General features: G+C 43.9%; 2 protein-coding genes and 2 long non-coding RNA genes across 9 annotated transcripts; 2 read left to right on the forward strand and 2 right to left on the reverse strand.

Annotated features, from left to right (window-relative positions):
* Positions 1-1,797: 1,797 nt before the first annotated feature.
* On the forward strand, positions 1,798-9,071 carry LOC148686501 (uncharacterized). The gene is made up of 2 exons (XR_015948736.1): positions 1,798-1,861; positions 6,009-9,071. It is a non-coding gene; the product is annotated as an uncharacterized LOC148686501 (long non-coding RNA).
* A 9,679-nt stretch (positions 9,072-18,750) lies between these two features.
* Positions 18,751-57,407, reverse strand: HPRT1 (hypoxanthine phosphoribosyltransferase 1). 6 transcript variants are annotated; one of them, XM_088665139.1, is made up of 9 exons: positions 57,367-57,407; positions 43,302-43,408; positions 38,864-39,047; positions 34,694-34,759; positions 27,331-27,348; positions 26,705-26,787; positions 24,056-24,102; positions 20,513-20,589; positions 18,751-19,723 (listed from the first exon to the last, which is right to left on the reverse strand). In XM_088665139.1, the coding sequence occupies exons 1-9, from the start codon at positions 57,385-57,387 to the stop codon at positions 19,676-19,678; spliced, it is 651 nt and encodes a 216-aa protein (XP_088521265.1). In that variant the 5' UTR covers positions 57,388-57,407; the 3' UTR covers positions 18,751-19,675. The 6 variants fall into 6 exon arrangements, 5 of the variants coding, with proteins under 5 accessions (XP_088521265.1, XP_088521266.1, XP_060126607.1 ...); XM_088665140.1 differs by lacking the exon at positions 57,367-57,407 and adding an exon at positions 48,022-48,234; XM_060270624.2 differs by lacking the exon at positions 57,367-57,407 and adding an exon at positions 47,525-47,827.
* Positions 57,408-66,580: 9,173 nt separating this feature from the next.
* PHF6 (PHD finger protein 6) lies at positions 66,581-86,026 on the reverse strand. Its single transcript, XM_060270215.2, has 11 exons — positions 85,827-86,026; positions 83,304-83,477; positions 80,664-80,765; positions 78,612-78,745; positions 78,363-78,406; positions 74,957-75,117; positions 74,281-74,424; positions 72,772-72,876; positions 71,773-71,906; positions 68,788-68,914; positions 66,581-68,122 (listed from the first exon to the last, which is right to left on the reverse strand). Exons 2-10 carry the CDS (start codon positions 83,439-83,441, stop codon positions 68,788-68,790), a joined length of 1,089 nt encoding a protein of 362 aa, XP_060126198.1. The 5' UTR covers positions 83,442-83,477; positions 85,827-86,026; the 3' UTR covers positions 66,581-68,122.
* Positions 86,027-86,506: 480 nt separating this feature from the next.
* Positions 86,507-87,424, forward strand: LOC148686502 (uncharacterized). Its single transcript, XR_015948740.1, has 2 exons — positions 86,507-86,641; positions 87,144-87,424. It is a non-coding gene; the product is annotated as an uncharacterized LOC148686502 (long non-coding RNA).
* Positions 87,425-143,763: the final 56,339 nt, after the last annotated feature.

Below are 143,763 nucleotides of genomic sequence, written 5' to 3' on the forward strand. Positions count from 1 at the left end.
TGGCTAATACCCCAGAGGACAGGATCACACTTCAAAATGACCTTAAAAGATTAGACAACTGGGCCAAAGCAAACAAGATGAATTTTAAGAAGGAAGAAATGTAAGGTACTACACTTGGGCAGAAAACATGAAAGGCACAAATACAGGATGGGTGACGCCTGGCTTGAGAGCAGTACATGTGAAAAGGATCTAGAAGTCTTGGTAGACCACAAACTTGACATGAGTCAGCAGTGTGATGCAGCAGCTAAAAAAGCCAATGCAATTCTGGGCTGCATCAATAGGAGTATAGGATCTAGATCAAGGGAAGTAATAGTACCACTGTATTCTGCTCTGGTCAGACCTCACCTGGAGTGTCTAGTTCTGGGCACCACAGTTCAAGAAGGATACTGACAAGCTGGAACGTGTCCAGAAGAGGGCAACCAAAATGGTCAAAGGCCTGGAAACGATGCCTTATGAGGAACGGCTTAGGGAGCTGGGTATGTTTAGCCTGGAGAAGAGAAGGTGAAGGGGTGATATGATAGCCATGTTCAAATATATAAAAGGATGTCATATAGAGGAGGGAGAAAGGTTGTTTTCTGCTGCTCCAGAGAAGCGGACGTGGAGCAATGGATTCAAACTACAGGAAAGAAGATCCCACCTCAACATTAGGAAGAACTTCCTGACAGTAAGAGCTCTTCGGCAGTGGAATTTGCTGCCAAGGAGTGTGGTGGAATCTCCTTCTTTGGAGGTCTTTAAGCAGAGGCTTGACAGGCATATGTCAAGAATGCTCGGATGGTGTTTCCTGCTTGGCAGGGGGTTGGACTGGATGGCCCTTGGGGTCTCTTCCAACTCTAGGATTCTATGAAATACATGACAGCAAAGCTCCACAGCAGAGCATGCAAGTACTGTTTCCTCCTTCTCCCCACCCTCCTCCAGCAAACAGGGCTCCTCCAGGAAGGCAAGCAGAATGATGTGTGTTTATGGGTTTATCTGCCACCCCAGCCTTTACATCCAACCCAGAGACATAAACATGAGGAAGAACTTCCTGACAGTAAGAGCTGTTCGGCAGTGGGATTTGCTGCCAAGGAGTGTGGTGGAGTGAGTCTCCTTCTTTGGAGGTCTTTAAGCAGAGGCTTGAGAGGCATATGTCAAGAATGCTCGGATGGTGTTTCCTGCTTGGCAGGGGGTTGGACTGGATGGCCCTTGTATAGTCTAATCTGTTAAGGTCATTTTGAAGTGTGATCCTGTCCTCTGTCCCTTCCTTACAATCATAGAATCATAGAATCCTAGAGTTGGAAGAGACCCCAAGGGCCATCCAGTCCAACCCCCTGCCAAGCAGGAAACACCATCAAAGCATTCTTGACATATGCCTCTCAAGCCTCTGCTTAAAGACCTCCAAAGAAGGAGACTCCACCACACTCCTTGGCAGCAAATCCCACTGCCGAACAGCTCTGACTGTCAGGAAGTTCTTCCTAATGTTTAGGTGGAATCCTTGCTTATAATTTAGTCTTACCAATTCTAAATCTCTCCTAAACATCCTAAAATTATATCTTATATCTCTCATAAAATTATATATTATATCAGAGCGCAGCATCTCTTGCATAAGAAGCGGAGCCTTTCGCGTCTCCAAGAAACGGGAAGCTCTTGACTTGCGCGCGCCAAGCCAAAAGCGAGAAACTCCGCAGGGGGGGCGGGGCGAGGGAGGGCGGAGCCTGGCCTCGCCCTGGCCAATCCCCGCCTCCCTCCCAAGTTCTGGGCGGCGCCTGCTCCCCGCCTCTCTCTCCCCCCCTCCCCCTCGCTCCCAGCAGCCTTTGCGCTCCCGCTTACAATGAAATCGGCGGAGTTTTTTCGGTTTCGGCGCCATTTTCGAGTGGACTCGGAGGTGAGGAGGGAGGGCGGGGAAAAGGAGGGCGCCTGAGGCAGGGGGGGCGGCGAGCGGGGGGCGCCCCAAAAACCGCCAAAAAATCCCTAAAAATCCCACCTGGGTGGGGGAGGGCCGGGAGAAAAGGAGGCGCCGCGGGGGACCGGGGGGAGACGGGTGCGCGCGCACCGGCCAATGCCCCCCCCCCTCAGCCTCATTTCTCCTTTATAATTTTTTTAAAAGAAATGATGTAGCGTTAAAATAGCACGCACACTTCCCCCCCCCCAATGTGGGGGAAACTTTTAAATTTTGGGAATTGGTGAAGGTAGGTTCCCTTTCCAAATTTATTTTTGAGGGAGGGGGGAGGGGGCAAAAGGACAGAAAGTGACACGTGCGCGCGCCCCTCCCCCAATTCCAGCATAGGGGGGACCCAAAAACGACGCTCCCTTTGGAAGCCTGGATATAATTTGGGTTGAAAAAGTGGAGAAACGGGGGAGGCGGGGGCGGATTTAAAAGGAGGTGGCCCGTTTTCCCCCCTTCCCCGCTCTCTCTTCTCCTTTCTTCTAATTCTTCTTCCTCCTCGTCCTCCTCTTCTTCCTCCTCTTCCTCTTCCTCCTCTTCCTCTTCTTCCTCCTCCTGCTACTTTTTAGCTAAAAACGGATACAAGCGAACAAAAAAAAAGCTACACAAAAATGGCTTATTCCTGTTTGTGTGTGTTTTGAGAAGATGGCAAACCATTTACACTGGGCGTATTAAGACGACCCCAGACTTTTCCAGTTAAAATATAGAGCTTGGGATACGCTCGCCCTATAAGAAATATGACCCGGCGTATAAGACGACCCCCGACTTTTGAGAAAATCTTCCTGGGTTAAAAAAGTAGTCTTAGACGCAGGAATATACAAGATTTCGTTTCGGGTCTCCAGTGAAGTTCCCTTTTCTTTCAATCCACTTCTTTCTTGAACTTCAAAATCCCTCTTTTTTTATTTCATATCCCTCTTCCCCCCCCCCCCATAGCTGCCAAGTTTTCCATTTTCTCCCGAAGAAGCCTATTCAGCATAAGGGAATTTCCCTTTAAAAAAGGGGGAGAACTTGGCAGCTATGACACACACACACACCCTTCAACAAAAGTTAATTGGAAAGAAAATATTTCCGAGCTGCCTTGGGACACTTGTCACCTTAGCTGCCGTGTCATATTTGGAAGAAAGCGTACACTTAACGGCTAGGCTAGCGCAGAAACGTTAATTGGGTGCTGTGTTGTTGTTTCCCAGCATATCTTAAATTTATTTCTTTTCTTTTTTTAAATAAATATTCTCTTTTTGTTGGCCCAATTTTTAATTAATATAATTGCAGTATTCTTTAAACACAAAAAGACACTTTGGAATTGAAACATAAAATCTTGGTGTTGAAGGAAGTAAAAACTAACTACACACGCCATTATTATTTTTTTGCCAACATTCTTGCAATTTCCCGCCAAAACTTCAAATATTCACCATTTGAGAAAAACTTTATTTTAATATATATAAATTATTTTAATATATATTAATTCTACAGGTGTTGTGAAAATAAGTTCTTAAATTATATTTTGACTATAAGAATATGCTATTCTGCTTTGGAGAGTCAACACTTAATATGTTTAGAAAATATAATTATAATGACTAAAACTACTAGCCAATTTCTATATTATGCCTTTAAAAAAATTACTTTAATTTAAAAGTATTTGCACTGATAGTTATTTGTAAAACACTTTATGTCATGATTTTTTGGGGGCTGACCTGTTTTGCACAGTAAATTTGAGTGACTGACATATAGTCCTTTTGGGTTGTCTTAAATGCAGTACTTGAATATAGTACATGACTATTTCAAACTCTGCAAATGCTGTCTGGAGGGGGGTGGGGGGTGGCATGAGAAATCCGGAGAAAGCCTTGGACATTTTAAGTGTATGCAGTACACAATTTTAAAAAGAGACCGTTTTTTTAAGCTCTAGTAAGATACTGTTCATCGTCAGCAGTTTGGAGAGAAAACTTCTACTAGCATTCTTAACTTCCAGTGAGCTCAGCTCTTATTTTCTCTGCCTTATTATTTTTTCTTTGAAAAAAAAAGCTTCTTAGCATGGAACAATGTAACATAAGACTTTTCCCCTCTTCTTTAAGCAGTGTATATGTAGCAGGACCATACATTGAAGTGTAAGTGTAAACTTAATTATATGCAAATGTTAACCCAGCATTGACTTTTAGATAACTTTTTCTGCATTTTTTTGTTTCTCTCTCTGTGTATGCTTTTGAGTTGAGTGGATGAGAAAAACAGAAAAACGTGTCAGTTGTCTATCAAATTGGGAGTGCTGTTGCTAATAAACTGACAATTTTAATATTTGTTAATTAATATTTATTAATTAATATTTATTAATTTTAATAAACTGACAATTTTAATATTTGTGGCTATTTGGTGTGTTGCTTCTGTTGTTTAAGCGGATGCTACAGTGGAAACAATTTTTTTGCTGCCATTTATTTAGATTTATTTTTGGAAAATATGTTTATCCTGCTTTCCCCTAAATTGAAACAATAAAAGTAGAGAGGTTGCTTAAAGTTGCATTTTGAGGAGTTTGGGGTGGACAGGAATCAGGCAGGGTACATCTAGGTCAGGCATCCCCAAACTTCGGCCCTCCAGGTGTTTTGGACTACAATTCCCATCATCCCTGACCACTGGTCCTGTTAGCTGGGGATCATGGGAGTTGTAGGCCAAAACATCTGGAGGGCCGCAGTTTGGGGATGCCTGATCTAGGTTGTATATTTTCCAACTGCAAGTGGAAGAAGGAAAGTTATTTCTAAAGGTTGTGGGTTTTTTTAAGGATCATGTTTTGGGCATTTCTCCCCAAATCAATAGTATTTTACCCCACCCCACCCGAAATATGATTGCGTCTTGCTGCAGTCCATTATTGAGGTAGGTGCTAAAGTGTACGTTCCATGTACACACATAAAATGGGAAATATTAAATGTAGCTGCAGTGTTTTGATATGGGACACCTTTCATAGCTGCCAAGCTTTCCCTTTTCTCGCGAGGAAGCCTATTCAGCATAAGGGAATTTCCCTTAAAAAAAGGGAGAACTTGGCAGCTATGATGGCCAGTAATGGAGAATGATGACAGTTGGGCTCCAGGCTGGGGATAGGCAAGTCGATGGGAAGTTCTCCTGCACAATCTCCATTTAGAGGAGAATTGCACGAGAACCTTGCTCTGCTCTTGTGCAATGTCCACAGGAGACTTTCCCGGTGGGTTGTGCCTGGTTAATAGTCTAGCTCGGGTGTCTCTTGTAGATTGTGGTTTCTGTATTATGTAATTATTTAAGTTCCCTACAGCATAGTATATGCAAAGTTATATATATATATATATTGACAAAACCATTAAAACAATAGGGTTGTAGTGCTGGACATGTGGAGATGGGTTCACACAACTCTTTTTTACCTTCCACTAATGAATCTTTACAGCCGTTTTTTGGTGCTGGAGATCCAGGCGAGTGGAAGTTTGAATTATGTGGTTTTGGTGCATGAAGTTTACCAGAGTTGTAGCAGGTCTGGGTTGTCCTGCAGCCTCACCCAGTTGAACCATTCACAGGACCAAGCTTCCCGACACGAGTTAGGAGAGCACTGTTGCGAATTGACCCTGTAACATCCTGCGATCGGGAAAGTATTTTGGGTAACAAAAGCCCTTCTCAAAGTCCCGTGTTGAAATGCAGGCTTTGTCGCTTCCAGCTTATTTCTATATCCTTTCACGAATGCAAATAAAGTTATAGGCTAGCCGTTAACTTTGCAAAACTAAAGTATCAGTCTGTTAAAAAGGAATGATTCTTAAAACACTGCAAGGACCAGGGCCATTAGTTTGATCGGATAACTTCTAAGGTCCTTTGTGCCTTCTGAAGTGAGGGGAAAGGGCACACGCACACACTTCTCTCTCTATATATATATGATTATGGTGTATTTTCTGCTGTGGAGTCTGCGGAGGAGGGAAAGTTGGAAGATGCCACAAACGCCAGCCTTTGTTTGCTCGGCGGGGGCCGGTCGGCAGCCAGAGTGTCGAACTAACAGCCTCTTCTCTGCCCTTTCCTTGGGCAAAGAGTTGCGTGAAGTACCAGCTCCGGTTCCACATCTGTAAACGCAATTTTAATTTAATTTTAACAGAGCCCCACCGGCAGCAATGAAGTCTGCTTCCTCATTCTGAACTTTCAGCCGGCAGTTCTACTCAGTGGCTGTATCTCCATCGCAACAGTGAGAGCGCCATGCAGAATTGGCCCCCCCCCCCAAAAAATGTGTCTGAAGTGTGCTCTCCTTTGCCTCTTGCTGAATTCACGGGGTGAACTGTATTCATAGCTGCCAAGTTATCCCTTTTTTAAGGGATTCTCGGTCCCATTGCTAAATCGTTTTCATTTATTTCACGGGAGACCATTAAGCCTAAGTAGAATTCTCCCATTGGCAACAACTGGACTCAAATGGTGTTTAAATTGCATTGGATCACACCCCGGTTCCGATTGCCTGTTTTTGTGTAATTTTTTTCTTTAAATAAAATAAAAGCGGAGAGCAAACGGGATGGGTGCGATGAGCTCTCTGTATTTCTTGCTTTTTGTACTACCCAGGTGGCGCTGTGGTTGAACCACTGAGCCTAGGGCTTGCTGATCAGAAGGTCGGCGGTTCGAATCCCTGCAACAGGGTGAGCTCCCGTCGCTCGGTCCCAGCTCCTGCCAACCTAGCAGTTCGAAAGCACGTCAAAGTGCAAGTAGATAATTAGGTACCACTCCGGCGGGAAGGTAAACGGCGTTTCCGTGTGCTGCTCTGGTTTGCCAGAAGCGGCTTTGTCATGCTGGCCACATGACCTGGAAGCTATACGCCGGCTCCCTTGGCCAATAATGTGAGATGAGCGCGCAACCCCAGAGTTGGTCACGACTGGACCTAATGGTCAGGGGTCCCTTTACCTTTACCTTTATCTGGGAGAGTGGGGTTCCCCCCCCGTAAGATATTAGCACATGCAACTTCCTCTCATAGCCTTTGTTGTTTAATTGTGAAGACAGGTCTAAAGGGTTGGTTGTCCTCTGTACTCACCACTTTTATCTAAAATATGTATTGCAACCATTTGTGTGTGTGTGTGTGTGTGTGTGTGTGTGTGTGTGTGTGTGTGTTGGTTCCTGTTGCAACTGTTCTACTGCAATTACTAGTTCTATGTACTGTATAGTTCCAACACTCTCCCCATAGATATGGGGGATTGGGGGGGGCAGAAAGGAGAGGAGAGGAGGACCAGTAACTTGTGTAACCCTGCTCCATGGCTTGACTTTGCAGACAGGGGTCTCCTTCTGGAAAACAGTCGCCCAAATAGTTCTCCTTGAGGAGGTGTAGCAGCACGACATGGTTTGTAGGGACAAGGAGATACAGACCGTTCTGGGCTGCCTCACGACCTCAAGGGTTAAGAAGACAAGAAAACCGGCCACCCATTTATCGACACGGCTAGAGCCAAGACGCTCCCAGAACTCGTAGATTGCACAGCCAAGTAGGTTTAGAAATATTTAACTTGTTTTTTAAGTTGCATGTTTCCTCCACAAACTTCAAGAAAGAAGATTCCACCTCAACGTGAGGAAGAACTTCCTGACAGTAAGAGCTGTTCAGCAGTGGAATTTGCTACCAAGGAGTGTGGTGGAGTCTCCTTCTTTGGAGGTCTTTAAGCAGAGGCTTGACAGGCATATGTGAAGAATGCTTGGATGGCGTTTCCTGCTTGGCAGGGGGTTGGACTGGATGGCCCTCGGGGTCTCTTCCGACTCTACGATTCTATAATGACTTTTACTAAAAGCATGTTATGTTTTTTTTTTGTCTAAAAGTGGGTTGAAGGAATCTTGGGGAAATGGTTGCATGCTATTCCCTAATCCTGTGCTCATGTAGACCCAGAGCCAGCCTTCTTTCTCAAAGTTTAGATTTTCATAGAAACGGGGGGAGCCTTTGCAGCTCAAAGGGGGGGCGTTTTGAATTGGCGAAAGCCATTTCCAAAGCCTGCTTGAATTGTCCCGTGGAATTCTAAAGCAAATAAGAAGCCACCTGTAAACATTTCTTTTGCACAACTACCTGCTCAGACAGAGGGGGAGTATCATGCCATCCTTGAGCCACGCAGAGGTGACTGCAGAAGGGGAACATCTGCCTGCTGTGCTCTAGCAGCACGTCAATACTGGAGTATCGGATCGCCTCCAGTATTGCTTGGCTGCTTTCGCGCAGCTGGACATTGGCACCTCTCAAAATGAAGCTCTTTTGGGTTGTTTGTTGCGCCGACATCAGCGTGTCGGGGATGCCGGGTGAAAGTTTCAAAGATTGAGTTCTGAACATCCCCTCTCCAATATGGTAGGTTTTGGGGGCGAATGGGTGGGTGGGCTCGCGCTGAAAAGATTTGTTGGCTACAACTTTTAAAAATTATATGCGCTCTTGAAGCTCTCTGCCTACAAGATCTGAGCAATTGTGGGCAAACAAAAAAAAACCCACCCCACAACAACCTATTAATCAGTTTCCCCCATGATTGTTCAACATTTGACCCTCTGGGGGGTCAGCAGAGCTGTGCAAGAGGTGAACGAACACCTTGGTGTCGAAAGGGGACTGGGGTGAAAAAGAAGTTTATGAGATATGCTGTGAATCATTTTATTGTGATATGATAGCCATGTTCAAATATATGAAAGGATGTCATATGGAGGAGGGAGAAAGATTGTTTTCTGCTGCTCCAGAGAAGCGGACACGGAGCAATGGATTCAAACTACAAGAAAGAAGATTCCACCTCAACCTTAGGAAGAACTTCCTGACAGTAAGAGCTGTTCGGCAGTGGGATTTGCTGCCAAAGAGTGTGGCGGAGTCTCCTTCTTCTTTGGAGGTCTTTAAGCAGAGGCTTGAGAGGCATATGTCAAGAATGCTTTGATGGTGTTTCCTGCTTGGCAGGGGGTTGGACTGGATGGCCCTTGGGGTCTCTTCCAACTCTAGGATTCTATGATTAGTAACTATGAGCCTCAAAAATAATAGGCATGTGCAGAGGGCAGCCCCCTGCCGATGAGGAACCTCTATCGAATAAAATGATTCCTCAGTACAACGGTTAAAACCCATTCTGTCTCATTATAGGATATTAAAAATGTGTTATTTTCACTTGTATTACTCTGTTTGTTTGTTTGACGTTTTATGATTCCTTGTAAGGGTGACTGCTGATCAATAAATAAATATGCTTCATTTAGACTCCTTGGGCTGGGATTGATAACAACTTTATAAGCTCATCAAGGGGTCAGTTAACTCAGAGGTTTGGGGAAAACCCTCTATAAATAAATGTAGAACAACAGGCATATTTGTTACAGGATCCTGAGATCCTACAGCACAGACCTTAAGAGGGCACAGGGCCAAACTTTGATGGGCCCTGTTTTTCACAAATTAGTTTTTGTTGTATCTCTTTTATCATTTTTAAGTAATTCATGTATTAGAATATACATAAAATAGACCAACCGTAGAGTTGATTGGATATATATATATATGGTGAAGAAGTGTGCTATCGATGGTTGACATGTTCAGCTTCAAAAGATGAGGTTTTTGCAAAAAATAATAATGGTGCATTACTCCAACACAGAATGGGTTCAAAAGACTGTAAGAACATTGAAGTAATTCTGTCTTCGCACGAGAGGAAAAGATCGGATCTGGAGAGAACTTGAAATGCACTTAAATAAAGGGAAAATAATTGATGGTACTAACTAGCAGAAAACGAGGCAAGAAAAGCAATATTGGTGACAAATCTTGGACCACTTCATTGCTTCGCTTAGAGTTCACAGTATGCAAAACTTTGCCTTCGGTGGCGCAGCTAAAAAGTTGTGCTGTGAGCTAGTTACTCAGCTTTTTTGAATTTTGTAGAATATCTGGCCCTTTTTGATCTATCATGAATAAAACATTTATTTGCACAGTTTAAGTTCGAGAAACGATGGTTCACTACCTAGAAAAATAGATCCAAAATGAACTTCTATAGCTTCTGGTTGGTGCTATAAAGCAGAAAAATTTTAGCACATGCAAATAGCCCTGCTATTTATACTCTTTGGGAGTGGGTGGTGCTGTGGTCTAAACCGCTGAACCTCTTGGGCTTGCCAATGGGAAGGTTGGGGGTTCAAATCTTCTGCACAATGGGACGAGCTCCTGTTGCTTTTTACCAGTTCCTGTCAACCTAGCAGTTAAAAAGCACACCCGTGCAAGTAGATAAATAGGTACTGCTGCGGCGGGGAGGTAAGCGGCATTTCTGTGCGCTCCGGCACTTGTCACAGCGTTCTGTCGCACCAGAAGCGGTTTCATCCCGCTGACCACATTGTCTGCAGACAAACGCTGGCTCACCTCGGCCTGAAAAGCAAGAGGAATGCTGCAACCCCAGTCGCATCCATCCAGGGGTCCTTTACCTTCTTCCCTTTTCCTATGAGAGGGACTGAATCTCAAAACCCCCAGAGTCTAAAATGCTAACGGGTATATATACATTTCCATCGAAGTGACGTGAATGCGCTGATAATCTCCACTGTGCTATGTGGGTCTCACTTGGGTGGGCAGGAGACAAATAACTGGTGGAGTGTGAGGACATTAGAGTTTTGAAAAATAATGGCACTCCAGCGCAGCCTTTCCCCAACCTGGTGACTTCCAGATTTCATAGAATCATAGAGTTGGAAGAGACCACGAGGGCCATCCAGTCCAACCCCCTGCCAAGCAGGAAACACCATCCAAGCATTCTTGACATATGGCTGTCAAGCCTCGGCTTAAAGACCTCCAAAGGAGGAGACTCCACCACACTCCTTGGCAGCAAATCCCACTGCCAAACAGCTCTTACTGTCAGGAAGTTCAGGAATTTCCCTGAGAACACATCCCTTTACACCATCAGGCATGGCCTAAGGGCCCTGGAGTATTGGAATCTGTAAGAGGAGGTCCCGTTTGATCCAGCAAGTCTGATCTTGTCTACTCAGAAGTAAGCCCTATTGAGCCCCATTGAGGTTACCTTAAACTTTTTTTTTTTTTTAAGCTTTAAAAGTGCCACATGGCAACGAGTCGTTTTGAGGTTACACGCGACAATGGCCAGCGAGAAATTGCTGTGCAGTTGGATGACCCCTGCCCTGCCCCGCCCCGCCCCGGTACAGTACTTAGAAACACAATTTTAAATCAGCGTTTTTAAACTTCGCCTAGGTGGTGTGTCAAGGGACCCAGGTGGCGCTGTGGTTAAACCACTGAGCCTCGGGCTTGCCGATCGGAAGGTCGGCGGTTCGAATCCCCGCGACGGGGTGAGCTCCCCTCGCTCAGTCCCAGCTCCTGCCAACCTAGCAGTTCGAAAGTACGTCAAAAATGCAAGTAGATAAATAGGAACCGCTACAGCGGGAAGGTAAACGGCGTTTCCGTGTGCTGCTCTGGTTTGCCAGAAGCGGCTTTGTCATGCTGGCCACATGACCTGGAAGCTGTACGCCGGCTCCTTCGGCCAATAATGTGAGATGAGCGCGCAACCCCAGAGTCGGTCATGACTGGACCTAATGGTCAGGGGTCCCTTTACCTTGGTGTGTAACGAACGTCATGTCACGAACAACATGATGGATGCTGCGTGTGCAAATCCGAGTGCAGAAGGCAGATTTCTGAGCCAGAGCTTGGTAGTGATTAAAACAATTTTTCAAAAACCCGCTAGCAAGAACCAAACACACCCCTGCAAGCTCATACCTATGACAAACTTAGGTGGTCTCTAAGGTGCTGCTGGAAGGACTTTTTTATTGTTATTTGGGCTTGCAAAGAGTTAACACACGAAGCACGTTCGCGGGGGGCGGGGGGTGTCTAACCTAGATCCCCGTGGGCGCGATGCTTCTTCGCATTCATCTGCACGTGTTTAGGTTGGGGCGAGAAGTGTTAAAAGTTCCTGGTTAAAGTTCTCGTGAAGTTAGTCTACCAGCCCGCAGCTCTTCTCGGGTCTCCCCTGGGGTTTAGAGCAGGCACCCCCAAACTGCGGTCGCCCTCCAGATGTTTCAGCCTACAACTCCCATGATCCCTAGCTAAGAGGACCAGGGGTCAGGGATGATGGGAATTGTAGTCCAAAACATCTGGAGGGCCAAAGTTTGGGGATGCCTGGTTTAGAGGTTCGGAGGCTGCTTAGCGGCTCCCGGGCACATTGCATGATGCTGCCAGCCCAGGCTGGGACTATGCGCCACGGTCACAGCATCCCTGCTTGCCTGTGCGCGCCCGGGAATGGGCAGAGGGGCCATTGGGGTGTATCTCCGTCCTTTCCCAGGAGAGAGGCCTCGGCTGTCCGCCTGGCGCCTTAGCCAGTCAAACCCCGCAATGCCAGCCCCGCGCGTCGGCTCCCTGGACCCAAGCGGTGGGGGCTGTTCCTCGTGGCCCAGTTTTAAACTCTCCGTGCTTACTCTGGCATAAATCCAAAGTACCGCCACTTAACTTGGAAGCCCGGGGTGGGCGGTGGAGCTCGGCTCGGGGGACCCTGGCAAAGCACGTGGCATCGGGCGCTCCCCCCCCCCTGCCCTGGGAAAAACCGCGGGTGCTCAAAGCGCGCGCGGAGGAGCCAGTTCCTTAATGCGCAGCCGGCAAGCGTCTCTTTGGCCCGCCGGGAGCAAAGCTAAAATCGCAGAGGGGTCTGTGCTGTTTTATCGCTCCTCTCTCCAAAACAGGAGTTTGGAATATATTCCCGAATTAATACTGAGGAATATCCCACTAGCCCTGCGGCTCCGGCCGCCGGTTGCTTCTTCGGAGACGTTGTGTATGTATGGGCTTTGTACTACTAGAGACGGTTCCAGTTTAGGGGCCGCAGAGACTCCACCACACTCCTTGGCAGCAAATCCCACTGCCGAACAGCTCTTACTGTCAGGAAGTTCTTCCTAATGATAGAATCGTAGAGTTGGAAGAGACCACAAGGGCCATCCAGTCCAACCCCCTGCCAAGCAGGAAACACCACCAAAGCATTCTGGACATATGCCTGTCGAGCCTCTGCTTAAAGACCTCCAAAGAAGGAGACTCCACCACACGCCTCGGCAGCAAATCCCACTGCCGAACAGCTCTTACTGTCAGGAAGTTCTTCCTAATGTTGAGGTGGAATCTTCTTTCTTGTAGTTTGAATCCATTGCTCCGTGTCCGCTTCTCTGGAGCAGCAGAAAACAACCTTTCTCCCTCCTCTATATGACATCCTTTTATATATTTGAACATGGCTATCATATCACCCCTTAACCTTCTCTTCTCCAGGCTAAACATACCCAGCTCCCTAAGCCGTTCCTCATAAGGCATCGTTTCCAGGCCTTTGACCATTTTGGTTGCCCTCCTCTGGACACGTTCCAGCTTGTCAGTATCCTTCTTGAACCTACACTCCTTGGTAGCAAATTCCACTGCCGAACAGCTCTTACTGTCAGGAAGTCCTTCCTCATGTTGAGGTGGAATCTAATGTTGAGGTGGAGTCTAATGTTTAGGTGGAGTCGAAGTCTTGGATCCCGTCGGGTCTCTGGGGGAACGCCCCAAAAGGCGCAGAGGACCCAATCCGCGCCCCCGCGGGCGCACCCAGTCGTCCACGCCAGGCGTTCGCTCGAGTCCTGTCCGCCTCGTTCTTTCATCTGCTCGCCTGTACCTGGTGCAGTGTGGTGGGGGATTGGGTCCCGCGAGCCCAACTTTCCCTGGACCTGATCCCTCCTTCTGCACCCCGGAGAGACGGCGAGCGAGCAGGTAGTGCCCCTTCTCCCCCCCCCCAGGGTCCAGAGACAGGGCAGGCAAAGAATCCGAAGCGCCAGGGGGCAATCCTTACATTTCCTCCTAGCCCGCTCTGCTGCCTAGCCTTTCCTCTCCCGGCATAGCAGCAAGGATTACAAGGATTAACGGAGACCATTTGCAGTTGTTAACGGTCATCAGCAGCTATCAGTCTGTCAATCACCCCCCTCCACCCTTCTGAGTAATACTTCCCCCACCACCACCACCACCACCTGACTATATATAAGCGCCTGGGGACTTCTGTTTCAGTGTTATCTTCTTCAGACCTCCTTCTTTGGAGGTCTTTAAGCAGAGGCTTGACAGGCATATGTCAAGAATGCTTGGATGGTGTTTCCTGCTTGGCAGGGGGCTGGACTGGATGGCCCTTGTGGTCTCTTCCAACTCTAGGATTCTATGAACTTCCTGACAGTCAGAGCTGTTCGACAGTGGAATTTGCTGCCAAGGAGTGTGGTGGAGTCCCCTTCTTTGGAGGTCTTTAAGCAGAGGCTTGACAGGCATCTGTCAAGAATGCTTTGATGGTGTTTCCTGCTCGGCAGGGGGTTGGACTGGATGGCCCTTGGGGTCTCTTCCAACTCTAGGACTCTATGATTCTAAGTGTGCATGCACACTTAGTTGGTCTCTAAGGTGCTGCTGGAAGGATTTATTATTATTATTATTTTGTTTCGACTACGTCAGACCAACACGGCTACCTACCTGTAACAAGGATTAACGGTTGGGCTAAAAGGACCAGTGGTCAGGGATGATGGGAATTGTAGTCCAAAACATCTGGAGGGCCGAAGTTTGGGGATGCCTGCTTGACATCCATATTTTAATATCGGTCCATCCTTTCCCCCCAAGGTTGAGCAAACACTTAAGTCGCTGCTTAGCCAAGTTGGAAGAAGCCATTTCCGATGGTGGGTGGGGTGGGACCCTCAAAGCAGTAAATTGTATGAATTGCAGCGGTACCTCGGGTTGCAAACTCTGCTAACCCGGTAGCGCCACCTTGAGTTAAGAACAGAAATTGTGCCGTGCCGGCACGCCAGCAGCGGGAGGCCCCATTAGCTAAAGTGGTACCTCAGGTTAATCATAGAATCATAGAGTTGGAAGAGACCCCAAGGGCCATCCAGTCCAACCCCCTGCCAAGCAGGAAACACCATCAAAGCATTCTTGACATATGCCTGTCAGGCCTCCGCTTAAAGACCTCCAAAGAAGGAGACTCCACCGCACTCCTCGGCAGCAAATCCCACTGCCGAACAGCTCTTACTGTCAGGAAGTTCTTCCTCATGTTGAGGTGCAATCTTCTTTCTTGAAGTTTGAATCCATTGCTCCGTGTCCGCTTCTCTGGAGCAGCAGAAAACAATCTTTCTCCCTCCTCTATATGACATCCTTTTATATATTTGAGCATGGCTATCATATCACCCCTTAACCTTCTCTTCTCCAGGCTAAACATGCCCAGCTCCCTAAGCCGTTCCTCATAAGGCATCGTTTCCAGGCCTTTGACCATTTTGGTTGCCCTCTTCTGGACACGTTCCAGCTTGTCAGTCTCCTCCTTGAACTGTGGTGCCCAGAACTGGACACAGTTCTCCAGGTGAGGTCAATGGGGTAACAAATTTCCAGGTAACAAATGGGGAGGTAGAAATGAAATGGGGAAAAAATGTGTCTTGTTATGAATTTTTGTACCTTGAAAATTTCAATAAAAATTATATTTAAAAGAAAAAGGGATGCATATGGCGGGAAAATGGGGGGGGGTACTCAAGCCTCAATATACAGATGCCATGGAAATGAGAGTACAAAGAGGGGGCCAAAAGAAGCAGAAGTAGAGAACTATTACACAACTCTCCTCTGGTTCAAATAATTACACCCAATGGCTCTTCATTTTTGCATTTCCACACCAGCTCTTATCCCATCCTAGGTTTCTTGGCAGATGTTAAGGGGAGGGAACTGGATGCTGAAATTAGCAACAATACTCTGGGCACTTAATTTGGTCTAGAATCATAGAGTTGGAAGAGACCCCAAGGGCCATCCAGTCCAACCCCCTGCCAAGCAGGAAACACCATCAAAGCATTCTTGACATATGCCTGTCAAGCCTCTGCTTAAAGACCTCCAAAGAAGGAGACTCCAGCACACTCCTTGGCAGCAAATCCCACTGCCGAACAGCTCCGAACAGTTCTTCCTCATGTTGAGGTGGAATCTTCTTCCTTGAAGTTTGAATCCATTGCTCCGCGTCCGCTGCTCTGGAGCAGCAGAAAACAATCTTTCTCCCTCCTCCATATGACATCCTTTCATATATTTGAACATGGCTATCTAGGCAGGCAGAAGCAGCCATTTCAAATTTCATTGGTCCCTTAAATGCTTAACAGTCCATTTCTTATTCATTTCTAAAAATTTATACATCATTTCCTGCGAGATGCTTAAGGCAATGTGCATTTAATCCCCACAGCAACCCTGCGAGGTGGGCTCAGCTGAGAGACAAGGACAGGTCCAAGGTCAGCCAGTGTGCTTCATGGCCGATTGGGATTTGAACCCAACACTCTGTCACACCCCATTGCCACAAGTTGTGCTCACGGTACATGGTCTCAACACTGACCTGATGAGCAGCTATGATGGGCACAAATTGTTCGACAACTTCAAAACGGCTCAGGTAAAAGCCGTAGGTGTATTTTGCAATCCAGCTTCTACCGGGGAAGGAAAAGATGTCAGATGGGCTGGGATTTGATCCTGGAGAAAATAGCTTCCTAAGTCTAGTTGCAGATTGTGGAGAGACGATGAAGTTCAAAGGAAATTGCAGAATAGGCATTTTATTCTTTCGGAAGAGGGATGAGCAGAAGAGGACAGAAGCTGAGAGCCCTCTGAAGAAATTCACAGTGCTTCAGGCCAAAATGCAAGTGTCAAGAAACAGGACCAATGGGGACCCAGGTGGCGCCTAGGGCTTGCCGATCAGAAGGTCGGCGGTTCGAATCCCTGCGACGGGGCGAGCTCCCGCCGCTCGGTCCCAGCTCCTGCCAACCTAGCAGTTCGAAAGCACGTCAAAAGGCAAGTAGATAAATAGGGGAAGGTCAACGGCGTTTCCATGCGCTGCTCTGGTTTGCCAGAAGCGGCTTTGTCATGCTGGCCACATGACCTGGAAGCTATACGCCGGCTCCCTCGGCCAACTTCCTGACAGTAAGAGCTGTTCGGCAGTGGGATTCGCTGCCAAGGAGTGTGGTGGAGTGAGTCTCCTTCTTTGGAGGTCTTTAAGCAGAGGCTCGACAGGCGTATGTCAAGAATGCTTGGATGGCGTTTCCTGCTTGGCAGGGGGTTGGACTGGATGGCCCTTGGGGTCTCTTCCAACTCTGTGATTCTATGATTCTATTCTAAGAGCAAATGCTTCAACGTATCAGCTATCATAAAATCTGCTTTTGCAAGGTGCTTGCTCAACAAAAGGCGGAGGTCTCTGTAAAATGCAGGGGGGGGTCAGAGGTGGGGCAACACTGAACCGCAGTTTCAAAGCACCACCTCCACTCTTTGCAAGCGACGGCCTGGCAAGAGCAAAACGCGGCACTTTCAATCTTCCTTGCCCAGCAGCAACTGAACGACTTGCAAAGGTGGTCGCCCAGCATTTCAATGCATGGGCGTAGGCAGGGGGGCAGGAGGGGGCAATCGCCCCCCTAGAAGCAGGGCTGCTGGCCAGCCTGCCCCGCTGCCCGCCTGGTGCCGTCTCCCTTCTCCCTGGCTGGCTGTGGGGCGGGCGGAGGGAAAGCCAGGCAACCGCTTTGCGCGGCTCTGGGGCTTTCCCTCCACCCGCCAGCAATCGCAGAGGGGGTGATCCTGGCGCCCCCTCACCCCTGCCGATCGCGGGGGGGGGGGGGAGTCGGAGCAGCCCGATTTCGATCGCCGGGGCGAGTGGAGGGAAAGCTGGCAAGGGAGAAGGCTACGCCCCTGTTTCAATGCATTTCTGATGTGGCTCGATAAAATGCCTACCTGGAAAGAGCAATGGAGAATCATAGAATCACAGAGTTGGAAGAGACCCCCAAGGGCCATCCAGTCCAACCCCCTGCCAAGCAATGGAGAACCAACCACCCATTTGAAAAAGCCCACAAAGAAACAAGCTAAGGGTTAGGGTTAGGGTCCCGCAGACCTTCCTTCCTTCCACAGAGAGGGACGGTTCAGCGCACCCCGAGGAGGCATATGCGCCGCAGATGTTTCGGCAAACGGCAGAGGCCAGCGCAGTCATAGAATCATAGAGTTGGAAGAGACCCCAAGGGCCATCCAGTCCAACCCCCTGCCAAGCAGGAAACACCTTCAAAGCATTCTTGACATATGCCTGTCAAGCCTCTGCTTAAAGACCTCCAAAGAAGGAGACTCCACCACACTCCTTGGTAGCAAATTCCACTGCCAAACAGCTCTTACTGTCAGGAGGTTCTTCCTAATGTTTAGGTGGAATTTTCTTTCTTGTAGTTTGAATCCGTTGCTCCGTGTCCACTTCTCTGGAGCAGCAGAAAACAATCTTTCTCCCTCCTCCATATGACATCCTTTCATATATTTGAACATGGCTGTCATATCACCCCTTAACCTTCTCTTCTCCAGGCTAAACATACCCAGCTCCCTAAGCCGTTCCTCATAAGGCATCGTTTCCAGGCCTTTGACCATTTTGGTTGCCCTCTTCTGGACACGTTCCAGCTTGTCAATATCCTTCTTGAACTGTGGTGCCCAGAACTGGACACAGTACTCCAGGTGAGGTCTGGCCAGAGCAGAATACAGTGGTACTATTACTTCCCTTGATCTAGACGCTATACTCCTATTGATGCAGCCCAGAATTGCATTGGCTTTTTGAGCTGCTGCATCACACTGTTGACTCATGTCAAGTTTGTGGTCTATCAAGACTCCTAGATCCTTTTCACATGTACTGCTCTCAAACCAGGTGTCTCCCATCCTGTATTTGTGCCTTTCATTTTTTTTGCCCAAGTGTAGTACTTTACATTTCTCCCTGTTAAAATTCATCTTGTTTGCTTTGGCCCAGTTGTCTAATCTGTTCAGGTCATTTTGAAGTGTGATCCTGTCCTCTGGGGTATTAGCCACCCCTCCCAATTTGGTGTCGTCTGCAGACTTGCTCAGGATGCCCTCAAGCCCATCATCCAAGTCATTGATAAAGATGTTGAACAAGACTGGGCCCAAGACAGAACCCAGTCGTCAGTCGTCAAGGAGCTACCTTTGGAGAAACAGCCTTTATTGAAAAGTACGTCGGTTGCGCACACAGCCGACGTTACAATCGTTTCTCACGGAGGCGAAACGCAGGGGGAGATGATAGTTCCGAGAGGCAGTTTTGCTGGCGGAGAAGGGAAAGGGGAAATGAAGACCAGGATCCGCTTGGAGGGGCCGATCCCGGTGCTGTGAATCAATTCCCATTTTCTTCTCCCCCTCGGGCTCGTGTAACGTGGACTATACAATTATAAGGAGGTGGAAAGCCTGGTCTACATGTCGCTCGCTCTCTTTTCAGGCTGAAATGGCATTATTTTTTGTCAGAGGCAAGTAAGGCAACTACATCATCCAACAACCGCCTTAATTTTCTGCTTTCATCACTATATAAAACTTAAATTACTCGTGTGTGGTTTTTTTATAAAAAAATATTACTAATATAATTTCCCACCTTAAAATGCCTTAGACATTTACAGGACTTAAAACTATTTGAGTTCTGAAGTTTAAAAGGGGAGGAGGAGGGAGGGATATGTTTTTTGGGGGGGGGGTCAAACGCACCGCCAACCCCACTAGGAAAGGAGCTCGAATCGGTAGACATAGCTGCCAAGTTTCCCCTTTTTCTCGCGAGGAAGCCTATTCAGCATAATGGAATTTCCCTTTTTTTTAAAAAAGGGAGAACTTGGCAGCTAGGATCAGTACATTTCATAGTGCAATTTTCTTAAGAGAGGAAAGAAAAAGAGAGGACGGCGCCCTCTTTTTCTTTCTCAAATGCAAATGGACAAGATGAGGTTGTTACATGCAATAAGTTATTAGCGAGCAAATGGGCAACAAAGTCGGAGAGCTCTACGGTTTTAAGCCGGCGGCCGGAGCCAAAGGCAGGAGAAAATGGACGCACGTTTCAGAGTCCCCTAGCTGTCGTGCCGGAGCCACCGCTCTCACGCCTTGTACTTCTGCTTCCCGGTTTCGCTTATGACACATATGTGCTGAAAGAGAGAGGGATAAAAAAAGGACATTATTTGTGGATTAGGGGTTTAACAGCTAGGAGATGAACAAAGAGACTGTTCCCACTGAAGGTGACCCAGAAATAATAATAATAATAATAATAATAATAATAATAATAATAATAATTTGTTATTTATACCCTGCCCATCTGGCCGGGTTCCCCCAGCCACTCTGGGCGGCTTCCAACAAAACACTAAAATCAAACATTAAAAGCTTCCCTAAACAGGGCTGCCTTGAGATGCCTTCTAAAGGTCTGGTAGTTGTTTTCCTCTTTGACATCTGTTGGGAGGGCGTTCCACAGGGCGGGCGCCACCACCGAGAAGGCCCTCTGCCTGGTTCCCTGCAACTTGGCTTCTCGTAGCGAGGGAGCCAGAGAAGCGGACACGGAGCAATGGAGTCAAACTTCAAGAAAGAAGATTCAGACCTAAACATTAGGAAGAACTTCCTGACAGTAAGAGCTGTTCGACAGTGGAATTTGCTGCCAAGGAGTGTGGCGGAGTCTCCTTCTTTGGAGGTCTTTAAGCAGAGGCTTGACAGGCATATGTCAAGAATGCTTGGATGGTGTTTCCTGCTTGGCAGGGGGTTGGACTGGATGGCCCTCGGGGTCTCTTCCAACTCTATGATTCTATGTTCTATGAAAATACTGGACCAGTTGTTTGACTCTGTTTCCTACACTCCTACTTGACAGTAAAGATCAGGCAAAGGAGGAACAGGGGGGGGGAACACCCTTCCTCAATTTTTACAGAAGACAATCTTTGTTCATTACTTACATTTAGATCTCTGAAGTATTCGTTGTAATCTAGAGCGTATCCCACCACAAACTTGTCTGGCACTTCAAATCCAACAACTGAAAAAAGAGCCAGAATTCATCGGTGTGTTAAATTTGGGCAGTGTTTAGGCAATCATATTTACATTATTGGGCAAGGTTTAGGCAATCATATTTACATTATTGGGCAATGTTTAGGCAATCATATTTACATTATTGGGCAATGTTTAGGCAATCATATTACATATTACATTATTGGGACTATTCATAACCAGTTTCCTATTTGATAATACTGGCTATTGGCATTGTTTAAAAAGCGTAACAAGGTTTTGTTACGGCACGATAAAACAGGGAGACAAAACTGACAGTACATTTCCATACATGTCCAAAGGAGACAGTAGGCCTGGGTGACAAGGCCCCAAATGAGGGGGGGGGGAACACATACCCCTGAAAGGAGTTAAATTATTGCGAAAGTGGCAATTTAAGCTGCAATCCTAAACACATTTAATAGGGAGAAAACCCCAACGAACACAGTTGGGAGTAAATATGCCCAGGATTGCGCCGTTACCCATGTCACTTTTAAGTCCTCCAGGTATCTCTACTTAAACGCGCTGCAAACAAAGTACAGGACAGTGGTACCTCGGTTTAAGTGCACAATTGGTTCCGGAAGTCTGTACTTAACCTGAAGCGAACTTTCCCATTGAAAGTAATGGAACGTGTTATATATGAAAGGATGTCATATGGAGAGGGAGAAAGATTGTTTTCTGCTGCTCCAGAGAAGCGGACACGGAGCAATGGATTCAAACTTCAAGGAAGAAGATTCCACCTCAACATTAGGAAGAACTTCCTGACAGTCAGAGCTGTTCGGCAGTGGGATTTGCTGCCAAGGAGTGTAGTGGAGTGAGTCTCCTTCTTTGGAGGTCTTTAAGCAGAGGCTTGACAGGCATATGTCAAGAATGCTTTGATGGTGTTTCCTGCTTGGCAGGGGGTTGGACTGGATGGCCCTCGTGGTCTCTTCCAACTCTAGGATTCTATGATTCTATGATTCATAAAGGATTTACAAATCATGTGATAAGGAGGTCTTTGTATGAGGTGTCTTTGTATGAGGATTTCACCAGTGGAGGTGCTGACAGTTAAAAAGATAAATATGGAAGGGAGGAGGGCCACTTATGAGGAAATATTCAGAAAGTCAGACAAGGGTTGGAAGTTGAAATCTTACGCTGAAATTAAAGAATGTCCGACTGGATGGTTGCAATATCGCCAAGTTAATGATTCTAGGGAAGTAATAGTACCACTGTATTCTGCTCTGGTCAGACCTCCCCTGGAGTACTGTGTCCAGTTCTGGGCACCACAGTTCAAGAAGGATACTGACAAGCTGGAACATTAGATTCCACCTCAACATTAGGAAGAACTTCCTGACAGTAAGAGCTGTTTGGCAGTGGAATTTGCTACCAAGGAGTGTAGGTTCAAGAAGGATACTGACAAGCTGGAACGTGTCCAGAGGAGGGCAACCAAAATGGTCAAAGGCCTGGAAACGATGCCTTATGAGGAACGGATAAGGGAGCTGGGTATGTTTAGCCTGGAGAAGAGAAGGTTAAGGGGTGATATGATAGCCATGTTCAAATATATAAAAGGATGTCATATAGAGGAAGGGGAAAGGTTGTTTTCTGCTGCTCCAGAGAAGCGGACACGGAGCAATGGATTCAAACTTCAAGAAAGAAGATTCCACCTAAACATTAGGAAGAACTTCCTGACAGTAAGAGCTGTTCGGCAGTGGAATTTGCTGCCAAGGAGTGTGGTGGAGTCTCCTTCTTTGGATGTTTTTAAGCGGAGGCTTGACAGCCATATGTCAAGAATGCTTTGATGGTGTTTCCTGCTTGGCAGGGGGTTGGATGGGATGGCCCTTGTGGTCTCTTCCAACTCTATGATTCTATGATTCTATGTGTTTTCAAATGATAAAAAAAATGGGTTTTGAAGACAAGAGGTCTAAACTTCCAATAGAATTGTTGGAAGGCAGAACAAAATGGTTGTCAAAAATGTATGATCTGTTGTTAGAAGGGTGAATGGACAAAAGAGGTGGTGATAAAATGGGCAAAAGATTTTGGGTATAATGTTCGTCTTTTGTTATGTGGTATAGTGATGTGACGTTTATGTTTGTAGGTGTGAATGATATATGCATGTATTTCATTTTATAAGTTTTTAAACAATAAAGATATATCTTTTTTTTAAAAAAAAAATTGATTCTGGAAGTCCGTACTTAACCTGAAGCAAACTTTCCCCTTGAAGGTAATGGAAAGCGGATTAATCCGTTCCAGACAGGTCCGTACTGAAAGTACTAAAGCAGAAGCGTACTTAAACCGAGGCGTGACTGTAAATATCCTACAGAGGCTGAATCGCTCTCCTTAATTCCACTCCAGCTTCTATAAATCTTCCCTGTCCTCATTTATCCCTCCCTCCCCATTTTGAAACACTGCAGTTGTTCTTTTTTGTTTTTTTGTTTTTTCCGGTGTTTAAAAAGGCTTTATTTCTTTTTTTAAAAAAAAAAAGTTACATACATACAGACCACAAAAACAACAAAATCAACACATCTGTCACAAAAAAGCAAAGACAAATATCAATGCAAATAATATACATAAAATTATATATACCAAAACTCTGAAAAACACAAACAAAGCAAGAAAAAAGAAAAGAACGGAAAAAAGAAGAAGAGGAGGAGAGAGAGAAAATCCCAGGAAGAAAAAAGGCGGGGAAAAGGAAAAAACAAAAGGTACATAAAAGAAAAAAGAAAATATATACACACACTCACACTCACACACACACACACACACACATATATATATATATATATATACATTTAAAAATAAAAATAAAAGAACTTCCGATTGTTGAGATACCGTTTCTCACCATTTTTTGTTTTCCCTGTTTTCCCCCTTATTTTCCCACCCTTTGTGGGCAGCTCTTCTCCCACTGCTTCCCATATATTCTCTTTAAGCAATCCTCAAGTTAAATTAGACAAACTACCTATTTGCAATTTAAACCCTCTTTCCTTAGGTGATCTTCCGCTGGTTTCCGTTCCTTTTGTACTCTCTGTTTTGCTACATTTCTTACGGCTGCCGTCATTTTATCCAAATTCATGTATTCCATCACTTTAATTAACCAATCTTGAATCGAAGGCACCTCCGCCCCTTTCCAGTTGATCTTTAGGCCAGTGACTCCCTGCCGTCAAATTTTGTCTCCTTTCAATCTGAATATAGAATATATATTTTTTTGCATTGCTTTGTTGTCGTTTGGTCCAGTGTTTCCCAACCTTGGGTCTCCCGCTGGTTTTGGGACTACAATTCCCATCATCCCTGACCACTTGGTAGCTAGGGATGATGGGTGTTGTAGTCCAGAAATTCCCAAGGTTGGGAAACGCCGGTTTAGCCGTTTAGTCGGGTCCGACTCTTTGTGACCCCATGGACCAGAGCACACCAGGCCCTCCTGTCGTCCACTGTTACATTGCTTTAAACATGTCTATATTTTAAGATGCGCTGAACACTTCACTTACAGTCAGGGCGGTATCCTACACTTCGAGGTGTTCTTTTGACCAGCAAGCTGTTAAAAAGACCCCAAAGGGGGGGGGGAAAGTGAATTGTAGGTAGAAATTAACCCATGCTCCTTCCACGCCGCGCCACTGAGTGCTGTCTTCCCCCTCACTGCTATATCACAGCGTAAACACTGAATCAGGATTACAGGGGCAGGATTACGAGGGTCCTTTCTACAGTCAAGTTTTAAGCGAGCATCAAGGCTGCTCTTTGACCAATGGTTTATGAGGAGGAGCGGGCACTGGAAAGTATTCTCTCCCTCAACTTGTGCGGCAGGAAAGTGACTTTACCTAGGCTCTAAAACAGGGGTGTCAAACTCAAATTCATCGGGGGCCACATCAGCAGTTTGGTCACCCTCAAAGGGCCGGTTGTATCTGTAGGACTGTGTCCACTCTTTATTATCATAAATTATTGTCACTGCATTCAATTATTACTTTTTTTTTGTAATCATGTAAGTAATAACTAACTCTGAAAGCAGAAACATAGTCGGAATAATGGCAAGTAGATATTCAAATGTACAATTATTGTACAATTTATTGAAAAATGATTTTTGGTAACAGACAGTAATTTTATTTAAAAACATACAAATCGCGGCCTTCTCCTGGGCGCCCGCTGGCACCGAAGCGGCGGCCATGAGAGGGGCCAATCGCTCCCCCCACGCGCCGCCGCCGCCAAAAAAGGCCGAATGCTCTAGCGCCCGTTTATTAAACGGGCTGAATGACAATAGTGCACTCAATATAAAAAAAAGTGGTTTCCTGAATGCATGTAAAGTGGAGGTTTCCTGTGTAGAATGGCCGGCGCCGCTAGAGGGCAGACGGTCTCTGGCTTGTAGGCCGCCGCGCATGTGTCAAAAAAAAAAGTGAGAATAAAAGGTGAAGGCTGGCGGCCGGCAGCGGCTACACGGGCCACATGACGAGGCCTGGCGGGCCGGATTCGGCCCGCGGACCTTGTGTTTGACACCCGTGCTCTAGAATATACTGTTGACCATGGGAGAGACTTTCCTCAACATATACAGAATAAAGAAAGATGTTTGCTTAGGAAGGCAGAGTTATCCTGACCATTAAAGTTAAAAATTAGCATTTACGATAATTACTGAGTGAGATGCAAGAGGCGTTGTACTAAGAATGCAGAAGGCATTATACTTACTAGCAATCATAGCTGCCAAGTCATCCCTTTTTTAAAGGGATTTCCCCTTAGGCTGAATAGGCTTCCTCGCGGGAAAAGGGAAAACTTGGCAGCTATGCAAGCGACGGAGGAAAATTAACACACACACCCAACCTTGCACCTATTAACTCCTAAATGTAACTGACCTCAAAGGGATGCAAAAAAAGGATGTGTAATCGTTCGGCCAAAGTTCCCGAGAAAGGAAATTGTAGCACATACATCGACACCATCGACCATAACATCCTTCTGGACCGTCTAGAGGGGTTGGGAGCTGGGGGCACACTTATACAGTGGTCATGATCCTTCCTCCTGGGCCGTGTTCAGAAAGTGGTGGTGGGGGATGAGTATTCAGACCCCTGGGCTCTCAATTGTGGGGTGCCTCAGGGATCCGTCCTCTCCCCCATGCTTTTTAACATCTATATGCAGCCGCTGGGAGAGATCATCAGGGGGTTTGGGCTGGGTGTCCATCAGTATGCGGACGATACCCAGCTCTACCTCTCTTTCAAATCAGAACCAGTGAAGGCGGTGAAGGTCCTGTGTGAGAGCCTGGAGGCGGTCGGAGGATGGATGGCAGCTAACAGATTGAGGTTGAATCCTGACAAGACAGAAGTACTCTTTGTGGGGGACAGGAGGCGGGCAGGTGTGGAGGACTCCCTGGTCCTGAATGGGGTAACTGTGCCCCTGAAGGACCAGGTGCGCAGCCTGGGAGTCACTTTGGACTCACAGCTGTCCATGGAGGCGCAGGTCAATTCTGTGTCCAGGGCAGCTCCATCTGGTACGCAGGATGAGACCCTACCTGCCCGCAGACTGTCTCTCCAGAGTGGTGCATGCTCTAGTTATCTCCCGCTTGGACTACTGCCATGCGCTCTACGTGGGGCTACCTTTGAAGGTGACCCGGAAACTACAACTAACCCAGAATGCGGCAGCTAGACTGGTGACTGGGAGCGGCCGCCGAGACCACATAACACCGGTCCTGAAAGACCTACATTGGCTCCCAGTATGTTTCCGAGCACAATTCAAAGTGTTGGTGCTGACCTTGAAAGCCCTAAACGGCCTCGGTCCGGTATACCCGAAGGAGCGTCTCCTCCCCCATCATTCTGCCTGGACACTGAGGTCCAGCGCCAAGGGCCTTCTGGCGGTTCCCTCACTACGAGAAGCCAAGTTACAGGGAACCAGGCAGAGGGCCTTCTCGGTGGTGGCGCCCGGCCTGTGGAACGCCCTCCCGACAGATGTCAAAGAGGAAAACAACTACCAGACTTTTAGAAGACATCTGAAGGCAGCCCTGAAGTTCAGGGAGGCTTTTAATGTTTAATAGACTATTGTGTTTTATTTTTCTGTTGGAAGCCGCCCAGAGTGGCTGGGGAAACCCGGCCAGATGGGCGGGGTATAAATCATAAATTATTATTATTATTATTATTATTATTATTATTATTATTATTAAAACGTACCTGGCTACCTTCACCATCTTCGGATTGTACTGCTTAAGCAGAGACAGAAGAGTCTTCATAGTCTTACCAGTGTCAATTATATCCTGACGTTTAAAACAAAAAACAGCCTTGTGAAGTGACGCTGCAGCCAATTACCTGTTACAGGTTCGTAATTAACTAAATCATACATACAAGGAGGAATAAAATTCGGGGTCATTGGGTGCTCATTTGTGTGTCTGTCAGTAATTATAAGGAGGGGAAAACAAAGGGAACATATCTGCAAATGGATTTGAAATCCACACTAACTCGATCAGCTCTTTACATGGTCTCCACGAGAGCAAAAGCATTTTTTGTGTAAAATATTAACAAGCTCCAGCTGAATTAAGTCGCAATGCAATGAAGCAGAATCAGTTCGACAATGCATTTTTAGTAGTGAAAAAATCAGTATGTGAATTAAGTGTTCCCCTGATGGCAGCTGCTTGCGCAAGGGATATTGCTTTTTCTTTGGAGAGCGGTTTAATCCACACTTTAGCTTAGGGACAGTTGTTGTTGTTCTGGAGTAAAATATAAAATATTTGTACTGGTTTCACAACGTTACCCCAAATCATACCCATTAAAAAAGGGAAAATGTAAAGTGTTGTACTTACTTCTACAATCAATACATTCTAGGGGAAAGAGAAAAAATAGAAACTCGTGAATAATTTTAAGCAAACACTTAGTTTCCAAAATTATATTCATCCAAACCTTTTTCAGGATGCCTGTTTTTCATTTTTCATTTCGCTAATTAACCGGCAAACAAATATAGGTGGGTGCTTCGACTATTAAGCAAACCAGCAGAAAATGAATCATAGAATCATAGAGTTGGAAGAGACCACAAGGGCCATCCAGTCCAACCCCCTGCCAAGCAGGAAACACCATCAAAGCATTCTTGACATATGCCTGTCAAGCCTCTGCTTAAAGACCTCCAAAGAAGGAGACTCCACCACACTCCTTGGCAGCAAATCCCACTGCCGAACAGCTCTTACTGTCAGGAAGTTCTTCCTCATGTTGAGGTGGAATCTTCTTTCTTGAAGTTCTTGAAATGGCTACAACATTATGCCATGTGGTTAAACGACTCGGGTTTCTACTGTCCATTAGCACAAGCTCAAAATTGACAGTTTATCATACTTCAGAAATAAAATGCCAATTTCAGTGCAAGAACGACAAGTTTCAGAACCAACTGAAACATTAGTACCAGAGGAAATACATCATGTGCTCCATCCTATTCTTTCCAATGCACTGAAATTGCTTAGCTAGTTTAGGCACCTTCTCAAGGGCAAGCAAATGACAACAAAAAGATTGAACATTCACCATCAGAACAACTTTGCAAAAATTAGGATGGCCCTGGATCAGTAGCAGAACACCTGCTTTGCATGCAGAAGGCCCCAACTTCTATGCCTGGCTATCCAAGAGGGGCTGGAAATGTCCCATCTGAAACCCTGCAGAGAAATCGCCTGTCGGGGAAGACCACCCCAAGCTCGATGGATCAATGGCCTGACTATGTAGAATAGGGTGGGTCATAAAAAACTTTTTTGGGAAAATGTTTCCTCCCTTGATCTTATCTCAGGCGTATGGTATAAACATAGTCAAATTTCAAATTGGGGACAAATCGGTGAATATTTAGACCCTGCTCCTACAGATTGAAATTTTTGCCTCGCTACGAGTGATGAAAACATAGGAATTGGACTCATTTATTCTCAGTACAATTTATACCTAAGTACAGGTAGGTAGCCGTGTTGGTCTGAGTCGAAGCAAAATAAGAAAATTCCTTCAGTAGCACCTTAAAGACCAACTAAGTTTATATTTTGGTATGAGCTTTCGTGTGCATGCACACTTCTTCAGGTGTGTATCTGAAGAAGTGTGCATGCACACGAAAGCTCATACCAAAGTATAAACTTAGTTCGTCTTTAAGGTGCTACTGAAGGAATTTTCTTGTTATACCTAAGTAATTAAGTATAATGTGATGTTTTGAAGCAAGACATGAGTGGTGTTTTATTGTTTATTGTTTATGTTTACTTGTTTAGGACACCGTTTGCTTAATTGTTCCATATCATTTGTTCAAAACCATTAGTTTTTTTTCATGTAAATGATCCACATGTTTTATCTTAAATAAATATTGCAGAAAACAATAGTATGCAACTATTATTTCTCTACATAAAATCTAAAATTTATGTTGATTAGTTCACAATTTAACATACTGAGAATAAATGAGTCAAACTCCTATGTTTTCATCACTCGTAGCGAGGCCAAATTTCAATCTGTAGGAGCAGGGTCTCAATATTCACCAATTTGGCCTAAATTTGAAATTTGACTATGTTTATACCATACGCCCCCTTCATGGATCAATGCCTTGTCGTGGCGAAGGGGCTTGAATAACTCAGAGAAGCTATGAGCTATGCCATGCAGGGCCACCCAAGATGGACAGGTCATAGTGGAGAGTTTTGACTAAACGTGATCCACCTGGAGAAGGAACTGGCAAGCCACTCCAGTATCCCTGCCAAGAAAACTCCATGGACAAAGACAACAGGCATATAAAAGTTATGACGCTGGAAGATGAGCCCCTCAGGTCGGAAGGCGTCCAACATGCTACTGAGGAAGAGCGGAGGACAAGTACAAGTAGATTCAGAGCTGATGAAGCGGCTGGGCCAAAGCCGAAAGGACGCTCAGTTGCGGATATGCCTGGAAGCGAAAGGAAAGTCCGATGCTGTAAAGAAAAATATTGCATAGGAACCTGGAATGTAAGAACCATGAGTGGAGGTAAGCTGGATGTGGTCAAAAATGAGATGACAAGAATAAATATCGACATCCTGGGTGTCAGTGAACTAAAATGGAAGGGAATGGGCGAATTCAGTTCGGGTGACTATCATATCTACTACTGTGGGCAAGAATCCTGTAGAAGAAATGGAGTGGCCCTCATAGTCAACAAAAGAGTGGCAAAAGCTGTAATGGGATGCAATCTCAAAAATGACAGAATGATCTCGATACGAATCCAAGGCAGACCTTTTAACATCACAGTAATCCAAGTTTATGCACCAACTACCGGTGCTGAAGAAAGTGAAATTGACCAATTCTATGAAGACCTACAACAACTTCTAGAAATGACACCAAAGAAGGATGTTCTTCTCATTACAGGGGATTGGAATGCTAAAGTAGGGAATCAAGAGATAAAAGGAACAACTGGCAAGTTTGGCCTTGGAGTTCAAAATGAAGCAGGGCAAAGGCTAATAGAGTTCTGTCAAGAGAACAAGCTGGTCATCACAAACACTCTCTTCCAACAACACAAGAGACGACTCTACACATGGATATCACCAAATGGGCAGCATCGAAATCAGATTGATTATATTCTCTGCAGCCAAAGATGGAGAAGCTCTATACAGTCAGCAAAAACAAGACCTGGAGCTGACTGTAACTCAGATCATCAGCTTCTTATAGCAAAATTCCAGCTTAAACTGAAGAAAGTAGGAAAAACCACTGGGCCAGTAAGATACAATCTGAATCAAATCCCTTATGAATACACAGTGGAAGTGAGGAATAGGTTTAAGGATTTAGATTTGGTGGACAGAGTGCCTGAAGAACTATGGATGGAGGCTCGTAACATTATACAGGAGGCAGCAACGAAAACCATCCCAAGGAAAAGGAAATGCAAGAAAGCAAAATGGCTATCCAACGAGGCCTTACAAATAGCGGAGGAGAGGAGGCAAGCAAAATGCAAGGGAGATAGGGAAAGATACAGGAAACTGAATGCAGATTTCCAAAAAACAGCAAGGAGAGACAAGAGGGTCTTCTTAAATGAGCAATGCAAAGAAATAGAGGAAAACAATAGAATGGGGAAAACCAGAGATCTGTTCAAGAAAATTGGAGATATGAAAGGAACATTTCGTACAAAGATTACCATAATCAAGGACAAAAGTGGTAAGGACCTAACAGAAGCAGAAGACATCAAGAAGAGGTGGCAAGAATACACAGAGGAATTATACCAGAAAGATATGGAGGTCTCGTACACCCCAGGTAGTGTGGTTGCTGACCTTGAGCCAGACATCTTGGAGAGTGAAGTCAAATGGGCCTTAGAAAGCACTGCTAATAACAAGGCCAGTGGAAGTGATGATATTCCAGCTGAACTATTTAAAATTTTAAAAGATGATGCTGTTAAGGTGCTACACCCAATATGCGAGCAAGTTTGGAAAACTCAGCAATGGCCAGAGGATTGGAGAAGATCAGTCTACATCCCAATTCCAAAGAAGGGCAGTGCCAAAGAATGCTCCAACTACCGCACAATTGCGCTCATTTCACACGCTAGCAAGGTTATGCTTAAAATTCTACAAGGCAGGCTTAGGCAGTATGTGGATCGAGAACTCCCAGAAGTGCAAGCTGGATTTCGAAAGGGCAGAGGAACCAGAGACCAAATAGCAAACATGCGCTGGATTATGGAGAAAGCTAGAGAGTTCCAGAAAAACTTCTACTTCTGCTTCATTGACTATGCAAAAGCCTTTGACTGTGTCGACCACAGCAAACTATGGCAAGTTCTTAAAGAAATGGGAGTGCCTGATCACCTCATCTGTCTCCTGAGAAATCTCTATGTGGGACAAGAAGCTACAGTTAGAACTGGATATGGAACAACTGATTGGTTCAAAATTGGGAAAGGAGTACGACAAGGTTGTATATTGTCTCCCTGCTTATTTAACTTATATGCAGAATTCATCATGCGAAAGGCTGGACTAGATGAATCCCAAGCCGGAATTAAGATTGCCGGAAGAAATATCAACAACCTCAGATATGCAGATGACACAACCTTGATGGCAGAAAGCGAGGAGGAATTAAAGAACCTTTTAATGAGGGTGAAAGAGGAGAGCGCAAAATATGGTCTGAAGCTCAACATCAAAAAAACCAAGATCATGGCCACTGGTCCCATCACCTCCTGGCAAATAGAAGGGGAAGAAATGGAGGCAGTGAGAGATTTTACTTTCTTGGGCTCCTTGATCACTGCAGATGGTGACAGCAGTCACGAAATTAAAAGACGCCTGCTTCTTGGGAGAAAAGCAATGACAAACCTAGACAGCATCTTAAAAAGCAGAGACATCACCTTGCCGACAAAGGTCCGTATAGTTAAAGCTATGGTTTTCCCAGTAGTGATGTATGGAAGTGAGAGCTGGACCATAAAGAAGGCTGATCGCCGAAGAATTGATGCTTTTGAATTATGGTGCTGGAGGAGACTCTTGGCAGTCCCATGGACTGCAAGAAGATCAAACCTATCCATTCTTAAGGAAATCAGCCCTGAGTGCTCCCTGGAAGGACAGATCGTGAAGCTGAGGCTCCAATACTTTGGCCACCTCATGAGAAGAGAAGAATCCTTGGAAAAGACCCTGATGTTGGGAAAGATTGAGGGCACTAGGAGAAGGGGACGACAGAGGACAAGATGGTTGGACAGTGTTCTCGAAGCTACGAACATGAGTTTGACCAAACTGCGGGAGGCAGTGCAAGACAGGAGTGCCTGGCGTGCTGTGGTCCATGGGGTCACGAAGAGTCGGACACGACTAAACGACTAAACAACAACAACATACCATACGCCTGAGATAAGATCAAGGGAGGAAACATTTTCCCTAAAAGGTTTTTTATGACCCACCCTAATGTATAAGGCAGTTTATAACTACTGTAGAATTCAGAACAGGGAGTCCTCATTCATATTTTCATCTTCATATTTAAAATAGAGAGTGATTTAGAACTGAACCATGTGCCCAAATGTGAATGTACTATCTATCCATGAAGAAGTTGAGTAGGGGGTGAACCCCCCCCCAAAAAACCCTCCACATAAACAAAGCCTAGAGGTTGCAGAGTCCAAGTAAGGGAGCACCCAAGGCACTCTGTGTCACTTAGAATCATAGAATCCTAGAGTTGGAAGAGACCCCAAGGGCCATCCAGTCCAACCCCCTGCCAAGCAGGAAACACCATCCAAGCATTCTTGACATATGCCTGTCAAGCCTCTGCTTAAAGACCTCCAAAGAAGGAGACTCACTCCGCCACACTCCTTGGCAGCAAATCCCACTGCCGAACAGCTCTTACTGTCAGGAAGTTCTTCCTCATGTTGAGGTGGAATCTTCTTTCTTGAAGTTTGAATCCATTGCTCCGTGTCCGCTTCTCTGGAGCAGCAGAAAACAACCTTTCTCCCTCCTCCATATGACATCCTTTCATATATTTGAACATGGCTATCATATCACCCCTTAACCTTCTCTTCTCCAGGCTAAACATACCCAGCTCCCTAAGCCGTTCCTCATAAGGCATCGTTTCCAGGCCTTTGACCATTTTGGTTGCCCTCTTCTGGACACGTTCCAGCTTGTCAGTATCCTTCTTGAACTGTGGTGCCCAGAACTGGACACAGTACTCCAGGTGAGGTCTGACCAGAGCAGAATACAGTGGTACTATTACTTCCCTTGATCTAGATGCTATACTCCTATTGATGCAGCCCAGAATTGCATTGGCTTTTTGAGCTGCTGCATCACACTGCTGACTCATGTCAAGTCTGTGGTCTACCGAGACTCCTAGATCCTTTTCACATGTACTGCTCTCAAGCCAGGTGTCTCCCATCCTGTATTTGCGCCTTTCATTTTTATTTGCCCAAGTGTAGTACCTTACATTTCTCCTTGTTAAAATTCATCTTGTTTTCTTTGGCCCAGTTGTCTAATCTGTTGTTGTTGTTTCCATTTGGATATAAAAGCTATGTTTACACTATGCCGTCGTCTAGGCCAGGGGCCCCTGCAAGCAAGCCTTGGCCAGTCCCACTGCTGTGGCCAGAAGAGAATGTGGTTGGGGGGGGGGCTTTCTTTCACTGGAAGTGGGCAGTAGCGGAGGTGTGCGAGAGCATATTGGTGGTGGTGGTGGAGAGCAGGCAGGGCAGAGCTGGTGTGCGGCCTGGCGGTGGGGCACGCCGCTGCCCGCAGGAGGGTGATGTGCATCCTGGGGGCTGGGCATGCACCCAGCGCGGACCAGGGGGGCAGCCGCCATGGCACCCTGCTGGGATCGTGCTGCCGGGGGCGGTGCACCTCCCCCGCACTCCTCTTCCTCCGCCAGGGGAAGTGGGCGGGCTGCCTGAAGCTGCACCCTGGTCCTCGTAGAGAGCAGTATTTGTGGAGTGCAACAAAGCAAGGCGCAATGAAAGGAGGCATGCCTGCCTGCAGTCTGACCTGCAGCTTCCTTATGAGGAACGGCTCAGGGAGCTGGGTATGTTTAGCCTGGAGAAGAGAAGGTTCAGGGGTGATATGATAGCCATGTTCAAATATATAAAAGGATGTCACATAGAGGAGGGAGAAAGGTTGTTTTCTGCTGCTCCAGAGAAGCGGACATGGAGCAATGGATTCAAACTACAAGAAAGAAGATTCCACCTCAACATTAGGAAGAACTTCCTGACAGTAAGAGCTGTTCGGCAGTGGAATTTGCTACCAAGGAGTGTGGTGGAGTCTCCTTCTTTGGAGGTCTTTAAGCAGAGGCTTGACAGCCATCTGTCAGGAATGCTTTGATGGTGTTTCCTGCTTGGCAGGGGGTTGGACTGGATGGCCCTTGGGGTCTCTTCTAACTCTAGGATTCTATGATTCCTGTGTTCCTTTGAAGATGTATCAGACTGCAAGAGCTAATCCTAGGAACAAAAGTGTCAGGGGAAATAAAAAAACTTGAAACCTGAACCAACCAAATGCCACAAATCAACATAATATGCCTACAGCGCCACCTGGGTCCCTGTTTTTAAGTGTAATTGGGGATGGAAAATTAATAGCATGCCAAAGTGCTTCGCAGAAATTTCCATATCTATACAGTGGTACCTCGACTTACAAAGACAATCCGCTCCACGGCCGTCTTTGTAAGTCCGGGTGTCGAAGCGTGCGGCCGGCGCAGGCGCAGGAGGCGTGCGCCGGGCGTGCGCAGCAGAAACATTTCCGGGGCAGGGGCGACTTCGGGAGTCGAAACCTTTGGAAGTTGATTACATACCTTCCCTGTCAAGGTTGAGAGGTCGTCCCCACCAATTACTTTTATATCACCAGTGGACTGGTCGTTCTGATTTTGGAGAGAAAAGAGAAAGGAAATGTTTGGAAGAGAATAATAATAATAAAGTGAATATTCGCTAAACGCAAACACAAACAAAAGCACCTACTCGAAAAATGAAGCTTTTAAAAAGTTCGTAAATCCTGGCTGGCAACATTCACCGTACTGCAGGGGAAGAGGAAAATTTTTCCGAATCCTGCACATATTGAGGCTCCCTCTTTCTCCTTCTCCTTCTTCTTCTTCCCACCAGGTTTTTTCCAGAAATGTGAACTCAAAGTGACTTACAGAGACAGGAGTGCTTCTCCCCTTGACGAAGCCTCTTAAAAATGAACATAAATGAACATAAAACATCACTCCCACCCACAGTCTGGAAGAGACCGACTCTAGGATGTACCAGGGACTAAAAAGGCCACTGACAGAATGGATAGCTGAAAGTACGTTTTCGTTCTTTTTAAATATGAGGACATGCCAAAGTGGAAAGGTACAAAACATCTAGGAAAGAAGTAGTTTGTAGTTTTAAGAAGCAGGAAGCTGTCATACTTGTATCTTATCGTCGCTCCTCCCAACAAACAATAATTGCCTTTAAAAACTGATGTCTGTATGTGTTTTTTGAAAAAAAAAGAAATGCGCTATCACTCAGGTGATGTCAATACCCTACTTTGCAAACCTGCCTAATACCAACGCTCAAAACTTTGTAAACAATCTGATTTCTAATTTCACAGGCAACTCAAGCAATTATAAATTTACGTGTCTAATTAGGTGGTTTCTACATATCTCCCCTCCTTTTTGTGTACTTTAATCGGGTCCTTAGTTAAGGGGAAAGGGATCGCAGAAGTACAGTGCCCTCAGAAGTACAGAATCCACCACACTCCTTGGCAGCAAATCCCACTGCCGAACAGCTCTTACTGTCAGGAAGTTCTTCCTAATGTTGAGGTGGAATCTTCTTTCTTGAAGTTAGAATCATAGAATCATAGAGTTGGAAGAGACCCCAAGGGCCATCCAGTCCAACCCCCTGCCAAGCAGGAAACACCATCAAAGCATTCTTGACAGATGCCTGTCAAGCCTCTGCTTAAAGACCTCCAAAGAAGGAGACTCCACCACACTCCTTGGTAGCAAATTCCACTGCCGAACAGCTCTTACTGTCAGGAAGTTCTTCCTAATGTTGAGGTGGAATCTTCTTTCTTGAAGATTGAATCCGTTGCTCCGTGTCCGCTTCTCTGGAGCAGCAGAAAACAATCTTTCTCCCTCCTCCACATGACATCCTTTCATATATTTGAACATGGCTATCATATCACCCCTTAACCTTCTCTTCTCCAGGCTAAACATACCCAGCTCCCTAAGCCGTTCCTCATAAGGCATCGTTTCCAGGCCTTTGACCATTTTGGTTGAAGCGCTCCAAAATCTCCTGGTAGACGGCTGCGTTGACCCTGGACTTAATGAAGCGCAGTGGACCAACACCAGCAGATGACATGGCTCCCCAAATCGGCACAGACTGTGGGAACTTCACACTGGACTTTAAGCATCTGGCATTATGTGTCTCTCCATTCTTCCTTGGTTTCCAAATGAGATGCAAAAGTTGCTCTCGTCAGAAAAGAGGACTTGGGACCACTGAGCAACAGGCCAGGTCTTCCCCCCCCCCTTTAGCCCAGGTAAGACGCTTCTGACGTTGTTTCTTGTTCAGGAGCGGCTTGACAAAAGACGACATTCGAAGCCCATCTCTGGGATCCGTCTGATGCACCAACTCCAGCCTCAGTCCACTCCTTGTGAAAGTCCCCATCAGGTCTGAATGGTCTTTTCCTGACAATCCTCTGCAGGCTGCGGTCATCCCTGCTGCTTGTGCATCATTTTCTTCCACACTTTTCCCTTCCACATGTTGTTGTTGTTGAGTCGTTTAGTCGTGTCCGACTCTTCGTGACCCCATGGACCATAGCATGCCAGGCACTCCTGTCTTCCACTGCCTCCCGCAGTTTGGTCAGACTCATGTTGGTGGCTTCGAGAACACTGTCCAACCATCTCATCCTCTGTCGTCCCCTTCTCCTTGTGCCCTCAATCTTTCCCAACATCAGGGTCTTTTCCAAGGATTCTTCTCTTCTCATGAGGTGGCCAAAGTCTTGGAGCCTCAGCTTCAGGATCTGTCCTTCCAGGGAGCACTCAGGGCTGATTTCCTTAAGAATGGATAGGTTTGATCTTCTTGCAGTCCATGGGACTCTCAAGAGTCTCCTCCAGCACCACAATTCAAAAGCATCAATTCTTCGGCGATCAGCCTTCTTTATGGTCCAGCTCTCACTTCCATACATCACTACTGGGAAAACCATAGCTTTAACTATACGGACCTTTGTCAGCAAGGTGATGTCTCTGCTTTTTAAGATGCTGTCTAGGTTTGTCATTGCTTTTCTCCCAAGAAGCAGGCGTCTTTTAATTTCGTGACTGCTGTCACCATCTGCAGTGATCAAGGAGCCCAAGAAAGTCAAATCTCTCACTGCCTCCATTTCTTCCCCTTCTATTTGCCAGGAGGTGTTGGGACCAGTGGCCTTGATCTTGGTTTTTTTGATGTTGAGCTTCAGACCATATTTTGCGCTCTCCTCTTTCACCCTCATTAAAAGGTTCTTTAATTCCTCCTCACTTTCTGCCATCAAGGTTGTGTCATCTGCATATCTGAGGTTGTTGATATTTCTTCCGGCAATCTTCCATTAATGTGCTTTGATACAGCACTTTGGGAACATCCAACTTCATTTGCAATTGCCTTTCGAGGCTTTCCCTCCTTATGGAGGTCTCAATGATGGCTTTCTGCACAACTGTCAGGTCAGCAGCCTTTCCCACGATTGTGATTCCTACTGAAGCAGACTGGGAGACCATTTAAAGCAGGCACCCCCAAACTGCGGTCCTCCAGATGTTTTGGCCTACAACTCCCATGATCCCTAGCTAACAGGACCAGTGGTCGGGGAAGATGGGAGTTGTAGTCCAAAACATCTGGAGGGCCGAAGTTTGGGGGTGCCCGATTTAAAGGCTCAGGGACCCTTTGCAGGTGTTATGGATTGAGTAGCTAAACCAGGGGTCAGCAAACTTTTTCAGCAGGGGGCCGGTCCACTGTCCCTCAGACCTTGTGGGGGGCCAGACTATATTTTGAAAAAAAAAAATATGAATGAATTCCTATGCCCCACAAATAACCCAGAGATGCATTTTAAATAAAAGGACATTCTACTCATGTAAAAACATGCTGATTCCCGGACCGTCCGCGGGCCGGATTTAGAAGGCGATTGGGCCGCATCCGGCCCCCGGGCCTTAGTTTGGGGACCCCTGAGCTAAACACTATTCAAATTTTCTGAGATTGTGAATTTGGGGTTTTCTTCAGCTGTACGCCATAATCGTCACAATTGCAACAAATAAAGGCTTGACATCTCTCGCTTTGCATGTCACGAGTCTATACCGGTTTCACCTTTTAAGCTGCATTACTGAAATAAATGAACTTTTCGACCATATTCTAATTTTTCAAGTCTCACCTGTATTCCCCTTATGGGATAGTTCACCTTGTTATATGCTGTTCTGTAAATTAAGATCTTATTGTGAACTGGATGGTTGTAAGTCAACTTTTAGGAGGGATACAAAAGGAGATCTTATCAGGAATCGTAAATAGTGAGGCTCAGGCAAGCCTGCAACTAGCTAACCCCAGTGTCATTTAAAAGGGGGATTGCTTAACAACTCTGCTAAGTTATAGAACTTGCTGGCGCAAGTTAGGAAGGATATAATAAAATATATCCACTCCTGCCTCCCTAAACATCCCCACAGAAGGGACCTCCAAGGGTCACGTAGCCCAACCCCCCCACAATGCAGGAATCACAACTAAAGAGTCCCCGTCAGATGGCCATCCGACCTCTGCTCAAAAACCTCCAGCGCCATTTGAATACGACATGGGAGATGCAGCCAGCTTGTTTACTGCTGCTCCAGAAGGCAGAGCCAGAGCTAGCAGCTTCAAATGACAATAAACGAGACCCCAACACAGCATTGTGACAGTAAGAGCTGTTTGACAGTAGAACAGGCTGCCTTGGAAGGTGGCAGACTCTCCTTTTAAACAGTGGTTGGGCGGCCACCTGTGGGAGCAAAGGCAGGCACACTTACGCAATAGCTCTTCAGCCGGATGAAGTCAACGGTCATAGGGATAGACCTGTCGCTGTTTCGATTCAAGGCTTTGATATAGTCCAGCAAGTCGGCAAAGAACTTGTATCCCCCTTTCAGGACACAGAGAGCCACAATGTGATGCCCTCCCATGCTCTGCATGATTTCCCGCGCCAGCCTTTCTGTTCTGTGGAAAGAGGAACAAATTAGTTTGCCACACCGAGCCCAGGGCCAGGTCACTCACTCTGCGCCTGTCTGTGTGTCACACACACATACATACACACACTTATTTGTACCATCTATATCATAGAATCATAGAGTTGGAAGAGACCACAAGGGCCATCGAGTCCAACCCCCTGCTAAGCAGGAAACACCATCAAAGCATTCCTGACAGATGCCTGCCAAGCCTCTGCTTAAAGACCTCCAAAGAAGGAGACTCCACCACACTCCTTGGCAGCAAATTCCATTGCTGAACAGCTCTTACTGTCAGGAAGTTCTTCCTAATGTTGAGGTGGAATCTTCTTTCTTGAAGTTTGAATCCATTGCTCCGTGTCCGCTTCTCTGGAGCAGCAGAAAACAATCTTTCTCCCTCCTCTATATGACATCCTTTTATATATTTGAACATGGCTATCATATCACCCCTTAACCTTCTCTTCTCCAGGCTAAACATACCCAGCTCCCTAAGCCGTTCCTCATAAGGCATTGTTTCCAGGCCTTTGACCATTTTGGTTGCCCTCTTCTGGACACGTTCCAGCTTGTCAGTATCCTTCTTGAACTGTGGTGCCCAGAACTGGACACAATATTCCAGGTGAGGTCTGACCAGAGCAGAATACAGTGGTACTATTACTTCCCTTGATCTAGATGCTATACTCCTATTGATGCAGCCCAGAATTGCATTGGCTTTTTGAGCTGCTGCATCACACTGCTGACTCATGTCAAGTCTGTGGTCTACCGAGACTCCTAGATCCTTTTCACATGTACTGCTCTCAAGCCAGGTGTCACCCAGCCTAAAGAATAATAAATTACAAGATAAAAATATAATCTATGATTCTATGATTCTATAAAAATATAAAACTATTCCAAAAGACCAACAGTCAGAACATGAGTTAAAATCAAACTGCTACTCTAAGGCCTGCCCAAAATGATGTGTCTTGACACCACATGGGAAACTCGGCAAGAAAGAAGTCGGCCATCGTTCTGGAGAGAGGAGAAAAAATATATATGCAGGTGGGGCCTTAAGACTGTTAAGACTCTTCCACACACAACCACCCACTAAGCAGTGATCAGCAGTGGGATTGCAAGAAGGGCGTCCCGATAAGATTTCAATACCCAGACTGGCATGTAACGGAAGAGGCCCTCCTTCAAGGACTTGAGACTGAAAATTATTCTCATTATGTATTTTTTTTTATTCACCCCCACTGGCTTGGATGAACCCTGGTAAGCATTCAGAGGAACCAGAGACCAAATAATAGCAAACATGTGCTGGATTATGGAGAAAGCTAGAGAGTTCCAGAAAAACGTCTACTTCTGCTTCATTGACTATGCAAAAGCCTTTGACTGTGTCGACCACAACAAACTACTATGGCAAGTTCTTAAAGAAATGGGAGTGCCTGTTCACCTCATCTGTCTCCTGAGAAATCTCTATGTGGGACAAGAAGCTACAGTTAGAACTGGATATGGAACAAGTGATTGGTTCAAAATTGGGAAAGGAGTACGACAAGGTTGTATATTGTCTCCCTGCTTATTTAACTTATATGCAGAATTCATCATACAAAAGGCTGGACTAGATGAATCCCAAGCCGGAATTAAGATTGCCGGAAGAAATATCAACCACCTCAGATATGCAGATGACACAACCTTGATGGCAGAAAGCGAGGAGGAATTAAAGAACCTTTTAATGAGGGTGAAAGAGGAGAGCGCAAAATATGGTCTGAAGCTCAACATCAAAAAAACCAAGATCATGGCCACTGGTCCCATCACCTCCTGGCAAATAGAAGGGGAAAAAATGGAGGCAGTGAGAGATTTTACTTTCTTGGGCTCCTTGATCACTGCAGATGGTGACAGCAGTCACGAAATTAAAAGACGCCTGCTTCTTGGGAGAAAAGCAATGACAAACCTAGACAGCATCTTAAAAAGCAGAGACATCACCTTGCCGACAAAGGTCCGTATAGTTAAAGCTATGGTTTTCCCAGTAGTGATGTATGGAAGTGAGAGCTGGACCATAAAGAAGGCTGATCGCCGAAGAATTGATGCTTTTGAATTGTGGTATTTATCTCCCATCTGACAAAATAGGGTTATTTACTGGTCAGTGACATTTCTACTTCTTCTCACTTGTCAAGGTTAATCCAATAGCGGCAGTGCCAAACTCCCTCGATTTTACAGGGCAGCATGTGCCAAAGTAAATCTCCGTCTCGCTCTAGTTACTGGACAACTTTCAAAAGATAGGAAGCACACAGGTCTTCAGAAGGAAAATTTAATTCACTTTTTAAAGCCTCTCGCAGCTTGGATGACGGCAGTAAGGCGGCACCAGCAATACACTCCGGAAATTCAGAATCATAGCTGCCAAGTTTTCCCTTTTCTCACGAGGAAGCCTATTCAGCATGAGGGAATTTCCCTTAAAAAAAAGGGAGAACTTGGCAGCTATGTTCAGAAACAAGGAAACAGAAAGCTGCTCAAATTTTTAAAGTTCTCTGTGTTAGTGAGGAAACTTGGTACCTAATATACACACATGCACACACTTAGAGTTTGTCCTTTTCTCATTTGCACATTAATTATGGGCAAATTACCTGTCTTCTTATGGGTCAGGAACTAGTAACAATTTGCTAGAGGGGCAGAAAATTAGAGTAATGGTTCCCAAACTTCGCCACCCCCTTGGACCACCTCAAAATTGCTGATGGACCACTTAAGGATTTTCGTTTGCCGTCGCAATGATAATGTACTCCGCTCGAGGCCTTTTGATTTGCAATTGCATTTTTACTTCTTATATACGCTGTATTGTACTTTTTGTATTACAATTTAAAACCCAATCTAAGAATTAAAAGAAACAATAAAAATACTACTATGAATCAGTATCAATATTTAAAGTGATGGATGCGCCATCTCCTGTTTTCAGCAACAAATCCACAAAAATTGTATGGAGAGCCTGAATGGAGCAGTCATCCGTAGACCACAATTTGGGTTCCCCTGAACGAGGGAGCGCAACCCTCCTCAGAACATTGTATTGCTGGCATAGGAGATGTTCCCTTCCACAGCAACTGCCTTTACTGTCTACAGAGGAAATTTATCTACACTCCATAGAATCCGAGAGTTGGAAGAGACCCCGAGGGCCATCCAGTCCAACCCCCTGCCAAGCAGGAAACACCATCAAAGCATTCTTGACATATGCCTGTCAAGCCTCTGCTTAAAGACCTCCAAAGAAGGAGTCTCCACCACACTCCTTGGCAGCAAATCCCACTGCCGAACAGCTCTTACTGTCAGGAAGTTCTTCCTAATGTTTAGGTGGAATCTTCTTTCTTGAAGTTTGAATCCACTGCTCCGTGTCCGCTTCTCTGGAGCAGCAGAAAACAATCTTTCTCCCTCCTCCATATGACATCCTTTCAGATATTTGAACATGGCTATCATATCACCCCTTAACCTTCTCTTCTCCAGGCTAAACATACCCAGCTCCCTAAGCCGTTCCTCATAAGGCATCGTTTCCAGGCCTTTGACCATTTTGGTTGCCCTCTTCTGGACACGTTCCAGCTTATCAGTATCCTTCTTGAACTGTGGTGCCCAAAACTGGACACAGTACTCCAGGTGAGGTCTGACCAGAGCAGAATACAGTGGTACTATTACTTCCCTTGATCTAGATGCTATACTCCTATTGATGCAGCCCAGAATTGCATTGGCTTTTTTAGCTGCTGCATCACACTGCTGACTCATGTCAAGTTTGTGGTCTACCAAGACTTCTAGATCCTTTTCACATGTACTGCTCTCAAGCCAGGCGTCACCCATCCTGTATTTGTGCCTTTCATTTTTTCTGCCCAAGTGTAGTACCTTACATTTCTTCCTTCTTAAAATTCATCTTGTTTGCTTTGGCCCAGTTGTCTAATCTGTTAAGGTCATTTTGAAGTGTGATCCTGTCCTCTGGAGTATTAGCCACCCCTCCCAATTTGGTGTCATCTGCAAACTTGCTCAGGATGCCCTCAAGCCCATCATCCAAGTCATTGATAAAGATGTTGAATAAGACTGGGCCCAAGACAGAACCCTGTGGTTCTTCCCACTAGTCACTACTCTCCAGGATGAGGAGGAGCCATTGATGGTCCCCTTTGGGACCAGTAAACCAGACACTGCTTCCAAGCAAGCTGCAAGAGCCACCATAAAGCAAAACCTCCTTAAAACAAACGTACAGAGCCTTGCATGCAAATAATCCTCTTTGAATATTGCCGAGAGTAAAACAAACCTGTCCATAATAAGACCGTGAGGAATATATACTTTTTCCAAATCTTCCGCATAATGTTTTGGTATGCAAAACAAGTCTAGGTCGTATCCTTGTTCATCGTCTCCAATCTAAAAGGAAAACAGAAAAGGTGAGGTGTCAGGTACAATGTGTTACATATCCTCCTAGAGAACAAATCTTAGAATCATAGAGTTGGAAGAGACCCCAAGGGCCATCCAGTCCAACCCCCTGCCAAGCAGGAAACACCATCAAAGCATTCTTGACATATGGCTGTCAAGCCTCTGCTTAAAGACCTCCAAAGAAGGAGACTCACTCCACCACACTCCTTGGCAGCAAATCCCACTGCCGAACAGCACTCACTGTCAGGAAGTTCTTCCTCGTGTTTAGGTGGAATCTTCTTTCTTGAAGTTTGAGAAATCTTATAAAAAAGGCTCATAATCTGGGATTACTCACAAATTAAAAGCTATAATCCATTGGCAGAGTGTATGTTTTGCCTACGTGAGGCTCCAGGGGGCTTCAACTATGGTGTTTCCTGTGAAAATGATCTCGGGGAATGGATTTTATTCTGTTAATTAGCTGGTGCCCTTTGAGATGAAGGGAAAATATTTTGATGCACAGATAGTTTGTGCAGTTGGGGTGGGTTATCATTTATAAAGGAAAAAGTTAAATAAAAAATAATATTGAGAAAAGATCGTCTAAGAACTAGGCAAGGCAATGAGAACTTCCAGAGCTATGGAAGAGTCAGCGGGGTCAATAGAGGACAATGGCGCACCATTTCTGATTTGAATCCTGGAGAAGAGAAGGCTAAGGGGTGATATGATGGCCATGTTCCAATATATGAAAGGATGTCATATAGAGGAGGGAGAAAGATTGTTTTCTGCTGCTCCAGAGAAGCGGACACGGAGCAGTGGATTCAAACTTCCAGAAAGAAGATTCCACCTAAACATTAGGAAGAACTTCCTGACAGTAAGAGCTGTTCGGCAGTGGGATTTGCTGCCGAGGAGTGCGGTGGAGTCTCCTTCTTTGGAGGTCTTTAAGCAGAGGCTTGACAGGCATATGTCAAGAATGCTTTGATGGTGTTTCCTGCTTGGCAGGGGGTTGGACTGGATGGCCCTTGTGGCCTCTTCCAACTCTATGATTCTATGATTCTAAAATATACTGTAGCAATCCATAAACAGCAAATGTTCAAATTGATCAGGAGGCTTGTGCAGAACCTTGTCGGCTCTGCATTTATTATTAGGTTCCTCAAATAACATTTCCTCATCTTTCCACTGAACTGAGCATTTCAGCTCATCTGCCAGAGAAAAGAGGTTCTATCAGGGGGCCTTATTGGTGTCTGGAAGACCCCCAGATTGGGTTCCTCTACTTGCAGTGCCTACACGGGAGAATTTATTTTAATTTCCATACTGCACGTCACCAGAGGATCGCAGGCGAAGGGCCAAATACATAACGCAGTAAAGAACAAAAACAACAATTTAAAAGGCTGACAGTAAGAGCTGTTCGGCAGTGGGATTCGCTACCAAGGAGTGTGGTGGAGTCTCCTTCTTTGGAGGTCTTGACAGCCATATGTCCAGAATGCTTTGATGGGGTTTCCTGCTTGGCAGGGGGTTGGACTGGATGGCCCTTGGGGTCTCTTCCAACTCTAGGATTCTATGACTTTTAACAGAGCCTGGAAAATAATTGGCAACTGGTGCAGCCGGGCCAGGATCGGTGTAATACGCTCAAACGGCTTGCCCCGGCGAGCAACGTGGCCACTGAATTCTGCACCAAGTTTCCGAACCGTCTTCAGAGAAAGCCTCACATATAATGCATTGCGGCAATCAAACCTAGAGGTTACCAGAGCATAGACAAAAAGAATCATAGAATCGTAGAGTTGGAAGAGACCCCAAGGGCCATCCAGTCCAACCCCCTGCCAAGCAGGAAACACCATCCAAGCATTCTTGACATATGGCTGTCAAGCCTCTGCTTAAAGACCTCCAAAGAAGGAGACTCACTCCACCACACTCCTTGGCAGCAAATTCTACTGCCGAACAGCTCTTACTGTCAGGAAGTTCTTCCTAATCATAGAATTGTAGAGTTGGAAGAGACCACAAGGGCCATCCAGTCCAACCCCCTGCCAAGCAGGAAACACCATCAAAGGATTCTTAACATATGGCTGTCAAGCCTTTGATTAAAGACCTCCAAAGAAGGAGACTCTGCAGTATATCAGGGAGCCGAGCTCCTTGCATGGAACTTGACCCGTGTTAAGCAGCGACTGATCGATCCAGACTTTTGTAGCCCTTCCATTCAAGAAGTAGGGATCAGGCAGTGGTACCCGTAGCAGTTTTACCTGGCGGAGATGTGACATCTGTCTGAGCAAACTTTCCTATAGCCTTCCGGCCATTCGCGTGTGGTGCCGCGTCAAAATTTCACCTGAATCGGTCAAGCGGTTTGGGTGAAAAGTGGAAACACACCCACATGCTCCAGAGAAGCGGACACGGAGCAATGGATTCAAACTTCAAGAAAGAAGATTCCACCTCAACCTGAGGAAGAACTTCCTGACAGTAGGAGCTGTTCAGCAGTGGGATTTGCTGCCAAGGAGTGTGGCGGCGTCTCCTTCCTTGGAGGTCTTTAAGCAGAGGCTTGACAGCCATATGTCAAGAATGCTTTGATGGTGTTTCCTGCTTGGCAGGGGGTTGGACTGGATGGCCCTTGGGGTCTCTTCCAACTCTATGATTCTATGCCTAGTTTACATTTATATATATATAGATATATCTATCTATATATAAAATATAGATCTATCTATAATATAACGGCCTCGGTCTGGTATACCTGAAGGAGCGTCTCCACCCCCATCGTTCTGCCCGGACACCGAGGTCCAGCACCGAGGGCCTTCTGGCGGTTCCCTCGCTACGAGAAGCCAAGTTGCAGGGAACCAGGCAGAGGGCCTTCTCGGTGGTGGCGCCCGGCCTGTGGAACGCCCTCCCACTAGAGGTCAAAGAGAACAACAATTACCAGACCTTTAGAAGGCATCTCAAGGCAGCCCTGTTTAGGGAAGCTTTTAATGTCTGATGGATTTCTGTATTTTAATGTTTTGTTGGAAGCCGCCCAGAGTGGCTGGGTATAAATAATATATTATTATTATTATTATTATTATTATTATTATTATTATTATTATTATTATATACAGCACATAGGTATATAGTTGTATACCGTATATAAATATTGCAGAAAGAAAGAACCACCCTGAGATGAGAAATACTGAAATTCAAAATCCACTTTCATAGTAAGTATGTAAGTAAGTAAGCATTGAGTTAATTTAATGAAAAATGTTCAAACTGGTGGTGTTGTCTTTTCCGACTCTCAATAGTGCCCACATGTTCAGTTACAGAAAATCAGTTTTTATTTGCATCAGACCCAAATATGGCCAGCTCAAGCTAAATTTCAGAACAGGAAATTACTCATCTTCACATGCGCTCGGTAAGCGCAGCCCTATGCGCATTTACTAGGAAGTCAGCGCCACTGAGTTTAATAGGTTATACGGCACAATCTAACCGGCCTCATGCTTCATTTATTTTTAAGAACACAAAAGATCCGTCGCATACTTTATAGACGATAACGCTAGCGACATCCGTGTGCAAACATAAAATTCTTGTAATGGTTTGATGCAAAAGGCATAACTCGAGATGAAGGCATTCTGAACATGCCCAGAAACCCGGTTCTTTATTGTTCTCTTACGCCTCAAAAAAAAAATCAGCTCTAGTATATTAGAAATACAGATTATGGCCTGTACAAGTTAAGCCTGATGTCCCTTATCAGTAACATCATTTCCCCCCTTTAAAAACCTTTTTTTCCTTGAGACACCAAATGAATACCCCCCCACTTTAAATTTACCTCCATTTTCCTCCTCCTCCTTCCTCTTTGGACCCCATTAGCTGGGGGGTACCTATTAATTTCCCCAACGATCTGAATGTAACAAAATCTTTTTTTCCCTTCTGATCCAGGTTCTCATTTTCCTCTCCAGAGTTTCCAGAGGAGGTGCTAAACTCTGCCCTTCCCCCAGCACCTCATAGAATCCTAGAGTTGGAAGAGACCCCAAGGGCCATCCAGTCCAACCCCCTGCCAAGCAGGAAACACCATCAAAGCATTCTTGACAGATGCCTGTCAAGCCTCTGCTTAAAGACCTCCAAAGAAGGAGACTCCACCACACTCCTTGGCAGCAAATCCCACTGCCGAACAGCTCTTACTTTCAGGAAGTTCTTCCTCATGTTGAGGTGGAATCTTGTTTCTTGTAGCTTGAATCCATTGCTCCGTGTCCGCTTCTCTGGAGCAGCAGAAAACAATCTTTCTCCCTCCTCCATATGACATCCTTTCATATATTTGAATGTGTTTTTCTCTTTTTGGGGGGGCGGGCCATCAATCGGCGTACGATGAATTTCATGAAATCATATATGCAAACCATCGCGATCATTTGGGGAGGTGGCGTGTTTATGGGGGGGGAGAAATGTGGGGGAGCTGGAGGTCCGCAAGGGCCTCCCACCCCCACCCCCTCTAAGCGGACCCTCAGGCCTCCCCCCACCCCCACCCCCTCTAAGCAGCCCCTCCCGCCGCCATTATGCCCCCACCCCACCCCAGCTTCCCCCCCTTGGCGGGGGAGGGAGGGGAGAAAGCCCCGGTGCCGCCCCCCCCGCACGGGGTTTGATGGTCGCCGCCCCACCCCCACCCACCCCGCCCGGCCCCTCACCACGATGCAGGCGCGGGGGGGACCGCTAGGCCCGGCCATGGCGGCGGCGGCGCGCGAGGCCGGCCGGCGAGGCTCTCCTCGGTCGGCGGCGGTGCAGAGGGACGTCCCGCCGGCTCCGGAGGGGGCAGAGGCGGAGAGAAGAGAGGAGGGAGAGGGAAGAAGAAGAAGAAGAAGGAGCGGCGCCCGGGCAACATGGCCGCCGCCGCCGTCACTGAGGGAGGGGTGGGGGGGGCCGTCGTCGCCTCAGAGCTGCCAAGTTTTCCCTTTTCTCGCGAGGAAGCCTATTCAGCATGAGGGAATTTCCCTCAAAAAAGGGAGAACTTGGCAGCTGGGGGGGGGGGGGACGCCGTCGCCTCAAGGCCTCACGAGATGTCACCCCCATATGTCTCCACAGAAGGCATAAATCGAAAATAAGTCAGGGGTGAACTTCCTGACAGTAGGAGCTGTTCGGCAGTGGGATTTGCTGCCAAGGAGTGTGGTGGAGTCTCCTTCTTTGGAGGTCTTTAAGCAGAGGCTTGACAGGCATATGTCAAGAATGCTTTGATGGTGTTTCCTGCTTGGCAGGGGGTTGGACTGGATGGCCCTCGGGGTCTCTTCCAACTCTGATTCTATGATATGTCTCCACAGAAGGCGAGGGGAAACAACGCCCCCCCTTTCCCGCCACATATAAATAGATATAAAAGAACAGCAGCACCCATATAAATGAAGCACGCACAGTTTGTGTGTGTGAAAGAGAGAGAGAGGAGGGAAACTCGACACCCCCGTCTAAAAACAAAGGCCGTCCCCCCCACTCCTCCCCAACCCCATAGTAAACAAACAATCCAATAAATCGAAAATAAGTCAGGGGTGAACTTCCTGACAGTAGGAGCTGTTCGGCAGTGGGATTTGCTGCCAAGGAGTGGGGTGGAGTCTCTATGATTCTATTATATGTCTCCACAGAAGGCGAGGGGAAACAACGGCCCCCCCTTTCCCGCCACACATAAATAGATATAAAAGAACAACAGTGCCCATAGATGAACCACACACAGTTTTTGTATTTGAACATGGCTATCATATCACCCCTTAACCTTCTCTTCTCCAGGCTAAACATACCCAGCTCCCTAAGCCGGAGACTCCACCACACTTCTTGGCAGCAAATCCCACTGCCGAACAGCTCTTACTGTCAGGAAGTTCTTCCTAATGTTTTGGTGGAATCTTCTTTCTTGAAGTTTGAATCCACTGCTCTGTGCCCAATTCTCTGGAGCAGCAGAAAACAACCTTTCTCCCTCCTCCATATGACATCCTTGCATATATTTGAACTTCTTCAGCAACACTAAAAGTAGCTAAGAGCGAGTCTTTCTATTCCCACCACCAAAAAGCAAGCAAAGGATCGCAGCGCTTCCAGATGGCACATCCATATTTTTTTTGTGTTTGCCCTCTGCAGTGGTTATATGAGGGTAATGGGGAAAATCTATATTCAACATGTTTGGGATAGGAGGCACGCGTTGTTTATCAGAGAACTAAGTAGGATAGCCATATATTAATCAGGTATTTTTTAAAAACATACAAAAAGGAACTGCAGCAAAATGTTGTAGTGTGGCGTGTGTTCCTCTTCCACGTTGACTATCAGTCAGTGTTCCACACCCACTGAGCATGTTGCGTCCTCGCTGGGCTGCTTCTCGCCTCATTTCCTTCCCACCCCTAAATATTTTTAGCAGTTTTGCAGGACTGGTGGGTGTGCGTGCGTGAGTGTGTTCCCCTTTCACTTGCTGATGTCTTTCCCTTCTGCAGAAGATGGAAAATACGATTTATACAGAGCCTGTAGGAGGGGGGACAATGTGGCTTTTAAAATTGCTCTTCCGCAGCAGAGGAAAACGTACTGTACGAAAGCCCCACTCGGCCCTCCTAGATCATTGTTGTTGTTGTTTAGTCGTTTAGTCGTGTCCGACTCTTCGTGACCCCATGGACCATAGCACGCCAGGCACTCCTGTCTTGCACTGCCTCCCGCAGTTTGGTCAAACTCATGTTCGTAGCTTCGAGAACACTGTCCAACCATCTTGTCCTCTGTCGTCCCCTTCTCCTAGTGCCCTCAATCTTTCCCAACATCAGGGTCTTTTCCAAGGATTCTTCTCTTCTCATGAGGTGGCCAAAGTGTTGGAGCCTCAGCTTCACGATCTGTCCTTCCAGGGAGCACTCAGGGCTGATTTCCTTCAGAATGGATAGGTTTGATCTTCTTGCAGTCCATGGGACTCTCAAGAGCAGGGGTCCCCAAACTACGGCCCCCGGGCCGGATGCGGCCCAATCGGCCTTCCAATCCGGCCCGCGACGACTCCCGCCGCCCGCTGCCGCCGCCCGCTCTCACGGCGCACGGCGCAGCGACGATCTAAAAAATCAGCAAAAAAATCGCCGAAAATCCTTTGTGCGCATGCGTATGGGCCTCTCCCGACCCGGAAGAGGTCATTTCTGGTGCACTTCCGGGTCGGGGGAGGCCCATACGCATGCGCACAAGCGATTTTTGGCGATTTTTTCCCGCCCGTGTGCGTGTGCGCATGCGCACGGGCGCGCACTCCCCCGCCTCCGGCCTGCTGCTCGCGCACTCCCCTGCCCTCCGGCCCACTGCGCGGTTGGCGCGGCGGGCACCGGCCCGCCGCGCAGAAAGTCTGGGGACCCCTGCTCAAGAGTCTCCTCCAGCACCACAATTCAAAAGCATCAATTCTTCGGCGATCAGCCTTCTTTATGGTCCAGCTCTCACTTCCATACATCACTACTGGGAAAACCATAGCTTTAACTATACGGACCTTTGTCGGCAAGGTGATGTCTCTGCTTTTTAAGATGCTGTCTAGGTTTGTCATTGCTTTTCTCCCAAGAAGCAGGCGTCTTTTAATTTCGTGACTGCTGTCACCATCTGCAGTGATCAAGGAGCCCAAGAAAGTAAAATCTCTCACTGCCTCGATTTCTTCCCCTTCTATTTGCCAGGAGGTGATGGGACCAGTGGCCATGATCTTGGTTTTTTTGATGTTGAGCTTCAGACCATATTTTGCGCTCTCCTCTTTCACCCTCATTCAAAGGTTCTTTAATTCCTCCTCGCTTTCTGCCATCAAGGTTGTGTCATCTGCATATCTGAGGTTGTTGATATTTCTTCCGGCAATCTTAATTCCGGCTTGGGATTCATCTAGTCCGGCCTTTCGCATGATGAATTCTGCATATAAGTTAAATAAGCAGGGAGACAATATACAACCTTGTCGTACTCCTTTCCCAATTTTGAACCAATCAGTTGTTCCATATCCAGTTCTGACTGTAGCTTCTTGTCCCACATAGAGATTTCTCAGGAGACAGATGAGGTGATCAGGCACTCCCATTTCTTTAGGAACTTGCCATAGTTTGCTGTGGTCGACACAGTCAAAGGCTTTTGCATAGTCAATGAAGCAGAAGTAGACGTTTTTCTGGAACTCTAGCTTTCTCCATAATCCAGCGCATGTTTGCTACGGTATTTGTTCTCTGGTTCCTCTGCCCTTTTGAAATCCAGCTTGCACTTCTGGGAGTTCTCGATCCACATACTGCCTAAGCCTGCCTTGTAGAATTTTAGGCATAACCTTGCTAGCGTGTGAAATGAGCGCAATTGTGCGGTAGTTGGAGCATTCTTTGGCACTGCCTTTGTCCATGGAGTTGGGATACTGGAGTTTCTTGCCAGTTCCTTCTCCAGGTGGATCACGTTTAGACAAAACTCTCCACTATGACCTGTCCATCTTGGGTGGCCCTGCATGGCATAGCTCAGAGCTTCTCGGAGTTATTCAAGCCCCTTCGCCATGACAAGGCATTGATCCATGAAGCGGCTCCTAGATCATACCATGTGCCTATTCAGAGCAGCATCCTGTTATCCACAGTGGTCCATGAGGTGCTTGTCCTGATGTGCCCCACAGGTTGAAATCTTAAGGGGAGAACTATGTATGGCACCCTGAGCTACTTGGAGGACAGGTGGGATAAAATTGCCTGGTATAACTGGTAGTGACCCCCGAGAAACTCAGGTGCGGACCCTACTGGTCCTGCCATTTCTTGCAGATTATTCATCCTGTTGTGACGTGGGGTTTGTGATTTCAGCTCTCTTGACAAAACATGCTGGAGACAGTTCTCTAGTAACAGCTCTTTATTAAAGTGAACAAGACTGACTGTGAGGGCAGGAAGGCTACATTTATAGGGACAGGGGACTAGCTAGGAAGGGATACATTTTGGAGGGAACAATATCAAGCAATCACAGTGCTGCCTTTTGGAGGGAACCAATAAGACAGAGGATCCAAATACAGCAGCTTAAATGAACCAATAGTAGCTGTACCCTCTGGAACCAAAAGGCAGTTACTTTATCCTAATGCAAATACAGACAATAATAATACAGATATAAAATCCTTTGACTCAATACACAACACCCCTCCCCCCCTAGTGAGCACAGCAGACGTAATCCCTCAGGTACTGTGGGGTCCTACAACTTCTACCTGATCTCCTGACAACAGGTGTTGCAGGTTCTGGATTGGGTGTTACCTGTGGTGGAGGGGCTGCTATAGGGGTTTCGTCAGGAACAGATGGAGTCCCAGACATCTCAGGGTCCCCTACCTGTACCTCGTCATCCTGAGGACTAGCAGACCCTGGTTCATTTGCTGAAGCCCCTGGTGACTGCACCTCTGGGCCATCTTCACTCTGGTCTCGCAGCTGTGCGTCATTAGCCAGGGATGAATTATCTGACTCCTCCCTGCTGAGCGCCCGGCGCCTCAGCTGATCTATATGTCTCTTCCAAACTTGCCCATTTTCCAAGGTCACATAATAGGACACAGGTCCACTAGCCCGGGTGATCACACCAGCCACCCACCGCGGACCTCGTGAATAGTTCCTCACCCAGACCAGATCTTCAGGGGCGAGATACCTTGTTGTGTCACTCTCAGCCTGGGGGGTTGCTCTTGAATTACGGTTTGGCATTTTATCTGGGTGGACATAATCCAGCACCGTTACCAGTCTTCTACCTAAGAGCAGCTCGGCTGGCAACTTGCCCGTCGCAGTACACGGCGTCGCATGCTGCAAAAATAACATTCGCGCAATGCGAGCCGACCAGTTACCCTCCATTAAGCGCGCAATGGATTCTTTGGCTGTTCTTACCATGCGCTCAGCCTGCCCATTGGAGGATGGGTGAAAGGGCGCGGATGTGACCCCTCTTATGAAGTTATCAGCCAAGAATGCCCTGAATTCTTGGGATACAAAAGCTGCCCCATTATCTGATACAATGGTCTCAGGTAACCCGTGGGTAGCAAACAGCTGCCTCAATACCTTGATTACGGCAGCTGATGCCATGCTAGGGACCATCGCCACTTCTAACCATTTGGAGTATGCATCAACGATAACCAAAAAGACCTTCCCTTGGAATGGCCCAGCAAAATCTATGTGCAGCCGGCTCCAGGGAGTCCTGGACTGCTCCCACCAGTGGACTGGTGCTCTGGCCACTTCTGGCCGCACTTCCTGGCATGCCTTGCATGTTCGTACCCATTGTTCTATGTTCTGGTCCATTCCAGGCCACCACACATAACATCGGGCTAGCGACTTCAACCTGACCATTCCCGGGTGTCCCATGTGAAGCGTCTCAAGAACCCTGTTTCTCAGTGGTGCTGGGATGATCACCCTATCTCCCCATAGGAGACAACCCTTATGCATGGACAATTCGTGCTGCCTTGTCGCATAAGGCCTGAATTTTTCTTCATGCGGACCACCTGGCCACCCCCTCCCCACCCAAGTGAGCACACGGGAGAGAACAGCATCTTTCCTCGTTTTCTCAGCTATATCAGTAGCTGTTACAGGAGCCCCCGGAAGTGTTTCTAGCATCATAATGTGCTCCGCTGGAGCAGGATCCTCATTGCTCCCGCCAGGAAGGGGCAATCGACTCAGCGCATCAGCGTGGCACAACTGTTTCCCCGGCACATGGGTCAAGGTGTACTGGAACCCATTCAGGAATATTGACCAACGCAACATTCTGGGGAGAGAATTTGTGGCGTTTGTTTGTTTGGGTTGAACAACCCTAACAGTGGTTTGTGGTCCGTTTCAATGGAGAAATGGCGACCGTACAAATAATCATAGAACCTTTTGATTCCTGACACAATTGCTAGTGCCTCTTTATCAATTTGAGCATAGTTGCGCTCCATGGGTGACAACGTACGGGAATAGAAAGAGATGGGCTTTTCCGACCCATCCGGTTCCCTATGACTCAGCACAGCCCCCAGGCCGTATTGAGAGGCATCACATGCCAGGACCAGCGGCTTCGACTCATCATAATGAGCAAGGACGCTCCTGCTACTCAGCATTTCTCGCAAGGAGTCAAAAGCCTTCTGCTGCTCCCGCCCCCATCGCCACACATTCTTTTTCTGCAAAAGTCTATGTAATGGTTCAGCTACCGAAGCTTTCTGGGGTAAGAATGAATGATAAAAGTTAATAAGTCCCAGGAATGACTGCAACTCCGTCTTGTTCTGTGGTCGTGGTGCCTCGATGATGGCCTTAATCTTAGCATCTGTGGGGTGGATGCCTGATGCATCAATTTTAAACCCCAAGAAATCCACAGTTGGCACCCCAAAACTGCATTTTTCTTTTTTCAGTTGCAACCCCACCTCCTTGAACTTGAGCAACACTGCACGGACACGCGCAACCAGTTCCTGTGGGTCTTTTCTAGCAATCAAAACGTCATCAAAAAATGGCAAGACCCCCGGCAGACCTCTTAACAGGCGTTCCATGAGCCCTTGAAAAATCCCTGGGGCCACACAAACTCCGAACTGTAATCTGTTAACTCTGAACGCCCCTTTATGTGTGACAATAGTCTGTGCTTCCGCTGATTGTGGGGTTACTGGCAGCTGTTGGTAAGCTTGTGCCAGGTCAATTTTGGCGAACACCTTGCCCCCAGCCAGTTTAGCCAACAGATGTGATACGACTGGAATGGGGTATGAGTTTCCCCTGAGTGCCTTATTGATAGTACATTTGTAATCTGCACATATCCTGACTTCCCCATTTGCTTTAAGGGGCGTGACGATTGGAGTCTCCCACTTAGCAGAGTCCACGGGTGAGAGAACTCCCTGCTTGACCAATTTATCCAGCTCTGCCTCGATCTTGGGTTGCAGTGCAAATGGCACTCGCCTTGGTTTGAGTCGGATTGGGGCCACCCCGGGGTCCAACTCGAAGTCAACTGGGGGCCCTTTATAACAACCCAGTTTTCCATTAAAGAGACCAGCAAATTCCTTGCATAATGCCTCGCTCATCTCAGGGCAGGTTTGGATTGAATTAAGCCCTGAGATACTCAGTCCCAGGGCAGGGAACCAGTCAGTGCCCAGGAGACTGGGGCGACTGCCCTTCGCAATCACCAGTTTGAGTACAGCCTGTTTGTCCCGGAACGGTACTCTCACGGCACACATTCCCATAACATGGATGCGGCCTGCTGAGTACGACTGCAAGGTTGCCGGGAAGGGCTCCAGAGGGGGCAACTTACCCCTGGGGAAGAATGTCTTCGCGGTCTGGTCCGACACGATGGTGAATGCAGATCCGGAGTCCACCTCCATGTCGCACTGCTGACCCTCAATCTTCACCTTGACGTGTGCCTTGCCTTGCGCTGGAAACTGCACGGCCCTCCCGTTGATCTCCGTTACGTAGTGGCAGTCCTTTAGAAAACGAGTTGCTGTGGGCGGTCTGCGATGCTCCAGTCTAGGTGCTCCTGTCGCTCCCGACGCCGCCGATCTACAGACCCTGGCGATGTGACCTGTCTTCCCGCACATCCGGCACATAGCATCCCTGAAATGACAACTCTTCCGCCCATGGTTTCCGCCTCGGTGATCTTTGTGCACTGTGCAGGCCTGACGCACCAACTTGACCCCACGGACTGGGCTCTGGCTCGGAGTAGCCTCTAGCTCGTCCATGGCATGCGCAACTTCTATCTGTGGCTTAGTGGCCTTGCGACTGGCATCAAGCTCCTCTCTTTCATAATTCTCCATGGTGGTGGCCTCCTTCAAGGCTGAAGCAAGGGTAACCTCTTCTTTAGCCACGATGCGTCTTCTGGCTTTCTTGCTGCTCAGACCACCAACAAACCGATCCAGGAGAGTCTCTTCCAGATTTTGAAAGCCGCAGTGCTGAGCGAGCTTCCGGAGTTCAGCCAGAAATGCGGATACAGACTCCCCAGCATGCTGCTGCCTCTTATGGAACTCCATCCGCCGGGCCATCTTGGTCTCAGTAGGCGCCAAGTGGCTTGTTAGGCAGGCAAGAATATCTTGGAGAGATGTCTCACTCAGCTTTGCTGGAGCAAGTAATGCCTTGGCTAGCTTGAAGGTCTCAGGCCCACAGTAGCTCAGGAATGTGGCCCTTCTTTTGCTGGCATCAGTGATCCCTTGAGCCACTGCAAAGAACTCGAAGCGTTCGACGTAGTCTTCCCAGGTGTGGGGCTCTGATGGCTGGAAGGGCTCCAATACCCTTGGACTCTCCATTGTCCTAGCAGGCAGGGTCGTCTTCTCAGCTGGCCAGTGAGTCTTGTTCTCAGCTGCAATCTGGATCCCACCTTCGTTGCCAGTTGTTGTGACGTGGGGTTTGTGATTTCAGCTCTCTTGACAAAACATGCTGGAGACAGTTCTCTAGTAACAGCTCTTTATTAAAGTGAACAAGACTGACTGTGAGGGCAGGAAGGCTACATTTATAGGGACAGGGAACTAGCTAGAAGGGGATACATTTTGGAGGGAACAATATCAGGCAATCACAGTGCTGCCTTTTGGAGGGAACCAATAAGACAGAGGATCCAAATACAGCAGCTTAAATGAACCAATAGTAGCTGTACCCTCTGGAACCAAAAGGCAGTTACTTTATCCTAATGCAAATACAGACAATAATAATACAGAGATAAAATCCTTTGACTCAATACACAACAGAAAGATTGTTTTCTGCTGCTCCAGAGAAGCGGACACGGAGCAATGGATTCAAACTCCAAGAAAGAAGATTCCACCTCAACATGAGGAAGAACTTCCTGACAGTAAGAGCTGTTCGGCAGTGGGATTTGCTGCCAAGAAGTGGGGTGGAGTCTCCGGCTTAGGGAGCTGGGTATGTTTAGCCTGGAGAAGAGAAGGTTCAGGGGCGATATGATAGCCATGTTCAAATATATGAAAGGATGTCATATGGAGGAGGGAGAAAGGTTTTCTGCTGCTCCAGAGAAGCGGACACGGAGCAATGGATTCAAACCCCCTGCCAAGCAGGAAACACCATCAAAGCATTCTTGACAGATGCCTGTCAAGCCTCTGCTTAAAGACCTCCAAAGAAGGAGACTCACTCCACCACACTCCTTGGCAGCAAATTCCACTGTCGAACAGCTCTTACTGTCAGGAAGTTCTTCCTCATGTTGAGGTGGAATCTTCTTTCTTGTAGCTTGAATCCATTGCTCTGTGTCCGCTTCTCTGGAGCAGCAGAAAACAATCTTTTTCCCTCCTCCATATGACATCCTTTCATATATTTGAACATGGCTATCATATCACCCCTTAACCTTCTCAGTGCAGCATCCCACCCAGCAAAGAAGAGCCCACCGCCTCCCAAGGCATTCTGTGTCTGTCAGACCCCTGTGACCTTTAGGAAGTTTTTCCTTTTGTGTCGCTGGCATTTGCTTCCTTGCGCTTTCAATCCATTCAACCACACAACTTCATAGGGCGGTTAAGGGAAGCAGTTTTGAAAGGTGCCTTACGGAAACGCATGCAGAATAGAACACAGGGAGTGTGCATACAGGGATTCCTTAAAAAAAAAAAATGTGGGTGAGCATTAAAAAAATGGCACCTGCCAAGCTCAGGAATAGAGAATAGTGCCCCTTCAGATGTTGTTGGACTACAACTCCCATCACTCTCAGCTAGCACAGCGAATGCCCAGGAATGATGGGAGTCACAAGTTCCCCATCCCTGCTCCAGCTACAGTCTGAAGGAGTGCAGTCCAGGTTCCTAACACCTTGTTCTTCTGCTGTAGGGGTAGCCTTGGTCTAAGGATCTGCAGCTCAAGCAAGAAACTGCTGGGTGTCAGGGACTAGCTGGATGCATAAAAATGACAGCAGGAACTATCTGGGGAAGCCTGGGAGGAGGAGGCGTCGGAAGCTGAAGAGGTTATAGGGCTTAGTGAGCCGGGAGAGTCTGTAGCAGAGAGAAGTCCAGAAGCGGAGGCAGAAACAGAAGCAGGACAGAGGGAGGAGGGAGGCCGAGAGACGGAGATGAGTCAGGCTGGCGAAGATGCCCTGGGGTCTATCCCTCCCGCTGTGACAAGCTCCCCTCCTCCTGGTATCCCAGAACCAGTAGAAGCATGAAGATGGCAAAGGATCAATTAGCATCACACAAGCACAGTCTCAGGTTGCTTGGGGGAAACCCTGGGGACTTCAGTTCCAGCAATTTGGGTGATATGATAGCCATGCTCAAATATATGAACATGAAACCAGAACCATGAAGTTCACATGATGGAAAGTTACTGCAGGTTGAAACGGGGCTAGGAAGACAGTCTCCTATGGAAATGGCATGGATAGCATCGCCCTATTTTTAACCTAGTCCACAATAGGGTGTTTCTATTGCTATCAGCTTCTCTCGTACAATTAAATTAATTGTAATTAAATTAAACTAATTAAACAGGAAGCTGAATTACAGTGGAGATGTGACGCCTTCATGTCCACAGGAACTAGAATGTCAGAGTTCTAACAAGTCTTTTCCATCAGAAACTAATAAAAATGGGAGCTGACAACATCAATCCATTGTTGAATAGTGTGGCTTGAAGAGATACAGAAAATGAGCATGTCATTCCCCCCCTTCTGAAAACAATACTCAAGGGAACCAGTACAATTAATACAAAAGAACAAAACCTGCTTCTTGCAGAAAATATTGAAGCACTCCCCCTCTTGATGTAGTTCTTCTTTTCACTGACCAATGCCAAAGTTTCTGAAATAAAAGTCATTAAGTGCAGGCATAACTTTGATGTTTCTTCAACTCTATTATCACAGAGAAACTCTTGCAATATATTTTGCGCACAGTGGGACTTGCCTCCGAGGAAACCTTCCGACGATTGGGCCATGCAGCCCACTACTCTTTCCATTTCATTGCTGCAAGGTCTGCAGAGGAAGGAATGTCCCCGTGAGCGACAGCACAGGCCATCTACACGTAGGTAGGCCACACCGCTTTTTGGGGTGATGAGGAGGGTGAGGTTTTCATCCAGAAATAAATGCATTTTTAAACAAGCTTCCCAAACTCTGCCTCACAGCATGTTAGTGCGCCAGCTGCAATGTGTAGATATGCTGTGCGCCTTCTGTGGCTGGAAAGGGGTTAGTTTAACCTCTGGCTTGCTAGTGAAACTGAATTACTGTGTCATAGAATCATAGAGTTGGAAGAGTTGGAAGAGACCCCAAGGGCCATCCAGTCCAACCCCCTGCCAAGCAGGAAACGCCATCAAAGCATTCTTGACATATGGCTGTCAAGCCTCTGCTTAATGACCTCCAAAGAAGGAGACTCCACCACACTCCTTGGTAGCAAATCCCACTGCCGAACAGCTCTTACTGTCAGCCTTTTAAATTGTTGTTTTTGTTCTTTACTGCGTTATGTATTTGGCCCTTCGCCTGCGATCCTCTGGTGACGTGCAGTATGGAAATTAAAATAAATTCTCCCGTGTAGGCACTGCAAGTAGAGGAACCCAATCTGGGGGTCTTCCAGACACCAATAAGGCCCCCTGATAGAACCTCTTTTCTCTGGCAGATGAGCTGAAATGCACAGTTCAGTGGAAAGATGAGGAAATGTTATTTGAGGAACCTAATAATAAATGCAGAGCCGACAAGGTTCTGCACAAGCCTCCTGATCAATTTGAACATTTGCTGTTTATGGATTGCTACAGTATATTTTAGAATCATAGAATCATAGAGTTGGAAGAGACCACGAGGGCCATCCAGTCCAACCCCCTGCCAAGCAGGAAACACCATCAAAGCATTCTTGACATATGCCTGTCAAGCCTCTGCTTAAAGACCTCCAAAGAAGGAGACTCCACCACACTCCTTGGCAGCAAATCCCACTGCTGAACATCTCTTACTGTCAGGAAGTTCTTCCTAATGTTGAGGTGGAATCTTCTTTCTGGAAGTTTGAATCCATTGCTCCGTGTCCGCTTCTCTGGAGCAGCAGAAAACAATCTTTCTCCCTCCTCTATATGACATCCTTTCGTATATGATATGATATGATGTATGTCTAAAAAGCGTGTCGCTAACAAGAAAAGTTTGGAAAGCTCTGACTTAGCTAAATAACAGCTACAGCTAGAACTATCATTCCTTAGTGCCTTTGAGTTGCTTTGCTTAAAAGGCCACACATGCAGCAATTCTGGACAATCTTCATTTCCAAAACAGCAGTGCAGCACCTGTCGCTATGAAGAATGCAGAAGTAGGGGTTGAGGAAATAATAATAATAATAACAATAACAATAATAACAATAACAATAATAATAATAATAATAATAATAATAATAATAATAATAATTTATACCCTGCTCATCCGGCTGAGTTTCCCCAGCCACTCTGGGAGGCCTCCAACAGAACATTAAAATGCAATAATCTACTAAACATTAAAAGCTTCCCTAAATAGGGCCGCCTTCACATGTATTCTAAGTGTCTTGTAGTTGTTTTCCTTTTTGACATCTGATGGGAGGGCGTTCCACAGGGCAGGCGCCACCACCGAGAAGGCCCTCTGCCTGGTTCCCTGCAACTTGGCTTCTCGTAGCGAGGGAACCGCCAGAAGGCCCTCGGTGCTGGACCTCAGTGTCCGGGCAGAACAATGGGGGTGGAGACGCTCCTTTGGGTATACTGGACCGAGGCTGTTTAGGGCAGGCATCCCCAAACTGCGGCCCTCCAGATGTTTTGGCCTACAACTCCCATGATCCATAGCTAACAGGACCAGTGGTCGGGGAAGATGGAAATTGTAGTCCAAAACATCTGGAGGGCCGAAGTTTGGGGATGCCTGGTTTAGGGCTTTCAAGGTCAGCACCAACACTTTGAATTGTGCTCGGAAACGTACTGGGAGCCAATGTAGGTCTTTGAAGATTAGTTGCAGTTTCCGGGTCACCTTCAAAGGTAGCCCCACATAGAACACATTGCAGTAGTCCAAACAGGAGATAACTACTCTGGCACATAGCTGCCAAGTTTTCCCTTTTCTCGCGAGGAAGCCTATTCAGCATAAGGGAAAATCCCTTAAAATAAGGGATAACTTGGCAGCTATGCTCTGGCAAAACAACCTCAATTATCTTAGTTTAAATACTGGCATATCAACATTTGCTTACGGCGCACCTTGTCCATTACAAACGGTTTCGCTGTGACAATACTGTACGGCAATGTTACACAAAGTCTGGACTCCTCTGAACCCACCCATGCAGGAATAGGGACCATATTCTGAAATCCAGGCATGCTAGTTTGGAGAAAACGGTTCCCCCCTTTTATTCGCTCCCCGCTTCCAAATTAATCATTCTTGATAATTTTAACTTTTAAGGAATGTTTGAACTTCCTAGCGCCATCTATTTTTTTTCATCAGGTTAAACGAGGCTTCCTCAACCTTGGCCCTCCAGATGTTTTTTGGCCTACAACTCCCATGATCCCTAGCTAGCAGGTCCAGTGGTCAGGGATGATGGGAATTGTAGTCTCAAAACATCTGGATGGCCAAGGTTGAGGAAGCCTGGTTAGACCAACCCAGGCATCCCCAAACTGCGGCCCTCCAGATGTTTTGGCCTACAACTCCCATGATCCCTAGCTAGCAGGACCAGTGGTTGGGGAAGATGGGGATTGTAGTCCAAAACATCTGGAGGGCCGAAGTTTGGGGATGCCTGGACCAACCCTTGCTGGCTGGGTGACATCCACCTGCTTTAGAACTTCCATCCTCCCCGGCAAAAACATCTGGAAGCCAGGAAGCTGGGGAAATGTGGATTCTGAAATGTGTTTTCAGAATGCTGCTGGCAAGACAGCATTATCAGGTACCAGGTTACTTAGAATATAATTGGGCGGCAATTCCTTTCAAAGCCCAACTGAAAATGCTGATTATAAAGCTCTAAAGGCTTGAGAAAATAGTGTGCCTCCCAATTAAAATCTACAAAGGTTGAAGAACATAAATCAGAAGAGCTGGATGAGGCCAATGGCCATCTAGCCCAGCATCCTGCTACGAGGGGCTGGAAAACAGCAAGCAGGATCCGAGCGCAAGAGCAGCCCCTTCCCCTCCCAGCGACTGTTTTTCAGAAGCGCCGCAGCCTCCTAACCCTTATTTGATAGCGATAAGCACAGGCCAGTTAACACTGACATGAGAAATAGCTTTCTTCACGGTACCACCTAGGCCTTGGCACCGCCTTCGACTCCGCATTGCACAGCGACGGCATTCTTATTTATTTTTTGCACTCCCCCACTACAAGGTCGCTGATACAGCTTCCCATTTGGGTTTTTGAATGCTATACTTTGCTGCCTACCTCTATTATTTTTGATTTTTAAGGTAGTCAAGTGTTCTCCTGGTCCCAAGACTAGAGACACGGAACCCAACCCCCCCCCCAGTTGTTACTGGATTCCAGCTCCCATTACCTTGGAGTGCTTGTGCAAATGAGAGTCCACACAGAGGACCCTTGGCCTATAGCTTGTGTGTACAGGAGTTACTGAATTATTGTTGTTTAGTCATTTAGTCGTGTCCGACTCTTCGTGACCCCACGGACCAGAGCACGCCAGGCACTCCTGTCTTGCGCTGCCTCCCGCAGTTTGGTCAAACTCATGTTCGTAGCTTCGAGAACACTGTCCAACCATCTCGTCCTCTGTCGTCCCCTTCTCCTAGTGCCCTCAATCTTTCCCAACATCAGGGTCTTTTCCAAGGATTCTTCTCTTCTCATGAGGTGGCCAAAGTATTGGAGCCTCAGCTTCACGATCTGTCCTTCCAGGGAGCACTCAGGGCTGATTTCCTTAAGAATGGATAGGTTTGATCTTCTTGCAGTCCATGGGACTCTCAAGAGTCTCCTCCAGCACCATAATTCAAAAGCATCAATTCTTCGGCGATCAGCCTTCTTGATGGTCCAGCTCTCACTTCCATACATCACTACTGGGAAAACCATAGCTTTAACTATACGGACCTTTGTCGACAAGGTGATGTCTCTGCTTTTGAAGATGCTGTCTAGGTTTGTCATTGCTTTTCTCCCAAGAAGCAGGCGTCTTTTAATTTCGTGACTGCTGTCACCATCTGCAGTGATCAAGGAGCCCAAGAAAGTCAAATCTCTCACTGCCTCCATTTCTTCCCCTTCTATTTGCCAGGAGGTGATGGGACCAGTGGCCATGATCTTGGTTTTTTTGATGTTGAGCTTCAGACCATATTTTGCGCTCCTTCATGGATCAATGCCTTGTCGTGGCGAAGGGGCTTGAATAACTCAGAGAAGCTATGAGCTATACCATGCAGGGCCACGCAAGATGGACAGGTCATAGTGGAGAGTTTTGACTAAACGTGATCCACCTGGAGAAGGGACTGGCAAGCCACTCCAGTATCCCTGCCAAGAAAACCCCATGGACAAAGACAACAGGCATATACTGAATTATAGACGTAAATAAAAATTTATGCAATGACAGCGGCCTATTTCACCCCATATAACACGGTGTGCAATTAAGTTAGATGCAATTAAGTTAGATGCTCTGTTTTTAAAAGCTAAACCGTGTGGCATGCTTGTTAAAGGAGGCAGCAGAGAGAGAAAGCTGTACCCCAAGGGGTAGTTACACGACATACAGGCAGCCACGCATACTTTTAATGAAACGGATCTGCTTTTTTGGATAAGAGAGAAAGCAAACTCTGCTCAAGAACATCTAAATATTAACCCTATCACCGCCACCCTTGGGGTGGTGCTGTGTGAATATACTCTCTGTATTCCCATAAAGCTGTATTCTCAGATATGCAGATGACACAACCTTGATGGCAGAAAGTGAGGAGGAATTAAAGAACCTTTGAATGAGGGTGAAAGAGGAGAGCGCAAAATATGGTCTGAAGCTCAACATCAAAAAAACCAAGATCATGGCCACTGGTCCCATCACCTCCTGGCAAATAGAAGGGGAAGAAATGGAGGCAGTGAGAGATTTGACTTTCTTGGGCTCCTTGATCACTGCAGATGGTGACAGCAGTCACGAAATTAAAAGACGTCTGCTTCTTGGGAGAAAAGCAATGACAAACCTAGACAGCATCTTAAAAAGCAGAGACATCACCTTGTCGACAAAGGTCCGTATAGTTGAAGCTATGGTTTTCCCAGTAGTGATGTATGGAAGTGAGAGCTGGACCATCAAGAAGGCTGATCGCCGAAGAATTGATGCTTTTGAATTATGGTGCTGGAGGAGACTCTTGAGAGTCCCATGGACTGCAAGATCAAACCTATCCATTCTTAAGGAAATCAGCCCTGAGTGCTCCCTGGAAGGACAGATTGTGAAGCTGAGGCTCCAATACTTTGGCCACCTCATGAGAAGAGAAGAATCCTTGGAAAAGACCCTGATGTTGGGAAAGATGGAGGGCACAAGGAGAAGGGGACGACAGAGGACGAGATGGTTGGACAGTGTTCTCGAAGCTACGAACATGAGTTTGACCAAACTGCGGGAGGCAGTGCAAGACAGGAGTGCCTGGCGTGCTATGGTCCATGGGGTCACGAAGAGTGGGACACGACTAAACGACTAAACAACAACAACAATTCCCATGAAGCACTTGGAACCAGATCTCTCTCACACACTTAAGGATCCAGCAAAAATACTTCTTAAGGCCACCTTTAATAGATGGCAATTTGTGTTTCCATTCAAATGTCTCTGGGTATCCATAGCCAGACACTTGGCCAATGCTGTGGGGAAAGAACTTATTTTATCACTGCAGCAGAACTTAATAAGTGAACAGGCAGGCATACCCTGTGTGAGCTATGAATCTTCCCCAAGCGAGACAGGACTGTCCCCATGTTCTAGAAACTGGATGCTATCAGCAACTGCCCAGAAGGCCCAGATGAATGAATGGGTTGCTCCTCAGTTGGTATCTTGATCAGCCAGTCCACAAATCCTTCTGTTTCTTCCCTTTAGGAGCAGGAGTGGCTAACACGGGGCCCTCCAGCTGCTTTGGACTACAACTCCCATCAGCCACAACAAATGGCAATGGATAATGGGAGCTGTGGACCCAGGTGGCGCTGTGGTTAAACCGCTGAGCCTAGGGCTTGCTGATCAGAAGGTCGGCGGTTCGAATCCCCGCGGCGGGGTGAGCTCCCGTCGCTCGGTCCCAGCTCCTGCCCACCTAGCAGTTCGAAAGCACGTCAAAGTGCAAGTAGATAAATAGGTACCACTCCGGCGGGAAGGTAAATGGCATTTCCATGTGCTGCTCTGGTTTGTCAGAAGCGGCTTAGTCATGCCGGCCACAAGACCCGGAAGCTGTCTGCGGACAAACGCCGGCTCCCTCAGCCTATAGAGCAAGATGAGCGCTGCAACCCCAGAGTCGTCCACGACTGGACCTAATGGTCAGCGGTACCTTTACCTTTACCTAATGGGAGCTGTAGTCCCAACATCCAAGGGGGGCCAAAGGATAGCTTCCCCTGTTTTAGAGGAAAGTGCCTTTATGGTATCTTCAGGCTCAGAAGAGCCCACCACCCTACACTAAGTACTGCGTACCTCTCCAGCGGAAGCTGGTTTGTTAGCCAATTTTGGTTAAAAAGCAAACAGATGCCGCTGCCAACAAGTGTGCTTATGTTCCTGAGTAGAGGGAAAGCTTCAACAGCTTGCTTACTTCTCCATTTCTTATTTCCCAGAAAGGCTGAGTATGATCATGGGTATCAACTTAACCTTATTCCCATCTATCAGTGATCTACAGGTGAGCCTTCCTAGGACATAGAATCAAAGAGTTGGAAGAGACCCCAAGGGCCATCCAGTCCAACCCCCTGCCAAGCAGGAAACACCATCCAAGCATTCTGGACATATGCCTGTCAAGCCTCTGCTTAAAGACCTCCAAAGAAGGAGACTCCACCCCACTTCTTGGCAGCAAATCCCACTGCCGAACAGCTCTTACTGTCAGGAAGTTCTTCCTCATGTTGAGGTGGAATCTTCTTCCTTGAAGTTTGAATCCATTGCTCCGTGTCCGCTTCGACCGTCTTTGTCCCTGGGTGTCATTACAGAGGTTGGAGGTTGACAGCAGCATATTTTTCTTTGTCTCCCATCAACTAACCAGCCCCGACCCTGATTAACTTCAGAGATCCGATGGGATTGGGTGCTTTCAGAGTGGTGTGGCTGTAGGCTTTTTCTCAAATTGTTTGGAATTTTGCTGGCATTTTTCATGTCCATTCTGAACGCATCACAACTCGCCCTCGACTTTGAGACTGCTTCCCAAAAGAAGTAAAATAATCCTAGCACTGATCTAATATAATAAATCACGAGTGTATTTAGAAACGATTAAAGGGGAGGCAGTGGAAGACAGGAGTGCCTGGCGTGCTATGGTCCAGGGGTCACGAAGAGTCGGACACGACTAAACAACTAAACAACAACACACACACACACACACACACCACTTTTGAAAGAGCGCAGAGCCTGGCGGAAATCTATTTCAGTACAAGTTGCGCCTTTAATCTTAAATGTTACAATACAAAAAAAAAAACGTTTTAAAAAATTGGTCAATGGCATAAGAGCAGTCAACTTTTATACACAACTTTTCCTCCAGGACGTTTTCAAATGCAACTGGATTGAATTCCAAATTGAGGTCGAGCATTTGTTCTTAGACGCAACAGTTGAGCCCCTCAACACATCAATGAAACGCATTTTAAAAAGAAAACAAAAGGATCAAAAATAAATTGAAACTCAAAAAGGATTCAGAAATGGAAGTCGGAAACAGAAGTCATATTCCTGGAGTGCTTTTTGCCACATCCACAGTCTGGTTTTCTGACCAATGGCCAGTATATTCCTTTTTGCAGCTTTGCCCCACATTTAGAGTGAACTTGCTAGCTTGCAAACAAGTGTGTGTGTGTGTGTGTGTGTGTGTGCATGCACATGCGTGTGTATTGGTTGTGTTGAAAACAGTAGGCTTTACTAGGGCAACAGAAGAAAATACCAAGACATCATAACTGGGGATGTTAAGACTTGGCATAAATTAGACACTGACAGAGAGCACTAGGAAGATTTTAACAGCATTTAACTTGCCGATTTGCCAGGAAGCCTTAATCAAATACTAGAACAGGCATCCCCAGACTTCGGCCCTCCAGATGTTTTGGACTACAATTCCCATCTCCCCCAACCACAGGTCCTGTTAGCTAGGGATCATGGGAGTTGTAGGCCAAAACATCTGGAGGGCCGCAGTTTGGGGATGCCTGCCTTAATCAAATACTAGAACATTCTCACATAGTGGTCGCAAGACTCAAAATAAATACTGACCTCTTTCCATATAGAAAAAAAAGAACGCACACACACACAAAAAACCAAAATCTTATTCTGCATTCTTCTTACAGCATAGGGGATCTGGACATATTTTATTTTTTGGACAAAACATGATGCGTTCCACGCGGCGGCGCAGAGCAATCGAGGTACGGTGCCCAATAAAGGAGGCTAAATCCCATAGTAAGCAGGAACTCTTAAGACGGGTTGAGTTTCTTCTTTTTTCCCCTACGCGCTGTGCGCTTCTGCAAAAGAGGGGAACACAGTTCCCCTCCACGGTCCGCAAGTGGAGGCGGATGCAAAATGAACCTCCTTGCAGCCTTCCTATGGCGCAGTCGGGTCCGCTTTGCGCGTTAAACCTCCCGCCTTTTCCCTTGCTGCCCAAAGTCACATTCCGTATCTCGGAAGAGTCATTTCGTCCAGAAACCGTGCCTGCCATTTCAATGTCTGTTGTTGTTTGTTGTTTTGACACTGTACACATTGACATCTCCTTGTATAGCGTTCCACTTGCAGACTAACTAACTAACGTAATATTGACACGCCGCTCATTGAAGGCTCACACTTCTGGCAGATCAAGGACATTTCTAACAGTCAGGCAGTTAAAAAAAAGAAAGAAGGGGGGGGGGTTTCCCAACCCTTCTCAGACTTTATAAAAACAAAAAAAAAACAAAATTTGAATCGTGGATGTCTTCTTCATTCCCAGTTTAACTTGAACCTGTTTAAAAGACGACAGAGAGAGGGAGAGAGAGAGAGAGCGGATTTTTAAATAGCACAGAATAAAAAAAAGTTAGAAAAGCAGTTTACTTAACACAGGCACCTCCAAACTTTGGCCCCCCAGATGTTTTGGACTACAATTCCCATCTTCCCCAACCACTGGTCCTGTTAGCTAGGGATCATAGAATCCTAGAGTTGGAAGAGACCCCAAGGGCCATCCAGTCCAACCCCCTGCCAAGCAGGAAACGCCATCAAAGCATTCCTGACATATGCCTGTCAAGCCTCTGCTTAGAGACCTCCAAAGAAGGAGACTCCACCACACTCCTTGGTATCAAATTCCACTGTTGAACAGCTCTTACTGTCAGGAAGTTCTTCCTAATGTTTAGGTGGAATCATGGGATCATGGGAGTTGTAGGCCAAAACATCGGGAGGGCCGCAGTTTGGGGGTGCCTGACTTAACTGAACACGACTGCGATGTTTACGGGCAGAAAGGCAGGGTTTCCCGTAAAGTTAGCTAAGGTTGGATTCTTTTGCAACGGGACTCCGGTTTTTTTTTAAAAAAAAGTAACAAAAACTAACCTAACCATTGGCGATTGCTCAACTTTAAAATATGCCCCAAATAAATGTGGCGCCCCCTGGAGGGCTGGCAGGCGAGAACGTCCGTACCTAGTTCCCATTGAGCTGCTGAGAAAATCCACTGTGGTCCGCTATTGACCTCTCGCGACTTCTGCTCTCTCGCTCTTCGTCCTCTTCATCCCGCTCATCGTTGCCGCTGTGGTTTTTGCAGTAAAGCCTAAGAAGACAATACAAAGTAGGGGTGTGGGGGGGAACAACCCATGCCATAGGGCAAACGAGATGAATTTTAACAAGTAGAAATGTAAGGTGCTACACTTGGGCAAAAAAAAAATGAAAGGCACAAATACAGGATGGGAGACACCTGGCTTGAGAGCAGTACATGTGAAAAGGATCTAGGAGTCTCGGTAGACCACAGACTTGACATGAGTCAACAGTGTGATGCAGCAGCTAAAAAAGCCAATGCAATTCTGGGCTGCATCAATAGGAGTATAGCATCTAGATCAAGGGAAGTAATAGTACCACTGTATTCTGCTCTGGTCATACCTCACCTGGAGTACTGTGTCCAGTTTTGGGCACCACAGTTCAAGAAGGATACTGATAAGCTGGAACGTGTCCAGAAGAGGGCAACCAAAATGGTCAAAGGCCTGGAAACGATGCCTTATGAGGAATGGCTTAGGGAGCTGGGCATGTTTAGCCTGGAGAAGAGAAGGTTAAGGGGTGATATGATAGCCATGTTCAAATATATGAAAGGATGTCATGTGGAGGAGGGAGAAAGGTTGTTTTCTGCTGCTCCAGAGAAGCGGACACGGAGCAATGGATTCAAACTTCAAGAAATAAGCTTCCACCTCAACATGAGGAAGAACTTCCTGACAGTAAGAGCTGTTCGGCAGTGGGATTTGCTGCCAAGGAGTGTGGTGGTGTCTCCTTCTTTGGAGGTCTTTAAGCAGAGGCTTGACAGGCATATGTCAAGAATGCTTTGATGGTGTTTCCTGCTTGGCAGGGGGTTGGACTGGATGGCCCTTGTGGTCTCTTCCAACTCTAGGATTCTATGATTTGGTATTCAAACAAGTCCTACTCACAGTTAACAAACTGAAATTAATGTACATTAATCTTTTAAATCTTTTTTTCTCTCTGGAAATTTCCCAGTGCCCTATGTCTACTGGAATCTCATTTAGCACTTACTTAGAGCTGATTTAATCGACAAAACTAAAGCATTTAAATTTTATATGCTATTCAAAATATTTCTAGTAGCCAAAATATTGGAATATTTGATTTTTGGGGGTGTGGGTGTGTGGAATAAGCACTGTTGAACTGTACTAATAGCCCAATCCAAGCATGTCTATTCAGAAGTAAATGGCTCCTTTACTCAATGGGACTTAAAGGTCAAGGTCAAGGGACCGCTGACCATTAGGTCCAGTCGTGAGCGACTCTGGGGTTGTGGCGCTCATCTCTCTTTACTGGCCGAGGGAGCCAGCGTACAGCTTCCAGGTCATGTGGCCAGCATGACAAAGCCGTTTCTGGGACGTATTTTCCATTAAACGTGTACAGAAATCCTACTTCTAATTAGATACAAGAATGATCATTCTGTGTTATACTCAATCCAATTCAAAGCTTACATATAAAAAACATAGAAAAATTCATTCAGTAGCATTTTTCAGTATTTTGCTTCGACTCAGACCAACACCGCTACCTACCTGTATACAAAACACATTTTACTGAAACACTTGTAAATATTATAAGCCGTGTCAACTCATGGCATGTGTCAGTTTAGGCATCCCCAAACTTCGGCCCTCCAGATGTTTTGGACTACAACTCCCATGATCCCTAGCTAACAGGACCAGTGGTTGGGGAAGATGGGAATTGTAGTCCAAAACATCTGGAGGGCCGAAGTTTGGGGATGCCTGGGTTAGTTTATGCGGCTTAAATTAAGTAGCTGGGGGGGGGGCAGAATGAAGGCACCGAAAACCTTTAGTGTGCTAATTCTAACATGGCACAAAGCCCTAAACACTTTATATTATATAAATATATATATCTCAGCCCCCTGAATGAAGCTCACTACAATTCTCAAACTGCCCAGTTACAGATATATTTATTTACATACATAATTGTATTCAGGAGGTATTCTAGTTCCCAGCATGGCTAACAATCGCAAGAAACGTACAACTAAAAATCTATCAAGTTACTAATTAATTTTATATTGGGAATATGTTTTTTTCCGAGTCCCGACAAAAAACCCAGAGCGGCTGAAAGCTTTGCGGGAGCTTTTTCTGCTCCACGGCGCTGCTTGTTGAGATGCTGTCTTTGGGCGTGAAAAGCACTTGCCGAACTCAATCCATTGGCTATGGCTTCCCTTCCAGGTTCCTAATACTGCAATCTTGAGGAGGAACTAACTGCTCTGGTCAGACCTCGCCTGGAGTACTGTGTCCAGTTCTGGGCACCACAGTTCAAGAAGGATACTGACAAGCTGGAACGTGTCCAGAAGAGGGCAACCAAAATGGTCAGAGGCCTGGAAATGATGCCTTATGAGGAACGGCTTAGGGAGCTGGGTATGTTTAGCCTGGAGAAGAGAAGGTTAAGGGGTGATATGAAAGCCATGTTCAAATATATGAAAGGATGTCATATGGAGGAGGGAGAAAGGTTGTTTTCTGCTGCTCCAGAGAAGCGGACACGGAGCAACGGATTCAAGCTACAAGAAAGAAGATTCCACCTCAACATGAGGAAGAACTTCCTGACAGTAAGAGCTGTTCGGCAGTGGAATTTGCTACCAAGGAGTGTGGTGGAGTCTCCTTCTTTGGAGGTCTTTAAGCAGAGGCTTGAGAGGCATATGTCAAGAATGCTTTGATGGTGTTTCCTGCTTGGCAGGGGGTTGGACTGGATGGCCCTTGGGGTCTCTTCCAACTCTCAGATTCAGTGGAACAAATTGAAATATACTGCCTCCTGCGAGCTTCCTGTTGGCCAAAACAGACACGCCTCTCTATTCACATCAATTCAGCGACATATAAATGATAACCCCACGGTCGGCCTGCCCTACGCTCTGGTCCAGTTTGGGGCAAAGTAGAAGAGGAGGGCATTTACTTGTAAATTCCTCGCGACATGTTCTCAATGTATTTCGCTTTGTCTTGCACTCCGCAGTGGTAATGGTAAGTCCGGATACAGGCCTTGATTTCACACCCAATTGTTGCGCCAGATTGGCTACAAAGGGTGCATTTCTGGAGGAGACACACACAGAGAGAATAAATTTCATATTCTTAAAGATCTCGTTTCTGGCAACATTTCTCAACAGCGTGCAAGCAGTTTGCTGGGGAATTCATGTCGTTCAAACGGTCTTAAAAGTAGATTCAGCGGTACCTCTGCTTGCGAATTTAAAGCGCTCCGAACGCACGTCTGCAAGTCGGGAAAATGCACGAGTCGGATCCCATAGGAACACATTGGGGCAGTGTGAAAAATGGGAAATTATTCGTGGATTATATTAAGTGCCCGGCGGAGAAACCAAATCTATTGCAGGATTGTTCAAACGCTCAAATGAGGATATGGTAGAGAAAGAGGGAAAAGAGAAGTGAAAGGAACAGGACACAAAAGGAAAGAAATAGGAAAACAGGATAGAAAGAATGTCCGAGAGGACGTAAAAGATTAGTAAAATAAATGGTATGTTAGAAAAGGGGCAGATATAGATAAGAAGGAAAACTGACAAGACAGTTTAGCGAAGGTTGAGAAGAAGGGGAAGGAGTGGGGGGAGGGGGGGAAAGTAATGAAATTAATAAAATAAATTGGTAAGGATCTGATGTATTTTAAACGCTGATTAACTGAATGGACATATACGTGTACTTTGTTTTCTTTTCTGTTGTTGTTGTCGCTGCTCTTTTTGTTTTGTTTTTGCCTCTTTTTTTGTTTTTTGCTCTTTTTTCCCCCCACCGTATTTTTCTTTTCTTTGGTTTTTTCTGTTTTGCTTTCTTCCTCTGTTTTTGCATATTTGTAGACTTTGTGAAATGATTTGCAATAACCAACGAAGATTATTTTTATTTATTTATTTTTTTAAAAAGGAACGCGTTGGGAGAAAAAACCCGCAAGACGTACCATTCTCTTCCCCCGTTTGATTTCTTGAAGGACAGTTTTAATGTCAAAGTCGCCAAACTCGGCCCTCGATGTGGTCGTCAATTGCACAGTGCCAGAAGAGAACAGCTGGGAAGAGAGGAGAATGCAAAATGTTAGGAAGGTGGGGACCCAGGCTGTGTGGGATGTCAAAAAAAGGACATGGGGTCTGGGCCCATTCACCGACTACTAAGTATGCGAGCTATATTGTGCCTCCAGTAGTACACAGCGCGGGGACTGCATAGCTGCCGAGTTCCCCTTTCCTCGCGAGGAAGCCTATTCAGCACAAGGGGAAATCCCTTTAAAAAAAAGGGAGAACTTGGCAGCTATGGAGGGGAGAAGTCTTGGCTTTGAGGCTTGTTGATAAGGGCTTCTTGGAAACATCTGGCGGGTCACTATGGGAAAGCGGACGCTGGGCCAGACGAACCTTTGGTTTGACCCCGAAGCACTTCGGCAGTGGGATTTGCTGCCAAGAAGTGTGGTGGAGTCTCCGGCTTAGGGAGCTGGGTATGTTTAGCCTGGAGAAGAGAAGGTTCAGGGGCGATATGATAGCCATGTTCAAATATAGGAAAGGATGTCATATGGAGGAGGGAGAAAGGTTGTTTTCTGCTGCTCCAGAGAAGCGGACACGGAGCAATGGATTCAAACTACAAGAAAGAAGATTCCACCTCAACATTAGGAAGAACTTCCTGACAGTAAGAGCTGTTTGGCAGTGGGATTTGCTGCCAAGGAGTGTGGTGGAGTCTCCTTCTTTGGAGGTCTTTAAGCAGAGGCTTGACAGGCATATGTCAAGAATGCTTTGATGGTGTTTCCTGCTTCGCAGGGGGTTGGACTGGATGGCCCTTGTGGTCTCTTCCAACTCTACGATTCTATGATTCTATACATTTAAAAATAAAACAATTCCACCTCAACATTAGGAAGAACTTCCTGACAGTGAGAGATGTTGGGCAGTGGGATTTGCTACCAAGGAGTGTGGTGAACATCAAATGCATTCTCTTCCTCTTCATCTCTAGGCCTTTGCTGTTTGAACGAACCACTTTTTAACCCACGGTCCCTTTTTAACCACGCGAACTGTAGCTTCCGCGAAAAACAACGCTTTGTTGACAAGCACTCCTGTTTTGCAAAGAGGCAGCGCACGCGCCAGGGAGCAGGGAGGGGGATGGAGAAGACAGGGGACCTGCGCAGCAGCGCACAAATGAAGCCGACGCGCGCAAAGCATCTTGGGAATGCGCGCGCTGCCTCTTTGCAAAACAGTCGTGTTTGTAAAGCGCCACCTAGCGGCATACAGCAGAACTACTGCCTCTATCTAATTCTAGTTTTGCGCTCGACTCTGCTCATGCGGGAAGCGGCCAAAACAAAGAAATCTGTTATCATACGAAATATATTTAATATATATTTTTTATTCTAATAGCATCTTGCGGACCCCTGGGGGTCCGCGGACCACCTGTTAGGAGCCACTGCCCAAGAGAATGAGGACAACATGACTTTTCTCACCATGCACTTGTAATGCGCTGCGGCCTTTTTCGCATTGAAGATATGAAGCTTCCCCCGGGCTTCGTTTTCTTCTTCGCCCGCGTGGCAGAACCCGCATTTCGGTTTCGCGTCGCTGGGGCTGCTTCGGTGCGGCGACCTGTCTCTCTGGAAGAAAAACACACTTTCCTGAAATGCGCCAGGACAAGAAGTGTGGCTTCCACAAGGCGACAAAGCAAGTTCATTGTCAGGGCCGTCTTAAGCATGCCCGGCGCCCTGGTGCCATCCCTCGGGCGCCCCCCCCCCGGCGGTGGGAGCTGCGTGGGCACCACTGGCCGAGCTGCTGGGTGAGGCGCTAAGGCGCCCGGCGGCTCAGCGGTGCCCGTGGCCTCGCTCGCGGGGCTCTGCTGCGGCGCCAGCCGCCGCGGCGGCAGGAGCCAGAGCCGGAGCTGAGCCGGGCGCGCAGCTGGCCGCCTTCTCCACGTGCTTCCAGCCGGCCCGAGGCAAAGCTGGAGCCGGAGCAGCACCTGGAGATCAGCGCTGGCAAGAAGCCATGCGGGCCATGTTGACAAGCACCCCTCAGCGCCTCCTGAGCACCCAGGCGCCATGGTGCGCTGCGCCACCGGGGGTCTACGGAGAGGCGGCCCTGTTCCTTATGAAAAGACACAGGCTTCTTTGAGAGGTTTATAAACAAACTCACGTAAGAACTGCTTTCTACATCGTCTGTGCCGTGCGAAGATGTGGATCGGCTATCTTCTGGCTGCCCTCGGGGGCTCAATTTTCTGGGCCTTCCTTTGCGCCCCTTCTTCTTGGGAGGGGGCGCCTCCGACTCATTCCGTTCGTTCAAATCTTCTCCTAAATCTGAAGGAAGGAAGGAAAAACCCCACACGTTGAAAGGCTAGAACGGTTTTCTGCAAGCTCCTGTAGGGCAGTGTTTCCTCAACCAGTGGGCCTCCAGATGTTTTGGGACTACAACTCCCATCATTCCCGACCGCTGGTCTTGCTAGCTAGGGAGGATGGGAGTTGTAGTCCCAAAACATCTGGAGGCACACTGGTTGGGAAACACTGCTGTAGGGCACACACCCACTGGCACAAAAGATTGGCGGCAGCAGCGGGCAATTTGCCGGACTGAACCCAGGCTCCTTTGAAATCATTTGAAAACCTGCGTTATAAGGCCCCAACGTTCCCCGTTGCCAGAATCACAACAACCTGGGAAAGCGAGGCCCACATAACTTATGTGAGCTCGCTTCCAGGGAGGGAGGAACGCCGATATGAAAGGATGCCATATGGAGCAGGGAGAAAGGTTGTTTTCTGCTGCTCCAGAGAAGCGGACACGGAGCAATGGATTCAAACTTCAAGAAAGAAGATTCCACCTCAACGTCAGGAAGAACTTCCTGACAGTGAGAGCTGTTCGACAGTGGGATTTGCTGCCAAGGAGTGGGGTGGAGTCTCCTTCTCTGGAGGTCTTTAAGCAGAGGCTTGACAGCCATATGTCAGGAATGCTTTGATGGTGTTTCCTGCTTGGCAGGGGGTTGGACTGGATGGCCCTCGGGGTCTTTTCCAACTCTAGGATTCTATGATTCTACTTCTGAATATACACGACAGATTCCCAGAATAAGCGGCCAAAGAGCAAAAAAACCCAAGTATTTTCTTACAGGGCTCCTTGAATTAAACAGTGCCGTTATTAGGAGGTCTGCTCCAGTGTTTCCCAACCAGGGTGCCTCCAGATGTTTTGGGACTACAACTCCCATCATTCCCGACCACTGGTCTTGCCTGCTAGGGATGATGGGAGTTGTAGTCCCAAAACATCTGGAGGCACACTGGTTGAGAAACACTGGCCTGCTCAAACCGTTCGGGCTTGCTAATTCATTTCTCTGCTCATTGAGTTTTGCCCCATGCAAATAGTGTGACGCCGAGGGAACAGCCTTTGGGGGTATTTTCGAGGGTAAAGTGTGCAGTTCACAGGGCACATTTAGGTCAGATAGTGGGACATGTTGAAAAGGTAAAGGTAAAGGGACCCCTGACCATTAGGTCCAGTCGTGACCGACTCCGGGGCTGCGCGCTCATCTCGCATTATTGGCCGAGGGAGCGGGCGTACAGCTTCCGGGTCATGTGGCCAGCATGACAAAGCCGCTTCTGGCAAACCAGAGCAGCACACGGAAACGCCGTTGACCTTCCCCTATTTATCTCCTTGCCTTTTGACGTGCTTTCGAACTGCTAGGTTGGCAGGAGCTGAGACCGAGCGGCGGGAGCTCGCCCCGTCGCAGGGATTCGAACCGCCGACCTTCTGATCGGCAAGCCCGAGGCTCAGTGCTTTAACCACAGCGCCACTCCAATGATCCCTAGCTAAGAGGACCAGTAGTCAGGGATGATGGGAATTGTAGTCCAAAACATCGGGAGGGCCAAAGTTTGGGGATGCCTGGCCTAGTTGCTAGAAGGTGGCGTTAAAAGACAAATTCAGAGAGGACGACGTGCAACCTTGGTTTTTCAGAGGTTTTCGGTTTTTGGACCGGCAACATTTTGCGACGCAGTCAATTCAGTTTGGCTCCCAAACCAGAGGTTAAACTAAGCCTTTCCTTTAGGAAAACGGCGACTTGCCACGTCATGGGACCCAGGAATTCTGGCTCAAAACAAGCCCTGATTAGCTGAGCGGGCTTTGGGCTTGTTTAAGCCCGCGTCTTCTTTCTTTATGCTTCTGAGAAAGGAAGGTTTAATTTATTTCTTACTAATATGCTTCCTAGAATCATAGAGTTGGAAGAGACCCCGAGGGCCATCCAGTCCAACCCCCTGCCAAGCAGGAAACGCCATCAAAGCATTCTTGACATATGCCCGTCAAGCCTCTGCTTCAAGACCTCCAGAGAAGGAGACTCACTCCGCCACACTCCTTGGTAGCAAATCCCACTGTCGAACAGCTCTTACTGTCAGGAAGTTCTCCCTAATGTTGAGGTGGAACGGATTAAACCACTTTCCATTACTTTCAATGGGAAAGTTTGCTTCAGTTTATGAACGCTTCAGTTTAGAATCATATAATCATAGAATCCTAGAGTTGGAAGAGACCCCAAGGGCCATCCAGTCCAACCCCCTGCCAAGCAGGAAACGCCATCAAAGCATTCTTGACATATGCCCGTCAAGCCTCTGCTTAAAGACCTCCAAAGAAGGAGACTCCACCCCACTCCTTGGCAGCAAATTCCACTGCCGAACAGCTCTTACTGTCAGGAAGTTCTTCCTAATGTTGAGGTTTTCAAGCCCAACATTTCCATGCCTGCATTCAATGCCAAAAAAGCTCTTTTCCCGGCACCGCCTGTTGAACTATGCTATGTGTCTATAACTGGTCATCAGTTAGTTCCGATTTGCATTGTGTTCCAGTTTTGCATTTTTTCTGCTATAAACTCTCCCAGGATGAACGGCGGAATTTAGTCAGAAACCACAAGCAATTCATCGATCAGAAATTCAATAAACCACCACAAGAAATTGAATACGCAAATAAGAAATCCAAACTAAAGGTAAGGCGTTTCATAAAGAAGGGAAAACCAAGAGGCCCAGGTGCAAACTAATGCACAGTAAGAGCTGTTCGACAGTGAAATGTGTCTGTCAAGCCTCTGCTTAAAGACCTCCAAAGAAGGAGACTCCACCACACTCCTTGGCAGCAAATCCCACTGCCGAACAGCTCTTACTGTCAGGAAGTTCTTCCTAATGTTGAGGTGGAATCTTCTTTCTTGAAGTTTGAATCCATTGCTCCGTGTCCGCTTCTCTGGAGCAGCAGAAAACAACCTTTCTCCCTCCTCCACATGACATCCTTTCATATATTTGAACATGGCTATCATATCACCCCTTAACCTTCTCTTCTCCAGGCTAAACATACCCAGCTCCCTAAGCCGTTCCTCATAAGGCATCGTTTCCAGGCCTTTGACCATTTTGGTTGCCCTCTTCTGGACACATTCCAGCTTGTCAGTATCCTTCTTGAACTGTGGTGCCCAGAACTGGACACTCCAGGTGAGGTCTGACCAGAGCAGAATACAGTGGTACTATTACTTCCCTAGATCTAGACGCTATACTCTAGAACTACTTAAGAACTACTTAAAACAATGAACTGTGAGTAATTTTACCTTCAGAGTTGTGCGGCGCTTTCTTGTGCTTTCGACATAATATCCTAGGATAGAACATTGGAGAGAGGAAAGTCAGCCACAAGGGAAAAAGCTTTTATATCTGTTCAGAACCACCGGTATACCGTCACAAGACTTTTATAGCAAGACTCCAAGGCACTTTGCGCTGTCAGAAATCCACCTCGGAAAAACCTCTGCTCAAGTCACAAAAGTTGGTTCCTTTAACGGTGGAGAAATGTAAGGGGTCCTTACATGTAAATGCCTTGAGAAGGTCTCTCTCGGATCTGAGCCTTGTCGTGCAACGCACAATAGTAGTGATATGTCTTGTGGCAGGTTTTGACGTCGCAACCCACAGTTGCTCCGGGGCAGTGGCATAAGGCGCACATCTGAAAGCAGGAAAAAGATACACATTTGGAATCATAGAATCATAGAATCAGAGTTGGAAGAGACCACGAGGGCCATCCAGTCCAACCCCCTGCCAAGCAGGAAACACCATCAAAGCATTCTGGACATATGCCTGTCAAGCCTCCGCTTAAAGACCTCCAAGGGAGGAGACTCCACCACACTCCTTGGCAGCAAATCCCACTGCCGAACAGCTCTTACTGTCAGGAAGTTGCACCAAATTAAAGGCAGAGGAAATGTGTATTCGAATAAAAAGGGATTATACTGTGCTTCAGTTTCCATGTGAAGTTTGTTACAGAAAAAAAAAAACACAAGTTAAAGGCACCTTAAAAACCAACTAATGATGGTATATTAGCTTTTGAGCACTATGGTCCACGAAAGCTTAGCCATGGTTGGTCTAAGGTGCCATTAGACTCTAGAGATACCGGTATTCTACACTTATATAGCACCTACTAACTGGAGTACTGTGTCCAGTTCTGGGCACCACAGTTCAAGAAGGATACTGACAAGCTGGAACGTGTCCAGAAGAGGGCAACCAAAATGGTCAAAGGCCTGGAAACGATGCCTTATGAGGAACGGCTTAGGGAGCTGGGTATGTTTAGCCTGGAGAAGAGAAGGTGAAGGGGTGATATGATAGCCATGTTCAAATATATGAAAGGATGTCATATGGAGGAGGGAGAAAGGTTGTTTTCTGCTGCTCCAGAGAAGCGGACACGGAGCAATGGATTCAAACTACAAGAAAGAAGATTCCACCTCAACATGAGGAAGAACTTCCTGACAGTCAGAGCTGTTCGGCAGTGGGATTTGCTGCCAAGGAGTGGGGCAGAGTCTCCTCCTTTGGAGGTCTTTAAGCAGAGGCTTGACAGGCATCTGTCAGGAATGCTTTGATGGTGTTTCCTGCTTGGCAGGGGGTTGGACTGGATGGCCCTTGGGGTCTCTTCCAACTCTAGGATTCTATGATTCTAACTCAGATAAGTAGCAAAGCTACGCTTCTGAGTTAGTTACACTTTTGTGCATCTGGCACACACGTGATCTTCAGGTGCCGCGCTGAAATCGAGAGGGAATGCAGACGCCCCAAATAGCTTTGTATATTAGGCAAGAAGCGAAACAGTCAGCATTTAAGCAGCTGCCTAATTAATCCACGATTTCCAACACAATCCCATCGCTTGAGGAAACCTATCGGTGTACAAAACCACTCCTATTAAAAATCTTTTCGAGATCAGACGTTTGGCAAGGCAGACAATTCGGTTCTTGAAAACAGCCGCAGAGCTGCTGTTGAGCACAGAAGCAGCGTAAGAGCGTGGGCCCGTTGCCTCCTCCAAACACTGTTTTGTTGCAGCAGCTGTTCTCCTATGGCAGCTTTCTACTCCGAAATACATTAAAAGCTTCCCTAAACAGGGCTGCCTTTTCTTCCATGTGTTTCGTGAAAAACAGATATAGGAATCGGCTCGACATGCGGTTGGATTTCAGAGCGAAAGTTTCAAGTTTGGAACCTAAGATTTCAGAAATAATGGACAGATTTAACTCATCTCATGAAGAACTGAAAATTAAAACTAACTGTATACTGATGGAGTACTCTGTTGTAACTGTAAAAAAAACGTATAAATATAAAAATATAAAAAGACCCTTAATTGGCTCTCACTTTTTAATTTTAGGATTAGGAATTAACAGGCGTCCTTGTCACAAGAGCGGCTCGATGAGGGGTCCTCGAGAAAATTTTGTTGGGAACCCCTGATCCAGTGAAACCTTGTGAGATCTCACAATCTCTGGGAAGATCTCGCAAGGTTTCAGCGAGACCTTGCTGGAAACCGGCACCGCTGCTTCTCGGCGGGCAGTTTTATCAACTTCATTTCGAGTCGAGCTTTTCTCACTTTCAAGAGCTAGAAAGGCCCTCTTACTTACCAGCTTGGTGCCCCTTTTTATTTCCTTTTCAACGTCATCAACGGAAAAGCCCCCGAGACTCTCGTTATCGGAGGGCGACGATACCAAGGCAGATGAAAAAAGCTAAAAAGAGAGTGAGCCAATTGTGACTTCAGGACTGATTAAATTAAAGACAATATCAGAACTTCTACATACGAGAGAGGTTTCTTAATAATAATAATAATGATGATGATAATAATAATAATAATAATAATAATTTATTATTTATACCCTGCCCATCTGGCCGGGTTTCCCCAGCCACTCTGGGCGGCTTCCAACAGAAAAATAAAACACAGTAATCTATTAAACATTAAAAGCCTCCCTGAACAGGGCTGCCTTCAGATGTCTTCTAAAAGTCTGGTAGTTGTTTTCCTCTTTGACATCTGTTGGGAGGGCGTTCCACAGGGCAGGCGCCACCACCGAGAAAGCCCTCTGCCTGGTTCCCTGCAACTTGGCTTCTCGCAGGGAGGGAACCGCCAGAAGGCCCTTGGCGCTGGACCTCAGTGTCCAGGCAGAATGATGGGGGTGGAGATGCTCCTTCAGGTATACTGGGCCGAGGCCACTTAGGGCTTTAAAGGTCAGCACCAACACTTTGAATTGTGCTCGGAAACGTACTGGGAGCCAATGTAGGTCTTTCAAGACCGGTGTTATGTGGTCTCGGCGGCCGCTCCCAGTCACCAGTCTAGCTGCTGCATTCTGGATTAGTTGTAGTTTCCGGCTCACCTTCAAGGGTAGCCCCACGTAGAGCGCATTGCAGTAGTCCAAGTGAGAGATAACTAGAGCATGCACCACTGTGGCGAGACGGTCAGCAGGCAGGTAGGGTCTCATCCTGCGTACCAGATGGAGCTGATAGACAGCTGCCCTGGACACAGAATTGACCTGCGCCTCCATGGACAGCTGTGAGTCCAAAGTGACTCCCAGGCTGCGCACCTGGTCCTTCAGGGGCACAGTTACCCCATTCAGGACCAGGGAGTCCTCCACACCTGCCCGCCTCCTGTCCCCCACAAAGAGTACTTCTGTCTTGTCAGGATTCAACCTCAATCTGTTAGCTGCCATCCATCCTCCGACCGCCTCCAGGCTCTCACACAGGACCTTCACCGCCTTCACTGGTTCTGATTTGAAAGAGAGGTAGAGCTGGGTATCGTCCGCATACTGATGGACACCCAGCCCAAACCCCCTGATGATCTCTCCCAGCGGCTGCATATAGATGTTAAAAAGCATGGGGGAGAGGACAGAGCCCTGAGGCACCCCACAAGTGAGAGCCCAGGGGTCTGAACACTCATCCCCCACCACCACTTTCTGAACACGGCCCAGGAGGAAGGAGCGGAACCACTGTATGACAGTGCCTCCAGCTCCCAAACCCTCTAGACCAGGCACCCCCAAACTGCGGCCCTCCAGATGTTTAGACCTACAACTCCCATGATCCCTAGCTAACAGGACCAGTGGTCAGGGATGAAGGGAAATGTAGTCCAAAACACCTGGAGGGCCGAAGTTTGGGGATGCCTGCTCTAGACGGTCCAGAAGGATGTTATGGTCGATGGTGTCAAAAGCCGCTGAGAGATCCAGCAGGACTAGGAAACAGCTCTCACCTTTTTCCCTAGCCCGCCGGAGATCATCGACCAGTGCGACCAAGGCAGTTTCAGCCCCATGATGAGGCCTGAATCCTGACTGGAAGGGACCCAAATGGTCCGCTTCTTCCATTTGGCAGTACTATAGGAACTTATGAATATATCTGGTTCTGTTCTAAAGAATTTCAATGGGCAGTATGATCCTATGCGGATCAAACAGATTTGAGGTTGAATCCTGATAAGACAGAAGTACTGTTTGTGGGGGACAGGAGGCGGGCGGGAGTGGAGGACTCCCTGGTCCTGAATGGGGTAACTGTGCCCCTGAAGGACCAGGTGCGCAGCCTGGGAGTCATTCTGGACTCCCAGCTGTCCATGGAGGTGCAGGTCAACTCTGTGTCCAGGGCAGCTGTCTATCAGCTCCATCTGGTACGCAGGCTGAGACCCTACCTGCCTGTAGACTGTCTCACCAGAGTGGTGCATGCTCTAGTTATCTCCCGCTTGGACTACTGCCATGCGCTCTACGTGGGGCTACCTTTGAAGGTGACCCGGAAACTGCAACTAATCCAGAATGCGGCAGCTAGACTGGTGACTGGGAGCGGCCGCCGAGACCACATAACACCGGTCCTGAAAGACCTACATTGGCTCCCAGTACGTTTCCGAGCACAATTCAAAGTGTTGGTGCTGACCTTGAAAGCCCTAAACGGCCTCGGTCCGGTATACCTGAAGGAGCGTCTCCACCCCCATCGTTCTGCCCGGACACTGAGGTCCAGCGCCGAGGGCCTTCTGGCGGTTCCCTCACTGCGAGAAGCAAAGCTACAGGGAACCAGGCAGAGGGCCTTCTCGGTGGTGGCGCCCGCCCTGTGGAACGCCCTCCCGACAGATGTCAAAGAGGAAAACAACTACCAGACTTTTAGAAGACATCTGAAGGCAGCCCTGTTTAGGGAAGCTTTTAATGTTTGATGGATTTCTGTATTTTAATGTTTTGTCGGAAGCCGCCCAGATGGGCAGCGTTCTGCCCTAAGAGCAGCTTCCGGCAGCGTTTGGGAACCCTTACCATGCACTTATGATGCGCCGCCACCTTCTGGTTTTCAGAGAACAGGAGCTGCCCACATTCGTTATCCTTGTTGGACCTGCAGAGGCCGCACTTGCGCTGCCGGCCGGGTCCCTTCTTCTGCCCAGCTGCTGCCGACATGATTCTTGCAGCAGTTCGGAGAGTGCTACTTCAAGCCTTGCCGACGCAACGCAGAAGAACGACAAAAAAAAAGCGGGCGCAAGCAATCACGTTAGCTTCTCTCTAAGTTCACCGGCTATTTAGCATCCGATAAACTGCGTCCAGTTTTCCCGTGTGTCCCTAGGTTACTGCGCATGGGCCCCAGGGACTGGACAGCAGAGACTGGACGCACGCACACACACACACTCTCCCCCCCCACCTAGCGTTTCGCTGCGGCTGCCAACCGCCGCTCCTGGCTGGACTGGGCGGGGGGGAGCGCGCACGTGTGTGCGTCCAGCAAGGACAGGTCCCGGGGTTCGGGGAAGCGCTGCGCAAGCGCTCCTCCAAACCCCGGGATGTCTCCTTCCTGTCGCCTCCCGTTTGAGCTGGTAGTGGCGCTCCTGCTGACGGGCCAGCCAGTCACCCCCGCCGAAGCCTCCTAGTCTCCGGGCTCCTGTGGCTCCGGCAGGCAGGCTTTCCCCGTCATCGTCGTCGTAGGCGCCAGGGTGGATCTGATTTAAATCACAATTTAAATCACGATTTAAATCACTAGTCAGTAAGGCTTGACTTAAATCAGTTTTCTACATAAAAACTAATTCTTGCTGGTATAACTTTAATATGCAAGTAGATGAAGATTTTTAGAATCACAACTTTTCATATTAGTTTTTTCTTATCCCCAGTTGAATAGGTTAATCATTCATATTTGGACAACTTGACTGTTGTACTTAGGAAGGAGAAAAATCATCATGACCTTAATAATAACAATTTAAATAGATTTATTCAACTGAAACAATAACATTACAGCATATGTTATTAGCTGAAACAAACATCCATGTTTGTTAACTAATTTGGCTAAACAAAAACAAAATATATATATTTTAAGAAACTTAGACTGTCAGCCCAGCCTACACATGAAAAACTTAAATACTGCCCACTCCAAACAATCAGAAAAATATTGTTTCTATTCTATTCACTGAACTTCTTGAAACTTAGCACTAAAGGGGTTGTTTCTGTATTCATAGGTTTGTAGAACTCTGTTCATGTTATAACATTTTTGCTGTGAAGAAGAGGCATGTGATCTCTGTTGAGTCAAATTCAGTTTTGAGAACTGCAAAAGTAAACCAAGCACCTGTGATAATATCTTGTAGGCAGAGAAACTGCCCAATAATCTTACAAAAACCTCTGGAAGAGCATGACATTGTGAATGGATTAATGGCATTGATTTACCCGCAAAATTAAACATATACAACCTTATTCTACATAATTAAAAAAACTAATCTTTATTTCATGATGGAATAACCTTTGGATGGTAATATATTTTCCTCAAAAAGCATTTTATTTAAAAAAATCCAATTTAAATAAAAAAATAGATTTAAATCAAAAAAATCCGATTTAAATAAAAAAAATCTGATTTTTTTGATTTTTTTAAAAAAAATAATTGATTTTTATCCACCCTGCCTGGCGCGCCCCAAGGCCGCGGCCCCGCTGCTCCTCTCACATATCCTCTAGCGCCCGTTGTCTAAACGGGCTGAACGACACTAGTTCCTTATCAAGAGCATCTTCGCGATTCAAAACGCCTAAGGGTGGAACGTGGTGCTTCCGAGTAAATCTGCACCTTGCCGAAGCGGCCCTTCCGCAAGGAACGAACCTTGACAAAAAATCCCAACAGGAGAAGTGCCCAAATAAAGAAAGTTGAAAAAAGACAAAAAAAAAACATTTGAGAAGAATGGATATCATACCCACTTAAGATTCCACCTCAACATTAGGAAGAACTTCCTGACAGTAAGAGCTGTTCGGCAGTGGGATTTGCTGCCAAGGAGTGGGATTTGCTGCCAAGGAGTGGGGCGGAGTCTCCTTCTTTGGAGGTCTTTAAGCAGAGGCTTGACAGCCATCTCTCAAGAATGCTTGGATGGTGTTTCCTGCTTGGCAGGGGGTTGGACTGGATGGCCCTTGGGGTCTCTTCCAACTCTACGATTCTATGATCCCTAGCTAGCAGGACCAGTGGTTGGGGAAGATGGGAATTGTAGTCCAAAACATCGGGAGAGCCAAAGTTTGGGGATGCCTGCTCAATGCATTTCCCCCCGCAGGTCAGTCCCGTCCCCAAACCACAAGTTGAGGCCTAGAGCAGTCTTTCCCAACCAGTGTGCCCTCCAGGTGTTTTGGGACTACAACTCCCATCATGCCTAGCTCGCAAGACCAGTGGTCAGGGATGATGGGAGTTGTAGTCCCAAAACATAGATGGCCCCTGGGCGACCCTCCCAGCGCTGCCTCTGAGGGGCGAAGGCGGGGGCGGCCAAGTGTCCCCCCCCAGGCAGGGGGAAGCGGGTGTTCCGGGCCCCACCGGAGGCCAGCGAGCGTCGGACTCACCAGGTCGGCTTCGGGATGGGCAGCCGGGGGCTGGGCGGGAAAGAGCTCCTCTCAGACGGGTCCGGCTGCTGCCGCTGCCGCCTTCGCAGCTCCTCGCTGGGCTTCAACCGCCCTTTTTCTCCGGAGGCTCCGCAGAAGAAGCAGCAGCAGCAGGAGGAGAAGAAGATGCCGCCGCCGCCAAGCTTGACGCAAGCACGCACGCACGCACGGCGCCTGACGCCCGCGAGACCGGCGTTTGACGCCACGCCCTCAGCCAAACCAAGCGGCCTGGCCGGCCCTTTGGGCCGCTTACTGCGCATGCGCCCTGATGGGGGGTTTGGCTTCAACCGCCCTTTTTCTCCGGAGGCTCCGCAGAAGCAGCAGCAGGAGGAGGAAAAGATGCCGCCGCCGCCGCCAAGCTTGACGCAAGCACGCACGCACGCACGGCGCCTGACGCCCGCGAGACCGGCGTCGGATGCCACACCCTCAGCCAAACCAAGCGGCTAGCCTGCCCTTTGGGCCGCTTACTGCGCATGCGCCTTGATTGGGGGTGTGGTTTTTTTTTTTAAACTAATATGGCGACTCGACTTTCCCTCACGCGCCTTCTTTGGTGGCGGGATGTGGAAGGAGTAGGAAGGGGTTAACCAGTCTCGCGCCTGCGCAGAGAAGGGAGCGGGAAGAGGCGCTTCCGATGGAGGAGTCTCGCGCATGCGCTGCTGCCGCCGCCGCTGCGGGCACTCCATCTCCCATCAGTCTCAGCCAATTTGGCCCCGGGAATCAAGGATGATGGGAATTGCAGTCCAGCAACAACAGACCCATAAGTGCCCCATCCAAGGGTAAGACTCCATGTAGCTCAGGCACCCCCAAACTTCGGCCCTCCAGATGTTTTGGACTACAATTACCATCATCCCCGACCACTGGTCCTGTTAGCTAGGGATCATGGGAGTTGTAGTCCAAAAGCAGCCGTTTAATCTGGGGCAATTTCTCCACTACTGCCACTTGAATATGCAGGCAAATTCCAGCATGTTGCAATCGAGTTTTCCTGCCCTTTGTCAATTCGCACAATAATAAGACAATGAGAGATAGGAAATGGTGCATTTGAACTCAGCACCTCGGACATAATTCCCTCAATAAGAATGAAGACTAGCAAAATGAATTCAATCTCATAACTAGATGCTATAAAATACTTTATTACAATAAGATAACAGGGTATGAATATTAAAACATAACATAGGACATAAAAGAAGTTCATTCATTTGGTAGAGTAAATACATGATTGATTAAAAGTCCGTTATATACTGTATGTATATTCAATGTTATGTTTATAATTTGTGAAAGAGAGAAGAAAATTAAAACGAACTGCGAAAATATCTGCGAAAAAGATGACAGAATGAAGACAGAAGAAAGAAGAATGGAAGTCCAACATATAAAGTTGAATAGAAATGGGACTTTCTAGCTTTATGTTCCTCCCTCCCTGTCTTTTCTTTTCTCCTTTTCTTTTCTTTCTATTTGATTGGAAATTTAAGAATTTAAAGCCATGATAGATGTAATGAATATAATGTAATGAACATAGAAATGGAAAATTTAATAAAAATTATTGCAAAAAAAGGGAAAAAAAAGAATGAGGGTTCATTGGCAAAGTTGTTCTCTTGTTGAAAATCGCAGCTCTAGTATTGCAAACAGGAGCAACGTAATGGAGGTCTGTGCCTTTCAGACTTACAGGGGTTCTCGAGATGGAATCAAACCAGAATCTTGCCCAAACCAAAACTCAGCTAAATGAAAGATGCACTATTTTATCATCACAGATTACTGCATTTAAAAAAAAATTGGGTTGTTAGGAGGATAAAAGGGAGAAATGCAGAGAACTCGAGCTCCTTGGCGGAAAAGTGGAGCATAAATGTAAGAATAGATTGGTTCACTAAAATAAATATTTCAATTTGGATTTGCATTAAATAAAACAGATACTCAAATTTTGAACTACATCAGGTGATGGCTGGCCTGAAAAGTGTTTTTTTCAGCATCTCTAGATCTTCAGCACTCTTTGTGTTCTCTGCATTTCAGCAGTTATTTGTTTAAATAATGAATACTTTATTCATAGAACCATAGAATCCTAGAGTTGGAAGAGACCCCAAGGGCCATCCAGTCCAACCCCCTGCCAAGCAGGAAACACCATCCAAGCATTCTTGACATATGGCTGTCAAGCCTCTGCTTAAAGACCTCCAAAGAAGGAGACTCCACCACACTCCTTGGCAGCAAATTCCACTGCTGAACAGCTCTTACTGTCAGGACGTTCTTCCTAATGTTGAGGTGGGATCTTCTTTCTTGTAGTTTGAATCCATTGCTCCGTGTCCGCTTCTCTGGAGCAGCGGAAAACAACCTTTCACCCTCCTCTATATGACATCCTTTTATATTTTATATATTTGAACATGGCTATCATATCACCCCTTCACCTTCTCTTCTCCAGGCTAAACATACCCAGCTCCCTAAGCCGTTCCTCATAAGGCATCATTTCCAGGCCTTTGACCATTTTGGTTGCCCTCTTCTGGACACGTTCCAGCTTGTCAGTATCCTTCTTGAACTGTGGTGCCCAGAACTGGACACAGTACTCCAGGTGAGGTCTGACCAGAGCAGAATACAGTGGTACTATTACTTCCCTTGATCTAGATCAGGCATCCCCAACCTCGGCCCTCCAGATGCTTTGGACCACAATTCCCATCCTCCCTGACCACATGTGTCTTTGTCACATGACACTCCCCCAAAGACCTTGAGAGCAGTAATATAATCATATTTATAAATATAACTTATTTATATACTTTTGTCTACAAGATTCAGCTTTGCAATCAATTCACTATGTTGTACTCCAGGGAACGCTTTTGTAAATAAATCAGACAAATTATCATGTGATTGACAATAAACTAACTTAGTCACATTATGTTTTGTATAATCTTTAACATTGAAAAACTTAATTGCTACATGTTAAAGTGTTCCCTGAATTAGTGATTGTGATACAAGCTTGATTATCCTCATAGATTGTCACTTTATATCCCAAATCCTGTAATACCTGGATGTACCATGTGACTTCGTTACACGCTTATGATCATGCAGAGAATTCTGCCTCACAAGTCGATGTGGCAACAAAACCTTGCTTTTCCCATTTCCAACCAATCAGTGAATTTCTAAACATAACCACTAATCCGTTTGTTGATTTCCTCGTGGACGGACAATTTGCGAAATCTCTGTCCGCAGACACCTGTAAAACATTTGAATTAGATGCGGATAATTTTATACACTTATTCTGTGTACCCTTCAAGTATCTTAAAATTTGCTGAACAGCAGCCCAGTCATTTGAACTAGGCTTACTCACTTTCCTGCTTAGAATACCTACACAAAAAGAAGTGTCAGGCCTTCACTATTGGCTCAGGTTCAAAAGAGATCCTATTACTGATTGGTATGAATCTGGTTGATCCAGCAAAACATCACTTTCAGTCTTTTGAAAATCTACAGCCATAGGGGTTTGCAAAGTATTACAATTCTGCATTTCTAGCTCTTCAAGCAGCTCTTTAATCTTTAGCTCTTGGCATATTAAGAAACTTCCATCTGCTTCTCTGCATATTTGAACCCCTAAATAATGACTTATTGGTCCTAGATCTTTCACTTTGAAAGACTCCCTTCCAATTTCTTGTCTGCTGCAACAGACAAAACAATAATTCTCAGAGTAGTCTCTTGTCCAACTGTCAATCTCTAATCCCAGGAAGCTCAGGGTAGGGGGGGGGAGAATGGTGTCTCCCAACCACTCTTAGCACCCTTAACAAATTTAAGCTCTCAGGACTCTTTAGGGCAGGCACCCCCAAACTTCGGCCCTCCAGATGTTTTGGACTACAATTCCCATCTTCCCCAACCACTGGTCCTGTTAGCTAGCGTGGTACTGATAATGCCACGGTTGAAGGTTCGATCCCCGTATGGGATGGCTACATCTTTCTGCATTGCAGGGGGTTGTACTAAAAAAAATCCCTTCCAAGGTCCCTTCCAACTCTACAGTTCTATGATGTAACATTAAACGGAGAAAATGAGAAGAAATGCTCTCCTCTGCCTTCTCCAAACTACTCTTACCCCAGGCAGGGGAATCAATATCCAATACCTGACCTCTCTCCCTCTCTCACATGTAGCACATGTGGGATCGAACCTACAACCTCCACCCCTATGGGAGTCAGGGGTCTCATCTTGGCCTGGGGTTTTGCAGCAAGTCAGGTGGACCAAACTCGTCGTCTTCAAGCACAGATCCAGCTGCCTCCCGTTCCCCACGTGCAAAGGTTAGCAAACGTCACCCTTGTGGCCAACCGCCGCCCTTCTGAGACCCGCCAAGTGCTAGTAAGTCAAGGAGCCCAACAAGAGGTGAAGCCAGAGCCAACGGCAGGCAGAGCCAACTAATTCTAGATTTGTCCTCATCCTCTCGCCTTGCTAAGTTATAAAATGGCAACACTGAGATGGAGGAGGAGGAGGAGGAAGAGGAGGAAGCTGATTGGTGGTGCCACCTCCTAGGCTGCTTGTTCCATGAAAAAAATCACGAGGCACACCACCATTTAAAAAGTTAAAAATTTTAACTCTGTGCTGCCCTATATTGACTATAGGATTATGACTGTAAGAAACACTTGCCAATTGCCGTGTTGGTTGCAATCTCCTGTAATAAGGCTTCACAAGCCGCTGATTTCTCTGCCAGCACAATCCTTTGCTCAGCAAGTTTCAGGTTGAGCTCATCCAGCCAGCTTCTTTAAGTTTGTCGAAAACCACCCTCCCGTGGTGGTGGTGGCTGTTGAGAGCTGCGCTCGCCCCGCGTCGTGACCCGGCCGGCTTCCTTTCCGGCGGGTCAGTGTTGAGTATTGGCGGCCGCCAGGCACGTGACAATGCAAATCGCCCTTCTCGTCACCGCACACCAGCCAGCGTTTGAGAAAACGCTGTTTTACACAATCTCACGTTGGGGAGGGGAGACAGGGCAAGGTCCATCACATGACCTGGCTCAAAGAGAGGCTCACTTGAGGGTCTGGATCCAAGCTCTGGGACATCCCCTCCACCCATTCTCACCTTTTTGTAGCTGTGGAGGCAGGTGTCGTTGCAGAAGCGCTTCTGCTGCCCCTCGTGGAAGAGGTACTCCAGTGGCAGGCCCTTGTTGTACACCACATTCCCATTGCTTGTACACCACATTCCCATTGCTGAATAGCAGGGGGTTTTGTGGGCAGGGGAGGCTGTACCTAGCAGCCAACCTTATAACATCCTGTATTTACATTCCACCCTTTGCACCAGGAACTGAAGCATCTCGGAAGACACGCTGCTGAATTTTAGTTCCCTGTTCTCGGTGAGCTTGTCAGTCGGGACCAATCTCTAGTCTAGATCCACACCCTATACTAGGATATTGTTTGTTTTGCTACTTGAGAAATCTCTATTTAGAGAAATCACTTTTTTTCCCTGGTTCGCAACATCCCATATAATCTACTCCATTCCCCCTTCCTTAAATGCTCCCTTTCCCCCCTGACATTGTGCTTCAGGAACAAAGTGAAGCAGGTTGTAAGTGCTCGTGCAATCCATCACTCAATGGATCTGTCAAAGTCTCCAAGGGCCCGCCTGCCCCATGGCTACCTTTCTGGAATCTGCCCAGTATCCCCACTGCCTTTTCCCACACATCCACATACAGATATGAACAGGTCCTTATAGAGGTCCACACCACCTACTGGGACTCAGGACTCTCAAGGCAGCAGCCTTTCCCAGTCCCGCTACCTGAAATGTAATCTTATCAACAGGATTGGATCTGGGATTTTCTGCATGCGAAACAAGTAGTCCTCTGTGGCCTGTGCCTGAAGAACATCCAAAGAGCCAGGATCATAGAATCCTAGAGTTGGAAGAGACCCCAAGGGCCATCCAGTCCAACCCCCTGCCAAGCAGGAAACACCATCAAAGCATTCCTGACAGATGGCTGTCAAGCCTCTGCTTAAAGACCTCCAAAGAAGGAGACTCCACCACACACCTTGGCAGAAAATTCCACTGTCAGGAAGTACTTCCTAATGTTTAGGTGGAATCTTCTTTCTTGTAGTTTGAATCCGTTGCTCCGTGTCCGCTTCTCTGGAGCAGCAGAAAACAACCTTTCTCCCTCCTCCATATGACATCTTTTCATATATTTGAACATGGTTATCATATCACCCCTTAACCTTCTCTTCTCCAGGCTAAACATACCCAGCTCCCTAAGCCGTTCCTCATAAGGCATCGTTTCCAGGCCTTTGACCATTTTGGTTGCCCTCTTCTGGACAAGTTCCAGCTTGTCAGTATCCTTCTTGAACTGTGGTGCCCAGAACTGGACACAGTATTCTAGGTGAGGTCTGACCAGAGCAGAATACTCTGCTATTACTCTGCTATTACTTCCCTAGATCTAGATGCTATACTCCTATTGATGCAGCCCAGAATTGCATTGGCTTTTTGAGCTGCTGCATCACACTGATGACTCATGTCAAGTCTGTGGTCATGTCAGGTCTGTGGTTTATAATGCATCTGACAGCAGAGGTACAGAATAAACATTGTGACTAGTAGCACATGAATTTGTCTAGCACTCTTTTTCAAGCCCAAGCTGCTGGTCATCACCGCCACTCGGGAAAGTTAATTCCATAGCTTAACCATGTGCCCAGCAGAGATCTGCCCCCTTTTGTCTGTCCCTTGCACTCAACTGGCCTCTTGCTTGCCTGACAGCTTTCAACTACTTGCGGGGATTCCCATCTCTCTCTCCCCACCCCCACCCCCGGCAATACTTCCTCAGACAGCCAAGGCGCTCACCTCTCCAGCCTTGTAGCACACACTGCAACGGACAGTGCCTGAGGCCTCCGCTGACTGCGGTGTCGGTCTTTGCTGCTGGGCTTCGTGCAACGAGAGGCACACAGAAGAGCAGAACTCGTGGAAAGAGCTGCCTGAGCCAATCTGAGCCACCACGGAGTCCTTGGCATTCCAGATCTCCCTAAGGGGCAGGAAGACACAGGTCAGACTAGGGCCTGGAGGCCACACCCTGGACTATCTCAGTAAGTGTGGGCATGGGGACCCAAGAGCAATGAAAGCGGTAAGGAAGTAGCAAGAGGGCAAAGTGTACTTGCAGAGTTGCAGCCTGCCAAAGCAGAAAGTGCCCACTGGTCCCATCACCTCCTGGCAAATAGAAGGGGAAGAGTCTCCTCCAGCACCATAATTCAAAAGCATCAATTCTTCGGCGATCAGCCTTCTTGATGGTCCAGCTCTCACTTCCATACATCACTACTGGGAAAACCATAGCTTTAACTATACGGACCTTTGTCGGCAAGGTGATGTCTCTGCTTTTTAAGATGCTGTCTAGGTTTGTCATTGCTTTTCTCCCAAGAAGCAGGCGTCTTTTAATTTCGTGACTGCTGTCACCATCTGCAGTGATCAAGGAGCCCAAGAAAGTCAAATCTCTCACTGCCTCCATTTCTTCCCCTTCTATTTGCCAGGAGGTGATGGGACCAGTGGCCATGATCTTGGTTTTTTGGATGTTGAGCTTCAGACCATATTTTGCACTATCCTCTTTCACCCTCATTAAAAGGTTCTTTAATTCCTCCTCGCTTTCTGCCATCAAGGTTGTGTCATCTGCATATCTGAGGTTGTTGATATTTCTTCCGGCAATCTTAATTCCGGGTTGGGATTCATCTAGTCCAGCCTTTCGCATGATGAATTCTGCATATAAGTTAAATAAGCAGGGAGACAATATACAGCCTTGTCGTACTCCTTTCCCAATTTTGAACCAATCAGTTGTTCCATATCCAGTTCTAACTGTAGCTTCTTGTCCCACATAGAGATTTCTCAGGAGACAGATGAGGTGATCAGGCACTCCCATTTCTTTAAGAACTTGCCATAGTTTGCTGTGGTCGACACAGTCAAAGGCTTTTGCATAGTCAATGAAGCAGAAGTAGACGTTTTTCTGGAACTCTCTAGCTTTCTCCATAATCCAGCGCATGTTTGCTATTTGGTCTCTGGTTCCTCTGCCCCTTCGAAATCCAGCTTGCACTTCTGGGAGTTCTCGGTCCACATACTGCCTAAGCCTGCCTTGTAGAATTTTAAGCATAACCTTGCTAGCGTGTGAAATGAGCGCAATTGTGCGGTAGTTGGAGCATTCTTTGGCACTGCCCTTCTTTGGGATTGGGATGTAGACTGATCTTCTCCAATCCTCTGGCCATTGCTGAGTTTTCCGAACTTGCTGGCATATTGGGTGTAGCACCTTAACAGCATCATCTTTTAAAATTTTAAATAGTTCAGCTGGAATATCATCACTTCCACTGGCCTTGTTATTAGCAGTGCTTTCTAAGGCCCATTTGACTTCACTCTCCAAGATGTCTGGCTCAAGGTCAGCAACCACACTACCTGGGGTGTACGAGACCTCCATATCTTTCTGGTATAATTCCTCTGTGTATTCTTGACACCTCTTCTTGATGTCTTCTGCTTCTGTTAGGTCCTTACCACTTTTGTCCTTGATTATGGTAATCTTTGTACGAAATGTTCCTTTCATATCCTCCAATTTTCTTGAACAGATCTCTGGTTTTCCCCATTCTATTGTTTTCCTCTATTTCTTTGCATTGCTGATTTAAGAAGACCCCCTTGTCTCTCCTTGCTGTTTTTTGGAAATCTGCATTCAGTTTCCTGTATCTTTCCCTATCTCCCTTGCATTTTGCTTGCCTCCTCTCCTCCGCTATTTGTAAGGCCTCGTTGGATAGCCATTTTGCTTTCTTGCATTTCCTTTTCCTTGGGATGGTTTTCGTTGCTGCCTCCTGTATAATGTTACGAGCCTCCATCCATAGTTCTTCAGGCACTCTGTCCACCAGATCTAAATCCTTAAACCTGTTCCTCACTTCCACTGTGTATTCATAAGGGATTTGATTCAGATTGTATCTTACTGGCCCAGTGGTTTTTCGTACTTTCTTCAGTTTAAGCTGGAATTTTGCTATAAGAAGCTGATGATCTGAGTTACAGTCAGCTCCAGGTCTTGTTTTTGCTGATTGTATAGAGCTTCTCCATCTTTGGCTGCAGAGAATATAATCAATCTGATTTCGTTGGAGTGTCAGAATGCATAGATAGAATACAAATAAGCGTTCTAGGGGTTTATTTCGCTTACTTGCTTACTCTTGAGTGCACTCCAGAAATAAGCACCTTTGTATAAATAAGCCAACGAAGAGAAACACATTGTTGGAGGGTCAGAATGCATATGGATGACAAATAAACGTTCTACGGGTATAGTTGACTTACTTGCTTACTTTTGAGTAGAAATGCATGTTCACTCCAAAAACAAGCAACTATGTGGAATAAGCCAACATGAAGTGAAACACTTTGCTGGAATGTCAGAATGCACAGATACCAGACAATTAAGCGATCTAAGTTATTATGTCGCTTATTTGCTTCCTCTTGAGTAGATATGCATGTGCACTCCAGATATAAGCACCTTGGTTAAATGAGCCAACTTGAATTGAAACACATTGTTGGAGTGTCAGAATGCATAGATAGAATACAAATAAGCGTTCTAGGGGTTTATTTCGCTTAGTTGCTTACTCTTGAGTAGAAGTGCATGTTCACTCCAGAAATCAGCACCTTTGTAAAATGAGCCAGATTTAAGCAAAACACATTGTTGGAGTTTCAAAATGCATAGATAGAAGAGAAATAAGCGATCTATAGGTTTATTTCGCTTAGTTGCTTACTCTTGAGTAGAACTGCATGTTCACCAGAAATATGCACCTTTGTAAAATGAGCCAAATTGAAGCAAAACACGTTGGTGTGTCAGAATGCCTTGATAGAAGAAAAATAAGCGTTCCAAGGGTTTATTTCGCTTAGTTGCTTGCTTGTTTTTGGAGTGAACATGCATGACAACATGAAGTGAAACAAATTGTTGGAATGTCAGAATGCATAGACACAAGACAAAAAAGCGATCTAGGGGTTTATTTCGCTTACTCTTGAGTGCAGAAATAAGCACCTTTGTATAAATAAGCCAACGAAGAGAAACACATTGTTGGAGGGTCAGAATGCATATGGATGACAAATAAACGTTCTACGGGTATAGTTGACTTACTTGCTTACTTTTGAGTAGAAATGCATGTTCACTCCAAAAACAAGCAACTATGTGGAATAAGCCAACATGGTGAAACACTTTGCTGGAATGTCAGAATGCACAGATACCAGACAATTAAGCGATCTAAGTTATTATGTCGCTTATTTGCTTTCTCTTGAGTAGATATGCATGTGCACTCCAGATATAAGCACCTTGGTTAAATGAGCCAACTTGAATTGAAACACATTGTTGGAGTGTCAGAATGCATAGATAGAATACAAATAAGCGTTCTAGGGGTTTATTTCGCTTACTTGCTTACTCTTGAGTGCACTCCAGAAATAAGCACCTTTGTAAAATAAGCCAACGATTTGAAACACATTGTTGGACTGTCAGAATCCATAGAAGACAAATAAGCGTTCTAGGTGTTTATTTCGCTTACTTGCCTTCTATTGAGTAGAACTGCATGTTCAATTGAGAAACAAGCAACTGTGAAATAAGCCAACATGAAGTGAAACACATTGTTGGAGCGTTAGAATGCACAGATATGAGACAAATAAGCGTTCTGGCGTTTTATTTCGCTTAGTTGCATACTCTTGAGTAGATATGCATGTGAACTCCAAAAATAAGCACTTGCAAAATGAGCCAAATTGAAGCAAAACACATGTGTCAGAATCCATAGATAGAAGACAAATAAGTGTTCTATCGGTTTATTTCGCTTAGTTGCATACTCTTGAGTAGAAATGCATGTGCACTCCAGAAATAAGCACTTGTGAAATGAGCGCAATTGAAGCAAAACACATTGTTGGAGTGTCAGAATGCATAGAAAGAAGACAAATAAATAGCTGCTTACTCTTGAGTTGAAATGCATGTGCACTCCAGAAATAAGCACCTTTGTAAAATGAGCCATATTGAAACAAAACACATTGTTGGAGTGTCAGAATGCATAGATTGAAGACAAATAAGTGTTCTATCGGTTTATTTTGCTTAGTTGCTTACTCTTTAGTAGAAATGCATGTGCACTCCAGAAATAAGCACCTTTGTGAAATGAGCCAAATTGAAGCAAAAACACATTGTTGGAGTGTCAGAATGCATAGATAGAAGACAAATAAGCGTTCCAAGGGTTTATTTCGCTTAGTTGCTTACTCTTGAGTAGAAATGCATGTGCACTCCAGAAATAAGCACCTTTGTAAAATGAGCCAAGTTGAAGCAAAACACATTGTTGGAGTGTCAGAATGCATAGAAAGAAGAAAAATAAGCATTCTATCGGTTTATTTCGTTTAGCTGCTTACTCTTGAGTAGGAATGCATGTGCACTCCATAAATAAGCACCTTTGTAAAATGAGCCAAATTGAAGCAAAACACAGGGTTGGAGTTTCAGAATGCATAGATAGAAGCCAAGTAAGCGATCTATAGGTTTATTCGCTTAGTTGCTTACTCTTGAGTAGAAGTGCATGTTCAATTGAGAAACAAGCAACTATGTGAAATAAGCCAACATGAAGTGAAACACATTGTTGGAGCGTTAGAATGCATAGATATGAGACAAAGAAGCGTTCTGGCGTTTTATTTCGCTTAGTTGCATACTCTTGAGTAGATATGCATGTGAACTCCAAAAATAAGCACTTGCAAAATGAGCCAAATTGAAGCAAAACACATTGTTGGAGTGTCAGAATCCATAGATAGAAGACAAATAAGTGTTCTATCGGTTTATTTCGCTTAGTTGCATACTCTTGAGTAGAAATGCATGTGCACTCCAGAAATAAGCACTTGTTAAATGAGCCCAATTGAAGCAAAACACATTGTTGGCGTGTCAGATTGCATAGAAAGAAGACAAATAAATAGCTGCTTACTCTTGAGTTGAAATGCATGTGCACTCCAGAAATAAGCACCTTTGTAAAATGAGCCATATTGAAACAAAACACATTGTTGGAGTGTCAGAATGCATAGATTGAAGACAAATAAGTGTTCTATCGGTTTATTTCGCTTAGTTGCTTACTCTTTAGTAGAAATGCATGTGCACTCCAGAAATAAGCACCATTGTGAAATGAGCCAAATTGAAGCAAAAACACATTGTTGGAGTGTCAGAATGCATAGATAGAAGACAAATAAGCGTTCCAAGGGTTTATTTCGCTTAGTTGCTTACTCTTGAGTAGAAATGCATGTGCACTCCAGAAATAAGCACCTTTGTAAAATGAGCCAAATTGAAGCAAAACACATTGTTGGAGTGTGAAAATGCATAGATAGAAGACAAATAAGCGTTCCAAGGGTTTATTTCGCTTAGTTGCTTACTCTTGAGTAGAAATGCATGTGCACTCCAGAAATAAGCACCTTTGTGAAATGAGCCAAATTCATTTGCTTAGTTGCTTACTCTTGAGTAGAAATGCATGTGCACTCCAGAAATAAGCACCTTTGTGAAATGAGCCAAATTCATTTGCTTAGTTGCTTACTCTTGAGTAGAAATGCATGTGCACTCCTGAAATAAGCACCATTGTGAAATGAGCCAAATTGAAGCAAAAACACATTGTTGGAGTGTCAGAGTGCATAGATTGAAGACAAATAAGCGTTCCAAGGGTTTATTTCGCTTAGTTGCTAACTCTTTAGTAGAAATGCATGTGCACTCCAGAAATAAGCACCTTTGTGAAATGAGCCAAATTCATTTGCTTAGTTGCTTACTCTTGAGTAGAAATGCATGTGCACTCCAGAAATAAGCACCTTGGTAAAATAAAGCCAACTTGAATTGAAACACATTGTTGGACTGTCAGAATGCATAGATTGAAGACAAATAAGCGTTCTATGGGTTAAATTTGCTTATTTGCTTACTCTTTAGTAGAAATGCATGTGCACTCCAGAAATAAGCACCTTTGTAAAATGAGCCATATTGAAACAAAACACATTGTTGGAGTGTCAGAGTGCATAGATTGAAGACAAATAAGCGTTCCAAGGGTTTATTTCGCTTAGTTGCTTACTCTTTAGTAGAAATGCATGTGCACTCCAGAAATAAGCACCTTTGTGAAATGAGCCAAATTCATTTGCTTAGTTGCTTACTCTTGAGTAGAAATGCATGTGCACTCCAGAAATAAGCACCTTTGTGAAATGAGCCAAATTCATTTGCTTAGTTGCTTACTCTTGAGTAGAAATGCATGTGCACTCCTGAAATAAGCACCATTGTGAAATGAGCCAAATTGAAGCAAAAACACATTGTTGGAGTGTCAGAGTGCATAGATTGAAGACAAATAAGCGTTCCAAGGGTTTATTTCGCTTAGTTGCTTACTCTTGAGTAGAAATGCATGTGCACTCCAGAAATAAGCACCTTTGTGAAATGAGCCAAATTCATTTGCTTAGTTGCTTACTCTTGAGTAGAAATGCATGTGCACTCCAGAAATAAGCACCTTTGTGAAATGAGCCAAATTCATTTGCTTAGTTGCTTACTCTTGAGTAGAAATGCATGTGCACTCCTGAAATAAGCACCATTGTGAAATGAGCCAAGTTGAAGCAAAACACATTGTTGGAGTTTCAGAATGCATAGATAGAAGACAAATAAGCGTGCCAAGGGTTTATTTCGCTTAGTTGCTTACTCTTGAGTAGAAATGCATGTGCACTCCAGAAATAAGCACCTTTGTAAAATGAGCCAAATTGAAGCAAAACACAGGGTTGGAGTGTCAGAATGCATAGATAGAAGACAAATAAGCGTTCCAAGGGTTTACTTCGCTTAGTTGCTTACTCTTGAGTAGAACTGCATGTTCACTCCAGAAATCAGCACCTTTGTAAAATGAGCCAAATTGAATCAAAACACGTTGGTGTGTCAGAATGCCTTGATAGAAGACAATTAAGCGTTCTATAGGTTTATTCACTTAGTTGCTTGCTTGTTTTTGGAGTGAACATGCATGACAACATGAAGTGAAACACATTGCTGGAATGTCAGAATGCACAGATACCAGACAATTAAACGATCTAAGTTATTCTGTCGCTTGCTTTCTCTTGAGTAGATATGCATGTGCACTCCAGAAATAAGCACCTTGGTAAAATAAAGCCAACTTGAATTGAAACAAATTTTTGGACTGTCAGAATCCATGAATAGAAGACAAATAAGCGTTTTAGGGGTTTATTTCGCTTACCAGCTTTCTCTTGAGTAGATATGCATGTGCACTCCAGAAATAAGCACCTTTTGAAAACAAGCCAACTTGAAGTGAAACACATTGTTGGAGTGTCAGAATGTATAGATAGAAGACAAATAAGCGTTCTAGGGGTTTATTTCACTTACTTGCTTACTCTTGAGTGCACTCCAGAAATAAGCACCTTTGCAAAACGAGCCAACTTGTAGTGAAACACATTGTTGGAGTGTCAGAATGCATAGATAGAAGACAAATAAGCGTTCCAAGGGTTTATTTCGCTTAGTTGCTTACTCTTGAGTAGAAATGCATGTGCACTCCAGAAATAAGCACCTTTGTAAAATGAGCCAAATTGAAACAAAACACATTCATAGAATCATAGAATCATAGAATCATAGAGTTGGAAGAGACCACAAGGGCCATCCAGTCCAACCCCCCGCCAAGCAGGAAACACCATCAAAGCATTCCTGACAGATGGCTGTCAAGCCTCTGCTTAAAGACCTCCAAAGAAGGAGACTCCACCACACTCCTTGGCAGCAAATTCCACTGCCGAACAGCTCTTACTGTCAGGAAGTTCTTCCTAATGTTTAGGTGGAATTTTCTTTCTTGTAGTTTGAATCCGTTGCTCCGTGTCCGCTTCTCTGGAGCAGCAGAAAACAACCGTTCTCCCTCCTCTATATGACATCCTTTTATATATTTGAACATGGTTATCATATCACCCCTTAACCTTCTCTTCTCCAGGCTAAACATACCCAGCTCCCTAAGCCGTTCCTCATAAGGCATCGTTTCCAGGCCTTTGACCATTTTGGTTGCCCTCTTCTGGACACGTTCCAGCTTATCAGTATCCTTCTTGAACTGTGGTGCCCAGAACTGGACACAATACTCCAGGTGAGGTCTGACCAGAGCAGAATACAGTGGTACTATTACTTCCCTTGATCTAGATGCTATACTCCTATTGATGCAGCCCAGAATTGCATTGGCTTTTTTAGCTGCTGCATCACACTGCTGACTCATGTCAAGTTTGTGGTCAACCAAAACTCCTAGATCCTTTTCACATGTACTGCTCTCAAGCCAGGTGTCTCCCATCCTGTATTTGTGCCTTTCATTTTGTCTGCCCAAGTGTAGTACTTTACATTTCTCCTTGTTAAAATTCATCTTGTTTGCTTTGGCCCAGTTGTCAAATCTGTTAAGGTCATTCTGAAGTGTGATCCTGTCCTCTGGGGTGTTAGCCACCCCTCCCAATTTGGTGTCATCTGCAAACTTGCTCAGGATTCCCTCAAGCCCATCATCCAAGTCATTGATAAAGATGTTGAACAAGACTGGGCCCAAGACAGAACCCTGTGGCACCCCACTAGTCACTACTCTCCAGGATGAGGAGGAGCCATTGATGAGCACCCTTTGGGTTCGGTCAGTAAGCCAGCTACAAATCCACTGAATGGTAGCATTGTCTAGCCCACATTTTACCAGCTTCTTTACAAGAATACCATGGGGCACCTTGTCAAAGGCCTTGCTGAAATCAAGATAGGCTACATCCACAGCGTTCCCTTCATCTACCAGGCTTGTAATTCTGTCAAAAAATGAGATCAGATTAGTCTGACATGACTTATTTTTCAGGAACCCATGCTGACTTTTAGTGATCACAGAGTTTCTTTCTAGGTGCTCACAGACCGTTTGCTTAATGATCTGCTCTAGAATCTTTCCTGGTATTGATGTCAGGCTGACTGGGCGGTAATTGTTTGGGTCCTCTCTTTTCCCCTTTTTGAAAATAGGGACAACATTTGCCCTCCTCCAGTCTGCTGGAACTTCGCCTGTTCTCCAGGAATTTTCAAAGATTATTGCCAGTGGTTCTGAAATCACCTCTGCCAGTTCTTTTAATACTCTTGGATGTAGTTCATCTGGCCCTGGAGACTTGAATACATCTAAACTAGCCAAGTATTCTTGTACTACCTCCTTACTTATTCTGGGCTGTGTTTCCCCTGCTGAATCATCTGCTCCATATTCTTCAGGTCGGGCGTTTTTTTCTTTCTTGGAGAAGACTGAGGCAAAGAAGGCATTGAGGAGTTCTGCCCTTTCTCTGTCCCCTGTTTGCATTTCACCATCTTCTCCTCTGAGTGACCCCACTGTTTCCTTGTTTTTCCTTTTGCTACGGACATACCCATAAAAGCCCTTTTTGTTGCTTTTAACCTCTCTGGCGAGCCTGAGTTCATTCTGTGCTTTAGCTTTTCTGACTTTGTCTCTACACGTGCTGGCTATATGTTTGAATTCCTCTCTGGAGATTTCCCCCCTTTTCCATTTTTTGTACATATCCCTTTTAAATCTTAACTCAGTCAAAAGTTCTTTAGATAGCCAGCCTGGCTTCTTTAGGCACCTTCCATGTTTCCGTCTCATTGGTATTGCCTGAAGTTGTGCTTTTAATATCTCCCTTTTAACAAACTCCCAACCATCGTGAACTCCCTTCCCTTTTAGTATTACTGTCCATGGGATTTCACCCAGCGTTTCCCTAAGTTTTCTGAAGTCGGCTTTCTTAAAGTCTAGAATTTGGACCTTAGTATGCTTGGTTGCTCCTTTCCGCTGGATAATAAACTCCAGAAGAGCATGGTCACTCCCACCTAATGATCCTGCCACTTCTACCCCACTAACCAAGTCATCACTATTGGTTAGGACCAGATCTAAAATGGCTGATCCTCTTGTTGCTTCTCCCACTTTCTGGACAATGAAGTTGTCTGCAAGGCCAGTGAGGAATCTGTTCGACCTTATGCTCTTGGCTGAGTTTGACATCCAACAAATATCAGGATAGTTGAAATCCCCCATTACTACTATCTCACTTCCTTTGGAATGCTTGGCCATCTGTTCCAGGAAGGCATCATCTGTGTCCTCAGTTTGGCTTGGGGATCTATAGTAAACTCCCACAATGAGATCACTGTTGTTTTTCTCTCCCTTAATTTTGACCCAGATACTCTCAATTTGGCTTTGAAGTTTTAAATCCTGGATCTCTTCACAGGTATACATATCCCTAACATATAAAGCTACTCCTCCTCCTTTCCTGTTTGGTCTATTTCTCTTAAATAGATTGTATCCCTCTATTACTACATTCCAGTCATGAGACTCATCCCACCAGGTTTCAGTGATGCCTATTATGTCATATTTAGTTTGCTGTACCAAGAGCTCAAGTTCATCTTGTTTATTTCCCATGCTCTGTGCATTAGTATACAGACATTGAAGACCGTTGATCATTCCCCCATGTCTCTTATTTAAGGATATTTTCGTCCCACCACTAGGTCTGCATGCTGCTTGCTCCATTTGGTCCTTGACATTCGGATGATCATCTTCAGCATTTGATAGACTCCTACCTTCAGGACCACTGTCTCCCTCCCCCACATAAGTCAGTTTAAAGCCCTCCTGATGAGGTTTTTGAGTTTCGTGGCAAAAACATTCCTCCCAACTTTTGTGAGGTGCAGTCCATCACTTGCCAGAACATTGTTGGAGTGTCAAAATGCATAGATAGAAGACAAATAAGCGTTCCAAGGGTTTATTTCGCTTAGTTGCTTACTCTTGAGTAGAAATGCATGTGCACTTCAGAAATAAGCACCTTTGTAAAATGAGCCAAGTTGAAGCAAAACACATTGTTGGAGTGTCAGAATGCATAGATAGAAGACAAATAAGCGTGCCAAGGGTTTATTTCGCTTAGTTGCTTACTCTTGAGTAGAAATGCATGTGCACTCCAGAAATAAGCACCTTTGTGAAATGAGCCAAATTGAAACAAAACACATTGTTGGAATGTCAAAATGCATAGATAGAAGACAAATAAGCGTTCCAAGGGTTTATTTCGCTTAGTTGCTTACTCTTGATTAGGAATGCATGTGCACTCCAGAAATAAGCACCTTTGTAAAATGAGCCAAATTGAAGCAAAACACAGGGTTGGAGTGTCAGAATGCATAGATAGAAGACAAGTAAGCGATCTATAGGTTTATTTCGCTTAGTTGCTTGCTCTTGAGTAGAACTGCAAGTTCACTCCAGAAATCAGCACCTTTGTAAAATGAGCCAGATTTAAGCAAAACACATTGTTGGAGTTTCAGAGTGCATAGATAGAAGAGAAATAAGCGATCTATAGGTTTATTTCGCTTAGTTGCTTACTCTTGAGTAGAACTGCATGTTCACCAGAAATATGCACCTTTGTAAAATGAGCCAAATTGAAGCAAAACACATTGTTGGAGTGTCAGAATGCATAGATAGAAGACAAATAAGCGTTCCAAGGGTTTATTTCGCTTAGTTGCTTACTCTTGAGTAGAAATGCATGTGCACTCCAGAAATAACCACCTTTGTAAAATGAGCCAATATGAAGCAAAACACATTGTTGGAGTGTCAGAATGCATAGATAGAAGACAAATAAGCGTTCCAAGGGTTTAATTCGCTTAGTTGCTTACTCTTGAGTAGAAATGCATGTGCACTCCAGAAATAAGCACCTTTGTAAAATGAGCCAAGTTGAAGCAAAACACATTGTTGGAATGTCAAAATGCATAGATAGAAGACAAATAAGCGTTCCAAGGGTTTAATTCGCTTAGTTGCTTACTCTTGAGTAGAAATGCATGTGCACTCCAGAAATAAGCACCTTTGTAAAATGAGCCAAGTTGAAGCAAAACACATTGTTGGAGTGTCAGAATGCATAGATAGAAGACAAATAAGCGTTCCAAGGGTTTAATTCGCTTAGTTGCTTACTCTTGAGTAGAAATGCATGTGCACTTCAGAAATAAGCACCTTTGGAAAATGAGCCAAGTTGAAGCAAAACACATTGTTGGAGTGTCAGAATGCATAGATAGAAGACAAATAAGCATTCTATCGGTTTATTTCGTTTAGCTGCTTACTCTTGAGTAGGAATGCATGTGCACTCCATAAATAAGCACCTTTGTAAAATGAGCCAAATTGAAGCAAAACACAGGGTTGGAGTGTCAGAATGCATAGATAGAAGACAAGTAAGCGATCTATAGGTTTATTTCGCTTAGTTGCTTACTCTTGAGTAGAACTGCAAGTTCACTCCAGAAATCAGCACCTTTGTAAAATGAGCCAGATTTAAGCAAAACACATTGTTGGAGTTTCAGAGTGCATAGATAGAAGAGAAATAAGCGATCTATAGGTTTATTTCGCTTAGTTGCTTACTCTTGAGTAGAACTGCATGTTCACCAGAAATATGCACCTTTGTAAAATGAGCCAAATTGAAGCAAAACACATTGTTGGAGTGTCAGAATGCATAGATAGAAGACAAATAAGCGTTCCAAGGGTTTAATTCGCTTAGTTGCTTACTCTTGAGTAGAAATGCATGTGCACTCCAGAAATAAGCACCTTTGTAAAATGAGCCAAGTTGAAGCAAAACACATTTTTGGAGTGTCGGAATGCATAGATAGAAGACAAATAAGCGTTCCAAGGGTTTATTTCGCTTAGTTGCTTACTCTTGAGTAGAAATGCATGTGTACTCCAGAAATAAGCACCTTTGTGAAGTGAGCCAAATTGAAACAAAACACATTGTTGGAATGTCAAAATGCATAGATAGAAGACAAATAAGCGTTCCAAGGGTTTATTTCGCGTGGTTGCTTACTCTTGAGTAGAAATGCATGTGCACTTCAGAAATAAGCACCTTTGGAAAATGAGCCAAGTTGAAGCAAAACACATTGTTGGAGTGTCAAAATGCATAGATAGAAGACAAATAAGCGTTCTATAGGTTTATTTCGCTTAGTTGCTTACTCTTGAGTAGAAATGCATGTGCACTTCAGAAATAAGCACCTTTGGAAAATGAGCCAAGTTGAAGCAAAACACATTGTTGGAGTGTCAGAATGCATAGAAAGAAGACAAATAAGCGTTCCAAGGGTTTATTTCGCATAGTTGCTTACTCTTGAGTAGAAATGCATGTGCACTCCAGAAATAAGCACCTTTGTGAAGTGAGCCAAATTGAAACAAAACACAGGGTTGGAGTGTCAGAATGCATACATAGAAGACAAATAAGCATTCTATCGGTTTATTTCTTTTAGCTGCTTACTCTTGAGTAGGAATGCATGTGCACTCCATAAATAAGCACCTTTGTAAAATGAGCCAAATTGAAGCAAAACACAGGGTTGGAGTGTCAGAATGCATAGATAGAAGAGAAATAAGCGATCTATAGGTTTATTTCGCTTAGTTGCTTACTCTTGAGTAGAACTGCATGTGCACTCCAGAAATAAGCACCTTTGTAAAATGAGCCAAATTGAAGCAAAACACATTGTTGGAGTTTCAAAATGCATAGATAGAAGAGAAATAAGCGATCTATAGGTTTATTTCGCTTAGTTGCTTACTCTTGAGTAGAACTGCATGTTCACCAGAAATATGCACCTTTGTAAAATGAGCCAAATTGAAGCAAAACACGTTGGTGTGTCAGAATGCCTTGATAGAAGAAAAATAAGCGTTCCAAGGGTTTATTTCGCTTCGTTGCTTACTCTTGAGTAGAAATGCATGTGCACTCCAGAAAAAAGTACGTTTGTAAAATGAGCCAAGTTGAAGCAAAACACATTGTTGGAGTGTCAGAATGCATAGATAGAAGACAAATAAGCGTTCCAAGGGTTTATTTCGCTTAGTTGCTTACTCTTGAGTAGAAATGCATGTGTACTCCAGAAATAAGCAACTTTGTAAAATGAGCCAAATTGAAACAAAACACATTGTTGGAGTGTCAAAATGCATAGATAGAAGACAAATAAGCGTTCCAAGGGTTTATTTCGCTTAGTTGCTTACTCTTGAGTAGAAATGCATGTGCACTTCAGAAATAAGCACCTTTGTAAAATGAGCCAAGTTGAAGCAAAACACATTCTTGGAGTGTCAGAATGCATAGATAGAAGACAAGTAAGCGGTCTATAGGTTTATTTCGCTTAGTTGCTTACTCTTGAGTAGAACTGCATGTTCACTCCAGAAATCAGCACCTTTGTAAAATGAGCCAGATTTAAGCAAAACACATTGTTGGAGATTCAAAATGCATAGATAGAAGAGAAATAAGCGATCTATAGGTTTATTTCGCTTACTTGCTTACTCTTGAGTAGAACTGCATGTTCACCAGAAATATGCACCTTTGTAAAATGAGCCAAATTGAAGCAAAACACGTTGGTGTGTCAGAATGCCTTGATAGAAGAAAAATAAGCGTTCCAAGGGTTTATTTCGCTTAGTTGCTTACTCTTGAGTAGAAATCCATGTGCACTCCAGAAAAAAGTACGTTTGTAAAATGAGCCAAGTTGAAGCAAAACACATTGTTGGAGTGTCAGAATGCATAGATAGAAGACAAATAAGCTTTCCAAGGGTTTATTTCGCTTAGTTGCTTACTCTTGAGTAGAAATGCATGTGCACTCCAGAAATAAGCACCTTTGTGAAATGAGCCAAATTGAAACAAAACACATTGTTGGAGTTTCAGAATGCATAGATAGAAGACAAATAAGCGTACAAGGGTTTATTTCGCTTAGTTGCTTACTCTTGAGTAGAAATGCATTTGCACTCCAGAAATAAGCACCTTTGTAAAATGAGCCAAATTGAAGCAAAACACTTTGGTGTGTCAGAATGCCTTGATAGAAGAAAAATAAGCGTTCTATAGGTTTATTTCGCTTAGTTGCTTGCTTGTTTTTGGAGTGAACATGCATGACAACATGTAGTGAAACAAATTGTTGGAATGTCAGAATGCATAGACACAAGACAAAAAAGCGATCTAAGGATTTATTTCGCTTACTCTTGAGTGCAGAAATAAGCACCTTTGTATAAATAAGGCAACGAAGAGAAACACATTGTTGGAGGGTCAGAATGCATATGGATGACAAATAAACGTTCTACGGGTATAGTTGACTTACTTGCTTACTTTTGAGTAGAAATGCATGTTCACTCCAAAAACAAGCAACTATGTGGAATAAGCCAACATGGTGAAACACTTTGCTGGAATGTCAGAATGCACAGATACCAGACAATTAAGCGATCTAAGTTATTATGTCGCTTATTTGCTTTCTCTTGAGTAGATATGCATGTGCACCCCAGAAATAAGCACCTTGGTTAAATGAGCCAACTTGAATTGAAACACACTGTTGGAGTGTCAGAATGCATAGATAGAATACAAATAAGCGTTCCAAGGGTTTATTTCGCTTAGTTGCTTACTCTTGAGTAGAAATGCATGTGCACTCCAGAAATAAGCACCTTTGTAAAATGAGCCAAATTGAAGCAAAACACATTGTTGGAGTGTCAGAATGCATAGATAGAAGACAAATAAGCGTTCCAAGGGTTTATTTCGCTTAGTTGCTTACTCTTGAGTAGAAATGCATGTGCACTTCAGAAATAAGCACCTTTGGAAAATGAGCCAAGATGAAGCAAAACACATTGTTGGAGTGCCAGAATGCATAGATGGAAGACAAATAAGCGTTCCAAGGGTTTATTTCGCTAAGTTGCTTACTCTTGAGTAGAACTGCATGTTCACCAGAAATATGCACCTTTGTAAAATGAGCCAAATTGAAGCAAAACACGTTGGTGTGTCAGAATGCCTTGATAGAAGAAAAATAAGCGTTCCAAGGGTTTATTTCGCTTAGTTGCTTACTCTTGAGTAGAAATGCATGTGCACTCCAGAAATAAGCACCTTTGTAAAATGAGCCAAATTGAAGCAAAACACATTGTTGGAATGTCAGAATGCATAGAAAGAAGACAAATAAGCATTCTATCGGTTTATTTCGCTTAGTTGCTTACTCTTGAGTAGAAATGCATGTGCACTTCAGAAATAAGCACCTTTGGAAAATGAGCCAAGTTGAAGCAAAACACATTGTTGGAGTGTCAGAATGCCTTGATAGAAGAAAAATAAGCGTTCTATAGGTTTATTTCACTTAGTTGCTTGCTTGTTTTTGGAGTGAACATGCATGACAACATGAAGTGAAAAAAATTGTTGGAATGTCAGAATGCATAGACACAAGACAAAAAACCGATCTAGGGGTTTATTTCGCTTACTCTTGAGTGCAGAAATAAGCACCTTTGTATAAATAAGCCAACGAAGAGAAACACATTGTTAGAGGGTCAGAATGCATATGGATGACAAATAAACGTTCTACGGGTATAGTTGACTTACTTGCTTACTTTTGAGTAGAAATGCATGTTCACTCCAAAAACAAGCAACTATGTGGAATAAGCCAACATGAAGTGAAACACTTTGCTGGAATGTCAGAATGCACAGATACCAGACAATTAAGCGATCCAAGTTATTATGTCGCTTATTTGCTTTCTCTTGAGCAGATATGCATGTGCACTCCAGAAATAAGCACCTTGGTTAAATGAGCCAAATTCATTTGCTTAGTTGCTTACTCTTGAGTAGGAATGCATGTGCACTCCAGAAATAAGCACCTTTGTGAAATGAGCCAAATTCATTTGCTTAGTTGCTTACTCTTGAGTAGAAATGCATGTGCACTCCATAAATAAGCACCATTGTGAAATGAGCCAAATTGAAGCAAAAACACATTGTTGGAGTGTCAGAATGCATAGATAGAAGACAAATAAGCGTTCCAAGGGTTTATTTCGCTTAGTTGCTTACTCTTGAGTAGAAATGCATGTGCACTCCAGAAATAAGCACCTTTGTAAAATGAGCCAAATTGAAGCAAAACACATTGTTGGAATGTCAGAATGCATAGATAGAAGACAAGTAAGCGATCTATAGGTTTATTTCGGTTAGTTGCTTACTCTTGAGTAGAACTGCATGTTCACTCCAGAAATCAGCACCTTTGTAAAATGAGCCAGATTTAAGCAAAACACATTGTTGGAATGTCAGAATGCATAGATAGAAGAGAAATAAGCGATCTATAGGTTTATTTCGCTTAGTTGCTTACTCTTGAGTAGAACTGCATGTTCACCAGAAATATGCACCTTTGTAAAATGAGCCAAATTGAAGCAAAACACGTTGGTGTGTCAGAATGCCTTGATAGAAGAAAAATAAGCGTTCCAAGGGTTTATTTCGCTTAGTTGCTTACTCTTGAGTAGAAATGCATGTGCACTCCAGAAAAAAGTACGTTTGTAAAATGAGCCAAGTTGAAGCAAAACACATTGTTGGAGTGTCAGAATGCATAGATAGAAGACAAATAAGCGATCTATAGGTTTATTTCGCTTAGTTGCTTACTCTTGAGTAGAAATGCATGTGCACTCCAGAAATAAGCACCTTTGTAAAATGAGCCAAGTTGAAGCAAAACACATTGTTGGAGTGTCAAAATGCATAGATAGAAGACAAATAAGCGTGCCAAGGGTTTATTTCGCTTAGTTGCTTACTCTTGAGTAGAAATGCATGTGCACTTCAGAAATAAGCACCTTTGTGAAATGAGCCAAATTGAAACAAAACACATTGTTGGAATGTCAAAATGCATAGATAGAAGACAAATAAGCGTTCCAAGGGTTTATTTCGCTTAGTTGCTTACTCGAGTAGAAATGCATGTGCACTTCAGAAATAAGCACCTGTGGAAAATGAGCCAAGTTGAAGCAAAACACATTGTTGGAGTGTCAGAATGCATAGATAGAAGACAAGTAAGCGATCTATAGGTTTATTTCGCTTAGTTGCTTACTCTTGAGTAGAACTGCATGTTCACTCCAGAAATCAGCACCTTTGTAAAATGAGCCAGATTTAAGCAAAACACATTGTTGGAATGTCAGAATGCATAGATAGAAGAGAAATAAGCGATCTATAGGTTTATTTCGCTTAGTTGCTTACTCTTGAGTAGAACTGCATGTTCACTCCAGAAATCAGCACCTTTGTAAAATGAGCCAGATTTAAGCAAAACACATTGTTGGAATGTCAGAATGCATAGATAGAAGAGAAATAAGCGATCTATAGGTTTATTTCGCTTAGTTGCTTACTCTTGAGTAGAACTGCATGTTCACTCCAGAAATCAGCACCTTTGTAAAATGAGCCAGATTTAAGCAAAACACATTGTTGGAATGTCAGAATGCATAGATAGAAGAGAAATAAGCGATCTATAGGTTTATTTCGCTTAGTTGCTTACTTTTGAGTAGAACTGCATGTTCACCAGAAATATGCACCTTTGTAAAATGAGCCAAATTGAAGCAAAACACGTTGGTGTGTCAGAATGCCTTGATAGAAGACAAATAAGCGTTCCAAGGGTTTATTTCGCGTAGTTGCTTACTCTTGAGTAGAAATGCATGTGCACTCCAGAAATAAGCACCTTTGTAAAATGAGCCAAGATGAAGCAAAACACATTGTTGGAGTGTCAGAATGCATAGATAGAAGACAAATAAGCGTTCCAAGGGTTTAATTCGCTTAGTTGCTTACTCTTGAGTAGAAATGCATGTGCACTCCAGAAATAAGCACCTTTGTAAAATGAGCCAAGTTGAAGCAAAACACATTTTTGGAGTGTCGGAATGCATAGATAGAAGACAAATAAGCGTTCCAAGGGTTTATTTCGCTTAGTTGCTTACTCTTGAGTAGAAATGCATGTGCACTCCAGAAATAAGCACCATTGTAAAATGAGCCAGATTTAAGCAAAACACATTGTTGGAGTTTCAAAATGCATAGATAGAAGAGAAATAAGCGATCTATAGGTTTATTTCGCTTAGTTGCTTACTCTTGAGTAGAACTGCATGTTCACCAGAAATATGCACCTTTGTAAAATGAGCCAAATTGAAGCAAATCACGTTGGTGTGTCAGAATGCCTTGATAGAAGAAAAATAAGCGTTCCAAGGGTTTATTTCGCTTAGTTGCTTACTCTTGAGTAGAAATGCATGTGCACTCCAGAAATAAGCACCTTTGTAAAATGAGCCAAGTTGAAGCAAAACACATTGTTGGAGTGTCAGAATGCATAGATAGAAGACAAATAAGCGTTCCAAGGGTTTATTTCGCTTAGTTGCTTACTCTTGAGTAGAAATGCATGTGTACTCCAGAAATAAGCAACTTCGTGAAATGAGCCAAATTGAAACAAAACACATTGTTGGAGTGTCAAAATGCATAGATAGAAGACAAATAAGTGTTCCAAGGGTTTATTTCGCTTAGTTGCTTACTCGAGTAGAAATGCATGTGCACTTCAGAAATAAACACCTTTGGAAAATGAGCCAAGTTGAAGCAAAACACATTGTTGCAGTGTCAGAATGCATAGAAAGAAGACAAATAAGCGTTCCAAGGGTTTATTTCGCGTGGTTGCTTACTCTTGAGTAGAAATGCATGTGCACTCCATAAATAAGCACCTTTGTAAAATGAGCCAAATTGAAGCAAAACACAGGGTTGGAGTGTCAGAATGCATAGATAGAAGACAAGTAAGCGATCTATAGGTTTATTTCGCTTAGTTGCTTACTCTTGAGTAGAACTGCAAGTTCACTCCAGAAATCAGCACCTTTGTAAAATGAGCCAGATTTAAGCAAAACACATTGTTGGAGTTTCAGAGTGCATAGATAGAAGAGAAATAAGCGATCTATAGGTTTATTTCGCTTAGTTGCTTACTCTTGAGTAGAACTGCATGTTCACCAGAAATATGCACCTTTGTAAAATGAGCCAAATTGAAGCAAAACACATTGTTGGAGTGTCAGAATGCATAGATAGAAGACAAATAAGCGTTCCAAGGGTTTATTTCGCTTAGTTGCTTACTCTTGAGTAGAAATGCATGTGCACTCCAGAAATAAGCACCTTTGTAAAATGAGCCAAGTTGAAGCAAAACACATTTTTGGAGTGTCGGAATGCATAGATAGAAGACAAATAAGCGTTCCAAGGGTTTATTTCGCTTAGTTGCTTACTCTTGAGTAGAAATGCATGTGTACTCCAGAAATAAGCACCTTTGTGAAGTGAGCCAAATTGAAACAAAACACATTGTTGGAATGTCAAAATGCATAGATAGAAGACAAATAAGCGTTCCAAGGGTTTATTTCGCATGGTTGCTTACTCTTGAGTAGAAATGCATGTGCACTTCAGAAATAAGCACCTTTGGAAAATGAGCCAAGTTGAAGCAAAACACAGGGTTGGAGTGTCAGAATGCATAGATAGAAGACAAGTAAGCGATCTATAGGTTTATTTCGCTTAGTTGCTTACTCTTGAGTAGAACTGCAAGTTCACTCCAGAAATCAGCACCTTTGTAAAATGAGCCAGATTTAAGCAAAACACATTGTTGGAGTTTCAGAGTGCATAGATAGAAGAGAAATAAGCGATCTATAGGTTTATTTCGCTTAGTTGCTTACTCTTGAGTAGAACTGCATGTTCACCAGAAATATGCACCTTTGTAAAATGAGCCAAATTGAAGCAAAACACATTGTTGGAGTGTCAGAATGCATAGATAGAAGACAAATAAGCGTTCCAAGGGTTTAATTCGCTTAGTTGCTTACTCTTGAGTAGAAATGCATGTGCACTTCAGATATAAGCACCTGTGGAAAATGAGCCAAGTTGAAGCAAAACACATTGTTGGAGTGTCAGAATGCATAGATAGAAGACAAGTAAGCGATCTATAGGTTTATTTCGCTTAGTTGCTTACTCTTGAGTAGAACTGCATGTTCACTCCAGAAATCAGCACCTTTGTAAAATGAGCCAGATTTAAGCAAAACACATTGTTGGAATGTCAGAATGCATAGATAGAAGAGAAATAAGCGATCTATAGGTTTATTTCGCTTAGTTGCTTACTCTTGAGTAGAACTGCATGTTCACTCCAGAAATCAGCACCTTTGTAAAATGAGCCAGATTTAAGCAAAACACATTGTTGGAATGTCAGAATGCATAGATAGAAGAGAAATAAGCGATCTATAGGTTTATTTCGCTTAGTTGCTTACTTTTGAGTAGAACTGCATGTTCACCAGAAATATGCACCTTTGTAAAATGAGCCAAATTGAAGCAAAACACGTTGGTGTGTCAGAATGCCTTGATAGAAGACAAATAAGCGTTCCAAGGGTTTATTTCGCTTAGTTGCTTACTCTTGAGTAGAAATGCATGTGCACTCCAGAAATAAGCACCTTTGTAAAATGAGCCAAGATGAAGCAAAACACATTGTTGGAGTGTCAGAATGCATAGATAGAAGACAAATAAGCGTTCCAAGGGTTTAATTCGCTTAGTTGCTTACTCTTGAGTAGAAATGCATGTGCACTCCAGAAATAAGCACCATTGTAAAATGAGCCAGATTTAAGCAAAACACATTGTTGGAGTTTCAAAATGCATAGATAGAAGAGAAATAAGCGATCTATAGGTTTATTTCGCTTAGTTGCTTACTCTTGAGTAGAACTGCATGTTCACCAGAAATATGCACCTTTGTAAAATGAGCCAAATTGAAGCAAATCACGTTGGTGTGTCAGAATGCCTTGATAGAAGAAAAATAAGCGTTCCAAGGGTTTATTTCGCTTAGTTGCTTACTCTTGAGTAGAAATGCATGTGCACTCCAGAAATAAGCACCTTTGTAAAATGAGCCAAGTTGAAGCAAAACACATTGTTGGAGTGTCAGAATGCATAGATAGAAGACAAATAAGCGTTCCAAGGGTTTATTTCGCTTAGTTGCTTACTCTTGAGTAGAAATGCATGTGTACTCCAGAAATAAGCAACTTTGTGAAATGAGCCAAATTGAAACAAAACACATTGTTGGAGTGTCAAAATGCATAGATAGAAGACAAATAAGCGTTCCAAGGGTTTATTTCGCTTAGTTGCTTACTCTTGAGTAGAAATGCATGTGCACTTCAGAAATAAGCACCTTTGTAAAATGAGCCAAGTTGAAGCAAAACACATTGTTGGAATGTCAAAATGCATAGATAGAAGACAAATAAGTGTTCCAAGGGTTTATTTCGCTTAGTTGCTTACTCGAGTAGAAATGCATGTGCACTTCAGAAATAAACACCTTTGGAAAATGAGCCAAGTTGAAGCAAAACACATTGTTGCAGTATCAGAATGCATAGAAAGAAGACAAATAAGCGTTCCAAGGGTTTATTTCGCGTGGTTGCTTACTCTTGAGTAGAAATGCATGTGCACTCCATAAATAAGCACCTTTGTAAAATGAGCCAAATTGAAGCAAAACACAGGGTTGGAGTGTCAGAATGCATAGATAGAAGACAAGTAAGCGATCTATAGGTTTATTTCGCTTAGTTGCTTACTCTTGAGTAGAACTGCAAGTTCACTCCAGAAATCAGCACCTTTGTAAAATGAGCCAGATTTAAGCAAAACACATTGTTGGAGTTTCAGAGTGCATAGATAGAAGAGAAATAAGCGATCTATAGGTTTATTTCGCTTAGTTGCTTACTCTTGAGTAGAACTGCATGTTCACCAGAAATATGCACCTTTGTAAAATGAGCCAAATTGAAGCAAAACACATTGTTGGAGTTTCAAAATGCATAGATAGAAGAGAAATAAGCGATCTATAGGTTTATTTCGCTTAGTTGCTTACTCTTGAGTAGAAATGCATGTGCACTCCAGAAATAAGCACCTTTGTAAAATGAGCCAAGTTGAAGCAAAACACATTTTTGGAGTGTCGGAATGCATAGATAGAAGACAAATAAGCGTTCCAAGGGTTTATTTCGCTTAGTTGCTTACTCTTGAGTAGAAATGCATGTGTACTCCAGAAATAAGCACCTTTGTGAAGTGAGCCAAATTGAAACAAAACACATTGTTGGAATGTCAAAATGCATAGATAGAAGACAAATAAGCGTTCCAAGGGTTTATTTCGCGTGGTTGCTTACTCTTGAGTAGAAATGCATGTGCACTTCAGAAATAAGCACCTTTGGAAAATGAGCCAAGTTGAAGCAAAACACAGGGTTGGAGTGTCAGAATGCATAGATAGAAGACAAGTAAGCGATCTATAGGTTTATTTCGCTTAGTTGCTTACTCTTGAGTAGAACTGCAAGTTCACTCCAGAAATCAGCACCTTTGTAAAATGAGCCAGATTTAAGCAAAACACATTGTTGGAGTTTCAGAGTGCATAGATAGAAGAGAAATAAGCGATCTATAGGTTTATTTCGCTTAGTTGCTTACTCTTGAGTAGAACTGCATGTTCACCAGAAATATGCACCTTTGTAAAATGAGCCAAATTGAAGCAAAACACATTGTTGGAGTGTCAGAATGCATAGATAGAAGACAAATAAGCGTTCCAAGGGTTTAATTCGCTTAGTTGCTTACTCTTGAGTAGAAATGCATGTGCACTCCAGAAATAAGCACCTTTGTAAAATGAGCCAAGTTGAAGCAAAACACATTGTTGGAGTGTCGGAATGCATAGATAGAAGACAAATAAGCGTTCCAAGGGTTTATTTCGCTTAGTTGCTTACTCTTGAGTAGAAATGCATGTGTACTCCAGAAATAAGCACCTTTGTGAAGTGAGCCAAATTGAAACAAAACACATTGTTGGAATGTCAAAATGCATAGATAGAAGACAAATAAGCGTTCCAAGGGTTTATTTCGCTTAGTTGCTTACTCTTGAGTAGAAATGCATGTGCACTCCAGAAATAAGCACCTTTGTAAAATGAGCCAAGATGAAGCAAAACACATTGTTGGAGTGTCAGAATGCATAGATAGAAGACAAATAAGCGTTCCAAGGGTTTAATTCGCTTAGTTGCTTACTCTTGAGTAGAAATGCATGTGCACTCCAGAAATAAGCACCTTTGTAAAATGAGCCAAATTGAAGCAAAACACATTGTTGGAATTCAGAATGCATAGAAAGAAGACAAATAAGCATTCTATCGGTTTATTTCGTTTAGCTGCTTACTCTTGAGTAGGAATGCATGTGCACTCCATAAATAAGCACCTTTGTAAAATGAGCCAAATTGAAGCAAAACACAGGGTTGGAGTGTCAGAATGCATAGATAGAAGACAAATAAGCGTTCCAAGGGTTTATTTCGCTTAGTTGCTTACTCTAGAGTAGAAATGCATGTGCACTCCAGAAATAAGCACCATTGTAAAATGAGCCAGATTTAAGCAAAACACATTGTTGGAGTTTCAAAATGCATAGATAGAAGAGAAATAAGCGATCTATAGGTTTATTTCGCTTAGTTGCTTACTCTTGAGTAGAACTGCATGTTCACCAGAAATATGCACCTTTGTAAAATGAGCCAAATTGAAGCAAAACACGTTGGTGTGTCAGAATGCCTTGATAGAAGAAAAATAAGCGTTCCAAGGGTTTATTTCGCTTAGTTGCTTACTCTTGAGTAGAAATGCATGTGCACTCCAGAAATAAGCACCTTTGTAAAATGAGCCAAGATGAAGGAAAACACATTGTTGGAGTGTCAGAATGCATAGATAGAAGACAAATAAGCGTTCCAAGGGTTTATTTCGCTTAGTTGCTTACTCTTGAGTAGAAATGCATGTGCACTCCAGAAATAAGCACCTTTGTGAAGTGAGCCAAATTGAAACAAAACACATTGTTGGAATGTCAAAATGCATAGATAGAAGACAAATAAGCGTTCCAAGGGTTTATTTCGCATAGTTGCTTACTCTTGAGTAGAAATGCATGTGTACTCCAGAAATAAGCACCTTTGTGAAGTGAGCCAAATTGAAACAAAACACATTGTTGGAATGTCAAAATGCATAGATAGAAGACAAATAAGCGTTCCAAGGGTTTATTTCGCTTAGTTGCTTACTCTTGAGTAGAAATGCATGTGCACTCCAGAAATAAGCACCTTTGTAAAATGAGCCAAGATGAAGCAAAACACATTGTTGGAGTGTCAGAATGCATAGATAGAAGACAAATAAGCGTTCCAAGGGTTTATTTCGCTTAGTTGCTTACTCTTGAGTAGAAATGCATGTGCACTCCAGAAATAAGCACCTTTGTAAAATGAGCCAAATTGAAGCAAAACACATTGTTGGAATTCAGAATGCATAGAAAGAAGACAAATAAGCATTCTATCGGTTTATTTCGTTTAGCTGCTTACTCTTGAGTAGGAATGCATGTGCACTCCATAAATAAGCACCTGTGTAAAATGAGCCAAATTGAAGCAAAACACAGGGTTGGAGTGTCAGAATGCATAGATAGAAGACAAATAAGCCTTCCAAGGGTTTATTTCGCTTAGTTGCTTACTCTAGAGTAGAAATGCATGTGCACTCCATAAATAAGCACCATTGTAAAATGAGCCAGATTTAAGCAAAACACATTGTTGGAGTTTCAAAATGCATAGATAGAAGAGAAATAAGCGATCTATAGGTTTATTTCGCTTAGTTGCTTACTCTTGAGTAGAACTGCATGTTCACCAGAAATATGCACCTTTGTAAAATGAGCCAAATTGAAGCAAAACACGTTGGTGTGTCAGAATGCCTTGATAGAAGAAAAATAAGCGTTCCAAGGGTTTATTTCGCTTAATTGCTTACTCTTGAGTAGAAATGCATGTGTACTCCAGAAATAAGCACCTTTGTGAAGTGAGCCAAATTGAAACAAAACACATTGTTGGAATGTCAAAATGCATAGATAGAAGACAAATAAGCGTTCCAAGGGTTTATTTCGCTTATTTGCTTACTCTTGAGTAGAAATGCATGTGCACACCAGAAATAAACACCTTTGTAAAATAAGCCAAGATGAAGCAAAACACATTTTTGGAGTGTCAGAATGCATAGATAGAAGACAAATAAGCGTTCCAAGGGTTTAATTCGCTTAGTTGCTTACTCTTGAGTAGAAATGCATGTGCACTCCAGAAATAAGCACCTTTGTAAAATGAGCCAAGTTGAAGCAAAACACATTTTTGGAGTGTCAAAATGCATAGATAGAAGACAAATAAGCGTTCCAAGGGTTTATTTCGCTTAGTTGCTTACTCTTGAGTAGAAATGCATGTGCACTCCAGAAATAAGCACCTTTGTGAAGTGAGCCAAATTGAAACAAAACACATTGTTGGAATGTCAAAATGCATAGATAGAAGACAAATAAGCGTTCCAAGGGTTTATTTCGCTTAGTTGCTTACTCTTGAGTAGAAATGCATGTGCACTTCAGAAATTAGCACCTTTGGAAAATGAGCCAAGTTGAAGCAAAACACATTGTTGGAATGTCAGAATGCATAGATAGAAGACAAAAAAGCGTTCCAAGGGTTTATTTCGCTTAGTTGCTTACTCTTGAGTAGAAATGCATGTGCACTTCAGAAATAAGCACCTTTGGAAAATGAGCCAAGTTGAAGCAAAACACATTGTTGGAGTGTCAGAATGCATAGATAGAAGACAAATAAGCGTTCCAAGGGTTTATTTCGCTTAGTTGCTTACTCTTGAGTAGAAATGCATGTGCACTCCAGAAATAAGCACCTTTGTAAAATGAGCCAAATTGAAGCAAAACACATTGTTGGAATTCAGAATGCATAGAAAGAAGACAAATAAGCATTCTATCGGTTTATTTCGTTTAGCTGCTTACTCTTGAGTAGGAATGCATGTGCACTCCATAAATAAGCACCTGTGTAAAATGAGCCAAATTGAAGCAAAACACAGGGTTGGAGTGTCAGAATGCATAGATAGAAGACAAATAAGCCTTCCAAGGGTTTATTTCGCTTAGTTGCTTACTCTAGAGTAGAAATGCATGTGCACTCCATAAATAAGCACCATTGTAAAATGAGCCAGATTTAAGCAAAACACATTGTTGGAGTTTCAAAATGCATAGATAGAAGAGAAATAAGCGATCTATAGGTTTATTTCGCTTAGTTGCTTACTCTTGAGTAGAACTGCATGTTCACCAGAAATATGCACCTTTGTAAAATGAGCCAAATTGAAGCAAAACACGTTGGTGTGTCAGAATGCCTTGATAGAAGAAAAATAAGCGTTCCAAGGGTTTATTTCGCTTAGTTGCTTACTCTTGAGTAGAAATGCATGTGTACTCCAGAAATAAGCACCTTTGTGAAGTGAGCCAAATTGAAACAAAACACATTGTTGGAATGTCAAAATGCATAGATAGAAGACAAATAAGCGTTCCAAGGGTTTATTTCGCTTATTTGCTTGCTCTTGAGTAGAAATGCATGTGCACTCCAGAAATAAACACCTTTGTAAAATAAGCCAAGATGAAGCAAAACACATTTTTGGAGTGTCAGAATGCATAGATAGAAGACAAATAAGCGTTCCAAGGGTTTAATTCGCTTAGTTGCTTACTCTTGAGTAGAAATGCATGTGCACTCCAGAAATAAGCACCTTTGTAAAATGAGCCAAGTTGAAGCAAAACACATTTTTGGAGTGTCAAAATGCATAGATAGAAGACAAATAAGCGTTCCAAGGGTTTATTTCGCTTAGTTGCTTACTCTTGAGTAGAAATGCATGTGCACTCCAGAAATAAGCACCTTTGTGAAGTGAGCCAAATTGAAACAAAACACATTGTTGGAATGTCAAAATGCATAGATAGAAGACAAATAAGCGTTCCAAGGGTTTATTTCGCTTAGTTGCTTACTCTTGAGTAGAAATGCATGTGCACTTCAGAAATTAGCACCTTTGGAAAATGAGCCAAGTTGAAGCAAAACACATTGTTGGAATGTCAGAATGCATAGATAGAAGACAAAAAAGCGTTCCAAGGGTTTATTTCGCTTAGTTGCTTACTCTTGAGTAGAAATGCATGTGCACTCCAGAAATAAGCACCTTTGTAAAATGAGCCAAATTGAAGCAAAACACATTGTTGGAATTCAGAATGCATAGAAAGAAGACAAATAAGCATTCTATCGGTTTATTTTGTTTAGCTGCTTACTCTTGAGTAGGAATGCATGTGCACTCCATAAATAAGCACCATTGTAAAATGAGCCAGATTTAAGCAAAACACATTGTTGGAGTTTCAAAATGCATAGATAGAAGAGAAATAAGCGATCTATAGGTTTATTTCGCTTAATTGCTTACTCTTGAGTAGAACTGCATGTTCACCAGAAATATGCACCTTTGTAAAATGAGCCAAATTGAAGCAAAACACGTTGGTGTGTCAGAATGCCTTGATAGAAGAAAAATAAGCGTTCCAAGGGTTTATTTCGCTTAGTTGCTTACTCTTGAGTAGAAATGCATGTGCACTCCAGAAAAAAGTACGTTTGTAAAATGAGCCAAGATGAAGCAAAACACATTGTTGGAGTGTCAGAATGCATAGATAGAAGACAAATAAGCGTTCCAAGGGATTATTTCGCTTAGTTGCTTACTCTTGAATAGAAATGCATGTGCACTTCAGAAATAAGCACCTTTGGAAAATGAGCCAAGTTGAAGCAAAACACATTGTTGGAGTGTCAGAATGCATAGATCGAAGACAAATAAGCGTGCCAAGGGTTTATTTCGCTTAGTTGCTTACTCTTGAATAGAAATGCATGTGCACTTCAGAAATAAGCACCTTTGGAAAATGAGCCAAGTTGAAGCAAAACACATTGTTGGAGTGTCAGAATGCATAGATAGAAGACAAATAAGCGTTCCAAGGGTTTATTTCGCTTAGTTGCTTACTCTTGAGTAGAAATGCATGTGCACTCCAGAAATAAGCACCTTTGTAAAATGAGCCAAGTTGAAGCAAAACACATTGTTGGAGTGTCAAAATGCATAGATAGAAGACAAATAAGCGTTCCAAGGGATTATTTCGCTTAGTTGCTTACTCTTGAATAGAAATGCATGTGCACTTCAGAAATAAGCACCTTTGGAAAATGAGCCAAGTTGAAGCAAAACACATTGTTGGAGTGTCAGAATGCATAGATAGAAGACAAATAAGCGTTCCAAGGGTTTATTTCGCTTAGTTGCTTACTCTTGAGTAGAAATGCATGTGCACTCCAGAAATAAGCACCTTTGTAAAATGAGCCAAGTTGAAGCAAAACACATTGTTGGAGTGTCGGAATGCATAGATAGAAGACAAATAAGCGTTCCAAGGGTTTATTTCGCTTAGTTGCTTACTCTTGAATAGAAATGCATGTGCACTTCAGAAATAAGCACCTTTGGAAAATGAGCCAAGTTGAAGCAAAACACATTGTTGGAATGTCAAAATGCATAGATAGAAGACAAATAAGCGTTCCAAGGGTTTATTTCGCTTAGTTGCTTACTCTTGAGTAGAAATGCATGTGCACTTCAGAAATAAGCACCTTTGTAAAATGAGCCAAGTTGAAGCAAAACACATTGTTGGAGTGTCAGAATGCATAGAAAGAAGACAAATAAGCGTTCCAAGGGTTTATTTCGCTTAGTTGCTTACTCTTGAGTAGAAATGCATGTGCACTCTAGAAATAAGCACCTTTGTGAAATGAGCCAAATTGAAACAAAACACATTGTTGGAATGTCAAAATGCATAGATAGAAGACAAATAAGCGTTCCAAGGGTTTATTTCGCTTAGTTGCTTACTCTTGAGTAGAAATGCATGTGCACTCCAGAAATAAGCAACTTTGTGAAATGAGCCAAATTGAAACAAAACACATTGTTGGAGTGTCAAAATGCATAGATAGAAGACAAATAAGCGTTCCAAGGAATTATTTCGCTTAGTTGCTTACTCCTGAGTAGAAATGCATGTGTACTCCAGAAATAAGCAACTTTGTGAAATGAGCCAAATTGAAACAAAACACATTGTTGGAGTGTCAAAATGCATAGATAGAAGACAAATAAGCGTTCCAAGGGTTTGTTTCGCATAGTTGCTTACTCTTGAGTAGAAATGCATGTGCACTCCAGAAATAAGCACCTTTGTAAAATGAGCCAAGTTGAAGCAAAACACATTGTTGGAGTGTCAGAATGCATAGAAAGAAGACAAATAAGCGTTCCAAGGGTTTATTTCGCATAGTTGCTTACTCTTGAGTAGAAATGCATGTGCACTCCAGAAATAAACACCTTTGTAAATTGAGCCAAGTTGAAGCAAAACACATTGTTGGAGTGTCGGAATGTATAGATAGAAGACAAATAAGCGTTCCAAGGGTTTATTTCGCATAGTTGCTTACTCCTGAGTAGAAATGCATGTGCACTCCAGAAATAAGCACCTTTGTGAAATGAGCCAAATTGAAACAAAACACATTGTTGGAATGTCAAAATGCATAGATAGAAGACAAATAAGCGTTCCAAGGGTTTATTTCGCTTAGTTGCTTACTCTTGAGTAGAAATGCATGTGCACTTCAGAAATAAGCACCTTTGGAAAATGAGCCAAGTTGAAGCAAAACACATTGTTGGAGTGTCAGAATGCATAGATAGAAGACAAATAAGCGTTGCAAGGGCTTATTTCGCATAGTTGCTTACTCTTGAGTAGAAATGCATGTGTACTCCAGAAATAAGCAACTTTGTGAAATGAGCCAAATTGAAACAAAACACATTGTTGGAGTGTCAAAATGCATAGATAGAAGACAAATAAGCGTTCCAAGGGTTTATTTCGCATAGTTGCTTACTCTTGAGTAGAAATGCATGTGCACTCCAGAAATAAACACCTTTGTAAAATGAGCCAAGTTGAAGCAAAACACATTTTTGGAGTGTCAAAATGCATAGATAGAAGACAAATAAGCGTTCCAAGGGTTTATTTCGCTTAGTTGCTTACTCCTGAGTAGAAATGCATGTGCACTCCAGAAATAAGCACCTTTGTGAAGTGAGCCAAATTGAAACAAAACACATTGTTGGAATGTCAAAATGCATAGATAGAAGACAAATAAGCGTTCCAAGGGTTTATTTCGCTTAGTTGCTTACTCTTGAGTAGAAATGCATGTACACTCCAGAAATAAGCACCTTTGTAAAATGAGCCAAATTGAAGCAAAACACATTGATGGAGTGTCGGAATGCATAGATAGAAGACAAATAAGCGTTCCAAGGGTTTATTTCGCATAGTTGCTTACTCTTGAGTAGAAATGCATGTGCACTCCAGAAATAAACACCTTTGTAAAATGAGCCAAGTTGAAGCAAAACACATTGTTGGAGTGTCGGAATGCATAGATAGAAGACAAATAAGCGTTACAAGGGCTTATTTCGCATAGTTGCTTACTCTTGAGTAGAAATGCATGTGTACTCCAGAAATAAGCAACTTTGTGAAATGAGCCAAATTGAAACAAAACACATTGTTGGAGTGTCAAAATGCATAGATAGAAGACAAATAAGCGTTCCAAGGGTTTATTTCGCATAGTTGCTTACTCTTGAGTAGAAATGCATGTGCACTCCAGAAATAAACACCTTTGTAAAATGAGCCAAGTTGAAGCAAAACACATTTTTGGAGTGTCAAAATGCATAGATAGAAGACAAATAAGCGTTCCAAGGGTTTATTTCGCTTAGTTGCTTACTCCTGAGTAGAAATGCATGTGCACTCCAGAAATAAGCACCTTTGTGAAGTGAGCCAAATTGAAACAAAACACATTGTTGGAATGTCAAAATGCATAGATAGAAGACAAATAAGCGTTCCAAGGGTTTATTTCGCTTAGTTGCTTACTCTTGAGTAGAAATGCATGTGCACTTCAGAAATAAGCACCTTTGGAAAATGAGCCAAGTTGAAGCAAAACACATTGTTGGAGTGTCAGAATGCATAGATAGAAGACAAATAAGCGTTCCAAGGGTTTATTTCGCTTAGTTGCTTACTCTTGAGTAGAAATGCATGTGCACTCCAGAAATAAGCACCTTTGTAAAATGAGCCAAATTGAAGCAAAACACATTGTTGGAGTGTCGGAATGCATAGATAGAAGACAAATAAGCGTTCCAAGGGTTTATTTCGCTTAGTTGCTTACTCTTGAGTAGAAATGCATGTGCACTTCAGAAATAAGCACCTTTGTAAAATGAGCCAAGTTGAAGCAAAACACATTGTTGGAGTGTCAGAATGCATAGATAGAAGACAAATAAGCTTTCCAAGGGTTTATTTCGCTTAGTTGCTTACTCTTGAGTAGAAATGCATGTGCACTTCAGAAATAAGCACCTTTGGAAAATGAGCCAAGTTGAAGCAAAACACATTGTTGGAGTGTCAGAATGCATAGATAGAAGACAAATAAGCTTTCCAAGGGTTTATTTCGCATAGTTGCTTACTCTTGAGTAGAAATGCATGTGCACTTCAGAAATAAGCACCTTTGGAAAATGAGCCAAGTTGAAGCAAAACACATTGTTGGAGTGTCAGAATGCATAGATAGAAGACAAATAAGCGTTCCAAGGGTTTATTTCGCTTAGTTGCTTACTCTTGAGTAGAAATGCATGTGCACTCCAGAAATAAGCACCTTTGTAAAATGAGCCAAATTGAAGCAAAACACATTGTTGGAGTGTCGGAATGCATAGATAGAAGACAAATAAGCGTTCCAAGGGTTTATTTCGCTTAGTTGCTTACTCTTGAGTAGAAATGCATGTGCACTTCAGAAATAAGCACCTTTGGAAAATGAGCCAAGTTGAATGCATAGAAAGAAGACAAATAAGCGTTCCAAGGGTTTATTTCGCTTAGTTGCTTACTCTTTAGTAGAAATGCATGTGCACTTCAGAAATAAGCACCTTTGGAAAATGAGCCAAGTTGAAGCAAAACACATTGTTGGAGTGTCAGAATGCATAGATAGAAGACAAATAAGCGTTCCAAGGGTTTATTTCGCATAGTTGCTTACTCTTGAGTAGAAATGCATGTGCACTCCAGAAATAAACACCTTTGTAAAATGAGCCAAGTTGAAGCAAAACACATTGTTGGAGTGTCAGAATGCATAGATAGAAGACAAATAAGCTTTCCAAGGGTTTATTTCGCTTAGTTGCTTACTCTTGAGTAGAAATGCATGTGCACTTCAGAAATAAGCACCTTTGTAAAATGAGCCAAGTTGAAGCAAAACACATTGTTGGAGTGTCAGAATGCATAGATAGAAGACAAATAAGCGTGCCAAGGGTTTATTTCGCTTAGTTGCTTACTCTTGAGTAGAAATGCATGTGCACTCCAGAAATAAGCACCTTTGTGAAATGAGCCAAATTGAAACAAAACACATTGTTGGAATGTCAAAATGCATAGATAGAAGACAAATAAGCGTTCCAAGGGTTTATTTCGCTTAGTTGCTTACTCTTGAGTAGAAATGCATGTGCACTTCAGAAATAAGCACCTTTGTAAAATGAGCCAAGTTGAAGCAAAACACATTGTTGGAGTGTCAGAATGCATAGATAGAAGACAAATAAGCGTTCCAAGGGTTTATTTCGCTTAGTTGCTTACTCTTGAGTAGAAATGCATGTGCACTCCAGAAATAAGCACCTTTGTGAAATGAGCCAAATTGAAACAAAACACATTGTTGGAATGTCAAAATGCATAGATAGAAGACAAATAAGCGTTCCAAGGGTTTATTTCGCTTAGTTGCTTACTCTTGAGTAGAAATGCATGTGCACTCCAGAAATAAACACCTTTGTAAAATGAGCCAAGTTGAAGCAAAACACATTGTTGGAGTGTCGGAATGCATAGATAGAAGACAAATAAGCGTTACAAGGGCTTATTTCGCATAGTTGCTTACTCTTGAGTAGAAATGCATGTGTACTCCAGAAATAAGCAACTTTGTGAAATGAGCCAAATTGAAACAAAACACATTGTTGGAGTGTCAAAATGCATAGATAGAAGACAAATAAGCGTTCCAAGGGTTTATTTCGCATAGTTGCTTACTCTTGAGTAGAAATGCATGTGCACTCCAGAAATAAACACCTTTGTAAAATGAGCCAAGTTGAAGCAAAACACATTTTTGGAGTGTCAAAATGCATAGATAGAAGACAAATAAGCGTTCCAAGGGTTTATTTCGCTTAGTTGCTTACTCTTGAGTAGAAATGCATGTGCACTCCAGAAATAAGCACCTTTGTGAAGTGAGCCAAATTGAAACAAAACACATTGTTGGAATGTCAAAATGCATAGATAGAAGACAAATAAGCGTTCCAAGGGTTTATTTCGCTTAGTTGCTTACTCTTGAGTAGAAATGCATGTGCACTTCAGAAATAAGCACCTTTGGAAAATGAGCCAAGTTGAAGCAAAACACATTGTTGGAGTGTCAGAATGCATAGATAGAAGACAAATAAGCGTTCCAAGGGTTTATTTCGCTTAGTTGCTTACTCTTGAGTAGAAATGCATGTGCACTTCAGAAATAAGCACCTTTGTAAAATGAGCCAAGTTGAAGCAAAACCCATTGTTGGAGTGTCAGAATGCATAGATAGAAGACAAATAAGCGTTCCAAGGGTTTATTTCGCTTTGTTGCTTACTCTTGAGTAGAAATGCATGTGCACTCCAGAAATAAGCACCTTTGTGAAATGAGCCAAATTGAAACAAAACACATTGTTGGAATGTCAAAATGCATAGATAGAAGACAAATAAGCATTCCAAGGGTTTATTTCGCTTAGTTGCTTACTCTTGAGTAGAAATGCATGTGCACTCCAGAAATAAACACCTTTGTAAAATGAGCCAAGTTGAAGCAAAACACATTGTTGGAGTGTCGGAATGCATAGATAGAAGACAAATAAGCGTTACAAGGGCTTATTTCGCATAGTTGCTTACTCTTGAGTAGAAATGCATGTGTACTCCAGAAATAAGCAACTTTGTGAAATGAGCCAAATTGAAACAAAACACATTGTTGGAGTGTCAAAATGCATAGATAGAAGACAAATAAGCGTTCCAAGGGTTTATTTCGCATAGTTGCTTACTCTTGAGTAGAAATGCATGTGCACTCCAGAAATAAACACCTTTGTAAAATGAGCCAAGTTGAAGCAAAACACATTTTTGGAGTGTCAAAATGCATAGATAGAAGACAAATAAGCGTTCCAAGGGTTTATTTCGCTTAGTTGCTTACTCTTGAGTAGAAATGCATGTGCACTCCAGAAATAAGCACCTTTGTGAAGTGAGCCAAATTGAAACAAAACACATTGTTGGAATGTCAAAATGCATAGATAGAAGACAAATAAGCGTTCCAAGGGTTTATTTCGCTTAGTTGCTTACTCTTGAGTAGAAATGCATGTGCACTTCAGAAATAAGCACCTTTGGAAAATGAGCCAAGTTGAAGCAAAACACATTGTTGGAGTGTCAGAATGCATAGATAGAAGACAAATAAGCGTTCCAAGGGTTTATTTCGCTTAGTTGCTTACTCTTGAGTAGAAATGCATGTACACTCCAGAAATAAGCACCTTTGTAAAATGAGCCAAATTGAAGCAAAACACATTGATGGAGTGTCGGAATGCATAGATAGAAGACAAATAAGCGTTCCAAGGGCTTATTTCGCATAGTTGCTTACTCTTGAGTAGAAATGCATGTGCACTCCAGAAATAAACACCTTTGTAAAATGAGCCAAGTTGAAGCAAAACACGTTGTTGGAGTGTCAGAATGCATAGAAAGAAGACAAATAAGCGTTCCAAGGGTTTATTTCGCATAGTTGCTTACTCTTGAGTAGAAATGCATGTGCACTCCAGAAATAAACACCTTTGTAAAATGAGCCAAGTTGAAGCAAAACACATTGTTGGAGTGTCGGAATGCATAGATAGAAGACAAATAAGCGTTACAAGGGCTTATTTCGCATAGTTGCTTACTCTTGAGTAGAAATGCATGTGTACTCCAGAAATAAGCAACTTTGTGAAATGAGCCAAATTGAAACAAAACACATTGTTGGAGTGTCAAAATGCATAGATAGAAGACAAATAAGCGTTCCAAGGGTTTATTTCGCATAGTTGCTTACTCTTGAGTAGAAATGCATGTGCACTCCAGAAATAAACACCTTTGTAAAATGAGCCAAGTTGAAGCAAAACACATTTTTGGAGTGTCAAAATGCATAGATAGAAGACAAATAAGCGTTCCAAGGGTTTATTTCGCTTAGTTGCTTACTCTTGAGTAGAAATGCATGTGCACTCCAGAAATAAGCACCTTTGTGAAGTGAGCCAAATTGAAACAAAACACATTGTTGGAATGTCAAAATGCATAGATAGAAGACAAATAAGCGTTCCAAGGGTTTATTTCGCTTAGTTGCTTACTCTTGAGTAGAAATGCATGTGCACTTCAGAAATAAGCACCTTTGGAAAATGAGCCAAGTTGAAGCAAAACACATTGTTGGAGTGTCAGAATGCATAGATAGAAGACAAATAAGCGTTCCAAGGGTTTATTTCGCTTAGTTGCTTACTCTTGAGTAGAAATGCATGTGCACTCCAGAAATAAGCACCTTTGTAAAATGAGCCAAATTGAAGCAAAACACATTGTTGGAGTGTCGGAATGCATAGATAGAAGACAAATAAGCGTTCCAAGGGTTTATTTCGCTTAGTTGCTTACTCTTGAGTAGAAATGCATGTGCACTTCAGAAATAAGCACCTTTGGAAAATGAGCCAAGTTGAATGCATAGAAAGAAGACAAATAAGCGTTCCAAGGGTTTATTTCGCTTAGTTGCTTACTCTTTAGTAGAAATGCATGTGCACTTCAGAAATAAGCACCTTTGGAAAATGAGCCAAGTTGAAGCAAAACACATTGTTGGAGTGTCGGAATGTATAGATAGAAGACAAATAAGCGTTCCAAGGGTTTATTTCGCATAGTTGCTTACTCTTGAGTAGAAATGCATGTGCACTCCAGAAATAAACACCTTTGTAAAATGAGCCAAGTTGAAGCAAAACACATTGTTGGAGTGTCGGAATGCATAGATAGAAGACAAATAAGCGTTCCAAGGGTTTATTTCGCTTAGTTGCTTACTCTTGAGTAGAAATGCATGTGCACTCCAGAAATAAGCACCTTTGTAAAATGAGCCAAGTTGAAGCAAAACACATTGTTGGAGTGTCAGAATGCATAGAAAGAAGACAAATAAGCGTTCCAAGGGTTTATTTCGCATAGTTGCTTACTCTTGAGTAGAAATGCATGTGCACTCCAGAAATAAACACCTTTGTAAAATGAGCCAAGTTGAAGCAAAACACATTGTTGGAGTGTCAGAATGCATAGATAGAAGAGAAATAAGCGTTCCAAGGGCTTATTTCGCTTAGTTGCTTACTCTTGAGTAGAAATGCATGTGTACTCCAGAAATAAGCAACTTTGTGAAATGAACCAAATTGAAACAAAACACATTGTTGGAGTGTCGGAATGCATAGATAGAAGACAAATAAGCGTTCCAAGGGTTTATTTCGCTTAGTTGCTTACTCTTGAGTAGAAATGCATGTGCACTTCAGAAATAAGCACCTTTGTAAAATGAGCCAAGTTGAAGCAAAACACATTGTTGGAGTGTCGGAATGCATAGATAGAAGACAAATAAGCGTGCCAAGTGTTTATTTCGCTTAGTTGCTTACTCTTGAGTAGAAATGCATGTGCACTCCAGAAATAAGCACCTTTGTGAAATGAGCCAAATTGAAACAAAACACATTGTTGGAATGTCAAAATGCATAGATAGAAGACAAATAAGCGTTCCAAGGGTTTATTTCGCTTAGTTGCTTACTCTTGAGTAGAAATGCATGTGTACTCCAGAAATAAGCAACTTTGTGAAATGAGCCAAATTGAAACAAAACACATTGTTGGAGTGTCAAAATGCATAGATAGAAGACAAATACACGTTCCAAGGGTTTATTTCGCATAGTTGCTTACTCTTGAGTAGAAATGCATGTGCACTCCAGAAATAAACACCTTTGGAAAATGAGCCAAGTTGAAGCAAAACACATTGTTGGAGTGTCAGAATGCATAGAAAGAAGACAAATAAGCGTTCCAAGGGTTTATTTCGCATAGTTGCTTACTCTTGAGTAGAAATGCATGTGCACTCCAGAAATAAACACCTTTGTAAAATGAGCCAAGTTGAAGCAAAACACATTGTTGGAGTGTCGGAATGTATAGATAGAAGACAAATAAGCGTTCCAAGGGTTTATTTCGCATAGTTGCTTACTCTTGAGTAGAAATGCATGTGCACTTCAGAAATAAGCACCTTTGGAAAATGAGCCAAGTTGAATGCATAGATAGAAGACAAATAAGCGTTCCAAGGGTTTATTTCGCTTAGTTGCTTACTCTTGAGTAGAAATGCATGTGCACTCCAGAAATAAGCACCTTTGTGAAATGAGCCAAATTGAAACAAAACACATTGTTGGAATGTCAAAATGCATAGATAGAAGACAAATAAGCGTTCCAAGGGTTTATTTCGCTTAGTTGCTTACTCTTGAGTAGAAATGCATGTGCACTCCAGAAATAAACACCTTTGTAAAATGAGCCAAGTTGAAGCAAAACACATTGTTGGAGTGTCGGAATGCATAGATAGAAGACAAATAAGCGTTACAAGGGCTTATTTCGCATAGTTGCTTACTCTTGAGTAGAAATGCATGTGTACTCCAGAAATAAGCAACTTTGTGAAATGAGCCAAATTGAAACAAAACACATTGTTGGAGTGTCAAAATGCATAGATAGAAGACAAATAAGCGTTCCAAGGGTTTATTTCGCATAGTTGCTTACTCTTGAGTAGAAATGCATGTGCACTCCAGAAATAAACACCTTTGTAAAATGAGCCAAGTTGAAGCAAAACACATTTTTGGAGTGTCAAAATGCATAGATAGAAGACAAATAAGCGTTCCAAGGGTTTATTTCGCTTAGTTGCTTACTCTTGAGTAGAAATGCATGTGCACTCCAGAAATAAGCACCTTTGTGAAGTGAGCCAAATTGAAACAAAACACATTGTTGGAATGTCAAAATGCATAGATAGAAGACAAATAAGCGTTCCAAGGGTTTATTTCGCTTACCGTCTTTCCCACATTTTAAGACACCGTCTTATAACTTTTTTTCCTCAAAAAAACACTGGGTGGCTTATTTTCAGGGAATGTCTTACCGGTATTTTTATTACATCAGGAGCAGTGCCCCTCTTGCTCCCTGTCTCCCTGCGGGGCAGGACTCTTGACTGAAAGAAAATGACGGGCAACAGCCACCACCAAGCTCCATGAGAGGGAGTCTGAGGGAAGGGAGGTGTGTGCATCGCTGGCCCAGCCCTCTCTCCCCGGCCCTGGGATGTGAGGGAGGGAGGGAGGGAGCTCCTCCGAAGGGCTGCTCTCTCTCTCTCTCCTCCCAGGTGGGGACTCACTTAATAGCAATCTGCTACACTGGAGCTTCTTAAATTTAAACCAGTACAGTATAATGGAATCTATCTGTGTGATGCAGTCGTAGCAGTAGCCTATACTAAAGCAAATAAGGATCTCTACCAGCCAGCCAACTGCCCAAGACTTAAGAGCGAAAGTTCCAACAATGTAGCACTTTGTAGCACTGATAGCAAAGAGGCTACCGGCTGAGATACTGTAGAAAACAAAGCCAGCTGAGCAGCAATTAAGATGGTAAATGGTAGCAATTAAGTAGCAATTGAGCCAGCAGAAACCGGGGTGAGATAATCTGCTGGTCCTAACAACCCGTCCGTGTTTCTCTTACCCACAAAATGTTAACTTTTGTGTAGGGTGTAGGGCAGTGTTTAGCAGCTCCTAAACAGCGAGAAGGGGAAAGTCTTTAATCCCCAAGGCAAGGACTGCGCCACCGGCAGCGATCCCGGTACCGGTACAAATCCTTAAAGGGGAAGCTCTACAGACAAGCAATAGAAAGAAAAAAGAATCCTCACTTTTTAAAAGGCTATTAAAAGGGGGAAAGGTGGGGGGAAGCGAGAGGTGGGCTGTGTGTGTGTGTGTGTGTGTGTGTGTGTGTGTGTGTGAGAGAGAGAGAGAGAGAGAGAGAGAGAGAGAGAGAGAGAGAGAGGCGGGGGGGGGAGAGAGAGAGACGCGCACACAGAGTCTCTCCCTAAAGGGGAAGGCAGCGTCTTCAATCGCCCCTCTTTTTTCCCTCGTGCTTTCATCTTCTCCCCACCGCAAATGCCACTTTTCTCCTCTTCAAGCAAGCAGAGCTCACACAGCCTAGCTAAAAAAATATATTTTGGAATCCTTTTACAAGTATTTTAAAAAATGCTTACAGAAACGGGAGGGGGAATCACGAGGCTGCAGGAACGGCTCTACGGTGCATTTTTACAAGCTTTTAAAAGAAATACGTGTCTTTGAAGCCACAGTAAAATGGGGAGAGATTTTTATGGGGGGGAGTTGGCTGGCGGGAGGGGGGAAGGGTCTATCACTATGTCTTATTTTCGGGTTATGGCTTATATCGCGCAACTGCTTAGAAATCCTGCTATGTCTTATATTATGGCTACGTCTTAAAAAGGGGGAAACACGGTAGTTGCTTACTCTTGAGTAGAAATGCATGTGCACTTCAGAAATAAGCACCTTTGGAAAATGAGCCAAGTTGAAGCAAAACACATTGTTGGAGTGTCAGAATGCATAGATAGAAGACAAATAAGCGTTCCAAGGGTTTATTTCGCTTAGTTGCTTACTCTTGAGTAGAAATGCATGTGCACTTCAGAAATAAGCACCTTTGGAAAATGAGCCAAGTTGAATGCATAGAAAGAAGACAAATAAGCGTTCCAAGGGTTTATTTCGCATAGTTGCTTACTCTTGAGTAGAAATGCATGTGCACTCCAGAAATAAGCACCTTTGTAAAATGAGCCAAGTTGAAGCAAAACACATTGTTGGAGTGTCAGAATGCATAGATAGAAGACAAATAAGCGTTCCAAGGGTTTATTTCGCTTAGTTGCTTACTCTTGAGTAGAAATGCATGTGCACTCCAGAAATAAGCACCTTTGTAAAATGAGCCAAGTTGAAGCAAAACACATTGTTGGAGTGTCAGAATGCATAGATAGAAGACAAATAAGCGTTCCAAGGGTTTATTTCGCTTAGTTGCTTACTCTTGAGTAGAAATGCATGTGTACTCCAGAAATAAGCACCTTTGTGAAATGAGCCAAATTGAAACAAAACACATTGTTGGAATGTCAAAATGCATAGATAGAAGACAAATAAGCGTTCCAAGGGTTTATTTCGCTTAGTTGCTTACTCTTGAGTAGAAATGCATGTGCACTTCAGAAATAAGCACCTTTGGAAAATGAGCCAAGTTGAAGCAAAACACATTGTTGGAGTGTCAGAATGCATAGAAAGAAGACAAATAAGCGTTCCAAGGGTTTATTTCGCATAGTTGCTTACTCTTGAGTAGAAATGCATGTGCACTCCAGAAATAAACACCTTTGTAAAATGAGCCAAGTTGAAGCAAAACACATTGTTGGAGTGTCGGAATGCATAGATAGAAGACAAATAAGCGTTCCAAGGGCTTATTTCGCTTAGTTGCTTACTCTTGAGTAGAAATGCATGTGCACTCCAGAAATAAGCAACTTTGTGAAATGAGCCAAATTGAAACAAAACACATTGTTGGAATGTCAAAATGCATAGATAGAAGACAAATAAGCGTTCCAAGGGTTTATTTCGCTTAGTTGCTTACTCTTGAGTAGAAATGCATGTGCACTTCAGAAATAAGCACCTTTGGAAAATGAGCCAAGTTGAAGCAAAACACATTGTTGGAGTGTCAGAATGCATAGAAAGAAGACAAATAAGCGTTCCAAGGGTTTATTTCGCATAGTTGCTTACTCTTGAGTAGAAATGCATGTGCACTCCAGAAATAAACACCTTTGTAAAATGAGCCAAGTTGAAGCAAAACACATTGTTGGAGTGTCGGAATGCATAGATAGAAGACAAATAAGCGTTCCAAGGGTTTATTTCGCTTAGTTGCTTACTCTTGAGTAGAAATGCATGTGCACTCCAGAAATAAGCACCTTTGTAAAATGAGCCAAGTTGAAGCAAAACACATTGTTGGAGTGTCGGAATGCATAGATAGAAGACAAATAAGCGTGCCAAGGGTTTATTTCGCTTAGTTGCTTACTCTTGAGTAGAAATGCATGTGCACTCCAGAAATAAGCACCTTTGTGAAATGAGCCAAATTGAAACAAAACACATTGTTGGAATGTCAAAATGCATAGATAGAAGACAAATAAGCGTTCCAAGGGTTTATTTCGCTTACTTGCTTACTCTTGAGTAGAAATGCATGTGTACTCCAGAAATAAGCAACTTTGTGAAATGAGCCAAGTTGAAGCAAAACACATTTTTGGAGTGTCAAAATGCATAGATAGAAGACAAATAAGCGTTCCAAGGGTTTATTTCGCATAGTTGCTTACTCTTGAGTAGAAATGCATGTGCACTCCAGAAATAAACACCTTTGTAAAATGAGCCAAGTTGAAGCAAAACACATTGTTGGAGTGTCGGAATGCATAGATAGAAGACAAATAAGCGTTCCAAGGGCTTATTTCGCTTAGTTGCTTACTCTTGAGTAGAAATGCATGTGTACTCCAGAAATAAGCAACTTTGTGAAATGAGCCAAATTGAAACAAAACACATTGTTGGAGTGTCAAAATGCATAGATAGAAGACAAATAAGCGTTCCAAGGGTTTATTTCGCATAGTTGCTTACTCTTGAGTAGAAATGCATGTGCACTCCAGAAATAAACACCTTTGTAAAATGAGCCAAGTTGAAGCAAAACACATTTTTGGAGTGTCAAAATGCATAGATAGAAGACAAATAAGCGTTCCAAGGGTTTATTTCGCTTAGTTGCTTAGTCTTGAGTAGAAATGCATGTGCACTCCAGAAATAAACACCTTTGTAAAATGAGCCAAGTTGAAGCAAAACACATTGTTGGAGTGTCGGAATGCATAGATAGAAGACAAATAAGCGTTCCAAGGGCTTATTTCGCTTAGTTGCTTACTCTTGAGTAGAAATGCATGTGCACTCCAGAAATAAGCAACTTTGTGAAATGAGCCAAATTGAAACAAAACACATTGTTGGAATGTCAAAATGCATAGATAGAAGACAAATAAGCGTTCCAAGGGTTTATTTCGCTTAGTTGCTTACTCTTGAGTAGAAATGCATGTGCACTTCAGAAATAAGCACCTTTGGAAAATGAGCCAAGTTGAAGCAAAACACATTGTTGGAGTGTCAGAATGCATAGAAAGAAGACAAATAAGCGTTCCAAGGGTTTATTTCGCATAGTTGCTTACTCTTGAGTAGAAATGCATGTGCACTCCAGAAATAAACACCTTTGTAAAATGAGCCAAGTTGAAGCAAAACACATTGTTGGAGTGTCGGAATGCATAGATAGAAGACAAATAAGCGTTCCAAGGGTTTATTTCGCTTAGTTGCTTACTCTTCAGTAGAAATGCATGTGCACTTCAGAAATAAGCACCTTTGGAAAATGAGCCAAGTTGAAGCAAAACACATTGTTGGAGTGTCAGAATGCATAGAAAGAAGACAAATAAGCGTTCCAAGGGTTTATTTCGCATAGTTGCTTACTCTTGAGTAGAAATGCATGTGCACTCCAGAAATAAACACCTTTGTAAAATGAGCCAAGTTGAAGCAAAACACATTGTTGGAGTGTCGGAATGCATAGATAGAAGACAAATAAGCGTTCCAAGGGTTTATTTCGCTTAGTTGCTTAGTCTTGAGTAGAAATGCATGTGCACTCCAGAAATAAGCACCTTTGTGAAGTGAGCCAAATTGAAACAAAACACATTGTTGGAATGTCAAAATGCATAGATAGAAGACAAATAAGCGTTCCAAGGGTTTATTTCGCTTAGTTGCTTACTCTTGAGTAGAAATGCATGTGCACTTCAGAAATAAGCACCTTTGGAAAATGAGCCAAGTTGAAGCAAAACACATTGTTGGAGTGTCGGAATGCATAGATAGAAGACAAATAAGCGTTCCAAGGGTTTATTTCGCTTAGTTGCTTACTCTTGAGTAGAAATGCATGTGCACTTCAGAAATAAGCACCTTTGGAAAATGAGCCAAGTTGAATGCATAGAAAGAAGACAAATAAGCGTTCCAAGGGTTTATTTCGCATAGTTGCTTACTCTTGAGTAGAAATGCATGTGCACTCCAGAAATAAGCACCTTTGTAAAATGAGCCAAGTTGAAGCAAAACACATTGTTGGAGTGTCAGAATGCATAGAAAGAAGACAAATAAGCGTTCCAAGGGTTTATTTCGCTTAGTTGCTTACTCTTGAGTAGAAATGCATGTGTACTCCAGAAATAAGCAACTTTGTGAAATGAGCCAAATTGAAACAAAACACATTGTTGGAGTGTCAAAATGCATAGATAGAAGACAAATAAGTGTTCCAAGGGTTTATTTCGCATAGTTGCTTACTCTTGAGTAGAAATGCATGTGCACTCCAGAAATAAACACCTTTGTAAAATGAGCCAAGTTGAAGCAAAACACATTTTTGGAGTGTCAAAATGCATAGATAGAAGACAAATAAGCGTTCCAAGGGTTTATTTCGCTTAGTTGCTTAGTCTTGAGTAGAAATGCATGTGCACTCCAGAAATAAGCACCTTTGTGAAGTGAGCCAAATTGAAACAAAACACATTGTTGGAATGTCAAAATGCATAGATAGAAGACAAATAAGTGTTCCAAGGGTTTATTTCGCTTAGTTGCTTACTCTTGAGTAGAAATGCATGTGCACTTCAGAAATAAGCACCTTTGGAAAATGAGCCAAGTTGAAGCAAAACACATTGTTGGAGTGTCGGAATGCATAGATAGAAGACAAATAAGCGTTCCAAGGGTTTATTTCGCTTAGTTGCTTACTCTTGAGTAGAAATGCATGTGCACTTCAGAAATAAGCACCTTTGGAAAATGAGCCAAGTTGAATGCATAGAAAGAAGACAAATAAGCGTTCCAAGGGTTTATTTCGCATAGTTGCTTACTCTTGAGTAGAAATGCATGTGCACTTCAGAAATAAGCACCTTTGTAAAATGAGCCAAGTTGAAGCAAAACACATTGTTGGAGTGTCAGAATGCATAGATAGAAGACAAATAAGCGTGCCAAGGGTTTATTTCGCTTAGTTGCTTACTCTTGAGTAGAAATGCATGTGCACTCCAGAAATAAGCACCTTTGTAAAATGAGCCAAGTTGAAGCAAAACACATTGTTGGAGTGTCGGAATGCATAGATAGAAGACAAATAAGCGTTCCAAGGGTTTATTTCGCTTAGTTGCTTACTCTTGAGTAGAAATGCATGTGTACTCCAGAAATAAGCAACTTTGTGAAATGAGCCAAATTGAAACAAAACACATTGTTGGAGTGTCAAAATGCATAGATAGAAGACAAATAAGCGTTCCAAGGGTTTATTTCGCTTAGTTGCTTACTCTTGAGTAGAAATGCATGTGCACTTCAGAAATAAGCACCTTTGTAAAATGAGCCAAGTTGAAGCAAAACACATTGTTGGAGTGTCAGAATGCATAGATAGAAGACAAATAAGCGTGCCAAGGGTTTATTTCGCTTAGTTGCTTACTCTTGAGTAGAAATGCATGTGCACTCCAGAAATAAGCACCTTTGTAAAATGAGCCAAATTGAAGCAAAACACATTGTTGGAATTCAGAATGCATAGAAAGAAGACAAATAAGCATTCTATCGGTTTATTTCGTTTAGCTGCTTACTCTTGAGTAGGAATGCATGTGCACTCCATAAATAAGCACCTTTGTAAAATGAGCCAAATTGAAGCAAAACACAGGGTTGGAGTGTCAGAATGCATAGATAGAAGACAAATAAGCGTTCCAAGGGTTTATTTCGCTTAGTTGCTTACTCTTGAGTAGAAATGCATGTGCACTCCAGAAATAAGCACCTTTGTAAAATGAGCCAAGTTGAAGCAAAACACATTGTTGGAGTGTCAGAATGCATAGATAGAAGACAAATAAGCGTTCCAAGGGTTTATTTCGCTTAGTTGCTTACTCCTGAGTAGAAATGCATGTGCACTTCAGAAATAAGCACCTTTGGAAAATGAGCCAAGTTGAAGCAAAACACATTGTTGGAGTGTCAGAATGCATAGAAAGAAGACAAATAAGCGTTCCAAGGGTTTATTTCGCATAGTTGCTTACTCTTGAGTAGAAATGCATGTGCACTCCAGAAATAAACACCTTTGTAAAATGAGCCAAGTTGAAGCAAAACACATTGTTGGAGTGTCGGAATGTATAGATAGAAGACAAATAAGCGTTCCAAGGGTTTATTTCGCATAGTTGCTTACTCTTGAGTAGAAATGCATGTGTACTCCAGAAATAAGCACCTTTGTGAAATGAGCCAAATTGAAACAAAACACATTGTTGGAATGTCAAAATGCATAGATAGAAGACAAATAAGCGTTCCAAGGGTTTATTTCGCTTAGTTGCTTACTCTTGAGTAGAAATGCATGTGCACTTCAGAAATAAGCACCTTTGGAAAATGAGCCAAGTTGAAGCAAAACACATTGTTGGAGTGTCAGAATGCATAGAAAGAAGACAAATAAGCGTTCCAAGGGTTTATTTCGCATAGTTGCTTACTCTTGAGTAGAAATGCATGTGCACTCCAGAAATAAACACCTTTGTAAAATGAGCCAAGTTGAAGCAAAACACATTGTTGGAGTGTCGGAATGCATAGATAGAAGACAAATAAGCGTTCCAAGGGTTTATTTCGCTTAGTTGCTTACTCTTGAGTAGAAATGCATATGTACTCCAGAAATAAGCAACTTTGTGAAATGAGCCAAATTGAAACAAAACACATTGTTGGAGTGTCAAAATGCATAGATAGAAGACAAATAAGCGTTCCAAGGGTTTATTTCGCTTAGTTGCTTACTCTTGAGTAGAAATGCATGTGCACTTCAGAAATAAGCACCTTTGGAAAATGAGCCAAGTTGAATGCATAGAAAGAAGACAAATAAGCGTTCCAAGGGTTTATTTCGCATAGTTGCTTACTCTTGAGTAGAAATGCATGTGCACTCCAGAAATAAGCACCTTTGTAAAATGAGCCAAGTTGAAGCAAAACACATTGTTGGAGTGTCAGAATGCATAGAAAGAAGACAAATAAGCGTTCCAAGGGTTTATTTCGCTTAGTTGCTTACTCTTGAGTAGAAATGCATGTGTACTCCAGAAATAAGCAACTTTGTGAAATGAGCCAAATTGAAACAAAACACATTGTTGGAGTGTCAAAATGCATAGATAGAAGACAAATAAGCGTTCCAAGGGTTTATTTCGCATAGTTGCTTACTCTTGAGTAGAAATGCATGTGCACTCCAGAAATAAACACCTTTGTAAAATGAGCCAAGTTGAAGCAAAACACATTTTTGGAGTGTCAAAATGCATAGATAGAAGACAAATAAGCGTTCCAAGGGTTTATTTCGCTTAGTTGCTTAGTCTTGAGTAGAAATGCATGTGCACTCCAGAAATAAGCACCTTTGTGAAGTGAGCCAAATTGAAACAAAACACATTGTTGGAATGTCAAAATGCATAGATAGAAGACAAATAAGCGTTCCAAGGGTTTATTTCGCTTAGTTGCTTACTCTTGAGTAGAAATGCATGTGCACTTCAGAAATAAGCACCTTTGGAAAATGAGCCAAGTTGAAGCAAAACACATTGTTGGAGTGTCGGAATGCATAGATAGAAGACAAATAAGCGTTCCAAGGGTTTATTTCGCTTAGTTGCTTACTCTTGAGTAGAAATGCATGTGCACTTCAGAAATAAGCACCTTTGGAAAATGAGCCAAGTTGAATGCATAGAAAGAAGACAAATAAGCGTTCCAAGGGTTTATTTCGCATAGTTGCTTACTCTTGAGTAGAAATGCATGTGCACTCCAGAAATAAACACCTTTGTAAAATGAGCCAAGTTGAAGCAAAACACATTGTTGGAGTGTCGGAATGCATAGATAGAAGACAAATAAGCGTTCCAAGGGTTTATTTCGCTTAGTTGCTTACTCTTGAGTAGAAATGCATATGTACTCCAGAAATAAGCAACTTTGTGAAATGAGCCAAATTGAAACAAAACACATTGTTGGAGTGTCAAAATGCATAGATAGAAGACAAATAAGCGTTCCAAGGGTTTATTTCGCTTAGTTGCTTACTCTTGAGTAGAAATGCATGTGCACTTCAGAAATAAGCACCTTTGGAAAATGAGCCAAGTTGAAGCAAAACACATTGTTGGAGTGTCGGAATGCATAGATAGAAGACAAATAAGCGTTCCAAGGGTTTATTTCGCTTAGTTGCTTACTCTTGAGTAGAAATGCATGTGCACTTCAGAAATAAGCAACTTTGTGAAATGAGCCAAGTTGAAGCAAAACACATTGTTGGAGTGTCGGAATGCATAGATAGAAGACAAATAAGCGTTCCAAGGGTTTATTTCGCTTAGTTGCTTACTCTTGAGTAGAAATGCATGTGCACTTCAGAAATAAGCACCTTTGGAAAATGAGCCAAGTTGAAGCAAAACACATTGTTGGAGTGTCGGAATGCATAGATAGAAGACAAATAAGCGTTCCAAGGGTTTATTTCGCTTAGTTGCTTACTCTTGAGTAGAAATGCATGTGCACTTCAGAAATAAGCACCTTTGGAAAATGAGCCAAGTTGAAGCAAAACACATTGTTGGAGTGTCGGAATGCATAGATAGAAGACAAATAAGCGTTCCAAGGGTTTATTTCGCTTAGTTGCTTACTCTTGAGTAGAAATGCATGTGCACTTCAGAAATAAGCACCTTTGTAAAATGAGCCAAGTTGAAGCAAAACACATTGTTGGAGTGTCGGAATGCATAGATAGAAGACAAATAAGCGTTCCAAGGGTTTATTTCGCTTAGTTGCTTACTCTTGAGTAGAAATGCATGTGCACTCCAGAAATAAGCACCTTTGTAAAATGAGCCAAATTGAAGCAAAACACATTGTTGGAGTGTCGGAATGCATAGATAGAAGACAAATAAGCGTTCCAAGGGTTTATTTCGCTTAGTTGCTTACTCTTGAGTAGAAATGCATGTGCACTTCAGAAATAAGCACCTTTGTAAAATGAGCCAAGTTGAAGCAAAACACATTGTTGGAGTGTCAGAATGCATAGATAGAAGACAAATAAGCTTTCCAAGGGTTTATTTCGCTTAGTTGCTTACTCTTGAGTAGAAATGCATGTGCACTTCAGAAATAAGCACCTTTGGAAAATGAGCCAAGTTGAAGCAAAACACATTGTTGGAGTGTCAGAATGCATAGATAGAAGACAAATAAGCGTTCCAAGGGTTTATTTCGCTTAGTTGCTTACTCTTGAGTAGAAATGCATGTGCACTCCAGAAATAAGCACCTTTGTAAAATGAGCCAAATTGAAGCAAAACACATTGTTGGAGTGTCGGAATGCATAGATAGAAGACAAATAAGCGTTCCAAGGGTTTATTTCGCTTAGTTGCTTACTCTTGAGTAGAAATGCATGTGCACTTCAGAAATAAGCACCTTTGGAAAATGAGCCAAGTTGAATGCATAGAAAGAAGACAAATAAGCGTTCCAAGGGTTTATTTCGCTTAGTTGCTTACTCTTTAGTAGAAATGCATGTGCACTTCAGAAATAAGCACCTTTGGAAAATGAGCCAAGTTGAAGCAAAACACATTGTTGGAGTGTCAGAATGCATAGATAGAAGACAAATAAGCGTTCCAAGGGTTTATTTCGCATAGTTGCTTACTCTTGAGTAGAAATGCATGTGCACTCCAGAAATAAACACCTTTGTAAAATGAGCCAAGTTGAAGCAAAACACATTGTTGGAGTGTCAGAATGCATAGATAGAAGACAAATAAGCTTTCCAAGGGTTTATTTCGCTTAGTTGCTTACTCTTGAGTAGAAATGCATGTGCACTTCAGAAATAAGCACCTTTGTAAAATGAGCCAAGTTGAAGCAAAACACATTGTTGGAGTGTCAGAATGCATAGATAGAAGACAAATAAGCGTGCCAAGGGTTTATTTCGCTTAGTTGCTTACTCTTGAGTAGAAATGCATGTGCACTCCAGAAATAAGCACCTTTGTGAAATGAGCCAAATTGAAACAAAACACATTGTTGGAATGTCAAAATGCATAGATAGAAGACAAATAAGCGTTCCAAGGGTTTATTTCGCTTAGTTGCTTACTCTTGAGTAGAAATGCATGTGCACTTCAGAAATAAGCACCTTTGTAAAATGAGCCAAGTTGAAGCAAAACACATTGTTGGAGTGTCAGAATGCATAGATAGAAGACAAATAAGCGTTCCAAGGGTTTATTTCGCTTAGTTGCTTACTCTTGAGTAGAAATGCATGTGCACTCCAGAAATAAGCACCTTTGTGAAATGAGCCAAATTGAAACAAAACACATTGTTGGAATGTCAAAATGCATAGATAGAAGACAAATAAGCGTTCCAAGGGTTTATTTCGCTTAGTTGCTTACTCTTGAGTAGAAATGCATGTGCACTCCAGAAATAAACACCTTTGTAAAATGAGCCAAGTTGAAGCAAAACACATTGTTGGAGTGTCGGAATGCATAGATAGAAGACAAATAAGCGTTACAAGGGCTTATTTCGCATAGTTGCTTACTCTTGAGTAGAAATGCATGTGTACTCCAGAAATAAGCAACTTTGTGAAATGAGCCAAATTGAAACAAAACACATTGTTGGAGTGTCAAAATGCATAGATAGAAGACAAATAAGCGTTCCAAGGGTTTATTTCGCATAGTTGCTTACTCTTGAGTAGAAATGCATGTGCACTCCAGAAATAAACACCTTTGTAAAATGAGCCAAGTTGAAGCAAAACACATTTTTGGAGTGTCAAAATGCATAGATAGAAGACAAATAAGCGTTCCAAGGGTTTATTTCGCTTAGTTGCTTACTCTTGTGTAGAAATGCATGTGCACTCCAGAAATAAGCACCTTTGTGAAGTGAGCCAAATTGAAACAAAACACATTGTTGGAATGTCAAAATGCATAGATAGAAGACAAATAAGCGTTCCAAGGGTTTATTTCGCTTAGTTGCTTACTCTTGAGTAGAAATGCATGTGCACTTCAGAAATAAGCACCTTTGGAAAATGAGCCAAGTTGAAGCAAAACACATTGTTGGAGTGTCAGAATGCATAGATAGAAGACAAATAAGCGTTCCAAGGGTTTATTTCGCTTAGTTGCTTACTCTTGAGTAGAAATGCATGTGCACTTCAGAAATAAGCACCTTTGTAAAATGAGCCAAGTTGAAGCAAAACCCATTGTTGGAGTGTCAGAATGCATAGATAGAAGACAAATAAGCGTTCCAAGGGTTTATTTCGCTTTGTTGCTTACTCTTGAGTAGAAATGCATGTGCACTCCAGAAATAAGCACCTTTGTGAAATGAGCCAAATTGAAACAAAACACATTGTTGG

This window comes from Zootoca vivipara, chromosome Z2, assembly GCF_965207765.1.
Source record: "Zootoca vivipara chromosome Z2, rZooViv2.hap1.1, whole genome shotgun sequence".
NCBI lineage: Eukaryota > Metazoa > Chordata > Lepidosauria > Squamata > Lacertidae > Zootoca > Zootoca vivipara.

Excerpts from the sequence above, each read along its gene's own strand:
- HPRT1 (XM_060270624.2), bottom strand. The coding sequence starts at position 47,653 with ATGAAAGGATGTCATATGGAGGAGGGAGAAAGATTGTTTTCTGCTGCT. Across the intron at positions 39,048-43,301 it reads CACGGTCTTATTATGGACAG|AACAGAAAGGCTGGCGCGGG; the intron begins GTTTGTTTTACT and ends CTCTTTCCACAG. Across the intron at positions 20,590-24,055 it reads TGTAGGATACCGCCCTGACT|TTGTTGGATTTGAAGTGCCA; the intron begins GTAAGTGAAGTG and ends CTCTTTTTTCAG.
- PHF6 (XM_060270215.2), bottom strand. The coding sequence starts at position 83,441 with ATGTCGGCAGCAGCTGGGCAGAAGAAGGGACCCGGCCGGCAGCGCAAG. Across the intron at positions 78,407-78,611 it reads CCTTCTCAAGGCATTTACAT|GATATTATGTCGAAAGCACA; the intron begins GTAAGGACCCCT and ends GTTCTATCCTAG. Across the intron at positions 68,915-71,772 it reads ATGTCGCGAGGAATTTACAA|GCTTTACTGCAAAAACCACA; the intron begins GTAAATGCCCTC and ends TTGTCTTCTTAG.